General features: G+C 38.2%; 1 long non-coding RNA gene across 1 annotated transcript; it reads left to right on the forward strand.

The window, feature by feature from the left end:
- The first annotated feature begins 911 nt into the window (after positions 1 to 911).
- On the forward strand, positions 912 to 75918 carry LOC122677855. The gene is made up of 5 exons (XR_006335939.1): positions 912 to 1255; positions 54756 to 54868; positions 71355 to 71835; positions 72829 to 73047; positions 74302 to 75918. It is a non-coding gene; the product is annotated as an uncharacterized LOC122677855 (long non-coding RNA).
- Positions 75919 to 144179: the final 68261 nt, after the last annotated feature.

A 144179-nucleotide genomic window follows, 5' to 3' on the forward strand; every position in this document is an offset into this window, starting at 1 on the left:
CCTCAAAATACATCATTTATATTGTAAGCTAGCTTATGCCCTATCTGATGAAAGACAAATTGAGAAACATTGCAATGTTGTATACAGGCCTCAATTTTGGGTGCTATTTATTAGAACTGCATGTAACCTTGTTATGCCATTATCCAAATAAATGATAGTATAGAAAAGTAGAATAAAATACTAATCATAGCTTGTTCTTTACCTAAGTTCACCCTGGAAGATGTTTCTTTCTATTTCTTATTACAACTTCTTAATTTAGTTTATGCTTATGTAATTATTTATTTCATAAAGAAATTTACCAGTAAAATCACTAATTTTTAAGAAGAAACCAAATGTATCTCAGAGACTCTGTCAATGTGTAATGTCTTCTAACACTGGCCAAAAATAGCAGTCGACTAATTTTGAAATAACTCTTTTCTCTGTAGAATTCTTGATGCTATTCTCATTTGCCTTCTTTTCTTGAATCCTCCACCTTCAAACTCCCACCCCGGAAAAAAAGAAAAACAGATTACAGTAAATTTTGGCAAGGAATTCAATTTGCATCATTTTCTTAGAAGTCACGTGCTTTGGATTTCCTCTTGTTTATGATATATTAAAATGCCTTCCAGATGTTTTTAATTATAAAAAAAAATCTTCAAGAAAGCAGAGTAATCCACAATAAAATTTCCTCTTTTTTTTAATGGCCAATAAATTAGTATATCCCAGCTTATCAAACTGCCCCATAATTCTGAGGATGACCTCTTTAAAGAAGGTCAGGCATTGAGTTAGACAGCTAGATTTGGGCAGATACAGAATTTTACCAAGAACACTTTCAGTTCCTGTTTTCAATTGAGGCTGCTCCCTGCCTGGGGCCTAGCCCGATGTAAAAGCCCATTGGCTGGAACTGCTTAAATGTCCCACACAAATATAAACACCTCCACAGTGTTGAGAAGATGAAAGGCACAGCTTATTGATATTGTATATGCTAACGTTTGGATGTGGGACAGAAAAGACAGCCTTTAACTGCTGGTATGCAGTGCTGAATCTGGGCTGCATGAAGAGGTTTTCATTTACGGATGTTGGATGTGTGCCCAGATTGCCATAGTAGAATTCAGGAAAAAGCACAGTAAAGAGAAGAACCACAGAATGGTTTGGGGAACATCCACATGAGGCAGAAGAACAAATACATCTGAAGACTGTTTCCAGAAATGAAAGGACTAACCACTGGGGAACAGTTGTGAGCCCCCCAAATCCCAACCTGGCCCTCTACTTGAAGGTAACTGTCTGTTCATCCTAATTTTCATTCAGAGTAATAGTAAGACTGTAATTCAGCGGAAAGGGAAAGAGAGAGCGGGCAGGGCAGGGCAGGAAGAAACCTTAGCTTGCTTTGCCTGTTGTTTTAAGCTTAACAAGGAAAATAAATGTGTTTTTCTTTTACTAATGTTACCAAAAGAGAAAGAACTTTGTGGATTAGAGAAATGGTGGCTTTTTAAAATGTATCTGCTAATTATCTCTCATGTGGGACAGACCAGGAAACTTTGAGGGCATAGAGATTTTGTGACTCACAATGTAAATTTAAATTTGAATGGGTCATTGATTCACTCACTTCATAGAACATTTTCTGATAATTAACTCTCTCATCACTCTACTTCACCCCTTCTCTTTGTTTGTAACTTTAGCATATTTGCCAAATATGTGTAAATGATAACGGCTTTGGAGAGGTAGTTCATCAAAATAGGTATCTGCAGGGACATGGTGCTTGAGGAAATGTTAAATAAAGAAAATCAGACACTGTGACATGTACAAACTAGTCACATAATCCATATTTATTGAACTCCCATGTTATACAAAGAAAAAAAAAAAGAAAGGATCCTATAGAAGGGAAAAATTGAAAGAAGTTTCACTGAATAAGAGTGAGTGGATCAACAGGAAAGCTATGGGACTACCATGGAGGTCTTCCAGCTCAAAGATTAGGAGACTGGAATTTGCAGGAAAGAACAGGAGGACTGAATATATGTTTCAAAGGCAGAGAGGAAAATAAAAAAGATCACCAGTAAGTCAAGGACAGTTACCTGGCTACAGGCATTTAAGACTTGGGTTTTGTAGACATGCACAAAATAAATTCCAGATGGGGTCAAAATGTTATTATTTGTTTCTGCAGTCAAAATATGCCTATTAGTGATGAGCAGAAGATACCAGGACAAAGGAATACAATGTGGGATTATCGATTGACAGCAGCATTGTCTGTAGTGATAGCACTATAGTAAGAAAGGAAGGATGAAGGAAAGTATAACTAATGACCATTCTTTATAATTACTTGATGCAATTTGAGTTGAAAATTTAGAAGAATCTCTGCAACACTGTCGCATTTGAGAGAAGAACAGATCAACAGATGATACCATGCAAAATAGGGCAAATTAGGAAACGCCCATCCTCACTGAAATGATGAGGCTTTTGTAGTTACCAAATAGCATCAACCCAATGAATGGAGGTAAAGATTGAGGAGCTCAAGAACTGAGCTTAGTAAACATTTCATGGATTCTTTACCACTCTGCTACCTACCTGGGAAGCCCTTAGCAAACATTTACTTCTAACTTATTTCGAATTAGCCAGAAATATGCCTGATTCCCAGGTGTGCTGGTGGTAAAGAATCTGCCTGCCAATGCAGGAGATGCAAGAGACATGGGTTTGATTCCTGGATCAGGAAGGAAACAGCAAACCTGGAGTACGAAACCTCAAACCACTTCAATATTCTTGCCTGGAAAAATCCATGGACAGAGGAGCCTAGTGGACTATAGTCTACGGGGTCGCAAAGAGTCAGACATGACTGACCTACTGAACACACAATACGCACAGGCAGAAATATGGGAACTACTAAAGAAGCAAGGGTCATCGGTTACTGTGGGGCAAGAATTCTGTTAGCTATTCTAGCCAGATAATGCAATGGCTGATGTGGCTTCAACCAAATTTCATCTCTTTTAGATGTAGGAAGCCCACTCTAATCATTTGAACTTTCAACTTTAGGAGGAAACCAAGTGGAACAGTTAAAGAACAACTCCCAGCCCTTCCTCCTGCTAAATCAGAGCTGTACTCCACAGAGAGAAATAGCCCAGCCAGATCACTCTTTTTTTTTTTTTTTATTAGTTGGAGGCTAATTACTTCACAACATTTCAGTGGGTTTTGTCATACATTGATATGAATCAGCCATAGATTTACACCTATTCCCCATCCCGATCCCCCCTCCCACCTCCCTCTCCACCCGATTCCTCTGGGTCTTCCCAGTGCACCAGGCCCGAGCACTTGTCTCATGCATCCCACCTTGGCTGGTGATCTGTTTCACAATAGATAGTATACATGCTGTTCTTTTGAAATATCCCACCCTCACATTCTCCCACAGAGTTCAAAAGTCTGTTTTGTATTTCTGTGTCTCTCTTTCTGTTTTGCGTATAGGGTTATCGTTACCATCTTTCTAAATTCCATATATATGTGTTAGTATGCTGTAATGTTCTTTATCTTTCTGGCTTACTTCACTCTGTATAATGGGCTCCAGCTTCATCCATCTCATTAGGACTGGTTCAAATGAATTCTTTTTAATGGCTGAGTAATATTCCATGGTGTATATGTACCAGAGCTTCCTTATCCATTCATCTGCTGATGGGCATCTAGGTTGCTTCCATGTCCTGGCTATTATAAACAGTGCTGCGATGAACACTGGGGTGCACATGTCTCTTTCAGATCTGGTTTCCTCAGTGTGTATGCCCAGAAGTGGGATTGCTGGGTCATATGGCAGTTCTATTTCCAGCTTTTTAAGAAATCTCCACACTGTTTTCCATAGCGGCTGCACCAGTTTGCATTCCCACCAACAGTGTAAGAGGGTTCCCTTTTCTCCACACCCTCTCCAGCATTTATTGCTTGTAGACTTTTGGATAGCAGCCATCTTGACTGGCATGTAATGGTACCTCATTGTGGTTTTGATTTGCATTTCTCTAATAATGAGTGATGTTGAGCATCTTTTCATGTGTTTGTTAGCCATCTGTATGTCTTCTTTGGAGAAATGTCTGTTTAGTTCTTTGGCCCATTTTTTGATTGGGTCATTTATTTTTCTGGAATTGAGCTTCAAGAGTTGCTTGTATATTTTTGAGATTAATCCTTTGTCTGTTTCTTCATTTGCTATTATTTTCTCCCAATCTGAGGGCTGTCTTTTCACCTTACTTATAGTTTCCTTTGTTGTGCAAAAGCTTTTAAGTTTCATTAGGTCCCATTTGTTTAGTTTTGCTTTTATTTCCAATATTCTGGGAGGTGGGTCATAGAGGATCTTGCTGTGATTTATGTCGGAGAGTGTTTTGCCTATGTTCTCCTCTAGGAGTTTTATAGTTTCTGGTCTTCCATTTAGATCTTTAATCCATTTTGAGTTTATTTTTGTGTATGGTGTTAGAAAGTGTTCTAGTTTCATTCTTTTACAAGTGGTTGACCAGTTTTCCCAATACCACTTGTTAAAGAGGTTGTCTTTTTTCCATTGTATATCCTTGCCTCCTTTGTCAAAGATAAGATGTCCATAGGTTCGTGGATTTATCTCTGGGCTTTCTATTCTGTTCCATTGATCTATATCTCTGTCTTTGTGCCAGTACCAGACTGTCTTGATGACTGTGGCTTTGTAGTAGAGTCTGAAGTCAGGCAGGTTGATTCCTCCAGTTCCATTCTTCTTTCTCAAGATTACTTTGGCTATTCGAGGTTTTTTGTATTTCCATACAAATTGTGAAATTCTTTAGTCTAGTTCTGTGAAAAATACCGTTGGTAGCTTGATAGGGATTGCATTGAATCTATAGATTGCTTTGGGTAGAATAGCCATTTTGACAATATTGATTCTCCCAGTCCATGAACACGGTATGTTTCTCCATCTGTTTGTGTCCTCTTTGATTTCTTTCATCAGTGTTTTATAATTTTCTATGTATAGGTCTTTTGTTTCTTTAGGTAGATATACTCCTAAGTATTTTATTCTTTTTGTTGCAATGGTGAGTGGTATTGTTTCCTTAATTTCTCTTTCTGTTTTTTCATTGTCAGTATATAGGAATGCAAGGGATTTCTGTGTGTGAATTTTATATCTTGCAACTTTACTATATTCATTGATTAGCTCTAGTAATTTTCTGGTAGAGTCTTTAGGGTTTTCTATGTAGAGGATCATGTCATCTGCAAACAGTGAGAGTTTCACTTCTTCTTTTCCTATCTGGATTCCTTTTACTTCTTTTTCTGCTCTGATTGCTGTGGCCAAAACTTCCAACACTATGTTGAATAGTAGTGGTGAGAGTGGGCACCCTTGTCTTGTTCCTGATTTCAGGGGAAATGCTTTCAATTTTTCACCATTGAGGGTGATGCTTGCTGTGGGTTTGTCATATATAGCTTTTATTATGTTGAGGTATGTTCCTTCTATTCCTGCTTTTTGGAGAGTTTTAATCATAAATGAGTGTTGAATTTTGTCAAAGGCTTTCTCTGCATCTATTGAGATAATCATATGGTTTTTATCTTTCAATTTGTTAATGTGGTGTATTACATTGATTGATTTGCGGATATTAAAGAATCCTTGCATTCCTGGGATAAAGCCCACTTGGTCATGGTGTATGATTTTTTTAATATGTTGTTGGATTCTGTTTGCTAGAATTTTGTTAAGGATTTTTGCATCTATGTTCATCAGTGATATTGGCCTGTAGTTTTCTCTTTTTGTGGAATCTTTGTCTATACTCATATCAGATAAAATAGACTTTCAAATAAAGGATGTGAAAAGAGACAAAGAAGGACACTACATAATGATCAAAGGATCAATCAAAGAAGAAGATATAACAATTATAAATATATATGCACCCAACATAGGAGCACCGCAATATGTACAGCAAACACTAATGAGTATGAAAGAGGAAATTAATAGTAACACAATAATAGTGGGAGACTTTAATACCCCACTCACAACTATGGATAGATCAACTAAACAGAAAATTAACAAGGAAACACAAACCTTAAATGACACAATGGACCAGCTAGACCTAATGTCTATAGGACATTTCACCCCAAAACAATCAACTTCACCTTTTTCTCAAGTGCACACGGAACCATCTCCAGAATAGATCACATCCTGGGCCATAAATCTGGTCTTGGAAAATTCAAAAAAATTGAAATCATTCCAGTCATCTTTTCTGACCACAGTGCAGTAAGATTAGATCTCAATTACAGGAAAAAAATTGTTAAAACTTCAAACATATGGAGGCTAAATAACACGCTTCTGAATAACCAACAAATCATAGAAGAAATCAAAAAAGAAATCAAAATATGTATAGAAATGAATGAAAATGAAAACACAACAACCCAAAACCTATGGGACACTGTAAAAGCAGTGCTAAGGGGAAGGTTCATAGCATTACAGGCTTACATCAAGAAACAAGAATAAAACCAAATAAATAACCTAACTCTACACCTAAAGCAATTAGAGAAGGAAGAAATGAAGAACCCCAGGGTTAGCAGAAGGAAAGAAATCTTAAAAATCAGGGCAGAAATAAATGCAAAAGAAACTAAAGAGACCATAGCAAAAATCAACAAAGCTAAAAGCTGGTTTTTTGAAAAAATAAACAAAATTGACAAACCATTAGCAAGACTCATTAAGAAACAAAGAGAGAAGAACCAAATTAACAAAATTAGAAATGAAAATGGAGAGATCACAACAGACAACACTGAAACACAAAGGATCATAAGAGACTACTACCAGCAGCTCTATGCCAATAAAATGGACAACTTGGATGAAATGGACAAATTCTTAGAAAAGTATAACTTTCCAAAACTGAACCAGGAAGAAATAGAAGATCTTAACAGACCCATCACAAGCAAGGAAATCGAAACTGTAATCAAAAATCTTCCAGCAAACAAAAGCCCAGGACCAGATGGCTTCACAGCTGAATTCTACCAAAAATTTAGAGAAGAGCTAACACCTATCTTACTCAAACTCTTCCAGAAAATTGCAGATGAAGGTAAGCTTCCAAACTCATTCTATGAGGCCACCATCACCCTAATTCCAAAACCAGATCACTCTTGTGTACAAACAGTATTCCTCGTGTTTCCCAGTGCATGGTCCTTGCCCTAGGTAAGTTTATTGTTTTGCATTCCAGGTATGTTCTACTCAGAAATAACCTGATAATAACCTTTGCTATCTCTTTCTTCTCTTCTCCCTTCCTCTCCACCTTGCTCTCTCCATTCTAGGTGCACTGGTTTTCTTACCACTCATGGAATGCACCAAGAATACTGTTATTTTTAGATTCTCTTTGTCTATATATTCTTATCCTAGATATCTGCATGGCTCAAACTCTTTCTTCCTTGGATATCTGTTAAAATGGGTTCAGGATAGCTCCACTCCCTACCCCCGATCTTGTTCATGCTGCTTTATTTGTCTTTAGATAATTTATCACCAAGAGACAAACTACACAATTTTTAGGCTTTTTGTTTGTTTCTGCCACTTGAATGTAAACTCCATGAAAGCAGGATATTTGTCTTTTGTTCATTATTAGTCTCCTAAGCCTCAAACTGTGGCTGGCTCTTAGTAGGTACTCAATGAATATTTGTTGACTATATGAATAAGTACCCAAGGAAAAGTGCAAAATGCATTTGGACCACAGTGGTGAAAGGCAGTATCAGATGACTCATAATTAAGTATCTTTCAAACTGCCTTTTTGTACATTCACACACACACAATAGTCTTTTAATTCTTATAAATCATCAGCTAGTTTCTAAAATAGAGGATACTCAGTTAAAGTTGAAGTTTAGATAGGCAATGAATATTTTTATTATAAGTAAATTGCTTGCATTTTTTAGGGAAAAATTATACCAACTTTTTCTTTATTATTTCTCTGAAATTTAAATGTAACTAGGCACTCTATATTTTATCTGGTAAGCTTATGCTGTAGGGAGCAACATAATGAAAGAGAGTTGTGTGAGATTCTTCAGAATTTACATAACTAATGTAAGACATACCAATCAGGGGGATGGCATACCATAATTCATACATACATCTCTGGCCTTCATAGCTTTGGGGCAGATTAAGGGTACTGATCTTATAGCTACACCACTCAGGGAGGTTCATTTATTTTTTTCACTTAAAAATCATTCTTGACCAATTATTTTGTAGTTTTTGAGAATCCTAAAATGTATTTAATGTTGGTGTTGCTTTTTTGCTAACCACATTCTCTCCAAAATTTCACAGAGGTCTTTGTTCTAAGTGATTCACAATGCATTATGGTGGCTCTTTGGCTTTCTTGCTATCTTCTTATCAAATCTAACTTCTAATTCAAAGTTATTTATCTGGGGCATATTTCTTTAGTACTGATTATTAGCATTAATGTGGACAAGTGACTGGATTCACTTTTAATAGGCTGTAATTTTAAAATGATAATTGTATTGAAATTAAAATAACTACAAAATAGTAAAATGATTTAAGATAAATAGAAGCATGGCTTAAATGATCCTGACAAAATAAGAATGTTTAGAAGCTAAAGAGATGCTTTCATAAGGCTTAAATGTAAAACTATGAAGTTGTAAGATTCTTAATAACTTTTTTAAATTATAAATTAATTTTTAAAAAATTATTTCAAATTGTGTGCACAAAGTGTTATTAATATTTTAAGTCACACTATTTCAAAATGCCTACTTTAAAGATTCACAGAAGTGCAGTGGCCTTGTATAGGACTGTCTCTGACCTCAGAGGCTTAGAAGTACTTTGAGAGGTAGTATGAAAAGAAGTCAAACAATCACAAGAAAATTGCTCACTGTGCTGTCAAGTTTGAAAACCAAAAAACTTGAAGAATGCAGGAGTCATCATGGGATGGAACAGTTGGAAAGCTTCACTGGGAAACGGGGGTTTAATTTGTGCCTTGTAGGATGGACTGAGGGACTTCCCAGGTGGTGCCATTGGTAAAGAACCTGCCTGCCAATGGAGAAGATCTGAGGCCCAAGTTCAAACCCCGGATCAGAAAGATCCCCTGGAGGAGGGCATGGCAACCCACTACAGTATTCTTGCTTAGAGAAGAATCTCATGGACAGAGGAGTCTGTTGGGCTACAGTCCGTAGGGTCGCACAGTGTTGGACATGACTAAAGCAACTTAGAATGCACACACAGGATGGGCTGGGAATGTATTCTTGGAGAGGAAGATGAATGTAAGGTCACGGAATAAGCAGTATGCACAAAACTTTGAAGAGGAAAATAAGAATAAAAGTTGGAAGAGCCAGAGAACAAGGAAAAAATGGAATACTTCTATTAGGAATTGCTGGGACATGATCAGGAATAAGAAACATTAGTCATATTAGTCAGAATCTTAGGGGCCATAACACAGAATTTAAACTTAGTGTCCTGGCATATACAACCATCGTATATATGCCCATGGCAAAAGTCAGCTCAGCAAAACTGGCTCAGGATATGTATATACCCTCCCACCCAAACTCGGAGGACAGTAATTGGCATTTTCATTTTTTGAGCGTATCTTTAAGGAAAGTTGTCTTCCTTTACAGATTTTCTAGCTTGCAGAGTTATTTCTACTCAGAATGAAGCTCCACGAACTTCTGTCTGTGGGTACAAATCAATACTTAGGTTTCTGAGAATTTCAAGTGGGTCGGTGGCTTTGTGGCCAGAAGGAAAGTCTAGTTTGATCCCTCATCCTCAGCACAGGCAGGTCCCCCATTGGACAGCCACAGGGGTTCAGCCGATGCCACAGTCCTAAGATCAGGCACCAAGATTATTTTCCAAGTGCTAATCTAAGACCAGGCACACTGTTCAAAGAGATGTCACTTCTGTGCCATTCTCCCCAATGGAAGACAGAGGCATTTTTGTGAGATATATTTTTGCCAGCTCTTCCATCAGAGAATATTTATTTGTTCATTAATTTATTTTATGAACATTGTACAAGTTACACAGTACAGTACCTTCTGATCATTTATTGCCCAGATTTACACTCTGTGACTTGATAGAAAGTGCAGCTCTGGAATGGAGCTCTCTCACTCCCCGTGTAAGCAGTTGTGCTGCGAGTCACAGGATAAAGACATTCTTTTTGGACACTGTAATTAGCACTTGTCTTATTTATACATCTCCTTTAACACTGTGTCCCTTTTAAAAATATTTTATTTCAAAATGGCTTGCAAGGAAATAGCTTGGCATGGATAAGAAAAAAAAAAGAAGAAGAAACAACAAACCACTGATAAATCCATCTTTAAAAACCACAGTACAGAAATTACAAGAGTAAGTTAACATTTTATGTCTTAATCTCCTAGCACCATTGTTCACGCTTACTGTTTCTTGCAGAATATTCAAAGGGTATTTTTTCCCAGTAGACCAACTCTTTTTTGTTCACACCTTGGAAATGTTTTGCTTGTATTAAATAGCACTATTATGTTCTCAGGCACCTATATTTTGTAGGCCCAGCCTTAGTAAAGTGACTGGTCTATATGGTTTTCCTCTTCTATTATTTATTTTATCTCCTCCAACTCTTCTTTCAAACAATTAATAGTTACCAAAAGATTTATTAAATTCCTCACCAAAGTTTCCCTACTAAATGCAAAGTGGGATTCTGCCTCTAGCAGAGCAAGATGCAGTCACTCAACAGTCCAAAGATTTCTTTTCTTAATTCTTAAATGTTTCCCTTCCTCCATCCCTTGTGAGATAGGTGAGAAAAGCAATTGCCCCCACCACTTAATGCATCACAACTCAGAAACTCACTCCATCCTTGTAATTTTGAATCCCAGCCCAGCTGGCGGTTCCTGGATTTCAGACTCTGAATATGAGTTCAGCACTTTTAAATCAATCACTCTGAACAGTATTTCTGTCAAATGGAAATCTTTTCTTCTTTGGCAGAAAGACTTTCCTGATTTCGACTGCAGCCCTGGAGAACTGAACAGTCTCATAAATGAAACCAGGATGTAGGAGAAAAATTAAACTTGATATAATTTTCTAACGTTGTCATTGGAAGAGTCTTGTTCCATTTACTGTTCAGTAAGATGAAGGCACCTCTGTAGCCTGTAAGATTTTTCAAACAGTTCCCTCATTCCTGGCAAATGGGTTACTACAGTTTGAGTAGCAAGGGGTTACTTGGAATAGGTGGAAATAGAAGGAGAAATGAAATACTCCTTGGGTTCCATTTCCCTAACTTAAAATTCTCCTTTCAATTATTAAAACACTTTTAGAATTAGTTGTTTCATAAATTTTGCTTGTTATTGCTCTTAGCAGGTTACATCCTCCTCTGAATGTCCTGTTGGTAGTGGTGGGATTGATGAGACAATATGGAATCCTCTTGGCTTAGCTATTTTTGTAGCTGCAAAAATAATACCTCTTCCTCCATTTTCCTTGGACAAGCTTTAATATCAAGCCTTAAAAATAAAGAAAAAATGTCAAAGCTCTGAAAATGATATAAAAGCCCAAATCTCTTTGGAGCCTTAAATAATAAAAAAAAGTTTATAAATTTTACTTTTCATAGAGTGCTATTCTTGACTCTTCACATATACCTTCTGTGACTACATGATCCATTGGGCCCAAGCATCAGGGTAATACAGAAATTAATGCTCCCTATATGCTCAACCTTCTACTATGCTCTTTATTTTATGTATACATGGATCTCCTATTATATAAAATAATGTAAAATATACACAGAAAGAGAGACTATAAGATTTATTAAGAAACATCCATGGAGAGGTGCTAATTTTTAACACCAAATTACGTAGAAGGAAACTTATAAATGTCATTCCCTGCCAGTTTTTATACAATGACTATGTTTCCTATAGGTTAATTTGCTCACAGTCCCCTAAATTTTCATATAATCCCTTAGATACTTTGAAATTATTGTATCTATAGACAACCATTGATTTATGGACATTAAATAAGAGATTTTTGAGCTCTCAGTCACATTGGAGTTGGTAGTTACAAAGAACTGTGAATAGCGAATAAAAAAGATTTAAACACAAAGTGAACATAGCTGACAAATTTATGGGAATAATTTGGAAATTATTATAAGTACATTCATTCATTCAATATTTATTCAACACATATTTATTGTTTACTATTATTGAATATTGAGTGCCAGGTACTATGTTAGCTATTGAAATTCAGTGGTAAGAAACAGAGACTTGGTTCTTGACTTCATGAGTTCAGGACACTGGTCTCTGAAGCAGGAAGGCAAAGTTCTTGAATCCTTTAAAGAAATGTTGCTGGACTCCATTACTATAGAATTCTGAGAGCACAGCAATAAGAAAGGATCTCTAAGGAGCGGCCATGTAAGAGGTGTACTTCAAGTGAACGGCTAAGAAAATTATACAAAGTTTAAGATAAACAGCAACTTGAGGATCAAATATCCCAGGCTCATTACCCAAATGAAACCCATGTTTATATTTACACCAGTGGTCAATGGCTGAGTGGAGTCCAGGACCCACCTCTCTCTTTTATTTTTTCAGAACCCATATCGCTTGACATCCAGGAAAATACTTATCAAATGAGTGCTCTTTGAATATTTTTATAATAAAATTCCACTTTTGAGTGTGTAAGAAAGAAAGTGTTATGCATTGAATTGTGCCGCCTAATTCATATGCTGAAGTCTTCATCTTCTGTACCTTAGAATGTGACCTTATTTGGAAAAGGAGTCATGTTAGATGTAATTAGTTAAATTAAGATAATGCCTGGCTGGCATAGGATGGGTCCCTAATCCAATATGGCTGGTATCCTTGGATAAAGAAGAAATTTGAAATCTGACATATGTGTACACACAGGGAGAATCCCATGTAAAAATAGGAGTTACACTGTCAAAAACCAAGGAACTACCAGAAGCTAAGAAACAGGCCTGAGACAGATCCTTCCCTAGTGCCTTCAGAAGAAGCAGGAATCTGTTGACACTTTGATCTCAGATTTACAGCCTCCAAAACTGAGATAACAAATTTCTGTTGGTTAAGTCATAATTTGTGATACTTTCTTACATAAATTCTAGGAAACTAATACAGAGGGCAGTTCCATTTGAGGTTTACTCAGTTTGCTTTTTCATTCATTTACTTATTCATAAAATAAATATTTATTGAGTACCTGCTATGTGCCAAGGAATGCACAAATCATTGGGAACACAAAGATGAATAATACCCAATCACTATCCTCAAAGTATTAAATAATTATATTGCTGGGTTCCTCCCACCCCAGTCCGGGGTCCACCTCTATCTGTGTGGTTCTTTCCCAGTACGTATGATTTATTCCTCCAATTGACCCTGAAAGACTAGATTCCACTTCTATCTTGGGCCCAGCCTCTTCACTGGAAATATATGAAACTGTTGCTTCCCAGAAGTAGTATCTCTCTCCAACCAGTGAGTCATGGACCAGGGTGGAATCCAGGCCAGTGACAGTCCCTTAGTGTGCTGTTAAACCAAGCATCTCACATGTCCCCACCAGAGGAGCACAGGGAGGCAGGCGCTGAGTCCCTGTCATGCTTTATCAGGGCTATAAAGTGAGTATTTAAAATTTTAAAGTTTTCAAATGAAATATACAAAAGTGGATTATTTAGCAGTTTATCAACTTTACCCTTCTGTGGCACAGGGAACAGACAATAAAATTGTTCAAAGGAGGCTTCAAAGCTACTTTCTGCCATTTTATTGCAACTTTAAAGAGGACTGAAAACAAAGCCCCTGGTAGGCCCCTGGCTGGCTCTGTGCTACCACTCCTGAGAGCGCCTGTGTATTCCTGCAGCTGATGCCGCTGGAGTCAGGCCCTCTCTGCCCTCACTGGGACCACACGGCCATGGCTTCCAGAGCGGTGTCTGTGACAACCAGAAACCAGAGGAACTGCAGGAACTCTGGCCCACCGAACAAACAGTGGAGCAAGTTGCCATGCAGTTGTCCCTGCTTCACAATTACCTGTTCCCTACCTCCATTTCCCAGTGACTGTCTGACCCAAAGGTCCCTGTCCCAACTGACATAGCAGCCACTTTCACGCAGAGGACAGTAAGAACAAATTTAAAAGGAACACAAAATTATAAGGTTATATCCCTTCAGTATTTTCTCTCTCTGAGTATGTTAGGAGTCTCACATATACACTTACAGGAAAGGAGGGAAACAAAGCGTATTTCTCCTGAATTTTGAGGAACAGCCATACTATTTATGGGCTTCCCAGGTGGAGCTAGTGGTAAAGAACCTGCCTGCCAATGTAGGAGATATAAAAAGATGTGAGTTTGATCCCTGGAGGGAGAAGATCCCCTGGAGGAGGACATGGCTTCCCACTCCAGTATTCTTGCCTGGAGAATTCCATGGACAGAGGAGCCTGGCAGGCTACAGTCCATAGCATTGCAAAGAGTCAGACATGACTGAAGCAAGTGAGCAAGTGGCGCTATTTATGCTTCTAGAAATCTCACTGGGAAAAGCCTGAAAGATGAACTTTTAAGTAAATTTATGAGGGTCTTATTATCCATGGTGTTAGTACAGTTGCTATTTTTTACCTGAGGCCAACTCCCTTTAAATCTCACCTTTTTTATCTAGAAAAATAAAATATAGGCTCATAACGTCCAGAGTATCTTTTAGATGGCAGAAAAGGAGCCAAGAGGTCTAGTGCACCCCAGATCTCTTTGGGCCTCTTGGCCCTTCTTTATTTTTGTTTTATTGTCTCTTCTCAGCTGCAAGAGAGCATAATGGGAAGCGGAAATATTTTCCCCCATGGGTTTATAGAGGACTTCCTGGAATTCAGTGTCTGCCACAGTGGGTACCATCCTCTCACCTACCAGTCTACATACAGCAATGGGAGCATCTACAGCCGCACCTAGAAAGTAGGTGACCCCAAGTACAATGCAGAGAAAAATCCGGTTTCCAGAAAATGGCTGCGATCACATAAAGGAAAGAAAATTAAGGGAGAGATTATTGTTACAGTTATGGAGTCATTCATTTATTTACTTATCCAAAAGTATTTATTGAGCACCTACTATGTGTTGGGTTTATATTACTTTAGGGATGGTATAATGTTGCACAAAAACAAGCATACTTATCATCCCCACAGGTATCACAGTTTGATGAGAAGGAGGCATCCATCAAATAATGATGTAAATAAATTAATTAAAAGCACAAATATAACTTCTGTGAAGGATAATTATGAGTGATATGTGGGCATAAAATGAGCCAGTTTTACCTAGTCTGGATAGAGGTAGTGGTGAGAGGGTCTCAAAGAAGCTTGCCTAAGAAAGTAATTATTGAACAAAGGTTTAAAGAAATGGTAGGAATCAATTACACAGCTAGATTGGAGGTGGGGATGGGAATGGAGTCGGGACCATTCCAGGCAGAGTGTAGGAAGAAGTCAAACATCCTGTGCCAAAGGAAGAAGGGCACATTTAAAGAACTTACCTGAACACCTGGAGAGAAAGGTGTGAAATGAAGCTGGGGTAGTTGGTAGGAGGCAGCCAGTCCATGCAGGGCTTGGCAGGCCCTACTAAAGCCTTGGAAGTGATCCAAAGAGCAACGCAGTGCCATTGAAAGGCTTAAAACACAGAGAGTAACATGAGGAGAAAACCATTGTTCTTGCTAAGATCAGGTGGAATTAGCTGCAACCTACAAAAATTTCATGCTACTCCGAGCCCGGAGTCACATCTCTAGAAATCCAAAATAATCCCAGTTTACCACGGGAATCCTAAAGGCTCAAACTAATTTTATTTTCTTGAACATTGATTGGATAACTTCATATTTTCCAATAAAGGAGATGGCAAATAGCTATTTAGAAATGCAGCAATTTGGACTGCACACCTAGCAAAGATTAGCAACTAATAATAGATTTAGAAAACAAAATGCTCCATTTGGAATATCTCAGCAGAGCCACCTGCTAAGAGAACAAGTAAAACTTTTTCACTATATTTCTGTATTACCTTTAATTTGCTTCAATATCTGTCCCCAACTTCTAACACACTATATACTCTAGGCTATCAAAAATAATCAAAAGTGATAATAATATAATTTAAGTTGTTTACTTTCAGAAATAATGAGCTGATTCATAACAACAGAGCAATAACCACACTTCCATGTTACTGGCCAAGAAAACCTGGCTATTACCCAAACTTGGGTAAATCACACCACAAAACACATGTTAATTTTGGCTGCCCCTCCTTACTTAATGAAATGTTTATTTCAAATTATCTGAGCTCCCTGCATTCATTTTCTCTCCTCTTCAATACACTGTGGATTGACGGTTCGTTTCAAAACTTGAATCTACTCATGCCATTTTGCCTGCTACGAAGCCTTCATTGGCCTTTCCATTGTTTAGGGGCTGAAGGTCAAACTCTGAAACATGGCCATGTACAAGGCCCTCTGTGGCTCAGAGTCTGATAATCTGTAGCCTCACCTGGTACAATGCTGCTGAATATTTTCTGTGCCCTGCACTCCATGGGAGGGAAAGCAGTGCTCTGAACAAAGATTTAGCCCCTCTCCTCAAGAGAAGCATCATTCCAGAGAGAAGTTAAGTTACCATACATTGATTCCATTAATGCTATTTAAATGGGCAATTTTTTACAGGGTAAATGCAGGATACCCGCAGAACACATATGACCAACACTTAATCCAGGCTCATAGAACCTGAGAAGTTTTTCTGAATTTGGCATCATCTAACATGCAGCTTCAGAAGTGACCTACACAATTTAAAACTTCATTATTTACAGTCTCTCTTTTTTTTCTTCTGTGGTATAATTTTGTTTCCCAAATCATATTGAAAACTGCTTGAAGGCAAAGAACATGACTCTGATATATCTTGAACATTGCCCATATAGTGCTGACCACATGGTACGTGCTTCTAAATACATGTTGACCAATTAATAGGACAGTAAATCCTTACTGTGTGGGGCAAGGGAGGGAGTGGGAAAACACTGGATCCACCAAATCAACTCGGAATGAAAAGCGTGGTTATGTGGACTGGGCTGGCACAAAGACAAAGCTCTATTGGTACTTAATTTTTTTTTTCTCACAATTTAACAGTGATAATGATATAATGACTATATGATTTAATTGGCAGGTAGGAGCCAGAAAAAGACCTCACTAACTCACACTAATGAGAGGGAGGCCCACTGCAGTCCGACTGAGGTTGCTCTTAGTAATTGATTTTCTATTTTTAAAATATGTGCTTAGTTCACTCTCGCCAACATACACACGATTTGACTGCAACACAGAATACACTTTGTTCTTTCATTTTGTCAAGTGCAGTTGCATTTTAATTATTTATGATAATACTTAATAGTATATTAGTAAGTGTCCTGTAGTGTGGCATGTAAAAATAATGAAGTCTTAGTAATAGGAGAAGATGATAGAGCTCTCAGCTATTAAATCTTTGCTGAGAAGTGAAGTGAGACTGCAGGGTTCTTTGTGAGAATTGGGGTTTGAAGATTAGGGAAGTGAAAATTAGCAAAGTTTTTCTAAATTACACTTATAAAGTATATAGACGGTGATATTTTAAAATGCATTGAATATGACTAATGTGTTTGACTATGACAAATATGTTAAGATACATGTTTCTTTCATGTGGGCTGGTTAGTAGATATTAAGACTTAAAAAAGGAATAGACCTCAGCTGGTTTTCTACTTCATGGCATACTTTTATATGCTTTATTTTTATTTCTGACTCCCACAAAACACATTCTATCTCCATATTATTAAGAATAATTTGAGCATGTGAAGGTTTTTTAAATTTCAAATTAATCTTTCTTGTGGTTATGGATGGAATTATAATCATTTCCTGAGGAACAAATAAGATAAATGTTTTAAAAGTTATATAACTCTTGACTTCGTAATTTTGTTATTGGTATATTTTACATAGTTTCTTTTTTTTTTTTTTTACTTAAATATTCTGTTACATCCAACTTTCCAATTCTAAATTCCAGAAATAAATTTTACAAGATTCAATTGAATAAACGTCTGCCAGAAGACTCCACCAAATTCTATGTCCAAGTAGTTCCCCATCCCTCGCCCAAAAGGGCCCTCATTCTCTGCAGCAGAGCCTTTGTTCTTCTCTACCATTTAGAAGTGTTTGCCCAGTTACTTTGTCCTGGTAATTGCAAATGTTTCCCAGTCCTTTTGGGGCTTTCTTCGCAGACCATCTCTTCCCTTTCTTTGAACAGCAGCTATTCCTTTTTTTGTCCTTTTTTTGTCCTCATTCCCTTGATCTCTCACAACTCATCCCTCATTCTCTTTAACATCCTCATTCTAATTGGCCCTATTCCCTCACCCACCAGTTTTATGAGTTCTTTTTTTCTCACCTTGCACCACACTCACAGAAGACTGAAAGAAAGGCTTTTATCCTATTACTAGCATATTGAGAATATCTATGTTTTGGGGTTGCACATTTAAAGTGGCCAATTTTTATTGTAGCGGTGTAGTTGCTTTAAGTTTGTTGGTGAAAATAAGAATTAAATGCTCACAGTAAGACTCATCATGGAAAGTATGATCTATTATATTATAAAAATAAAAATTCAGAGATAAAGGAGGTCATCTCTATTTTAAGGACTAACACATAAGGCAAACTTGCAAATAAATATAAAAATTATTAACCAAAATGAATATTTTGGCAACTCATTTTTTATTTATGTATTTTGTTTATAAAAATGAAGTGGATATATATAAATATATTTATATATGCAAATAGTTGATAATGACATCAAATAGTTGAAATAATTTATCTGAAAACTTGGTTGTAAGAATTTATACCTTTCATGAACAGGGTAAAGATATTCAAGGCATGGTGTCTAAAGAACATGGCTAGCATAGTTAACTTAAGAAATATGACATATCAGGCGTCCCAAGTCAAGGTCCAGGGCCCCAGGCCAATGGACAACTCATGGAGGTAGAGAATACAAGATGGTCTATACTTGTGAGAATTCTTCAAGAGGTTTAGTGATGGTTGCAGTGCCTCTATCATAATACTTGCAATTGGGGCAGATGTTCTGTGAAACAAAACAGTAGAGCAGATTCAGATTCAGGGCTAAGCTATCTCAGAACAGGAATTTTTAAGACAATGGGCAGAAACTCAGAAAGAAGTCAATTAAAGAACTTAGGCACATGAGTAAAAGCGTTAATTCAGGTGCTCAGTGGTCATTATGGAGCACTGGATCCTTAGTCTAATTAGTAGCACACAAAACATAAGGGTACAGTGGTTAGGGCTGGAATGATTAGATTCCACTGAACTGGGGTTGTGTCAGAAAAATATCACCAACTCTGATTCCAAACCGCTTTGGAAACTATGGTGAATGCCACTCCTCAGGAGAAGTAATTAAGAAACACAACTAGATAAGAGAATCAGAAACTGAAGAGCAGCAGTTTCCAAAGTGAAATATCTGCCCATATATCTATCCATTTTTGTACACAAATAAATATGCATTTTTGGACAACTGTACACATATACCAATATAGCTATTCTCTATCTTGCATCAGAGAATTTTGTGACATAAAGGGTCTAGACTAATCCATAGAAATATCACTCTTTTATATATGAGTGCAAATGCACCCAGACAGCTTTGAAATTTTATATATTCCACATTCTAGTGCTGTCCAGTTTTCAAAGCACACTAGGTACACACTATAGCACAAAGTGGGAAATACTTTTTTGACAACTTTCATTTCTAAGCAATGACAGGCTAGATAGCTTGAACACTCTCCCAACAATGGGATATCTATAAATTTTAGAAAAATATATTTCACACATTTTTAATGTATAGGCCAGATCACAAGAAAGACAGGGGAAACCCCATGGTTCAAAAATAGATAGTAAATTGACCAGCAGTGCAGTGAGCTGGAGCTGATACTTCAATGCTGGTAGGAAAGGGTACTAGTCTCAGCAACCAATGGAAATACCTAGAAGTCCTAACAAGGGAGAGAGTCAAAACTCAGACCTCATTTATAAATCTGGAACCAGACAGCATAGATTTTAAAATCCTTCCCTCTTACATAAGAAAATGATAAATATGCTTTTCTATGTAAATATAAACTCTAATAAGAAAAAAAGTACATACTTTAGATTTTTAACCTAATGCTTTCTTCAAGTGGGGGCACTTTAAAATTTATACTATCAATGTGAGCAAGGATCCCCTCACAATAAGAAATTCATGTCATAGACTGGGTCTGGGATGCTGTGTACAAGCAAACACAAAAACATTTATGGAGGAATAGATCTGAAATGTGCTAAATATGATTCTCATAGATAAATTTCTATTCAAAATGAGCTCACAACTTAGACTTTACTAAAAATTTCATGTTAGAAAATAATTAATCATAAACAAGAGTGATCACATATAGGAAACAGGATTATACATTCTACTCTCACACAAATTTAGATACTATAAAATTACTGGGTTTAAAATAACTAGATTTTTAAAAGGCAATTAGAATATGATAAAAGAATACAATACTATAAGAAGACTAGGCTGCTATGTTAAGAAAGGAAAAATAACATTTTAAAAAATTAAATATAATCATTGAAAATATAAAACTAATGGTCTATTTAAACAAAAGATTAGATTGAGCTAAAGAGAGAATTAGGAAATAGGAATATAGATCTCTGGAAATTAGTGCAGCATAGAAAGATAGAGAAAGGTAATATGGTGGAGAGTTTAACAAACATAGAGGATCAAATACAAAAAGTTAAACATGTATTCCAAATGAGTTCAGAAGAAAAGAACAGGGGGAATGGAGAAATATAATGAAATAAAATATGAAATGATCATTGAGAAATTCTTCCAAAATTGATGTGAATATGATTTGTCAGATTCAGGAAGTACTAGTAGTCTCAGACATGATAAATATAATTCAATCCATGCTTGGACCATAGAGAAATTTAAGAACACCAAATTTTTTTAAAGTTTATAATAAAACTATAATGATAGAATTATCAATAGCAACACTAAATGTCAAAAGATATGAAGCAATGCTTTCAGTATGTTGAAACCAAGCAGTCATCAACTAGAACTGTATGGTGTTGTAATCACTACATAGATATAGATGAGCTCTCCCCACACAACTTAGCTCAGATATCATGACTTATGCTCATACTTACACCAAAAGATGTAAGTATGAAAAGCTTTGTTAATCACAGAATGAGGCTATATGGAAAAAGCAGACTCAGAAGCCATTCTGAAAATGACTTGAAGGAGGTGGGAAAGGTAACTATCTTAATGATGGTTATGTAGTTAGAGGCTGAGGTGTGGATTTCCTTGAATGATCCCAGTTTGCTTGATTTGAACTTTCTGTCTCCACCAAGGGAGGCTGCCTACGTAGCCAGGTAAAGTTGTATTATGTCCTTTGAAGCTGAAGGCAACCTGTGACTGAGAGTCTGTTGAAACAGGCACAGGATAGATCTAGCCAAATCTAGGACTGAAAAGGACTTATCAGTTGCTGATTGTATGGGGTCAGTAATTTCAATAATATTGAATATGAGAACTACAGTATTACAACTTCCCTGGTGGCTCAGATGGCAAAGCGTCTGCCTACAATTTAGGAGACCCGGGTTCAATCCCTGGGTTGGGAAGATCCCCTGGAGAAGGAAATGGCAACCCACTCCAGTATTCTTGCCTGGAGAATCCCATAGACGGAGGAACCTGGTAGGCTATGGTCCATGGGGTTGCAAAGAGTCAAACACGACTGGGCGACTTCACTTCCACTTTTCACAGTATTAAACTGCAGTAATCCATCCTGGGTGCTATTTATTCTTTCCAGGTTAAAAACAAACTAAATTGGATTTTTAAATAGAAAAATCCAGTGGTAATAAATGCTCTTTCTCTAACTAGGACTTGTATAATAGGTTTCAACCCTTGAAAGCTTTATTTTAATTTTTATTGAGTGTTTAAACTATTTTAAATCAAGGATGGGAAGGTGAGGATATCCTTCAGGTCTTTTTGTCAAGCCAATTGAAAGTACCAAAGACTTAATTTAATTTTAGTTTATTATCATTGGGTTAGAGTATTTGTGTCCATTATGGGATAGTTTAGGGCAATGAGTAATATGGCTCTGAGAGATTTAAGCACAGCAATAGTTCCAATGTTTAATCTGTGTTATACCAGTGAGTATTCTATTTTATGTTCAATAAATCCCCTAAGATTGAAGGTAGTGTTATGTTTAAATTTAGTGGAATATCCATGTATAACTGTAATTTGAGTCCCAGCAGTGACTTAAGCCATGAAAGTTTGCCAATTGATATATATCACTAGATGTCAAAGTTAATTCAGAACCTTTACTATAGAGGTACCAAAACCAATTACACTCTCTTTTTGTTGTATAATTTCTTTTAGTAAAATTGAAATTCCAATTAGGTCAACATATGGAACTCTGTGTCAGTTTTTTGTTTCCTTACCATATATCCAGTCTTCTAAAAATGTATTTATTTGTTTTTTGTGGCTATTATATAACCTCTAGAGTATATATATATAATAATACTAGCACCATCAGGGCTCGGGTTTTCCCTCATGGTAACGGTTGAATTAACCACTTGGCTGTGCCACAGGGTTGTCATAGGTGTTATCCTTATAACCCTCAATATCAGGACATCTTTTTGGTGACTGAGACACAGCAGTGGCAAAGGAATTTTTTCGGGTCCCAGTGAGACATCTGATTTTCAAAGCATGAACCTTAAATGCCACAGGGTGAATATTCTTATGAGTGATCACCCAATAGGTCTGTGTACTCCACAAGGCATCGGTCTTTCCCCTAAGAGCTCTGTAGAATGTAAACCAATACTTGGTTAAGAAACAAACCCCAAAACCACAAGGTGAGAGTCATTCCCTTTATCTTAGCATCAGCAAGACTCATACTGGAGTCAAGACAGACAATTCAATCTGAGATATTCAAATAGGCCTGTGTTAAGCATCCAACCCTAGGCCACTCTCCAGAGGACCCCAATCCAATATGATTGCCCTTAAATGCTAATTATCAAAACTTTCAAATTAGGTTCAGAATGACTCAGCATATACAGTACAAAGAAGCACAGTTCAAAGTGCAAGCTTGCCAGCAAGCAGCTCCACAACTAAAAGAACATGCTAGTCAGCAGGCAGCAGTGCCATTTATCAAGAAAAGAAATACCTTTGATGGCAAAGTTATTGCCTAGATACCTTGCTTACTGCACTGATTATTGTGTGACTCCTCAAAGAGAGACTGGATCCACCCCAACCCCAAATTTAGTTCAGATGTTGAAATGAGTGCTGCACAGACACTAGGAGGATATGGACAGCTTTATTAGTCTCATAATGAGGCATTCTGGAGAATGCAGGGCAGGTTCCCACGAGGGTCCAAACATGGCTTGAGAGCAAAGAGCAGTAAATGGCTTAGGGTTCATGGTGGTTATGGACTGGATATGGCATCAGGGTCCTCTTGCTTGCATCACATTTGCATGGTTTGAGCTTCCTGTTCACATTTGCACTGTGTGAGCTTGCTGTTGGCTCCAAAAGGAGCACCCAGGCTTTCTTCTTTATTAGCTTTCCCAGATGTGCAGCAGAGAGAGAGGTGCAAGTGGTGGAGCTTGAAAGGAGTCAGCAGTCAAGCATCAAATACGGACCCAAATTCAATTACATATGCTTGCTTAATTATTATTAAAAGTGGGGATAAAATAAAATATTCTTATGAAACAATAGCTGAGTTTATCTTGATGAAGGATGTACTTCTAATCAAACATAAAGAAGTTCAGAGGAAGGTCGGAGATATATGATGGAATGTTGAGTCAAAGAGAAGGAGAATGGTGGTAATGGTAAAAACTATGATGACAGCCAGCTCTTTCCCAGTCCACTGAAGTTGTTTAAACTCGTTGACTTATTTGATAACATTTATAGAGCACTATTTTAGTTGCTGACATTGTAACAGTATACAAGGTAAAGAGTGTCCCAGATCTCACGGACTTTACCTTCTTCTGGAGAAGAGAAAGCTAAGAGCATTCAGCTGACTGCTCTGCTGCTTCTGCAAGTTCTTGTGGTCTCAGCATCATATTCTGTTGGTTCCCATGCTTTGATTTTACAGGTTATTCACCTCAGGTGCTGCTGCACATCTATTGCTCCGCTACTTCTCACAAAACAAAGCGTGATGGGGATCAAGTTCACAGAGCCTCAGGCTTCTACCCTGAGTCAGGTGAGAGGGCAACTCAGTTCCTGAAACAACCACCAAACACTTTAAGCTGGGATTCAAAACTCTCTTGAAGTCACTGAAACACTTATGGATCAACAAGCAATGCTGAAGTTCCTGTGCTGTGTGCTTAGTCGTGTCTGACTCTTTGCAACCCAATGGACTGTAGCCCACCAGGCTCCTCTGCATGGGATTTTTCAAGCCAGAATACTGGAGTGGGTAGCCTATCCCTTCTCCAGGGGATCTTCCCAGCCCAGGTATCAAACCCAGGTCTCCCACAATGCAGGTAGATTCTTTTTTTTTTTTTTAATTGGAGGCTAATTACTTTATAGTATTGTGGCGGTTTTTGCTATACATTGACATGAATCAGCCACAGGTGTTCATGTGTGTCCCAGTCCCAAACCCCCTCCCACCTCCCTTCCCTTTCCATCCCTCTGGGTTGTCCCAGTGCTGCAGTTGGATTCTTTACTGTCTGAGCTACCAGGGAGGCCCAAAGTTCCTAGTTAAACAATTTAAAATTAATTATTCCTTATTCTGTCCTCCCAAAGAACTTTTTCCTACCTCTTTTTTAGGCTTCCCCCGCCCCCCGCCCCAGTTTACTGGAATTATTCATCCTACCCTTTGACAGCCACTAAATCATAATGCTAAAGATCATGATTACTGAATTTAGAAGATCTAAACTTGATTCCTGGATTGCTTCTTTATTGGCTATGTGCTCTTAGGAAAAACGACTTAATTTTTCTCAGCCTCAGATTCCTTTTCTACAAAAAGGGAACACTAATAGTACTTAATCACTTAGTGTGGGGAAGATTAAAAGTGACACAGCCTGTTTGAGTTTCACTCAAAGAGTGGCACAAATAACAAAAGCAATGGCAGCAAATATTATTGATCTGTTTCTCCATTAAAATTTCAACCTTTCCAGGTGAGAGAATGTCTTATGATCTGCTTGTTAGGTCAACATCCCCTAGCATTGTACTATGTACATGGCCATATACTGATACACGACTCAATCAAATTAACATCTATGTTTAAATTCAAATTCAGATTGAATACTGCCACTGACTGGATTTATTTTCTCTCTGCTTCACATGCCCTTTTTGCTTTATCTCAGTGTTGTGTCAGTTTTTTTGTTTTTTAACCTTTTTGTCTTCTAAATCTCAAGAGTCATGAAAGTCCCAAGAAATAGGTGAGAAAAATAAGATTAAAAAATAAAATCTTTCCATAAAGCAAAGTAGTCATGGAATGTAAATGAAATTTCATTTCAGAACCATATTAGAATAAGGATTGCTAGGCATCAACTCCTAACTCCTTGAATGACTGTCACAGCAACGGGCCTCCCTACCAGTTGCCCAGCAGAGGGTGGGCTAGCATGGAGGTGTGTTGTGTGCAAGGGTGGTGAACTGTAGCACTCGCCTGGGTGAACGTAGACGTCCTTACGTGACTGTGTTCCCAGGGTCTGGCAAACCTATCAGGATGTTCTGTCTCCACGCTGATTTCTTGAGTATAAAACTTCAAATTCCCTCACAGTGACTACCACTACCTGATGAAATCAATTAAGCTAGCAGCACTATCTGCTGAAAACTGACTTAACAAAGACACAGAGGGAAGGAAAGGCAGGGTAGCACAGACAAAACAGAAAAACAGGGAACTGGGTTCTGTTCTCGTTCTGCTTCTAGAAGCTAATATTAAGTTCCATCTATGTGATCTTTTACTTTGCTTTGAATCACTGCTTCCCCAGTAACTCGGAACGGCCCCCTACTGGGCCCCATTCCTTAACCTCACTGAGTGATTACAGTGAATACTGTGGTTAATGGTTTCTGGAAAGATGGTATCTATCAGCATCAGAGTGTACACATTTGGGCCTAAATATTGAGAAACCGTAGGTATGTAATGCAAAGCCTGGGTGTGCCTGCCTGTAGAAAGGAGATCATTAGGATTAATCTTTTACCAAGTGACTAATGAGAAGGGAACGAGGCCCTTTTCTCTCTGACTCGGCAGAGATTTTGTTCAAACTTTCAAACAGGTCTCTTTGGAATGAGGCTGGTCACAGGTGAAGACTCTCCTTAAGCATATGGAACTTAAAAACCGTGGTTTTTTGTTTTTTTTTTTTCTAACTTTTGTATACTCTAGCAAGTTCCTGAAAATCAAATGGCAGAACCTAAGCAGAGGACCGACTGCCAAAACGCATGCCCAGTTGGGGAAAAGTGTGTGGGGAATCATCCAGCATGCTTTGAGAGCTTCCAGCCCAGCCTGGTAGAACTCTGTATTACCTTCTGTGCCTTAGCTCTGCCAGACTTTTGTGTGAAAAAGCATCTTTATGAAGCAGTACATTTGTTACGTTGTATCTGCAAATCCTTTCTTTTCACCTTGGTCTCTGCTTTTAACATGGGCAGTATGACTTCCTCTCTTGAGCTGCCCTTAGAGGAGAGACCCAAAAGAAATAAAGCAGGTGAGGGTACCAGGGAGACTTTCATAGTGGGCGGGGGGGTGTGTGTGTGTGCATTTTTTTCTGCTAAAATTAGCATTAGACAATAGGAATTTTTTGTACAACTTCTCTAGTTGGCTAATAGAAGTCAAATTCTTTTCCAGGGTAATGTATTTGTTAACCCCATTAAAAAGGGGAGGGAGGGAAACTGCTGCTTTATCAATAAAAGCATTCCAAGCTGAATACCTACACAAAGAAATTTTCAGTATAATTTATGGCATTTCATCATGTTGAACTGCATTTCAAGTAATTCACCCCGGCAGTTTTACTCTCAAAATGGAAATCTTTGTACTTCTCTTGCCTTCATCACATAAAATGAGCTTGTGATCAACTGTAGTCCATATACTCGATAATTTGTCTGACTGGATAGGGTTATTAACAATTTAAGAAATAAGCCCATTTGGATTTTCAGAGAGAGTTAAATGAAATAGGAGATTGCTATGATGATCTCTTAAAAATTACAATATAACACACAGAAGTGAGACTTAAGTAACAAGACTTTCCATATACCAGTGAAATTCAAGCTCAAATTCCATTGACTAATTTCCAGGGATTAAGTGATCCATATTGAAGTCAATGAAAAATATATCTTACAAAGCTCAGAGGTCAATTCAGTTAAGAAAAATAGACCAAATGGCACACTATCTTTAGAGATTCTGAGGCTAAAATGCATCCAGACCAATTGGATGAAAGATTTCATAAGATTCTCCAGATCAGTCAGAGTAAAGTGAATAGTGGTAGTCACAGCCTGAGGATTCTGGAGATTCAACTGATAGAATGTCAGACCTGTAAGGCACTCAAGGATTACTTAGCACAACCTCCTAGTTTTATAAAGAGGAAATTGAGGCTTGAGGAGATTAAGTGACTTGGCTAACACCACTCAGCAGGCTGTGTAGGTGCCCACCCCCTATATTTCAGATGGATATCTCTGTAACTCTCCCATCAAATTCTTTCAGGAATTAATGATTTTCTTGAGTTGGTTTCCTTTAATTTTATATTGTGTAATGGGGATGAAAATATAGGGTAAAATGCTGATACAGAGAATTTTCAAAATTGGTACTATTTTTAACTTCTATTTTGCCTCTTGAGACATTGCATAGAGTCAGATAGCATTCATTTTATATTTGGGTTCAACTTTTCAATTTACAAAACATTGCATATCTAAGACTTCCTAATAATATAAGCTACTTACTGTTTAATCCATTTACAGATACATTATTAGGGAAGGCAAAATTACATGACATTGCCAAGGTCAGGTAACCAGGCAATTAAGAATTAGGAACTTGAACCCAGTACTTTTTATTGTTTACAACTTGTAAGTTGTTCATGGATAACTAAGGGAAAGGGATCAACTCATAAAGTTCTGAGTAAAGTGCTTCTGAAACTGAAGTAGTCATTTGTTATTTTCTTGTAAGAACTTCACTTGATGGCTATAAGCGTGAGATTTAGACTCAAACAAAAATCCTACCTCTACCTTAAACTAGTTTAAGGACATTGGTTAGGTGATCTCTTTAAACCCCAATTGTCTCATCTGTTTAATGGTGATAATAACAACCATAGGTTTTTTATAGCTATTAAGTGGATAATATATGTAAAAACAGTGTATCTCATTGTTTGGCTTACAATAAATACTGTATGCTATTATTCCATACTATTATTCTGAGTTTATACTGTCAGCAAGACAAGTAAGGCTTCTCTTTTGTCATTAATATATGAAGATGTATATATATATATATATATAATTTATTTATATATGATTATATATACATGACTTCCCTGGTGGCTCAGATGATAAAGCATCTGCCTGCACTGCAGGAGACCCAGGTTCAATCCCTGGGTTGGGAAGATCCCCTGGAGAAGGAAATGGCAACCCACTCCAGTATTCTTGCCTGGAGAATCCCATGGATGGAGGAGCCTGGTAGGCTACAGTCCACAGGGGTCGCTAAGAGTTGAACACGACTGAGCAACTTCACTTTTCATATATCAATAGAGATGAAGTATATATAAGCTTCAATAAACTGTCAGTAATTATCCTTTATACCTTTCAGAATGTAATCCCCTTAAGAGCAAAGACAGTTGTTTTGTCTTTGATGTAGAATATCAGCAATGACAAGGTATGGAGAGCCACATATACCCAGAACCCGGTATATTTTTTGGAAGAGAATAGTTGTTCAATAAACAGTTTTTATTGTTGAAGTAGAGCTTAATATTGATTTTGAAAATAATTCCTACTCTTGGCTGACTGGCTGATTGGCTTGCTTATATTTATTTATGTGTCTGGAGTTTGAGGTGAGATGTATGAATTTGATCGTCTGTTTTAAGGTCTCAGCTCCCACATGATGCTCATATGGAGCATCTTCTTCTGCAGCTGTTCCTCTGATGTTTAGAGTTATAGTATATAAATCTTACAACATGGTTTCTAGCTCCTTATCTAGCAATAATCTACCTAGTCCAGTGGTAGGGAAAAAATTGACTGTGTTGAACATACTGAGGATATGCTTACTGTGCTTTTTTAAATTTAAGGGTTTTGATGATACACAGTTTTTAATCTACACACTAACTTTGACTACCTTATAAGATCCAGCTCAACTGTTCAAAAAGTGATATTTTTATTTTACATTGCATTAAACTTTTGTTTACAAGTGAGATAGACATTTCCTACAACCATTTGATGAGGAAAAGAAAGCTCTAGCCCAGTTTACAGATATTTCTTCATGATGTTCAGGCACCACCCAGAAGTAAGCAGCTGTAGCACCACAGTCCCTCTCTGGGACATCCTTAAGGACCATGATAAAGGGAAACGCTACCAGTGGGCAGATCTTTGAGTAGGACATATTGGAAGAAGAAATGGTAAAAGGTAAGAGTCTATATAGATTCATGCACTGTGGCCAAAGGTTTAACTAAATTGTTAGAGACTTAGAAAGAACATGATTGGAAAGTTTGCAATAAGAAATGTGGGTAGGCTTCTCTGAATGGCAAAAAAAAAGTGAAAATATATTTGTCCCATGTGAATATTCACCAAAAGGTGATTATAGTAGAAGAGAATTTTATTAATCAAGTGGAAGGATGGCCCATCCTGTGAATATCAATAAGTCTCTTTCCCCAGTCACCCCTATTATTGACAAAGGGACTCATGAACCAGATGGCCATGGAGACAGCGATGGAGATTATACATGGGCTCAGCAACATAGACTTACATTCAACCAACACTGACTTCAGCCACTGTTAAGTGTCCAATATGCCAGCAGCAGATACCAATACAGAGTCTCTGATATGGTACCATTCTCTAGAGTTATCAACCAGCTACCTCATTGACTACATTGTACTGATTTTATCATGGAAGGGGCAATGCCTTGTTCTTACTGAAATGGACACTTATTCTGAGTAGGGGTTTGCCTGCCTACATATAAAACTTCTGTCAAACTACCATCTGTGTTTGTATAGAACTATATAATGTCATGGTATTCCATATAGCATTGCTTCTGATCAAGGAACTAACTTCACAGTAAATGAACACGAGAAAGGAATCTTAGACAAGGGAGGAAGCACATGCAAAGATCAGAGTGTATTCAAAAGCACAGAGGCAGGAAAGGCTATGATACATTTGGTGACTGCCAAATCTGAAGGCCTGTTTGTGATGTAGAAGCCTATTGAGGAGTGATGGGAATTGAGACTGACTGTCTGAGACTCAGACAAAGAGACTCAGCCTTCTAAGAGGCTGGCAGGAGGACAGTCTGAGTAGTTATGCCGTCATCTTCAGAATCACCTCTTCCTCTGTCATTAGTCTATAGCTCTTAAGCCAAAACTCTCTTTGTGTCTGTCTTTGGGTTTATCTTCCCTGAATATTTGTTTTGTTTTGTTTTTCTTGAAGGTTCTAAATTTATTATAATAATAGAATCCTACTGGGCAGCCTTGCCTACCTGGGCCTATCTCAGCATGCCTATATTCTATAGTGAACTCAACTGATCTCATACCCATTCAGGGCCTATTGAAATCATCTTTGCAAAATATGACAAAGGCCTGAACCAAGTCAGAGGCAGAGTTAGTTGAGAGGTAGTGACATTAACCTGGGGAATTCAGGACACCAATTTATTCATGAATGTATCCATTCATGGGTGATATTCAAAATATGTACCAATCAGATTATCAAGAATATTGATCAGCAAAGTTGATGCCACAAACAATCTGAAGGGACCCTAGACATAAACTACACTGTAGATGTGAGCCATTGTGTGCTGGCTGAATCTCAGCTTGACTTCCATGATTGTTTTGTGTCATATTTTCAAAAGTTCAAGTTAAAAGAGATTTCTGAGCATGGAGGCTAGAGGATAAGAAGGGAAGATAATTACTGAAGTGCTCTGGCAGAGGGCAGGTAGCTGATAGAGTCATCAGGGGTTGTATTGCCATGTTCTTATTGTTGTTGCTATTGTTCAGTCGCTCAGCAGTTTTCAACTCTGCAGCCCTGTGATACGCAGCCAGGCCTCTATCTACGGGGTTCTTCAGGCAAGAATACTGGAGTGGTCTGCCATGCCCTCCTCCAGGAAATCTTCCCAGCCCAGGGATCGAATCTGCACCTCTTATATCTCCTGCGTTGGCAGGTGGGTTCTTTACCACTAGTGCCACCTGGGAAGCCCTCATATTCTATGGGCTGGTCTAAATGAGTGAGTAGCTGACCACAGTTTAAGAACCTCTGGAAAAGACCCACCCTTGAAAACTCACCAAAAGGTAACTGCCTATATCATACACAGAAATTAGACTTCTGTTTTCATAATCATACAAAGCTATAGCGTACACAGACATTTCACCTATTGATCTGACTTTCCTGTGGACTTAAGCAAAGGCAAGAATTTTTACAATTCGTGAAATTAAAACATCATTCTTAAGTTGATGATAAGCCTGCTAACTGTTCATTCTGATCTGACCCAGAAATGCCTTATAACATTTCACAGTGCTAGACCTTTCAAACTGAAAGATTAATTTCGATATGGGGAAAAAGTTGCATTGCTATTGTATTTGATCTTTGAAACAGTAAAATTCTTGATTATTTGAGGATCTAAAGCTTTTCCTTTTTAATTCACTAACCTTGCAAGTTTTATCAATAATACAGAGAACAAATAACTAACCTGATCAATGCCAGCATCTCCTTTAGATTTTCCTGAGTATTAAAACATAACTTTAATATTTACATTGGGTTGGAGTTGTATGGTTTTCATTTGTCTCCGAGTTAAACATTAGCTATTTTTACCCTCCTCTATTCTGTTATCACATACAGATACAAAATTATGCTTTTTTGTTGACAAAGAAAGAAAAAAAAAGTTAATGACAAAGTATTTTTTAGGTGTCTTGAGGGCCCAAAGAATAAATAGGAATGTTGTTTGCAATTTTTCTGTATCTTATCTCTGTCCCCTCTGACTAATATTCTTTTCTCTACATTCTCTAACAGATTTTAAAATGTCCAGTTCCTCTTTGTTCCTCACGAAGGGGGTGTGGAATGAGGTTCCAACTTGGTCAGACGTGCTCTGACAAGAACTATTCCAGCAACACATAAAGCAGAGACCTGTTAAGGATTTCACCTTTTAAGAAATGACAGAATAATTACAGGACAACATGTCCTTCATGAGTAAAAACAACCAAACTAAAGTGCTTTCAAGGCTGAAGTGGCCTACTTCTCTCCTGGCAAGCTGCATAAATCATCAGCTGTGAAGGGACTGGTTCACGGCCCTTGGCACACGTGTGTGTGTGCGTGAATGTGCACCCATGCACGTGCATGTTGGAATGTACATGGACACATCATGGGTTAATTCACTCAGTTTCAGGTTAGTTGTCTGATAATAAACCCCCCCCCCAATACATTTTACCTCCACCTCTCTTCCCCTTAATCTTTAAACCTCAGGCTGCTTTAAAGGGAAAATTTAATCCATATATGTCTGCCTCATTTTCATTTAAATCGTCAAAAAAAGTTGTTTTAAAAGAGTTCTTTGATGTCCTACACTCCCTTGAGCCTTTTCTTAGCCTATTTTCTTAAAAACAGGAATTAGCATTTTCCCAGGTATAGAGGAGTTCTAACTCTTTTGCTCCCCAAACACAACCCCCACCGTCCCCACCCCAGGTCTCAAGTGAAAAAAAAAAAAAAAGGAAAAAAAAGTTTTGGAGTTACTGAGGGAATGCTGGTAGAGAAAACAGCTTATCAGAGGGTCAAAAAGCATTTACAAATATGAACTCAATGTGGGGCCCCACATTGGGGTTAATAATTAACATTTCTGCTCTTTGGGGACCTCGTTCTACCCTGAGGGTATGCCCAAGGAAATATTGGATCTCCCCACCCTTGGCTGGTGCCTGCAGTCTGGAAAATTCAGAGATATGGATCTAAATGCAAGCGGCTTTTTTTGCCTTATCATATTTTTGATAGAACTACAGATATGCCCATGTTGGAACCCGTATTTTATGCCTTCTGGGTGGTACTTTACTCGTTTGCTTTATGCCTAATATGTATCATTTCGTTCCGGTTTTCACATTCAGAACAGCACTTCTTAATCATTTTTAGATACACAAAAGTAGGCATATTCCATCTTATTGTGCACAGTATTATCCAAAGAGTAATCTGAGTTTGGCTAAAACTCAAGGGTTCCCACGGTGAAATCCTAACTTTAATCAATGGAGAAATCTCAGAAAATTCTTTAGAAGAAATGCACAGTTAGAGAAAGAAAGCAAATATAATAGTGCCATAATTCTTATTTTTTGAAAGACTTTTAAAATAAGGGAGTTATATTTCAAATATGCTTTCTCTTTTCCTCAACACTGCTGAAGCTTCCCATTTCAGATTACACTGCATTAATTTGTGATCATGGACTCTATGAATCAACCTGAAGAATTCAGTCATCATGTATCAAGTGGCAAATAATTTGGGAATCTGGATATAAATTCCCAGTTCTGGAAGCTCACAATCAATGAAGAGTTTCTATATGGTTTTGGAATGCAAAGTTGACATTGATACTCCATTTAACATCTTCAGTGACTGCTCATTGATTTCAAGATAAGAATCAAAATTCAGACTGGACTCAGCAGAGCTCTGCAGGACCACAGTGTGCTGAGGTCTCTGTCCCACCTCCGTGTGTGGGGTCAGAACCAGAGGTCCTCCTTCTTCTTCACTAGTTCAGTTCAGTCGCTCAGGCGTGTCCGACTCTTTGTGACTCCATGAACCGCAGCACGCCAGGCCTCCCTGTCCATCACCAACTCCCGGAGTCCACTCAAACTCATGTCCATCGAGTCGGTAATGCCATCCAGCAATGTCATCCTCTGTCATCCCCTTCTCCTCCTGCTCCCAATCGCTCCCAGCATCAGGGTCTTTTCCAATGAGTCAACTCTTCGCATGGAGTGGCCAAAGTACTGGATTTTCAGCTTCAGCATCAGTCCTTCCAATGAACACCCAGGACTGATCTCCTTTAGGATGGACTGGTTGGATCTCCTTGCAGTCCAAGGGACTCTCAAGAGCCTCTCCAACATCACAGTTCAAAAGCATTAAGTTTTCGGCACTCAGCTTTCTTCACAGTCCAACTCTCACATCCAGATGTGACCACTGGAAAAACCATAGCCTTGACTACATGGACCTTTGTTGGCAAAGTAATGTCTTAGCTTTTTAATATGCTATCTAGGTTGGTCATAACTTTCCTTCCAAGGAGTAAGTGGCTTTTAATTTCATGGCTGTGGTCACCATCTGAAGTGATTTTGGAGCCCAAAAAAATAAAGTCTGACACTGTTTTCACTGTTTCCCCATCTATTTCCCATGAAGTGATGGGACCAGATGCCATGATCTTCGTTTTCTGAATGTTGAGCTTTAAGCCAACATTTTCACTCTCCTCTTTCACTTTCATCAAGGGGCTTTTTATTTCCTCTTCACTTTCTGCCATAAGAGTGGTGTCATCTGCATATCTGAGGTTATTGATATTTCTCCCAGCAATCTTGATTCCAGTTTGTGCTTCTTCCAGCCCAGTGTTTCTCGTGATGTATTCTGCATATAGGTTAAATGAGCAGGGTGACAATATACAGCCTTGACACACTCCTTTTCCTATTTGGAACCAGTCTGTTGTTCCATGTCCAGTTCTAACTGTTGCTTCCTGACCTGCATATAGGTTTCTCAAGAGGCAGGTCAGGTAGTCTGCTATTCCCATCTCTTTCAGATTTCCACAGTTTATTGTGATCCATACAGTCAAAGGCTTTGGCATAGTCAATAAAGCAGATGTTTTTCTGGAACTCTCTTGCTTTTTCAATGATCCAGTGGATGTTGGCAATTTGGTCTCTTGTTCCTCTGCCTTTTCTAAAACCAGTTTGAATATCTGGAAATTCACGGTTCATGTATTGCTGAAGCCTGGCTTGGAGAATTTTGAGCATTACTTTGCTAGTGTGTGAGATGAGTGCAATTGTGCAGTAGTTTGAGCATTCTTTGGCTTTGCCTTTCTTTGGGATTGGAATGAAAACTGACCTTTTTCAGTTCTGTGGCCACTGCTGAGTTTTCCCAATTTGCTGGCATATTGACTGTAGCACTATCACATCATCATCTTTCAGGATTTGAAATAGCTCAAGTGGAATTCCATCACCTTTACTAGCTTTGTCCGTAGTGATGCTTTCTAAGGCCCACTTGACTTCACATTCCAGGATGTCTGGCTCTAGGTGAGTGATCACACCATTGTGATTTTCTGGGTCATGAAGATCTTTTTTGTACAGTTCTTCTGTGTATTCTTGCCACCTCTTAATATCTTCTGCTTCTGTTAGGTTCATACCATTTCTGTCCTCTATTGAGCCCATCTTTGCTTGAAATGTTCCCTTGGTATCTCTAATTTTCTAGAAGAGATCTCTAGTCTTTCCCAGTCTGTTGTTTCCTTCTATTTCTTTGCATTGATCGCTGAGGAAAGCTTTCTTATCTCTCCTGGCTATTCTTTGGATCTCTGCATTCAGATGGGAATATCTTTCCCTTTCTCCTTTGCTTTTCACTTCTCTTCTTTTCACAGCTATTTGTAAGGCCTCCTCAGACAACCATTTTGCCTTTTTGCATTTCTTTTCCATGGCGATGCTCTTGATCCCTGTCTCCTGTACAATGTCACGAACTCTGTCCATAGTTCATCAGGAACTCTGTCTATCAGATCTAGTCCCTTAAATCTATTTCTCACTTCCACTGTATAGTCATAAAGGATTTGATTTAGGTTATACCTGAAAGATCTAGTGGTTTTCCCTACTTTCTTCAATTTAAGTCTGAATTTGGCAATAAGGAGTTCACGATCTGAGCCACAGTCAGCTCCTGGTCTTGTTTTTGCTGACTGTAGAGAGCTTCTCCATCTTTGGCTGCAAAGAATATAATCGATCTGATTTCAGTGTTGACCATCTGGTGATGTCCGTGTGTACGGTCTTTTCTTGTGTTGTTGGAAGAGGGTATTTGCTATGACCAATGCGTTCTTTTGGCAAAACTCTATTAGCCTTTGCCCTGCTTCATTCCGTACCCCCAGGCCAAATTTGCCTGTTACTCCAAGTGTTTCCTGACTTCCTACTTTTGCATTCCAGTCCCCTATAATGAAAAGGACATCTTTTTTGGGTGTTAGTTCTAAAAGGTCTTGTAGGTCTTCATAGAACCATTCAACTTCAGCTTCTTCAGCTTTACTGGTTAGGGCATAGGTTTGGATTACTGTGATATTGAATGGTTTCCCTTGGAAACGAAGAGAGATCATTTTGTCATTTTTGAGATTGCATCCAAGTACTGCATTTTGGACTCTTGTTGACCATGATGGCTACTCCATTTCTTCTAAGGGATTCCTGCCCACAGTAGTAGATATAATGGTCATCTCAGTTAAATTCACCCATTCCAGTCCATTTTAGGTCTCTGATTCCTAGAATGTTGACATTCACTCTGGCCATCTCCTGTTTGACTGCTTCCAATTTGCCTTGATTCATGGACATAACATTCCAGGTTCCTATGCAGTATTGCTCTTTACAGCATAGGACCTTGCTTCTATCACCAGTCCCATCCACAACAGGGTATTGTTTTTGCTTTGGCTCCATCCCTTCATTCTTTCTGGAGTTATTTCTCCACTGATCTCCAGTAGCATATTGGGCACCTACCGACCTGGGGAGTTCCTCTTTCAGTATTCTATCAATTTGCCTTTCCATATGGTTCCTGGGGTTCTCAAGGCAAGAATAGTGAAGTGGCTTGCCATTCCCTTCTCCAGTGGACCACATTCTGTCAGACCTCTCCACCGTGACCTGTCCATCTTGGGTGGCCACACACGGCATGGCTTAGTTTCATTGAGTTAGACAAGGCTGTGGTCCTGTGATCAGATTGTCTAGTTTTCTGTGATTATGTTTTAGTGTGTCTGCCCTCTGACGCCCTCTCGCAACACCTGCCGTCTTACTTGGGTTTCTCTTACCTTGGACATGGCGTATCTCTTCACGGCTGCTCCAGCAACATGCAGGCAGCCGCTGCTCCTTACCTTGGACGAGGGGTATCTCCTCACGGCCGCCCCTCCTGACCTTGAACGTGGAGTAGCTCCTCTCGGCCCTCCTGCGCCCACGCAGCCGCCGCTCCTTGGAGGTGGGGTTGCTCCTCTAGGCAGCCGCCCCTGACCTCGGGGGTGTGGTAGCTCATCTGGCAGCCGCCCCTGACCTCGGGAGTGTGGAAGCTCCTCTCGGCTGCCGCCCCTGACCTCTGACGTGGAGAAGCTCCTCTCCTCGGCTCCTGAGCTGTAGCAGCCGCCCCTGTAGCTCTCCGTCGCGGCCCCTGACCTCGGGGGTGTGGTAGTTCGTCTGGCCGCCGCCCCTGACCTCGGACGTGGAGCAGCTCCTCTGGGCCGCTCCTGCGCTGTCGCAGCCTGGCGCTCTCTCTCGGTCGCCGCCCCTGACCTCGGACGAGGGGTAGCTCCTCACGGCCACCTTCTGCGCGAGTAGATACTCTCATATCTCTGTGCTTTTGTGGATGCCAATGCATCTCCCCGGAATGCTCCCTACTTTTTATGCCTGCTGCGTGTCTCCTCATTTTTCAAGACTTACCTCAAAAGATATCCGATCCCCTCTGCACAGCTTTCCTAAACGCCTTCAGGTAAGGTTATTATGATTCGTCTCTTTACCTGTTTGTTGCTCTGTCCCACAACAACTTAAGCTTTTGAAGGGGAGCCACTGTATAGCACTAGTTAAATCACCAATACTTAGCAGAAGGATGCTCTGGGGAGAGTGATCTGCACATATCACCCGCTCCCCTCCAGAGCTGTAAGCCTTAAATGCGGCCAAGAGGAAGCCACCCGTGCTGAGTTCTGACTCCTCCAGCTCACTTCAACCAGAGCAGCCTTGCTTTCCACGGGTGACATTCTAGGCTTCCATAGAGACACACATTAGGCACATTTTTATAAGTGGCTGGAAGGACAGATGGGTGGATGGATGGATCCATGGTTGATTAGGGTTCAAAATCTTAGAATTCAAGCCAGTTGAACAAATTCACAAGTGTTTCTTAAGCACTTACATACAGTATTTCAGCATGATCTAAAGAGCTCTCTATAAGGAAGTAAATAATTCAATGTCCAACTGGAGTCTGGGATTAGGTAGCAAGTCAAGTTTTTAAAAAATAAATTACATTATAAGTTACATTTAAAAATAGCCAGGAATTCCAGAGCCAAACAATAATATTACAAATCCTACAGGCGACTTTTGAGGCTGAAGCAGTAGATGCAATTCTAAGCTGAAGTAAGGAGGGCTAGTGATTTTATAAATAATGTTTTAAATAATTACTATTTTTAACTTGCCAAGTACTTTTCCGTAGATAACCTTCTCTAAAATTCACTATTGCCTTGCCTTGAAAGTATTCTTCTGCTTGCTTTAAGGGAACATGAAGTAGAATTATTATTAGTAGTAGTATAGCAATAAATAAAAAAGTTAAGTGACAAGCCCAAATTTTCATAGCTAGAGAACAGAAGAGCCAAGAAAGAGGAACTCACTTCTCTCCACCAGAGGATGATCCATGTTTTGTGGAGCCTAAAGCATATACAACTGGAGTAGGAGAGTTTCTTCAAAGCAAGAAAACACTATTTAAAAAATAAATTAGAAAGTAAGTATTTATTTAGAATGAGAAAGAAATCACAACATAATTTTAACTAATTGTTTGACATACATTGATGGTGCTTTTCTTCCCTGTATGTTTTTAGCCGTGTACTTTGCTCAGATTTCCAGCCCTAGAATTTAGCAGTATTTATATGTCAAGACCAAAGTCATGGGAACCAGTTAGCTTAGAAATAAAGCCATAAGACTGGAATAAGAATCGGACTTCAGTTAAGCTGCGTGGAAGTTCAGAACACCCTGCAATATTCATTTATGACTTTACCTGTGTGTGTGATTTGCTCAGTCATGTCCAACTCTTTGCAACCCCATGGACTGTAGCCCACCAGGCTCCTCTGTCCATTGAATTCTCCAGGCAAGAATACTGGAGGTGGTTGCCATTCCCTTCTCCATATGACCTTACCTACTCCCTTCCTTAAAGAGCAGTCAGGTATGAGCACAATTTAAAACTGAAAAAAAAATTGTGTTTGAAGTCGTGAAATGGTCCTTCAGATAATCAGAAAGTCTGTGTGCTGGGGTTATTGAGGAAGAGGTTATCTTGTTCAGATCCACCTCATTCCACAATCAGTGTTAACCAAAACAGTTTCTCCTTAGTATCAGTTATCATGCTATGTCTAGTTCTAAACATGGTCACGGCATGCAGACAGTGCATCAACCATATTTGGTGAGAGAATGAATGAAAGAATGGTAGGACAGTGTTTCATATTAAAGACTATCATCCAGAGCCGTGATGCTGAAGTGCTGGTTCCTGTGGTCCAGGGAATATTGAGGAGGATTCTCTGATAGATAGCTGCTGGAAAGAGCTCCCCCATCATTATCTAAGAAGTAGGACAGTTTATATAGAGCACAGAAGCAGCAAGGAGGTAACGGGGTCAGTCAGCAAAACAGCAGGAGTTTCTGGGACTTGAGCTTCCCTTGTGGCTCAGATGGTAAAGAATCCACCAGCAATGCGGGAAACCTGAGTGTGATCCCTGGGTTGGGAAGATCATTTACACTTAGCCGTACCCTAGACAATTTCTTCTTTTCATAGCATAGGAAACTGGTCTTTGCTACATGGCCAGATATCACTATTGATTTCATTGTAAATTTTTTGTTGTTTTTATAAGAGTGGCTGCTCTAATTTGCTTTCTGTGCCTCCATTTTATTTTTCAGCTTTCATAACTGTTTGTCAATTGATAATATTTATCATAAGCCCTGGAGAGCTGGTAATATTGCTAACAACCCCATAAGCATGTGTGCTAAGGTGCTTCAGTCATATCTAACTTTTGCAATCCTATGGACTATAGTCTACCAGGCTCCTCTGTCCATGGGATTATCCAAGCAAAAATACTGAAGTGGATTGGCAAGCCTTCCTCCAGGGGATATTCCTGACCCAGGGATCGAACCCTTGTCTCAGGCATCTCCTGCATTGGCAGGCAGATTCTTTACCACTAGCACCACCTGGGAAGCCCAACAGCCCTGTATATATATATATATATATATAATATATATATATATATATATCCACAATAGAAAAAGGCATTTTGTAAAGTTTGGAGACAAAGGAGTTCTCTCTTTTCTCTCTCATCATTGATACTCACTACGGTCATGCACTTTGGATGCTAAGCATCAGTCCAGATCTTTTAGTTAGTGTTCCTACATGTATAGCATCTCCCGCCGACTTTGGTAATTACCTCCCAAATTACTTCACACGTAACCAGATTGGTTCTAATATCTATATAGTTGGTTCAGTTTTTGGTCTTACATCTATATTTTTTTCCAGCCATGTGACTGCAGCTCTTCTGGGGCTCAGGATAGGGAATACTGCTTTATGTCTCACATTCGTCTTTCCAGAAAGTTTAATTACTAACCCATTTCCATACCAAGAGTTTTTCATCTTGGTTACCCGTCTGTGCACCTTTCTAATTCTTCTCCAGTATATATTTTCTGTAATATGATATTTGTGTGGGAGCCTAACCATAGGGTTTCTGTGCTCTGACCTTTGGTGTTCAAATCATTTGTGAAATCTGCTGCCTGGCCTTTTCACTTTCAGTTTTCCGTCATTACTTCCTTCCGTTATTTTGCTTCGCTCACATCTGTGTTTGCTTATTGTGCACCCAAATATGTCAGATTTTCAATGACAAAAAGAAAATACACAGACACACCATCGTTTTCTTTTCTGAGTTATCACAAGGTAAGATGCCTAAACAGACTTCAGTGTGCTCTGCAGAAGATGATTATAAACATAGGACAATCAGTCATGGTGGAAACTCAATGATCTTCTTAATGAACTAGGCTGGCCTGAATACAAGGAGAGAAAAGGCATTATTAAGATCCCTTTTTGACATTTTCCATGCAGTGCTCTTGTAATTTATCCACCGAATCTTTGCTGGACAATGTGTACTAGCCTTTCAGATTCTAAAGCACTTTGCAGAGCTTTGAAACACTCTTCAAACTTTATAGTTATTGTTATTGTTCAGTCTCAAAATCATTATGACTCTTTGTGACTCTATGGCCTACAGCATGCCAGGCTCCTCTGGCCTCCAGTATCTCCCAGGGCTCTCTCAAATTCTTGTCCATTGAGTCAGTGATGCTATTTAATCATCTCATCCTCTGCCATCCCCTTTTCCTTATGCCTTCAATCTTTCCCTTTATAGTTATTGGTCAGTATTTATCTCTCCTCCAATAAAACTGTGGATAAACACAAGGAAGACAAGGAATTCATTCTGCTTATTTACTGTTGCACACCAGTTCTAGAAAGATAGTAGGTTCTCTATGCATATTTGTTGGAAGTATAATGAGTGAATCTCACCTTATTCTTTTCATTGGTCATTTATCTTCAAAATGGACGTTTTCTGTTTTATATATTCTTTGTTCTAACTCCTCTTCTCTTCATTCTTAAACTTGTAGTGCTTCCTGACCTCCACTTCAATCTTATCTTTTACATTATTTTCCTCTTGTGTTGGCTTTCAATTTCAGAGGCATCATAATGTGTTTTCCTCCCATTATTCTCTACCTTGCTATGGCTTTTGAACAGTTTGCATTCCATGGTGAAGGTGGATCTGGGCCTTTTGCAATCTGGGATAGAATTAGGGGTGCCACTCTGAGACAAATAATTAAAAATTATAATGTACAATTCAAAGCAGATTCGTGAGGATGGGGAGTTAGCTTCTGCCCACTGAACACTTTTTGGTTTGTTTCCCATAGATGTGGCGGTGATGTGAAGACACAGAATAATTCTGAAAGCAAAACAAATTTAATTTAAAAAATTAACAGAATAAGGAGATAAAAGTGCTGTATAGGTAAAGGAGTTGTGATGATAGTTAAGCAGAACTAGCGATGAAAGGATAAATTTGTGAGTTGGGAATTTGGGGGTTAACATCAGTGTGGCTCATGAAAATCAATTATAGCATTGCTGGTAACAGCTTTGATTTATAAAGGCTTGGATATCACATTAGCTCTGTGACCTCAGGTAAACTACTTAACCTCTCTGTTTATTTGTAAAATGCCACACAGGGTCTCTGTAATGTTTAAACTGGAGGATATGTGATGAAGTAGTTCACATAATGCTCAACAAACAGCAGTTGTTACTGTTAATGGTTTCTTCAAACCATAAGAAAAGCCTTTGTTTAGGAATTGCAAAAAGAAAGAACAAAGCAGGAGGGGAAAAAGCAGTGTTAACTAAACCAGCTTCCAATTCCCTTGACATTATTCTACCTTCCAAATTATCCAGCCACCGCTATCCACCAGGAAGCTTGAAAACAATAGAATGTCTAGCTCTTGAAGGCCCCAGTTCAGTGAATGAAGTGAAATGCTTGCATGCAGCAGTGAGTACTGTCCCTGGTCAGTTCAGATGAGTCACAGCAGGTCAGCTGGAACTGTAACATTGGCGGCACATAGCAAGTCTCTCAAAACAGTATCAACCGAATGGTGAGGGTTCGCTTTGCCCAGGCCATGATGAATTTGCTCTGGGGGCCTTTCACTACTGGACACTTGGCTATTGATGCTCTGACCAGAATGCTCAAGGAAAAGCTTCAGTTTGGTCCTGTGGTTTCTCTGGGGGAGACTGGAGAAACTGGAGAGGGCCATTTTTCTAAAGTAGTTTGCCTCCAAGCTGCAGACTATATCATAACGGTAAAATGATAAACACTGATGGTTACCACCCCACATTTGCATCTATATTCATAAAGCAGAATGCATTCTATGTGGCAAATCCAGCACCATTGTTTATGATTTCTTTGTGCAACATGAAACAGGGAACTGAACAAATAATCTTCCCCTAATGTTTAATGTTTAGGCAAAGCTCTTGTTTTTTGCTTTTAGACATGTTCAAAATGTTCAAAAGTTCTGCTAAACACTATTTCTTCTTGAAATACAATATTTTGAGCTCTATTATTCCACCTTCATCTGCTCCCCATGTAATCTCATAGTGTGGAGTAATTTAAAAGAAATATTGTTCCTCTGTGACTTTCTTGTTCTAACTTAAGACCAAGTTCTGGGCTATTGTCAAGTTTTAAGAAAACTACCTCAAAAATCTGAATACTTAGTTGTATTCACCACAAAGATTTTGTAACATGCTTTTTTTTCAAGTACTAAACCCTAGGTAGCCCATCCCATCCATTTCTCTAAACATTGACTCCACAATTCAAAGGTTATTTTAAATGACCAAGATGAAGCTTGATTATATGAAGCATTTCTCCCTATTTTGTGCAAACCCTGGAGGCTGGTTTGTTCTGGCTCACTTCTAAAGAGTCAGTCTTAAGGAGATCAAAGCAAGCATGGAAGTCTTCCAGGTAAAGCTCTCATCCTCACATGGACAGTGTGTGCTCAGGCTGGTCCAGAGTTCTCTGACCTCTCCACAAGCAGTTTGGTGTTGAATTTCTGATGTCATCCTGGGATCTACTAGGTGTGTTATGCTTTGGTTTGTAGCAAGCCTACATATTTTAGACTTCTACATATATTGGAGTGGAATTTCTGAGCCTATTTCAGATCTACTCTAGAATTAAACTAATTTTATAACATGGCAGGTTATGGCAATAGACCAATAATAATTCATCTCCGTATTTCTGATTACCATCACTTCAGGAGGAGGGATTTCTTGCCTGTTCCATTGAAAATTCCATTTCTTTTGTTTCTTCCATCTGTATTACCCTCTCTGAATCTTAAATTATAGCACGTCTTCAACATGTTTTTGTCATCAATGTGTATCTGTTCTTAATATATAACATTGAAAATTATATTGCTATGTAACTGTGGATGTCACTTATCTGATCATCGAAGAGTGAAAGGGATAAAAGGATGTGTAGCTTTGGCCAGACATGACACAAGATGAAGCATCACTAGGTTGCTCTTGGTTTTTGAAGGTAGGACTCCTTTTTAAACAGGGTAGAAGAAGCTGTCTTTAACATGCATGGCCTGCCACCAAGGCAAAGCATGACGGATGCCATTTAAATGGAGATCATATCTCTGCAACAGCCAGTAAACTTTTTTTTGGAAAGAAGTGTTCATCGAGGACTTAGCATCAACTTTGTATGTAAATGTATACTAAAAATAAACTATGCATTATGGATGATAGGTACATGGCTCTGTCTCAAGGATTTTGCAGACTAGTTGGAAAGCAAGTCCCTTACCTACAAAACATTTCATCCAAACGTCCATGTTCATTTCCAACCAATGTGTTGTGCTGTTTTTTTTCCCTATAAGAGCCTCCAGACTAGCTGCCGGGGTGACAGACACTCTGCCTTATCACTAGCTCCATGTAGACCAACATATGGAAAAGTAAAAAAAGGATCTGCAGCCCAAACAATGTGCTTCTGTTGCTTGTTTCAGAGTGTTCTGTTGGGCTGGTGCTCTAGCTGTCCCACTGATAATGTTTTCTGGTCCTAAAAATGATGAAACCAAACATAAGTTAGAAAAGTATCCAAGAGGAACAAAGGGAAATGTGGAAAATATCTGTTATCTCAAATGATATGTTTTCATTGAAAATGTTTGCAGATCTACAGTATTTGAAATGTATGGCTCTCCCTTGAAAAATGTAACTTTCAGTATAGGCACGGTCCCCAGTAAAGAACTATAGGGGTATCACTGGCTGACAAGTTAACCCAAAGTGACTGTTTTTGAGAATGTTCTCCCAGCATTTTCAATATTTAGCACTATAGAAGCACTTCTGCTTTTCCTCTTTCTGTGTATTTGGCCTCTGCCTCTACATTTAGTATGTAGATCAGTCCTTCCATATAGCCCTGGGTCCAAACTTGGAGTCCCTAGTTCTAGGCTGAAAAGATGTTCTCCATCCCACCATTTGGTTCCCCATCCTGAGGTGTGGGCCATGTCCTGTGTACTTGGCAGAAAGCATCCAGGACAGTCTCCACGCTCAGATGGTTCTCCAGGAAGGTACAGAGGTTGACACCCTCATGAACATTTTAATTTGGTTTTTAAGATTCCAACTTGTAAGTGCAGCTCACTGTCTGTGGTCTGCATTGCACTTTTCTGAGCACTGCTTAGGTAAGTGGAAATTCTTTCTCTGGCAAAGAAATTCTGACCCCATCCTTTGCCCCATTGCCTGAGAACACTGGCACAGACAAGAGAGGCTCTGAGCACAGATAAGCAGCTTTTGAGAAATCTGAGGGGGGCCAAGATGACAGCCTCTGACGTGGACAGTCATTGCAGAAGGGTATTAATTATCTATACGTACAAGCATTTCCATGCACATACTGTCCACCTGCTGGGTCTAACTCTGGGACACTCTGACTTTCCCCACTGTGGAAATCTCTTAAAGGCATCATCCTTAGGAATGGTCTTTGAGTACTTGCAATGTGAGAACATTCTGAGAGGTACTGGACATCAAAAGGAGAAAAGACAGATCTCTTAGACGCTAGAGACTCACAAAAAGAATTAAACCCAAAAGCCTAGATACAAAGAACACTATGTTTAGTGCCATTTCAGTGATGAAAATAATACACGCCATGTGATTTTATAAAAGAAGTTGTACTTTGGTCTGGCAATGTGAATGTCTTGGATTAGGCCATTAAGTTCCTGGGGACAAGCAACTGTGGTCCAGTGCATTGGACCCTGGTGTGGAAAGATTTCAAAAGGCTAAAAACAATAAGGTTTTTTAAGTAGTGGATTGCTTTCCAGTTGGAGTTGTATGCACTTTCTCATGGAAATAAGAAACTAGAATATAGAAGCAATCAGCCCTGTCTCTAAGTGTGTTAAGTCATGTAGATGAAGCTGCTGCGGCCCTTGTTTGCACAGGAAAGCTTGATAGATAAGAAAAAACACTGAGGCTGCAGGCTCCTGCTTTGAACTGCACAGATGTGAGATGTGCAAAGAATGTTACAAGCCCCTGCTTTGACACAGATAAGAGAAACAAAGATAGAGCCCTGGGTCGGAAGGCAGAGAGCCTCGAGAAAAGGCAATTCCTGTGCGTTTCAACCCGTGAAGGCTTCTAGCAACCTGGATGTGAGAGAGTCAGGGAGAGGAAGGGTCCCAGGGAGAACTGTAGTTTCAGACGAAGGAGAGAGATATATAATGACACAGGAAAAAACAGGAAACTTGAGAATCAGAATCGACTGCTCTTCTAGGAGAATCCTTTTCACCTGGAGACCTCATACCCCTAAAGAGAATGTAAACCACACACTTTCTGAACCACCACCTATATCTCCAGCCATTTCCATTCTGGCTGCAGACTAATAAACTCATAAGCCCATGGTGCTTGATTGACCTGTGGGTTCTTAGTAAAATTTGATTGCATTGAAATTGAGTTGCTAATCCTCCAGAAAGTGACCCAGGGTTGACTCTCTACTCCTTCAGATTGTATAAAAGGATTCAATATCCCCAGAATCATACACATTTCTAAGTGAACCCAGGGGCCAGGGGATGTTGGTGCTTTGTGTCAGTTTGGGGAGGCTGATGTGTTCTGGGAGATATAAATTCTTCAAACATTAAGTTTGCCTTGTTCTTGCCAAAGCACGATAGCAGAGTCTTTAGTAAACTTTTCACTTGTCATTAACGATGCCTTTCATATCAGAATATTCAAGGGCATTGATAGCTGAACAAAAAGAAAAGGCAAGCAGAGGAATTATAAAAATAAGCAATCATTCATTTCGAATACAAAAGGAAAATGCACCTCGTTCAGGGTGTTTCAAGAAAGAGAAAAGTGCATTTTTGCTGATAAATTGCTGTTAAGGACACCTCTAAACCTATCAGCCATAAGAAGATTGCTTTGCCATTCCTTTTGTAAAGAAAATTAATGAAGTTGGAAAATGTAAAACCTACAATGTGGTTTCAATTGTAGATCATGGCACTTTCATCCCAAAATTTGGGGAAGATAACTTTTAATTACAGTAATAAGAACCACATGGGCAATGATTGATATGAACCTGATGTGTCCTATTCCTTTATTAATCTTTTTAATTAGAGGCAAAGAATGTTTTATCTGCAGGGAAGGAGATGAGCTGGGCCATGATGCTCTGCTGCACTTTGGGATGGAGGACCTGATTGCTCACCGAGGGTCCCTGTTAACCCGGGGCAGGAGGTGACGGACCCAAAGCTGGGATCACTTGTTTCCAGCTGGAAACAGCTTTGCTTATGCCTCTTGCTGCAAATCATCTGCATGAAAAACCTTTTATTTTTTTAATTTTTTTTTTCTGTTGGATTGGTTTTCTTGGCATTGTTAAAACTGGACTTACGGAGAGAATTTAAATTGTTGCCACACCAGTGTTGGGAGTTCTCATCTGCCATGAAAATAAGGGTGCGGAATTACAATGGTGGATGTCAGGGCAGCTGGAAAGGGAGCCTTGCTCTGATAGAAGCATGTCAGAAACTGGACTGAGGCCACAGAAAGAAAAATAATGAAGTCAGCACTAATTGGGATTGATGGTTTACGACCAAATTGACAAAATGGAAAAGGAAGGTTGGGAAGAATAAAAAAACTAAGTAAATAATCAGCAATTACAAAGCATGGTATAATGCCCATTTGAACTTGTGAGGTTGATATAAATTAGTTCTTTGAGCCCTATGGTATAGAATTATATATTCATTCGGCAGGTTTTTATTGAAGTCACACTATGCATCAAATTATGCCAGGTCCTGGGATGCTATTATTGGAAAGATAACCTGAAAGAGTCATAATCTCATGGTTAACAGAAGTACATATGTGAATCTGGAGACACAATAAAGAAATTATCTTATTACCTAGAAGTGGGGAAGTCAGGGTAGAACTGGACAGGTTTAGTAGCCTGTGAGTTGATGGTTGAAGAATAGGAATTTTCTGGGTGTGTATGGAGAAAAGTTGTTTTGGTAGAAGGAATAGCCTCTCAAAGCTATGATGCTATGAAACAACACTTCCTATTCGGAAAACTACACTAAGTTGGGTGTGGATCTGGATTTGCCTAAAGTGAGGCTTGAGGCAGGTAGAAGCCAAGTTAAAAAGGAACTTCATCTTGTGTGTGATGGGAATCCACCAAAGGAGATTAAATTAGAAGGCATTAGAGTGTGTAGGGGCTTCCCTGGCAGCTAAACTGGTAAAGAATCCACCTGCAATGCAGGAGACCCTATTTCAATTCCTGAGTCATGAAGATCCCCTGGAGAAGGGATAGGCTACCCACTCCAGTATTCTTGGGCTTCCCCGGTGGCTCAGATGGTAAAGCTGCTGCTGCTGCTGCTAAGTTGCTTCAGTCATGCCCGACTCTGTGACCCCACAGACGGCAGCCCACCAGGCTCCTCTGTCCCTGGGATTCTCCAGCAAGAATGCTGCAGTGGGTTGCCATTTCCTTCCCCAATGGTAAAGCCTCTGCCTGCAATGTGGGAAAACTGGGTTTGATCATTGGGTTAGGAAGATCCCCTGGAAGAGGATGTGGCAACCCACTCCAGTATTCTTGCCTGGAGAATCCCCATGGACAGAAGAGCCTGGTGGTCTACAGTCCTTGGGGTCACGAAGAGTTGAGCATGACTGAGTGACCAAGCACAGCACATGTAAAAGCATGTGGAAGGTAGTAAGTGCTCAACAATGGTAATGTTCAGTTGCTTGTGTAATTTCTCAATTAACAGATTTGTTGCAGAGAACTTTAAGATTTGAAATACATGTTACTTTTTCATAAGTCAGGGTGCTAGCTCCATTCAGGGAAAAATTGACAGAGGTTCAATTCTAGATTTTCTAATGAGCTTAAGCAATTCCCAAACAGCTAAGTCTTTCACAGTCCACTTATCACATGTACTACAGTCAAAATAGGTCAGCCCAATAAATACTTCAAAGGAAAAAGAAGGCTTGGGGAGAGGAGTGACTTGTTAGGAGCATTACTGAAGGAAGAGCATTCATAAAAGACTGGTTGAGGACAACATCTATTCAGATAGACTCAATCCTGTTTCTTCTTCTTCAAACCTAGTTTGGAACCATCTAGATGTGCCTTTTCTTATTCAGGAGATGTAAATATGTAGTGGGCTTCCCCAGTGGCCCCGTGGTAAAGAATCTACCTGCAATGTGGGAGACACAGGTTCGATCCTTGGGTTGGGAAGATCCCCTGGAGAAGGAAATGGCAACCCACTCTTGCCCAGAGAATCCCATGGACAGAGAAGCTTGGTGGGATGTAGTCCATAGGGTCACAAAGAGTCAGACACAACTGAAGTGACTGAGCATACACGCACAAATATGTAGTATAAGGTGAAGGGTGGGAAGAACAACAGGGTACGATGGGTTTGCTGAAACTGAAGGCAAGGTCAGACCAGAGCAGAGGAAGGCTGAGCTATGCTTAGGAGAAAGTAAAACAGCTCATGTGTGGTCAGGAAGACTTTAAGGTGGAGGAGCAAGCTTCCACCAGCCTCCCCCAGAGGGGGACTGGAAGGTAGCTTTTTGGCCATATCAACGCACACGTTTCCTGATAGTGTTTCTCCAGTCCTCTCATCCTCCACCACTGCTGTGTTTTTCTTGTTTTATGATCCAGTTCGTGTTCTTGGACTTTGATCAAGATAGGACACAGAGCTCAAAGAGATAAATTTTGGCTTTTCTTTTCTAAAAACTTAAAGAGCTTTTTAGTCAGTGCTCCTGAACATGACCCGCCCTTGGGTCTTTTTGCTTTGGCATGCTGCTCTGTGTATGCATGGGAGAGAGGAACCACTGAGTGTGTGTTCCAATCCCTTCAAATACATTATCGCCCGCAGCAGATGTCAGAGTCTCCTGGCTCTCTTCATGTATGTAATGACCTGGAGGAGTTGAACTGTGGGCTCTCGAATAGAAAGGAAATGCAGGAAGAGGCAAACCAGCACAGGCCGCCCCTTAGGGAAAGTGTTCTTGCTCAGAAGCTCAGTCATATCCGACTCTTTGCAACCCCATGAACTGTAGCCCACCAGGCTTCTCCGTTCATTGGATTTCTCGGGCAAAAATAGTGGAACGGGTTGCCATTTCTCACTCCATGGGATCTTCCTGACCCAGGAATCAAACGGGTATCTCTTGTTCTCCTGCATTGGCAGGCAGATTCTTACCAGTAGTGCCACCTGGGAAGCTCTAGGGAAAGGGACCCATCATTAAATAATCTTTTTCCAGATAATATGTGATCAGTTTATTCATAGTCCACTATTGTTTTGGTGAGATTTGTTGTCAATACACCCCCAAGAGCCAGCAAGTATCCCTTTTTAAGATTTTCTTTGACAGGACAAACCAGTATTGAATTGCTCAAATTAAGAAGCACAGAATAAGGGTTTGTGTCCAGTATTGTGTGCTGCCTCCCAGGAGTATCAGCAATGTCATTCACTGACATTGTCATTGGCAGAAAAACCAGTGAAATTATGCACTAAGTGACATTCATGATAACAGCTGCTGGCGAACTTGTGTTTTACGGTGCCTGATGCTCCCCTACTCTACTCCCCTGTCAACCCTCTTGGCACACACCTCCTTGAGCTCCTTAATCATGCAAACCAGTGTCTGTCTCCACACACACATGCACACAACATGTTACTTGCTGGCTCTTGAAGGTGTGTTAACATTCCCAATGAAGTAATGAAGATTCTGAGATAGCATGCAGTAGAAACTTAATTTAAACCCAGCATTTCATGTTTAATTGATGAGGCTCAGTTTTGTGGGACCTACAATAGAAATTGATTAGGTATTCTGATAATCTTGTTTCTTTATGCTTGAGTAAGAAAAACTGGTGGAAGAGATACTTTGGAAGTTTCTGAAGGATTTTTGACACCCGAATCATACCATGTTGGATGCCATCTATTCTCTCAATGGTCAGGCTAGCCCTTGCCAGTTACCCATGACAGCTGTGTGGACACATGTGGCATATGCATTTGTCAGTTGCTGCCCTCTTCACCTTGCATTTTTATTTCTGCATTTTCTCCACGGCTTGCTTCTCCCCCTCACTCTTCATCAGATGTTGAATATTTTCTTATTTGTCTGAGATTTAAGCTTTAACTCTAGACCATTTAGGTTCTTTTGAGTTTTAGCCAGCATAGAACTGCTCCAAGATTAACTTCATCTCTTAAAGATTACTAATTTGATGGAAAGTTGGAAGCCTAAAGGGAACTGTAGAAAATGTTTTGACTTGTATTTTTCCTACGATCTTAGTTCTGCCAACTGAAGATCAGTGAGAAGAAAGATAAAAGCAAATCCCAGGTTAATTTAATCCCATCCAATTTATCTATCCTAGGATCTCATTAATTAATAGGTCATGTTATTCAACAAACTTATTGAGCATTTACTATAGACTAAGTAACCTGAGCTGAAGTAACATCTTGGAAGTTAGGAATATAAAACTTAGTTTTAAAAAATGTCCCTAGTTGATCAACAGGTGTTGGTTGAGAGTTTAGGATCTACATTTCCAACAATCAGGGAATTCTGGTGTTGGTGGTCTGAGGATTGAATTTTATGAAAGGCTGATGAGCAGTGATTCAATTTTCTAAAACTTAAATTAATTTCAAAACTGATGCAAATAGATAATATTAAATGCCCTTAATTCTGATGTCTAGTCCTGTCTGCAACATAGATATGGAGTCTAATCAGTAAAGAGTATGGTAAACAGGGCATATGTTGATGATAACTCAATTGGTATCAATGGCCACAACTGAAATCTATTAATGATAAGAACTGTCCAGCTTAACTGATGCCACAGATCTCTTCCTGTATATATTGCCCACAGGTTCCCTGTTGGTTTTCCAAACTTAAGTGGCACTAACCCAAATGTTAGGGGGAGCAAAGAGGGGGGTGATGTTCCCATCTGCCTTAAATGCCTCAGCATTAGTGAAGGCAGCAGATTTGAGCAGTTTATATAACTCTTTGCTCATGAGAAGCAGCTCTCTCCATTCAGTTTTGGCATTGCTTTCTGATGTTCTTTCCTCTTTCCTGTAATTAGAGTGTTGATTTAAGTACTAACAAAGTACTTAGAAGTACAGGACACTCTGGACCTATGGAAGGAAAATAGAAGGCTCTGCTCTTCTGAATCCGTGTCTCTTGGACTGGACGTGGAGAACCCCAGGTCAGGGTTGTGAGTATGCCCCAAGCAAAACAGCATCTTCATTTTCAAATCTTGGAACAGCTATTTGGCAAGGGCATCAGTTCATCCCAATAACCTGCTCAGATCACAATATAATAGCAGTAGTTTATTCACAGGATATTGTATTTTAAGTGTTACTGTAGAACTCTATAATCACTTAAGTACATATGATTAAACGAGAGAACTTTGACATTTGAGGACACATAGAGGACATACTGTGATTATAGATTTTTATAAGCAAATGTCCCAAAGAGTCCTCTAATTTATGGAGCTGATATTTACCAGTACCCATGAGTTTATCTCAACTAGTTGATTAGGGCTGACATCTATTCTGATTGGCTGGGTGTTCACTCTGACCAGTTGCTAAAATTTTACTGGTGTTTACAAATTTTTGTTACCATCCCTGTGATTTGTGGTTTTGTGCGATGTGCTCTTGAGTCCCACCTATTATGAATCAATAGGCCCAGCTGGATCACTCTCATCAGGTCTGAAGGGGGCCCTCACAGTTTTCAAATAGACTTCACAGAACAGTATGTTCTATTAATGTCCACAAAAACAAAGATTTTCAAAGTTTTTAGATGTATTTATCAAGAACATGAAGAATCTGCAAAATTGCAGGTCAAACCAGGCAAGCATAAATTTTTACATATTTTTAAACCTGAGCACAGTATGGTTATTTTCCATGTTCTCCCCATCAGACTTAGGTTTATAAAGAGATTCTGTTGACACTCCTTTTATTTAAAAATAGTGATTTCAACAACCTACTGAGTTAGCACTAGGGATACAATGAAGAAGACAGACACGGTCACTGCTCTCATAGAGTTTACACTCTGAATCACAATATGCACCTACATTTATGACACATTTCTATCACACCCCGAGCATATCACGTGACCAACACTGTAGTCATGCTGATACTTTACTTCTCTGACTACTCATGTTTCCCAGACCCCTATTGTTCTCATCTCTCAGAAACACTTTAGTCTATTTGGGGGCTTCTTTGGATCGATCAAGCAATTACTATGCTACAGACATTATTTTAAGTGTTTTCTATCTATCATTTAATATAACCTACCCAGTAGCACTGTGAGAGGGGTACTTCTCTAAACCCATTTTGCAGATTCATAACCTTAGTTTCATAGAGCTTAACTTGTTCAAGTTTACAAAATTAGCAGTGATAAAACCTCAATTCAAATTTGGTCTTACTCCAGAGTTTGTGAAGACATAATGATTACTCAAGTTGAGTCAACAGTGAATAAATCAATATTATATATTAAGGAACTGAACTTAGTGTATGCTATACATTTTCCCTTGTCTAACTGCTGAGAGTCTGGAAGTCACTGACTTTCCTGGTTAGAAGGGATCTTAAAGTGCTCAGAGAGGAAGCAGGAAATAGTTTCTTCAACATATCTCTGACTGAGGATCATTCAGCTTGAAGCCAACAATCGGGTGTGTATTGTCTAAGGTTCTCCAGAGAAACAGAATTGATAGGATGTATATATATATATATATGTTGGAGAAGGAAACGGTGACCCACTCCAGTATTCTTGCCTAGAGAATCCCATGGACAGAGGAGCCTGGCAGGCTACTGTCCACGGGGGTCACAAGAGTCGGACACAACTTAGCAACTAAACCACCACCACAACCATATATATATGTATGTATATATATACATGCATGGCCATATATATGTACTATTTAAGGAGATTTATTATAGGCGGTGGCTTACATAATTATGGAGGCTGGTAAGTCACACAGTTTGCTGTCTGCAAGCTAGAGAACCAGGAAAACTGGTGATGTAATTCAGCACTAAGTTAGAAGAACTGAAAATCCAGGGCCAATGATGTAATCCCAGTTTGAGTCTGAAAACTCAAGAACCAGGAAGCCAATGTTAAGGGCAAGAGAAGACAGCTCAAGCAGACAGAATGAATTCACCTTCCCCTGCCATTTTGCTCCATTCAGTCCCTCATAGGATTGGATGATGCTGCCCTGCCTTGGTGAGTGTGATCTTATCTCAGTCTACTAATTTAATGCTGATCTCTTCCAGACATACACACACAGATATACCAAGAAATAATGTTTTACTAGCTATCTGGCCATCCTTTAGCCTACTTAAGTTGACTCATAAAATTAACCATCACAGGATGCTTGTCACTTCATGAACCAAAACCATTTCACTGATTGAAATTTTACTTTGAAGGCATTTTTTTCTCCTGAGGCACTGAAAATTCTTGTTCTTAACTTTCATCATTGGGCTAGTTATCTCTTCTAGAATGATCCAGAATACATATACTCTACTAGGCCCCCTTTCATGTGTCCGGCTCTGAATTTCCTTTTTTATGGTCTATTTTTCAAAGATGTCATGGATGCATATACCATACTTGTCTCATGAATGTGATTTGCTTCACTTCTACAATATTGGTCTTCATGGAAGTATTTTTCTTTTTATTTATAATATAGCTAATATTTAAAACTTGGGAGATTTTTATGTCAAATAGTGGATCCCCATCTTCTCTTTATGATACTCTAGAAAGTACATTCCAAGTAACCCCTGCTCCAAGAGACAGGGAGTCTCCTCTATTCAGATCCCTCTCAATGACTCAGCATCCTGCTTACTTAAGAAAAAAGTTACTATTTTTTTTTTTTTAGGAAAAAAGTTACTATTTCTTGGACCCATTTTGCCAGCAAAGGATGGGTGGAGAAAGAAGTACTGAAGTCTGCATTTTCAAATAAAATACGAACAAGAATAACACTTTAAGGAGGTGAAAACTGTTCATTATACCTGGCCTGCTGTGCTCACATTTATTGATTGATTGTCCTCTAGAAGGCTTTTGAGTTCCTGATATGGGCTTTAATTTTATTTTTCCTATAAGATGTTTGCCAGGCTTCTTACTATTTTTTTCACCCTCTCTAAAACACTATAGTATCTGTGCTTCTCCAGATGTGTTTCAATGAGTGTGGAATGCCTGGGTCTTTGACCTAGAATGACAGTTTGTGCTTTCAACTTCTATTTGTATTTCCTCTGTTTTCCCCTACCATCATCTTTTTTGTCTACTTAACTACATTTTAAATGTTAAGACAAAGAAATGGGATTCATTCAGGTAAATTTTCTTTGAGCATTATAGAAAAGTGATAAGGAGACAAATCTTCAAGACATGACATGGCAAGACTAGGCCAAAGTCAGGCCTTAAAACCCAAAATGCAGAATTTCCAAGCTGGCTTTCTCAACCAAGATGTCAGGATGTCACGAACCAAATTGGAATCTCAACTGAGCATCTTCAGGCATTGTATTTTTAGAAGAAAAAAAATGTGTTCTTTAATAAGCGTAACTGAGCAAGAGCTCATCTTTATGGCCTATTATATTGTCAGAAAGAGCAACCAATGACCCCTCATTAAAATCTAAAGCTTCCAACTATTTTATTATTGTTATTTGATAGCTATTGAGTTCTAGGGTTAATTTTAGCCTGTTGTGCCTATAGATGTAATATCTCAATTAGTTGGTATGGAATTAATTTATGTTTCTTTATGGATCAATCTCCAGAACCTCTTTTCAAGTTTCTTTTTTTATTCCTCCCAATTTTTTATATTCCTCCCAATATATACACATACTCACACTATCACTTGATACACAAAAATCTGTTCCTTTCCTTGGTATAGTTTATTTTCTCTATAATTTTTATAACAGAAAGAACAGAGGGAACTTACTGGAAGATGCAAAATGAAATGTGGCTTTATTCTAATCAGTTGTTGATTGAAAGAGGATTCTTTTAACTCTTTTTACATCTACTATATTTACAGAATTTGTACTCTGTGGTATTTTGTTCAAATATAAGTCAATTTTTTTTCTCTTATTCCCTGAACTTTAAACCTGAACTTCCCTAATCAATGACCAAATAACATACTTCAGGAAAAAGATGCTAAAGTGGGAGCATTTTGCTTTTCAACTGAAGAGATTGACCAGCATACCCACAGCACATTGTTACTTCTGGGTCCTGTAAGAAAGGTCTGTCTCCTCTTGAGACTTAATCTTCAGAAGCAGCAGCTACATTTTTATCCCAGCCCTTGCCCCAAGCAACCATAATATACTTTCTTCCTCTGTATATTTTCCTTTTCTGGATATGTGACATTAATGGAATTATATAATATGTGTCACCAAGTGTTGACTTCTTTCACTAAGCATAATGCTTTTGAGATTTGTCCCTGTCAAAGCATGTATCAGTAGCTTATTCCTTTTTAGCACAAAGTGGTGGGCTTCCCTGGCGGCTCAGTGGTAAAGAATCTACCTGCCAATACAGGAGACAGGGGTTCAGTCCCTGGGTTGGGAAGATTCCCTGGAGAAGGAAATGGCAACCCACTCCAGTATTTTTGCTTGGGAAATCCTATGGACAGAGGAGCCTGGAGGGCTAGAGTCCACAGGGTCACAAAAGAGTTAGACACGACTTAGTGACTAAACAAGAACCATCACCACTTAGTACTTCACTGTATAAATATACTACATTCTGTCTGTCCATTCACCAGTTGACGGATTTTTTTAAAGTTGTTTCCAAATTTTACTGTTGTGGATAATTTTGCTAAGATTATGAATACTATGCAAATCTGTATGGGTGTACATTTTCATTTCTGTAAGGTAGATACCTAGCAGTGGAATATCTGGGTCATATGAGACAGTGAATTATAATGGGCAGGAGAGAGCAAAGTCTTTGAATTTATGCAGATTTTAATTTTAGCTACAACTGTTACATTACACATTCTTAATCTGTTTCTAAAAGTTTTCATCTGTAAAATGGAGATACAGTAACTTTTATCTTGGCTTACTGTAAGATTCAAATGATGAAATATAGGTTAAATTCCCAGTTTAGAGCTAGGCACATAAAAGTTACTCAGTATTTGGTAGCTATTATTAATTAAACAGTATAATTAGGAAAAAACATTCAGATTATAATTATTTAATATTATTAGAGTAGAAAGTAATAATGTTTCAGGCCAGGCTTAACCATTTACTCACTGTGGACATGGGTAGATACTCAACTTTTTGAACCTTCACTTTCCTAATCTGTATAATCCACCTTTCCAGGTAGTTTGAAGGATTTGGTGGGATCATATGGATGAAATAAATGAGCATGGATCTTGTCTGCTTTAGATGTTTAGTAAATGGTAGCCTTTGACATTATTTGGGGGAACTTTCTGTCCTACACTTTTTTCCTACCACTTAATTCCTCAGATACGTTAATCTTTCTAGAAGCCAGAAGGTGGTCACTGACATTGACCTTCTTTCATAGAGTAGGAAAACCGAGTTTCAGAGTAATTAGCATAGTTAAAATGATAGCTAATATTTCTGAGCATTCATTAATATGTGAGACACTAATGTAGCTATCAGATGGAATCTTCTCAATAACTCTTATTAGTAGAAACCCAGATTGGTATACATACCTTTTCTTTAGTGAAGAAACTTTAGTTTCAAGAGATTGAGGAGTCAAGAGTCAGGACTAGGACCAGGCTCTCTGCCTCCAAAACCATAATCTTGTTTTTTCCAAACTTTAAACTTTTTATTTTGTATTGGGGGTATAGCTTATTAACAATGCTGTAGTTTCAGGTGAACCTCAAAGGGATTCAGCCATACATATCTATGTATCCAAAACCCACATTCCATCCAGGCAGGCACATAACACTGTGTAGAGTTTCATATGCTATACAATAGGTCCTTGGTTATCCATTTTGAATATAGCAGTGTATACATGATCATTCCAAACTCCCTAACTCTCCCTCTCCCATGGCAACCACAAATTGGCGAAACCATAATCTTAATATTCAGCTCTACTGTTCTATTGTTCTACAGCAAGGAATAAGCTCAACCTACCTGACTCCTAGCCCTCCTGGGTCCTTTAAGACACATGTGCTCTCTGAAAGGTGATTTCTAAACTCATAATAAATCCAACTCTTGCCCTCCTCCCTGTTATCTTGCCCATGCAGTAGAGTTGATGGGAAATCAACCTCAGTTAATTTTCTAGGTTCCTTCTCTGTCTTGGAACCACATGAGAATTGTAGAGTTTATGCAATCCAAGAACTTAAGAAATTGTGGAAGAGTCTTTTATCCTCTTGCTTTCAGGGCATTCTGGTCACTACTGAGATGCATAACATCCATGAAAGTCCTTGGGAAGCCCCACAACAGTCCAAGATCATCAAATCCTTTATTCATGACATCCACCTCTTATTTTCTCACATCCTATCCCTGGAGATGCCCCTGACTTCCTAGGCCTTTGTACTTACTGTTCCTGTCCCATCTTCAGTCTTCATACCTTGAGCATGACCGAATTTCTGTGGTTGGACTATTCTTCTCTGTCTCTTTTCAAATAAGCTGTTACAGAGTCCTAGTTTTGTAAATACTTCTCAACTCTCCCCTGAGGAAACAGAACCTAAAACCATCAAACTCTAATGTGGTGGCTGCCCTTTTTAAAAAGTATTGGAAAAAAGATTCCCTGTATTTCATGGCAGTCCCATAAGGCACAGTTAATTTTCAGTGTGGTTATTCTGCCACATTAACTTTTTGATAAACCATTGCTACAAATATATTGGGTATTTGAAAAAGCAGATTAGAGAGTGAGCTGACACTGCTGATATTTCACACACTTCGAAAGGGGTCTAACATTTCCCTAAATCTTTGATTCTTAATATACAAAATGATGACATTGCAACAGGAGGTATATATCTGAAACACTACTGGTCCCTAAAGTTACTGTTAGGAATAGTTGTTGGCACAAGCTAGTCCAAATAGTACAATTTTTAAAAACTTTTTTCTTCTTATATTTCCATTTTCCTTTCCCTATGTGTATTTCTTTCTTTTCCCAATTCTATTTGGGAACACAATTCGAAAGTGGCAAAATATGTGCTAACATTTCTAATCATATAATTATAAGAATATAAAGGAGCTATGAAAATGGTGGTAAGGAAAAACAAACAAACAAAAAAAACTCACTTGTACCAATTAGGAAATAATGAAAAGTCCTGTACCCAGGCTCACACTATTCTCTGTCCCACATTCCCCTTTAGAGGGCATCGTCACCTAGTCATTAGTATTTTCAGGACATGGACACAAGGTCACTGGGCTGTATGAAAGGTAGACGTGTTAGTCTTACCTTAGGTCTTGGGTGTCAGGAGGCAGGGTGTAGGTTGTCCTGGGGTAGGGACTCCATAGTTTCAAACAAAAACTCTAAACCCTTTTTGAGACCACTTCCTCTGATCCTGATAACCTGTAGAGCTCTATAAGTTGCACATGGAATTGAGTCAATCCTAGAGAGAAATCTGCTCAGCATCACTTTCATCACAAATGTGTCTTATCTGAAAGAGTTTTAAAATAGGTGTTTTAACACTGGTTTAGGATATGTAGGTCTGAACAGGTGACATCTTTTCCCAAAAGGTTATCTCTCCTGAGCTCAGAAAAGTTGGTTAACATTGGAGGAGGTGAATTTAATAGATTTATTTAGCCCTTATTAAAGGTCAGGAAATACTGCCTGCCTGCCTTGGTCCTTCCTTCCTCCTTCTTGTTTCTCCCTTTTTCTCCTTGTCTTCTTCATTCGAATGCACTTTTTTTTTCATTTAAAAATGTTCTAATTAAATAGTATACACAGAAGAATGTTTGTAATATATAGGTATATTACAAGGTCCAAAAGCTAAAAATAAAGCCAACATCCATGTAACCACCTAATTACTGGGTGAATAGAACACGTAAGTTTTAAAGCTCTTCTTTACACCTTATATTTCCCTACAGTTAATCATGATCCCAAATTTTATGTTCTGTATTTCCCTATTTATTTCTCTATTTTTCTTTACAGGTTCCGACACATGTATTTTTCTCTAAACAATATATTATACAATACAATAATTGTATTGTTTCAATCCAGTAATTGACATTATATGTATGATTTGCCTTTCTCAACTAACATATTTCTGAAGCCTCTCCACGTCAGTACCTACAGATAAATTTTCACCATATACATTATTATATATGTCTCCTGATTTATACTTCTAGAAGAGCTTAGTGTAGCAATTATCAAACTTTCTGGTCTTACAACCACTTTTCATTCTGAAAAATTATTGAAGAATCCTAAGAGCTTTTGTTTATGTAGATTATACATTTGTTTATACATTTTCCTAGTATTAGAGATTAAAATTCAAAAATGTTTAAATTTTATTAATTTATTTAAAACTAATAATCCCATTGCATGTTAATTTTAGTAACATTTTTACAAAGACTATTTTTAAAACAAAAATAAATTAATAAAAGCAGTGACTTATTCTAAATTTTTGAAGATCTTGTAATTTCTGACTTTAAGGAAAACTTGAATTAAATTATTGTATCTGCTCTTCATTCAATCTGTTGGGTTTTTAGTTTTGGTTCAAGTACCTAAGAAATCAAATTGCCAACATCCTTTGGATCATCAAGAAAGTAAGAGAGTTCCAGATAAACATCAACTTCTGCTTTATTGACTATGCTAAAGCCTTTGTGTGGATCACAACAAACTGTGGAAAATTCTTATTAAAATGGGAATACCAGACCACCTGACCTGCCTCTTGAGAAATCTGAGTGTAGGTCAGTAAGCAACAGTTAGAACTGGACATGGAACAACAGACTGGTTCCAAATAGGGAAAGGAGTATGTCAAGGCTGTATATTGTCACCCTGCTTATTTAACTTACATGAAGAGTACATCATGAGAAATGCTGGGTTAGATGAAGCACAAGCTGGAATCAAGATTGCTTGGAGAAATATCAATAATCTCAGATATGCAATGACACCACCCTTGTTTCAGAAAGCAAAGAAGAAATAAAGAGCCTCTTGATGAAAGTGAAAGAGGAGAGTGAAAAAAATGGCTTAAAGCTCAACATTCAGAAAACTAAGATCATGGCATCTGATTCTATCATTTCATGGCAAGTAGATGGGAGAGCAATGGAAACAGTGACAGAGTTTATTTTCTTGAGGTCCCAAATCACTGCAGATGGTGATTGCAGCCATGAAATTAAAAGACACTTGCACCTTGGAAGAAAAGTTATGACCAAGCTAGACAGCATATTAAAAAGCAGAGACATCACTTTGCCAACAAATGTCCGTCTAGTCAAAGCTATGGCTTTTCCAGTAGTCATGTAGGGACGTGAGAGTTGGACTATAAAGAAAGCTGAGTGCTGAAGAATTGATGCTTTTGAACTGTGGTGTTGGAGAAGATTCTTGAGAGTCCCTTGGACAACAAGGAGATCCAACCAGTCCATCCTAAAGGAAATCAGTCCCGAATATTCATTGGAAGCACTGATGCTAAAGCTGAAACTCCAATACTTTGGCCACCTGTTGTGAAGAACTGACTCATTTGAAAAGACCCCGATGCTGGGAAAGATTGAAAGTGTGTGAGGAGAAGGGATGACAGAGGATGAGATGGTTGGATGGCATCACCAACTCAATGGACATGAGTTTGAATAAACTCCAGGAGCTGGTGATGGACAGGGAGGCCTGGCATGCTGCAGTTCATGGAGTTGCAAAGAGTCAGACAGGACTGAGCAACTGAACTGACCTGAACCTAAGAAATATCTGGTCTCACACAAATATATAGATGAAGAGAAAAGGACCTTGCAAACTTCCTGAAAAAATTCTTAGATCAAATTTTGAGAACCACTGCCTAGGAGTTGAAATGCTTTCCAAAATAATCCTAAATTGTCTTTAATAGTAGCTATATCAATTTATTTTTTAGCAGTATGTTTTTATTGTCCATGCCCTTGAAGACATTTAATATTGTCAGGCTTTTATATTCTTTAAAAATATCTTGTATAGGAAATGATGTCATATCATGGCTTTAATTTTCCTTTATCTAATGAGTAATGAGTTGAATATCTTAGGACTATACACATATTTTGTCTTACATATCAGTTCAGTTGCTCACTCAGTCATGTCCGACTCTTTGTGACCCCATGAATCGCAGCATGCCAGGCCTCCCTGTCCATCACCAACTCCCGGAGTTTACTTAAACTCATGTCCATCAAGTTGGTGATGCCATCCAGCCATCTCATCTCTGTTGTCCCCTTCTCCTCCTGCCCCCAATTCCTCCCAGCATCAGGGTCTTTTCCAATGAGTCAACTCTTTGCAGGAGGTGGCCAAAGATTTGGATTTTCAGCTTCAACATCAGTCCTTCCAATGAACACCCAGGACTGATCTCCTTTAGGATGGACTTGGATCTCCTTGCAGTCCAAGGGACTCTCAAGAGTCTTCTCCAACACCACAGTTCAAAAGCATCAATTCTTTGGCGCTCAGCTTTCTTCACAGTTGAACTCTCACATCCATACATGACCACTGGAAAAACCATAGCCTTGACTAGATGGACCTTTGTTGACAAAGTAATGTCTCTGCTTTTAAATATGCTATCCAAGTTGGTCATAACTTTCCTTCCAAGGAGTAAGAGTCTTTTAATTTCATGGCTGCAGTCACCATCTGCAGTGATTTTTGGAGCCCAGAAAAACAAAGTCTGACACTGTTTCCACTGTTTCCCCATCTATTTGCCAGGAAGTGATGGGACCAGATGCCATGATCTTAGTTCTCTGAATGTTGAGCTTTAAGCCAACTTTTTCACTCTCCTCTTTCCCTTTCATCAAGAGGCTTTTCAGTTCCTCTTCACTTTCTGCCGTAAGGGTGGTGTCATCTGCATATATGAGGTTATTGATATTTCTCCCGGCAATCTTGATTCCAGCTTGTGTTTCATCTAGCCCAGCATTTCTCGTGATATACTCTGCATATAAGTTAAATAAGCAGGGTGACAATATACAGCCTTGACGTACTCCTTTTCCTATTTGGAACCAGTCTGTTGTTCCATGTCCAGTTCTAACTGTTGCTTCCTCACCTGAATATAGGTTTTTCAAGAGGCAGGTCAGGTGGTCTGGTATTCCCATTTTAATAAGAATTTTCCACAGTTTATTGTGATCCACACTGATCACTTTAATGTTGAGCTATTTACTTTTTATTGATTGGCTCTTTTTGTATTCTGGAAATCATTCCTTTGTCTTTTATTCATATATACACATATTTGCTCAACTTGTGGTTTCCGTTTTTATTCTCTTTATGCTGCTGTTGCTGCTGCTGCTAAGTCACTTCAGTCATGTCTGACTCTGTGCGACCCCATAGAGGGCAGCCCACCAGGCTCCCCCGTCCCTGGGGTTCTCCAGGCAAGAACACTGGAGCGGGGTGCCATCCTTCTCCACTCTTTATGCTAACTTTTGATGAACTATTATAAATCTTAATGAAGAGAAATTTATTGGCCTTTACCCTTATAATCTTTCCTTTTGAGGGTCTAGTTTAAGAAAGACTTTCCTATGCCAAGGTCATAAAAATGTTCTTCTAAACATACTTCCAAAAGCTTTTATGTTTTCTTTCCACATTTAAGCCATTAGGCCACAAAGAATTGTGTAAGTTATGAGCTTGGATTTTTGCATATCTATAATCATTTAGTCCCATACTAATTTACTGAATTGTCTGTACTTTCCCCACTGGATTGCATGGCCAGTTTTTCACACATCAAATTTCACATAAATTTGTGTCTCTATCTGGGCTGTCTTATTCAATCCACTTTCCCTTCTGTCAGTTTCTGACCAATGTCATAACATTTTCATTACTTTGTTTCTAATGTGTCTTGATATATGATAATGCTAATCATTCCAGCTTATTTAGGAACATATTTGATGATTTCTATTCTCTTATTTTCTGCTGTAGATTTCAGAATCACATTACTTATACCATCTACATATGATGGGTGGAAAAAAAGCAACAGCTTTGAAAATCTGTTTGGCCTTTCACTGAATCTATAGATCAAATTGGGGAGGATAGATGTCTTCATGAAATTTAGTCTTCTTATCCTTGAACATAGTATACCTATAATTTTTTTTTGGTTTTCATTAATATCCCCTTGAATAAATATAAAATTTTGTTCCATAAAGTTCTTGCATGTATTTTGTTAGATTTATTCCTCCATCCCTTGTATTTAGTGATGTTATTATAACTCATATTCTTCAAATTTTTTATATTTTTAAATTATTACTGATATAAAGAAACATAAGTTAGCTCATTTATATCTAGCATTTTAGTAAAACATCTTATTAATTTAATAATTTGTGAACAGTTTTCTGGGAATATTCTTTTAGAGCTTTGCATACTGATATGTTCTCAGTTTGCATGGTTGTATTGTATTATACTCTTTTCTTTTCTAATCCTTGTCTTTTTTTGTCTTACTGCTGTGATGCAACATGTGTGCATGCTAAGCTGCTTCAGTCATGTCCAACTCTTTGCAACCTGTAGCCTGCCAGACTCCTCTGTCCATGGGTTTTCCCAGACAAGAATACTAGAGGGGGTTGCCATGCCCTCCTCCAGGGGATCTTCCCAACCCAGGGATGGAACCCATGTCTCTTACATCTGTACTATCAGGCAGGTTCTTTACCACTAGTGCCACCTGGGAAGCAGTAATAAGAGCCTTAAATACAATGATAAGTAAAAGTGTTAATAGTTACCATTTTTTCAGATAACTGATTTTAAACAAAGCATTTTTAAGTTTTACTATTAAGTATCAGAATTGTGATAGGATTTTTCTGCAGATGCCCTGTATCATTTTAAGAAAAATCCTTTCTCTCTTTATATTGTTTAAGACTATTTTTTTCATAAATGAAATTTGAAAATTATATAAAGTTCCTGCATCTTGAGAAAATTTTGGTTTCTTTTCTTTAATCTGCTAAACTTGATAAAGTATGTGTTAATGGAATTTTTTAATGGCAACTCACATTTCTGTGATAAGCATGCAATGGATTTGATATATTTTTCTTTTTATACATGATGGGATTCCATTTGTTAGTGTTGCTTGGGGATTTTTGCATCTATGCATATATGTGAGAAAGACTAATGATTTGCCTTGTTCTGTCCTCTGGTGTTTTCAGTTTGCAGGAAGAATCTCACAAAATGACTTGGGGCATGTATTTTCTTCTACTGTCTGCCAAATTTTTATACAGAAATTACATGTTCTTTAAAAGTTCAGTAAAAGTATTTTCAAAATTACTTGAAATGTAGTATTTTCTTGGTGGGGAGTTTTCAACCTCTATTTTAATTTCTTTAATAGTTGAAGGACTATATATGTCCCTTTTTTTTGTCCTTGACTCAGATTTGGTTGTATTTTCCTAGAAATATATGTCTTTCATGGATGTTCTCAAATTTATTGCCAGAGAGTGGTTCATGCTATATTTTAATTCTTTTAAATATCAACAACTTTTGGTAGTGACCCCTTTTACTTATAAATGTTGAAAAATTTTACAATTATCTAGTCAATCTTGTCTGAGTTATATAAATTTCATTAATCTTTTTGAAAGCAAATAGTTTACATTGATTTTCCTCTGTCTTCTATTTCATTAATTTCTGCTTTATCTATCTTTTTTACTATTTCATTTTCTTAGGGTGAGTTCTGTACTTGTTTAAAACTCCAAAACTTGATTTATTGCTCATTAATTTTGAACATTCTGTTTTTATAATGTTACCATTTTTAAGGCTATAATTTTCCTTTAGGAGCACTTTAGCTACATTTCTCAAGTTTTGACATCTACTACATTTAGTGTTTTTATTACTATTGTATACTAATTTCTAATTTCTATGATGATTTATTCATTAACTCACTATTTAAAAGTATTTTGAATTTTGTTGAGATTTGCATAATGGTCTAGTGGGTGGTAAATTTCAAAATCAACTGTTAGATGTTTATGTTTAATACAAATATTTTAGATAAAGTTTACTATGTGTGATTTTCAAATCTATATTCTCAGTTATTTTTGTCTGTTTAACCTAGGAACTGCTGAAGAAGTTGTGTTACAATATCACCAAATTAAAGTATATTTATCAGTTTCTTCATGCAGTTCTTCCCACTTTTTATTTATAAATTTTTGAGGCAGCGTTAACAGCAACAAGGGTCTTCCCCAGTGACTCAGCAATAAAGAATCCAGTTGCAATGCAGGAGCTGCAGGAGACGTGGGTTTCCCTAGATCAGGGAGATTCCCTAGAGGAGGCCACAGCAACTCACTCCAATATTCTTGCCTGGAGAATACCAAGGACGGAGGAGCCTGGTGGGCTACAATCCATAGGGTCGCAAAAAGTAGGACATGATTGAAGCAGTTTAGCATGCATTCAATAGCAATAAACATATTTACAACTTTTTAATCTTCCAAATATAAATATTTTTGAAATATTAATTATGCAATGAACCTTTTCAATACATAGTAATTCTTTTAATATTGAAGTCTATTTTAATATTAGAATTATTTTGTTATTACAATTTACAATCCATTTTGTTTAGTATTTTTTCTTGTTTGTCATTCTATTTTAAACATTTTTTAGTTTTGTATTTTGGATTTTTCTTTGTAGGTATCATATGGTTTTTTTAAATCATATGGATTTTTTAAAAAAACGCCATCATCCAATATTTGTCTTTAATTTAACTGGAATGCTTAGTTCATTTCAGTGTATTATGGCCCTCAGTGTATTCAGATGAATTACTCTATTTTATTTTGTACTATTTTGTTCATTTTCATGTTTCATCAACTTTCATCTGGGGAAATACCTTGAGACCTAGTTTCAAGGGGCTTTCCTCTATAAAGGATATTTGTTATTTCTAATTTGGAACTTCCAAATCAGAATATCTCTTAAAATAATTTCTGGATTTGAATTTTTTGGCCAAAACAGGTAGTATGAATATGTATGAGCTATAAACTTGGGTGAGGGTTGGCTTATGAATTAAATTTTTTTCTCTAACCAGACATAAATTTTTCTGCTATTCCTCTGTAAGACAAGTTTTCTTCTTCTTCACCCATTCTCTAAGAGTGAAGACCTTTGTGATCTTGGCTTTATGTGATATTGTCCTATGAGATTCTCTAAGTTAAGCATTCTTTAATATTTGCCTCCTGTCTTTGCCCCTCAAATTCATCAAGACTGAACAGATCCCCCCAGAATACCAGTTGCTTCTCAGTTATTTCAGCTTTGCTTGTTTTTATTTTGGGCTTTACGGCCTTTACTACTCTAGATTCTTGCTCTCATGTTTGGTCCCTGACAATTTCTCTACCTTCTTACTTACTCAGTTAAACATTTTTAAAATTTAATATGTATTTATATCAAACTTTTACAGCAGGATACTTGTTTAGGTTATCTTGTCTCTCACATTACCAAATCTGGGAGTTCTTTCCCTTTTCTTAAACATTTATGTTGTATACGCATTTTGAAAAGATATAGAGTTCATCAAATCATAAAATTAGTTCTAATTCATGACAGAACTATGTGAGGGGGTAGTAGATATGGGAGAGTTCATGCATTGTGAGATTAAAAAGAATCTGTTGTGTGTTTGTTAGACTGAGTACATACAGTGTTAGAAGAGGCTGCTGCTGCTGCTGCTAAGTCGCTTCAGTTGTGTCCAACTCTGTGCAACCCCATAGACGGCAGCCCACCAGGCTCCCCCATCCCTGGGATTCTCCAGGCAAGAACACTGGAGTGGGTTCCCATCTCCTTCTCCAATGCATGCAAGTGAAAAGTAAAAGTGAAGTAGCTCAGTCATGTCCGACTCTTCGAGACCCCATGGACTGCAGCCTACCAGGCTCCTCCATCCATGGGATTTTCCAGGCAAGAGTACTGGAGTGGGGTGCCATTGCCTCCTCTGGTTAGAAGAGGCAAACACTAGTTAACCTGGGAAATGAAGGTAGAAGCCAGATGTTCACCCATGTATTCATCCAGTGAGCAGACAGGCATTCTGCACTTGCTCTAGATCAGAAACAGTGCTGCATGCTAAGAGGAAAGCTGAGAATAAGACAGATAGGATCCTTGCCCTCACAGAGCTTACTGTCTGAAAGTAAGCTGAAAGCAGATACAACTAAAGGGGTCAGAATGAAGAAAAGCCAAAGTGTAAACAAGAGTTGCTGTAAACCAACAGGAAGGCCATAAGCTACAGGAGCAGAGGCTGGTCAAATAAAAGACAGTTGAGGAAATAACTTAAGAAAAACCAGTCTTGCACATAGCAGGCATTCAATAATAGGCCTAAATTCTTCAGAGGCAAATAAGACCTCTTAAAGAGACTGTGATATCTAGATAATGATGAGCATTTAGGAAAATGCCTTAGCCAATTCTTTAGAGTTTTTAAATATCTGTTAATGATTTTTGCATCTGTTGTGTATTCCAAATTACAGTAGATAAATTATTATGAAATAGCAATGAATGAACTAGAACTAAGATCCCAGGCGTCACTTTTGTTTTAGGTAGACAAGAAGTCTTGCATTGAACTTGGATTTTAAATAGATGTTACACATCTCTGATCATTGGTCACTTTTTGGATGTCAGAGATGTCCTTTTTTCACATTTTATGCTGCCAGAGCTGTAATCCAATAACAATTTTCCCAGTAAGTAAGTGTTTCTCACATGCCACTAGGGAGCAATTGCTTTGCTACACTGCACTTAAAAGGAGTTTAAACTAAAAAGACACAAATTTCACTTTTTTCTCTACTGTGGTCGTGAATATGCTAAAAAAAATAATATTTTAAATTATTGAATTTGCACTCCTATGAGACATCAACATAATTGTGTAGAGGGCACCTTTAATTTTTTTATATGCTTGTTTATTAATAAAGAAGAACTTTCTATTCATATACCAAAAGAACGGTCCAGTGGAACAAAACAATAAATGCAACAAAACCTCTAGTTCATTAAATTGGAATGCTGGGATTGAATTACTAATTTATGTTGTTTTTAATTTCATGTAATAAATTATACTGTTTTAAAATATAGGAGGAAACTGTTCCCTTGGAGTCTGCTTACCTCCAACTCTGACTAGGAAAGTTTTATTTGTCCCTGGGGAACTGGGAAGTAAGGGGATTCACTGAAAAATTGCAGTTTCACAGGAGCATACCATGAAACATTCATAGACATATTCCGGCATTACAGGAGGCTTAATAAACACAGCCAGTCACTTCAAACTACACATGGCACTTCCAAGGCTTTTGAAAGGCATTTTCCTGAAGGAAAAGGTGGACTTTGGAAATCTGGTTTTGGGAATGTCACAGATATATATACCAGAAAACACATCCTGAGTTGAGGATAGTGAACAGCTGACTCGGGATCAGTACTTTGCAAAGAAGGGAAGGGGGCAGGACTGAGAAGCTGGACTCTAATGTAGTCTCAGATAAGGCCTCAGCCAAGCTCCTGGGAACTCTGGAACTGGACTGACCATCAGAGTTGGACGAGACAACCACCCTGTTACCTTTGGGTGGACAAGTCATGATATGCAGGTTGACGCTGGGAATGAGCATGGAATGGAGTGGGGTAAATCTCTGCATAGCAAGGCCACCTATGAGGGTTGTCTGCTGGCAATGCTCACAGCACTCACAGAAGGAGGGAAAGTACATCTTTCACTCCTAAAGATAGATTGAGAGATCTTCATCTGCAAGTCTCACATAGATCTGCATCATAGGACTGATCCATTATTAGAAAGAATTTAAACAAAATTGGACACATTTGTCCAAAATTAATGAAGGATAAATATCTGATTTGAGAAATTTTAGTCAGTTAAACTTCCATCCTAAAGAAGATCAGCCCTGAGTGTTCATTGAAAGGACTGATGTTGAAGCTGAAACTCCAAAACTTTGGCCACCTGATGCGAAGAACTAACTCATTTAAAAAGACCCTGATGCTGGGAAAGATTGAAGGTGGGAGAAGGGGATGACAGAGGATGAGATGGTTGGATGGCATCACCAACTAAATGGACATGAGTTTGGGTAAACTCTGGGAGTTGGTGATGGACAGGGAGGCCTGGCATGCTGCAGTCCATGGGATTGCAAAGAGTCAGACATGACTGAGCGATTGAACTGAACTGAACTGAAACATTATCTTGGCTCTATTAGCCACCATGCCTTTAGTAGTACTTATTATGTGCAGACATGTTACCAGAAGTTGTGGAAACACATGAAAATGGATCCATCAGAGGAGGACCATGAGCACTGAGAACCCACCAGAGTCCAAGCATTTTAGACAGATTTTTTTTTTTATCCAATTCTTGCAAACTCTGTGTGTAGTATAATTCTGATGAGAAAACTAAGAATTTATGAGTCTTAAAAAATTTGTCCAAGGCCATATAGTAAGTAGATGGTAGAGCAAAAATGTAGTCTGTTTTGCTTGAGCCCAAGTATTCAATCATATTACAAAGAAGGAAGGTAAGCAGGGAGAGGAGGGAAGCATGAAGGAGAGAAAGAAGAAAGGAGGAAGGGAGGGAAGGAGGGAAAGAAGAAGGTGATTATTCACTTGAATAAAGAGAGAATTGAGAATCACATCTGGAAATTCACATTTATATATCTTGTATTATTAAAAATTTTTGGATGGAAAAAAAGAAAAAGAAATTTAGGCCATTCCAATTTCAGAATATTTCAATATGAATGCTAAAATGTGCTTCTTCAACTAGAGGATATTTGGTAACAATCTTGAGAGAGAAACCAAAAAAATTTAATATTTTCAATCCTTTGTAATATCTGTACTGCTGTGATCTTACGTTTGTTATCTTAATTCTTCTGGAGTTTCCCTAACAAAAAACAGATTTTTTTTAAGATATTTTATTTTTTTGACTTTTTTTGCTTTGTCATGCAAATCAACTCTCCCACAATTTTGTAACTTTTCAATTATAAAACTATTATATACTTATAGAAATTGTAGAAACTATGAAAATATGTAAAGAATAAAATTCACCTCAAATCCTCTTACAAAAAGATTTATAAGCATTTCTCCATCTTCTCCTTCATTTTTTTCTTTATAACAAAATTAAGCTATATGCTCAGTTTTACCTTACACTTTTTCCTCCACAAAGCAAATATAAAAATTTCCCCAAGTCATTAAAAATGCCTCAAAATAGAATTTTCAGTTGGAGTGAGGTATTAAATTATATGAGCACATCTTATTCCACCTAATTCCTTTGTCCTTGGACATTTAGGCTCCATTTTTTTCAATGAATTGCAACTAAAATATAAATTAACATTGAGTCAATAATAGCCAGGAAGTGCCTCATATTTGGAATGATGACTTTAGTTATACCAGCCCTCTCTATTTGAACTATAACTATAATTTCCTTAAGGAAATTATGAGATTCACTTGGTATCCCTTAGAAGAAGAAAACTTGTCCACATTTATTTTTATTCATTCGTCACATATTAATAATTGCTCTTCTGTGGTTTAGGTCTAAAAACTGTATAGGCCTTCAGAAAGAGGCCTTCTGAGAGCATATGGTTTTCTGTGACAAGCAGTCATGAACATAATACTGGTGGAAAGCTTTGAGCTCAAAGCTGTTAGAATTCAGGTAATTAATATTATAGAATTTCTGGAAAGAGAGATCTTTTTTAATGGGGTACTATAGAAGGCCCTAAGGTCATTAGAATATTCTAGAATAACTTGTTTGTCATTTATTTATGTGTGCTTATATGTCTGTGGAGGGGCTTCCCTATTTGCTCAATGGTAAGAACCCACCTGCCAAAGGAGGAGACACAGTTTTGATTCCTGGATCGGGAAGATCATCTGGAGAAGGAAATGTAAACACACTCCAGTGTTCTTGGCTGGGAAATTCCATGAACAGAAGAACCTGGCAGGCTATAATCCATGGGATTGCAAAGAGTCGGACACAATTGAGTAACTAAACAAAATGTACGTAGAGATGCTAAAAGGTAAAATATTATTTTTTTGTTCAAAGTTCTTAATTATTCAATTTAAAAGCCACACTTAATTAGTAGTCATAGTCATTCAAAAATAATGTTCAGAAAATAAATTTTATTTCTCAAAGATCATCAGAAAAGTAAATTGTAAAAGCATTTGTGACTTGAAGATATCTATAAGAACAGGTACAAGATATATAATGGTCTATAATATTAAAGTTTATTTCTCTATGATTTGTAATTTCTGAGAAAAATGGTTAGGTTTTAAAAATTGCGTGATGATTCAAACTTCTCCATTAAGCTGTAAAGGAAATATTTCTCCAAAAAGAAAAATCATATTCTCTTATTACTGCAAATGTTTGTAGTTGACTTGCATTCACTGAAGCATATGTAGCTTACTTTGGAGGTGCCCTTTATCTGTCTTTATCTCTGGTGGGAGCTCCCTTTTTTTTGTTTGCCTTAGTTCAATTCAGTCGTTCAGTCTTGTCTGACTCTTTGCAATCCCATGGACTGTAGCACACCAGGCCTCCCTGTCCATCACCAACTCCCGGAGTTTACTCAAACTCATGTCCATTGAGTCGGTGATGCCATGCAACCCTCTCATCCTCTATTGTCCCCTTCTCCTCCCACCTTCAATCTTTCCCAGCATCAGGGTCTTTTCAAATGAGTCAGTTCTTGTTTGCCTTAAATCCCAATTTATTGTAAGTTTGCAGAGTTAGAAGGAAGTGTGGGTTCCTGGACAATCCTCCTCCAGGCATGCCTGGGTTTTATTTTTGGAGGTCATGCTCCTGGAACATGCTAATTTGCTCTCATGTTATGGCTATTTCTTTAAAAAGCCACCCATTTCCTTCCTTAGAGAAAGAAATGGCAACCCACTCCAGTATTCTTGCCTGGGCAGTTCCACAGATGGAGAAGCCTGGCAGACTACAGTCCATGGGGTCACAAAGAGCAGGACACAACTGAGTGACTAACCCCCATGCTACATAATATACAATTCCTTTTCAGGGTGATAGTATAACACCATGGACCTTGAATATTTCTGAAATTTCAGAGAGTTCTGAGTCTGATTGCCACTGTCAACTCATTGTCCAAGCTGTTTTCAAGGATTACCTTCTCATGCCCTATTGGCTAGGAGACTCTTAAAGACTGTTTCCATGAAACAACACATCTAAATGCAAAGAAGATATGAATTATCAAATCTGAATCAGATCTTTAAATGATACAGTATGTAATACTCATTATCTTTTTTCTCTGTTATTTTCATCTTCTGCTTACATGTGGAAAAGCAGGATGGATGCTAATGTGTTTTATATTTATCTTTCTGGTATGCATAATTTTGAAAGTAGTCTTCTTACTAAAAATGAATTCTTCTAATAGGATCCTATGGTTCTGTCCTGAGCTGTTTCCTGGGGTAAATTGGGAGGTTGGGATTGACATATACACATTACTGTATATAAAGTTGTTCACTGAAAAGGACCTCCTGTATAGCACAGAGAATTATACTCAATACTCTGTAATGGCCTATATGGGAAAAGAATCTATGATGAAGAATCCAAGATGAAGAGTCATATCTCTGAGGTAAGGGACACAGCTGTTCTTCTTGCCATGATTCTTCAAAGATGAGTGCCATTAATGTAAAACATATGTCTTATAATCCATGAGTTCACATGTGAAAAGCATTGTCCTCTGAGTAAGAAATTGGTGGTAGGTCCAGGATAGCTCATATGTAGTAGCAAATGAGCATTGTTTCTGTCTTAGTACCCAGGGCCATCCTTAGACAGATAGCCAGTCACAGTCAGTTGCAGCCACTTTTTTATGATTTATTTATTTAAAATTTTATTGGAGGCTTTCTAGGTGGAGCTAGTAGTAAAAAATCCAACTGCCAATGCAAGAGACGTGGGTTTAATCCCTGGGTCAGGAAGATGCCCTGGAGAAGGAAATGGCAACCCACTCCAGTATTCCTGCCTAGAGAATCCCACGGACAGAGAAGCCTGGGCAGGCTACAGTCCATGGGGTTGCAAAGACATGACTGGAGAGACTTAGCACACACCAGGACACAGTTGATTTACAATGTTAGTTTTAGGTGTACAGCAAAGTGAATAAGTTATGCATGTACATATATCCATTCTTTTTTAGATTCTTTTCCATGTAGGCCATTACAGAGTATTGAGTAGAGTTCTCTGTGATATACAGGAGGTCCTTTTTAGTGAGCAACTTTATACATAGAAATGTGTATATATCAATCCCAATCTCCCAATTTACCCTGGGACACAGCCCAGGACAGAGCTACAGAAGTGGCTGTGTTCTCTTGTACCAATGAACATATTTTATGATTGTTCTATCCTTTACCTCCATTTCTTTCCTACAACCATATTTCCACCAAATACTGTCTTAGTTTTACTATTTTTTTTTTTTTATACTTTTCCAATTGGGTGTTATCCACAGCTGAGAGTTAAGGAGTGTAATTGCTCTGACCAGGTCTCATCAGAACTCTGAATAGATTCATTCTTATCCACTTGTGGCATCCAAGAGATTTTTGTGCACCTGGGAGACACAGCTTACAGCCCATGGCAGAGGATCTACACAGCCTGGGTAGGCGGCAGGGCGATGGGGGGAGGCAGCCATCTTTCCACAGCAAAGTCCTGGTTTTCTGCACAAGGAACTGTTCCTGCACTGGACTTTCAGAAGTAAAAATAGTTATTTACAGATGAGATATTTGTAGTAATTACTCCTAAGCATGAGAATTTCCTCATAGGTAGTTAATCATATTTAATGTTTATTAAAATTATGGAGAAATACATGGAATTTTCAAAATACATGGTGGTCATTTTAGTCATTTACATATACGTGACACAATACAATCAAAATATTTGTAGGAAAAATGTATTTAAATCTGATTCTGACAGGAGGAAATGCTGTTGGTTTAGTGTTTCCTGGGATGAAAGGTTTTTTTTTTTTTTTTCAGATTTTGCTTTCAAACTTGTAACTCACCTCTGTATACCCACTGTTCTACTCACAAAAGTGGAAATATCTTTACCTGAAGAGGTTTTGAGTAGGTTAAATAAAATAACAGGTTATTGCAGGTTTATAGAAAAACATAGTATGCCCCCCACCTCTTACATTTGATTTAAACCTGGATTCTGCTTCCTTTGATTAATTGATTGCATTTGTACCAGGATAAAACAATGCCATTTATTCTGGTATGAGCCCTGATTTTCCCTCCTATGAAAAGTGAATGGGTTAGCCACTGTCCCAAATACCAGAGAAGTTAACACAGATATACTTTTAGAGGAAATTGGAAATGAAATGTTACTGAAAGGGCTAAGTTCTCTTTCAGGATGTAGTGGTGGGTTCCACAAAATTTATGATTTGAAAATCTAAGGAGATGCTCAATTATAATTACATAAAACACATTATTTTTGATAAAAGCACTCTGAAATCTGCAGTTTTCTTCATTGGCATGCTTCCCTACGCTGTGCTGTACTGAACATGTGCAGTACTATTCTGAGTTTTCCGGAAGTGAAACAACTTTATGGAAATCATATGCAAAATGTTTCTCAAGTTTTTTTGCAGTTTACTTTTTTATGAGTCTGTTAAAAATTTAAGAGAAGCCTTGTTGACATTTTATATGCTTATTTTTCTTTCAAAGGAAAATTGGAGGATTTTAAAATTTTCATATCTATGAGGATAAAAGTTGAAATAACATCATAATTCTTATCTTGTTCAATTTGATATTTGGTTGTTTTATTTTTTTATGAGTTTTATTCATCTTGTAACCAGTCTTGTATGTCTTATAAAAAGAGGTTTATTTTAGTTTTTTGGTTTTGAGGAATTTGCCTAGAGCTAAAGTATCTAGGCAGAAAACCTGTTCAAAAGATCTAAATTCTTAAAATGCTACCTCTAAAAAATGTTAATAAATAAATATTTTAAATATTGTCATTTCAATATTTTAAGTACCTCAGCAAATGATTTTGGTAGAACTTTGTCCTCTGAGAAAACTAAAGAAAAGAACATATTGTTGTCTTGAATATATCTGAATGTCACAATCACATTGTTTCCCTCCAGTGTGTTTATGAATTTTTTTTAATAAAAGGATGTGGCTACAGCCATTTATTAGTTTCTATAATGTTTAATTCATCCAAGTGAACACTAAGATTTTTATAGTTTACTGTCCAAGTACTTCTTTGGCCATCAAAATCCCTTTGTGATCTAATAGAGAAATGTTATGACATTTGTAGGTACAACAATTCATTAGGCTTAACACAACTATTAGGTCTTTAATTAAATATTGACTCGAACCTCCAGGTTCTACTTCAGGTGAAAAAGTGATTTTTTTTATCTGCAAATGGTTGTGCTGATTCATTGCTACTCAACCAACATTTATTGAGTGCCTTCCATGTGCAAGCAATGCTTAGGCACTGTGTGTATGCCTCACGGTGTGCTGGGAGATGGATATAAAGACGGAGCCCTCAAGTTTTATTTTTATTGTTATTACAAAGACAAGAATTAGAAAGCTATCGAAAAAGCTGCTGAGCGCTTTCTAAATAGGCAAGCAGGCAGCAGCTGTGGGAGGAGGAGATGGAATGGTGGCATTTTTCAAAATGGGCATTTGGTATTGCAGATTGGTGCCCAAAAAATAAAAACAAGGATAAACTATCGAGTCAACAAATTATTATTATAGCTATTTTTATGGGATGATCTTATTCTGCATTTGAATTAAACCACAAATTTCAGTCACTCATTAGCATTCCTTCTTTGAAATGACTTTATATGGTTGTATATTAATTCGATTGCTATGAGTTTCCTGAAATAGAAGATTGACTTGACCTGTGGCCATTGCTAGAGAGATCACATCCGGTGTCACATTAGCAAATTAGCACTGAGTTTAACCCTTGTATAGTAAAGCCCAGCGCGGGCAAAACAACATCATTGTTATTTTCCTAACTTCCAGCACTTCATTAACTATGGCACCACATAGGGGTTATATAACTGCGATCATAACTTTGTAAAGTTTATAAACATAACAGAGAATGTTCTCACGGGTGTCCTAGGCCAGGCCGCAAGCATCGTTCCTTGAGGTCACCCAAAGTTCCTTCTCCAGACACTGCTCACCCTTCAGTTGTAAGGGGAGGCAGCCTGCCCACATTGGCTGTCCCAGCGCTAACCCCTCCAGGGATCGGACTCAGCAGCCCTGCACTCCTGCCAGCATGTCACCGGAGGAAGATTGATTGCCTCTTAATAATGTTTCTCATAAGTTTGACCAATCTGAGTTTTTTTTTTTTCCAGTCCCTGGATTCTTAGCACTTGACCCCACAATGTGGCATTCCTTGAGGCTGTGGCTAAACAAGACCATGGAGTTCCTGAGAGAAGTGGATTTTAGTCACTACATCAGTAAGAATCTAGGACTATGAAGTCGAGAACACTCACTCAATGCAGGCAAAGCAAGGACTGCTGCCTTGTCCCCAGCCTCAGTGCAGGTTTAGAAAATTCCTACAAAGTCCTCCTGTTCTTGCCACTGGCCAGAGTGGGAATTAGCTAAGAATGCTCCTTAATTATGACTCTCCTAGCTCTTTACCTCCCTCACCAGGCAAACATACATATAGAGAATTTTAAGGCCACCAGGGGATTCTTCCTAGGGATCACCCATCCCGGAACGTTGATATTAAGAGCTCCTATCCCAGACTGCCACAGTATGGACCCCAACAATTTTTTGACATTGTTATCACATGGTCCTGAAATATCAAATATTGAAGTATAGTGGATGAGTGTGTGTGTGTGTGTGTGTGTGTGTGTGTGTGTATGCCCTGTTGGGAAGAAAGCCCTAGCCCTTTGTACGTATAGGAGTACTGGATAGGAACGTGACCTACCTTATGGGATAACTGTGTCATATTAGGCTTTATTCTTTGGTGTTATATTTCAAAGTGATTATTTGAACCATAGTAGGTTCAAATGTCTGCCACAATAACTTGGGCTTTACAGAACTTGACTGGGCTCCCTCCTTACTATATCCTTTCAGCTCTTGAATTATTAAAAGTGGCTTGTATTCCCTTGATTTCTGGGCTGTGTTATGGAACATAGAAAATGATGTTTCCCTTTCACATTTTTTTTTCATGTAGTGCAGTTTTACATTTCTAAACACACACACACACACACAAATAAATACATAGACACAAACCATTCTATCTTTCTTTGCCGAAATTTAATGGCTGTAGATAGCTATGTCTGTTGAAGGGAGATGGCTTATTCTTCTGCCAGCCTCCAAAATGGGGAACTTTCTTAATTAAGAACTCACTCTGCCTGAGATTCTGTGGGAAAATTTCTTCCAAAAATTTTGGAAGATCCTAGGAGTCATGGATTTCGGTAGTAGTCAGAATAGAGTTTAAATCCTGGATCTGGCATTTAATTACTAAGTGACCCTGGGCAAGTTAGTTACTTAATCCTTTGTGCTTCAATTTCCTCACCAATAAAATGCAGGTCATAAGAACTACATGAATTAAGGATTTAGCAAGTTAAGATACATCTAATATACCTGGTAATGACTGGCATGCAATAAGTACTTAATAAGTAAAAGTGAGGGTTTGATGGGCTCTTCTTGAGATTAAAAAAAAGCTCCCTAGACTTTATTTCCTATACAATGGCATTTAGTTCAATGTCTAATTTATTTTATATTTTTACAACAAAAATACCTTTTTTGACTTACCACCACTTACCCTCTTTCCTGTGTCCATTTCTGCAGACCACACACTATTAGTTTGCATGTGATTTAAGACATCAAGCCAAAGGCATCTCCTCTGCCACCCTCTCCCTCCATCCACTGCTACTGCCCCAAATTAGAACCACATTAAAGAAACTCTCTATTTTTTTATCTTCACACCTACCAAGACCCACATGCAAGCTGAAGTTCTTTTCTCTCAATATGGTACAAGCACATGAACTCTAAAGAGAAAACCAGTTTTCCTTTGTAAATGAAAGATTATTTCTTTGCCATGGAAATTAAGGAAAAAATAATCAACTCCAGATTCCTCTTCAGTGACTTTATAAGTGATAGTTGTTCTTTCTGATGGTCAACTTCACAGCTGTTGCCCAAGTAGCATTGTGTTATTTGTTAAAGTAAAAACTCCAGTTAAAATGCAAACATTTAAAAGTGTAAATAAGCAGAAAAGCCACTTAGGAGCAAAAAAAAAAAAAAAATCAGCAAGAATGCTTTTAAGAGTAGGGTGCAAAGTTGTGTTCTTAGCAACTCTCTTCCCATAAAGCTTTTGATAACAGGAACTTGAACTAAACCATGAAGCTAAAGTAAAACTTGCTTAACACTGAAGCAAATAGTTTTGCTTTGCTTTTTTTAAAACCTCTACTCCATGATCTAAAATACCACAAACAGTCACAGAGAGAAGCAGTTATGTGTGTGTATGTGTGCATGCTCAGGCATGTCCAATTCTTTGCGACCTCATGGACTATAGTCCACCAGGCTCCTCTGTCCTTGGTATTCTCCAGGCAAGAATACTGGAGTACATTGCCAGTTCCTCCTCCAGGGGATTTTCCCAACCTAGGGAATGAACCTGCATCTCTTGTGTCTCCAGCATTGGCAGGTGAATTCTTTACCACTGAGCCACCTAGGAAGCCCAGAGAAGCAGCTATAGTCACACTTATAACACTGAACTTAGGTATATTCACTTATTCCTCCACTCACCAAGTCCTTTGAGCACCTAATCTTTACAGAGCTTTAAGAGAAGTCATGATGTATGTCTGTAAAGAAAACAGTCCCAGTTCTTGTCTTCATGAAGCTTAGAACTGCAGAATCAAAGAATAAATCATTAACAAACAGGTAAATATACAATGATATATACACACATACATATACATACAAGCAGTTATAAATACACACATATACATATATACACACTTACACACATTATATACACACGTACTGGGCTTCCTTAGTGGCTCAGATGGTAAAAATCTGCCTGCAATGTGGGAGACCTGGGTTTGATCCCTGGGTCAGGAAGATCTCCTGGAGAAGGGAATGACTACGCACTCCAGTATCTTGTCTGGAGAATTCCATGGACAGAGGAGCCTAGTGGGCTACAATCCAAAGGATCACAAAGTGTCAGATATGACTGAGTGACTAACACACACACATACATAAATACAGTTATTGTCTCCTTGCCACCAAGGAGGCAAGTTAATCTGAGGACAGATATCTGGGCAATATACTTAGATCAGATGTTCCAAGGAGGCCTCTCTGAGAAGGAGCTGGATCAGAAATGACTGACAGATGAGGGGTCACCCTTGGGGAAAGTTGGGCTACAGAGCTAGCTCTAGTTAGGGGAAGAACCAAGAGCAAAGGCCTTGAGATGGAACAGACTTGTATGTAAATGGACAGAGAAGAAGAAGACGCAGTAGTCTCACAGATTTGCCTCCAAACCTTGTCTGTGTGTTACATGAGTGATTTATCTTGGGATAGTGAATATTATGGACAGAGTGTGAACTACAGAGTCAGGCTAATAGGGTTCACTTGGCTTCACCACTTACCAGATGTGTATCCTTTAGTTATTTAATCTCTCTTATCCTTCTTTTCTTCCTTGTAAATGGGAATAATCATACCTACTTTACTGGATTGTTGTGAAGATTACATAGGAATAAATGTAAACATGCAGAGTAGGATGTATCACATAGAAAACCTGTAATAAATGTTAACTATTCCTGCTCTTCACCAAGGACTTCTTTGGTGGCTTAGAGGTAAAGAATCTTCCTGTTAATCCAGGAGACACAGGTTCAATCCCTGGGTCAGGAAGATCCCCTGGAAAAGGAAATGGCAACCCACTCCAGTGTTCTTGCCTGGGATATCCCACGGACAGAGGAACCTGGCAGGATACTGTCCATGGGGTCACAAAAGAGTCAGACATGACTTAGCAACTAAACAACAACATTTCCTATTCATTACATATTTAATATTGTTGTTATTAATGATTAAATCTCTCTGACAGGGGGTTACAGTGAGGTTATAGGTTTCCCCACTGTTTGAAAGCAGAACATTCCTGTGAAACCTTTCATAAGCTGAAGTGATATAAAGTGAAGAAGCAATTGCCTTAAAATATATCTTGCTAATGATACACAAAATACATGGAGATAAGGGACAGATGCGCACAGACACAGCTGAAGGCTATGGGGCTTGATGCTGAGTGCAGATCCCATGGAAGGAGCTCTTGGTGGGGCCACTTCCACTGCTCTGGGTGTTCACTGACTGTATCACGGCTTGCTGCAAAACCAATAATATTTTTGCTTTTTGCCTTTTTTCATAAAGCAAAAATTCTCTTCAGATTTCTTTTGGTTAGTGAAAATAGGTACCAATGTAAGTCTTCCATAGAAGTGAAATGGCCTAAAGTGAACTTTCAAAAGCTGGGGACAACTGTAATTCTAAAATTAAATCCCACTTTGTAGCATTCTGTTGAAGACTGTGTGGGATGACATACGTAAGATTCGTAGCACATGTTGCCTGGCACATACCACTCAATCCTCCAGTAGCTATTACTATTGTTGTTTTTTAATTAATAGTAGCATTGACTATAAGTTAAAACTAGTATCAGATCTATATGTTTTCTAAATTGACTGAACTCAAAATATTCTTAGAGTATTGAAATGTTTTTAGAGCTGAGCTTTAGCCAACATTTCATTTGGTTTGAGTCCATATTCGAGACATAATAAAGCACATTTGTTATACTCAAGCTTTCACGTCTGCCACAAGGCCATCTTCAGTTGTATCCTGTAAATGCTGCCTTCACCTCTCAGGAACCTTGATGCATAGCTAAATGTGCCTGTTGGTGTTAATCATGTTGCCTTACTAATAACCTTTTATTCTGGCCTCAGATGGGAACAGAAGGAACACAGAGTTACATATGGCCCACCTCCAAACTTCTCACGATCTCTATCTCACCAACGTGTACCACAGATAAGGGAGTAAAGATGCAGGATAAAGAAAGAGAGTTTTTAATCACCAGCACCCAACAGTCTGGCCGTTTGTGTAGGATATCCAGTGAGGTGTAAAAGGTTCTGAAAATAATTTCAAACAGATGGAGGAAGGGAAGGAAGACAAAAAGGAGTCAAGGGTGAAGGAAGTAGGGAAAATTTAATTGAAATTCACCTTTTGCCTTGTGATAGACGTATTTAACATATGACCAAACAGGGTTTTTCCTTTTTCCAGCTTTTCTGATCTTGCATCAACTCTACATATATTTGATGAAAGAAGGTATTAAGGCCCCTCTGGAATGACATGGGGAGACGTGAAGCTGAGGGCCAGGGCATGGATTTTTAAGCAGTATATTCCCTATGGCTGAAATGCTTCCATGCATTTCAGAATTTATGGCTTTTCAGGATCAATATATTTGAAAACATATATCTAGGATGCTTTAATGAAACTACAGAAGTTATTTATTCTAAGAAACACTTACCAGTTATTTCTTCCTGTTAAATAAAGCAAGGGGACACCCACAATTTCTTTCCTGAGAATTTATACATTCACCTTCTCATCAGTGTGATAAAAGGAAGCTCTGGAACTAAAGTCAGAAAACCTAGACTTTAGTTGACTATATCTACTAACTATGATACCTGAACCAATTACTTAAACACTCAAAATACTTGTCCCCATCTATACAAAGTGAGAAACTTGAATTATATGATCTCCATGTTCACGCGCATTCATGAAGATTTAAGCCTTCAACTGTAATCAATCCTTTGAGTTCTCTCAGTAATTATGCTCCAAATTTTGATGAACTATGTATTTCTATATACCAAATAGAGGCCAACTTATGAATTGAAGGGTTCTGTGAATACGACTCTTTTTGTAATAAACATCATTGTCTCATCCAAACAAGAGTCAACCCAAATCTCAGCTTTCCAATAACTGCCTACAGCTCTCAGTGTGTGTGTGTGTGTGTGTGCGCGCATGCGTGCGCACACGTGTGCACATGGCACACCTGTGTTAAGCACCATCCCAGTTGAGCATATGGTTATTTCAGTGTACAATTCCCTTAAAATTGATCTAATGCAGGAGTAAGGAAAGCTCTACCACCATCTTTCACTATGCTTGGACTTAGGGAAATGTCTTTAGGTTACAATTCATCAAAGAAACATAATATGGTTTAGAGTTTTCTTTTTCCTTTTTTCCTAACTACTCCATTGGACATCTTTGTCATTTGAAATGAAAGCAGGTAGAGAATGAGAGCAAAATCACCTCTTATATTAAAGTATCGAGTTTCTACAGGATAATGTTCACATTTTCCCCTTTAAGAATAACATATAGATACTGAAACTGTTTACCTTCTGTTTTTTAACCCTCTTGCTGCATGGGGGAAGGGAAGGTCAGGATTTAATAAGAATGCCATCAAGTTTATTTAGTAAGAAATGTAGAGAAGCGGCAACAGCTGAACAATATTCTTTATCAATGTGATGGGGAAGGAGAGGCTGTCTGACGAGCATTCCTTTCATAGTTTGTAGCTCTAAAAGTAGCCAGTTAATTAGATTCCATGGTTACTGCTATTGTAATATCTGCTTATTTGAAGTGCAAAGATAATCATCAATTGTACACTCTTGACTACACTATTAATGGCTCTAATACCCACATTGTGTTTACATTTTGCTTGGTAACAAACACTTAGCTATTGTAGTTTTTAACATGTAGTAATTTGGTGAATACTGTCTCTATGCAATGCCCTTGCTATTTCATTCTGCAGTATTAAGTGTTGTTTTTCCAGTAAGGTCTTGAAATGTGGGGCATTATGTATGAATTATGCTAATTTGTTAGGGCAATGAATACATTAATTTCATTAGTAAATGGCCTCAAAGCAATAATTACCAGTGTAGGTGTGTCAGAAGCGATCATGTTCAGTTTTGCCACTTAATTATTAAGATTTTGTTCTGAGGGGCCCAGATTTGACATTCAGCTTCAATTTAGCCATAAATAAAACCCAGAAATATGTAGGGATGAAGAAATGAAGCCAAGAACATGTTTTGTACTTACATTCTTCCACTTTTTGTCCAATTGTGACTGCCAATTAAATGCAAAATAATTAGTGTCGTATACCACCCAAAAGCACATTTTATTAAAAATAGCAATTTTATTTTCTTGATTCCCTTCCCTGCCTTTCATAGCTGGATTTTAAATTGTCCACAAAACAGTATGTAATTTGTTAAGAAGAATTCCATTTAGAATTGTTGTCTGCAGTTCTTCCTTAAAGCTAAAGTCACTTTATTTTTTTTAATAAATGGAATTCTCCTCTAATGGATTAATTGGCTCCCTGAGCCTGTTATATTATTATACTACTTGAACCATTTGTGGCTAAGCAGTAATGGTAGAACCTATATTCCAGTATTAATTTCCACAAAAATCTGACATTCTTTTTATAATCATGCACCTGTTGGAACCATTTAATGCATCTCCATTTGCTGAAATGATGTGTGAAGGTCATTTAAAACTGAGCAATCACTCAGGCTGTTTATGGAATCTTGGAATATTAAACCATTCTCAGTGTCCTGGTGTTCTGCTGTAATGGGAAAATAATACTCTTCAAAATTTTTGGAGGAAGGAAATACAGTGGAGTTTGAGAAGCAGATGGCACATGTGTGTAAAGAAAGGATGTGTGAGACCTAACAGAGAAAGGCAAAAAGCAAACAAAGGATCAGAATATGAGAGAAGAGGTCATTACAGGAGAAAACACTAGAGAGGAGCTGGAAGAAAGCTTGCTGTTATCAGGGTTTAATAAGTCAGAAAAGCTTGAGTCGTTTCTGCAAGCGACTGTTGTCAAATCAAAGACAAACAATAATCCTAAATAGAATAGTGGTGATGGTGAGGATGGAGCTGATCAGCTAAGAAGTTGATTAATAGGTGATGTTTCTGTTCTCCTATCCAGTTTTCCATGTGGTGACTCTGCATTGCAGCCTCTAACTTCCACCTGCCTTTAGCTTTGGCAATGTTTTTATTTTTTAATGCTTTTAGACTTCAACCAGATTCTTGAAATATGACCCTGGGATGCCATGTGCACCAAACCATCCTACCCTCAGGATTTCGAAAAGACAGAATTTTTTAAATCCAAAATAATGTTGAATTTACCTCGATGGATAACCAGCATTGAATGCTATTGGTTTTCACAGCTCACAGAAGTTTGGGCAAACATCCTACAGTCTGTCAACTTGCAATGGTGGTCCTCAGTGTTAAGGATTGTTTGAAAAAGATCTTTTCCTCCCCCCTTAAATTAATACATGAGTCCAAACTTTAGATTCAATTCTGATTTAGACTAGCAGGGTCTAGAAATAATCTAAAGCTGTTTGATTAATATTAATTTATCTTGACTAGGATCATTGGTAATGATTTTGACTTGTTTAGCTATTGCTACATTGAATCATGTTTACAGACATGAAAGGCTGTTCTGTGAAATGTACTCAGATGTATGAATAAATATGTCTGCAAGCCTGTTACAGGGCAAGAACCCAACTAATATTAATTATTATTGTTACTACTATTAATGATGTTATTGAATGGCAACACACTGCAGTATTTTTGCCTGGGAAATCCCATGAACAGAGGATCCTAGCAGGTTATAGTCTTCGGGGTTGAAAAGAGTCAGACATGACTTAGCGACTAAACAATACCAAAGCAGCGTAAAAACCTAGGCCCATACATGAAGGCATACGTGCCTGCCCCAGCTCTTGACGATAGTTCAAATACTGGGTTGGCCAAAAGTTCGTTTGAGTTTTTCCGTTACATCACATGGATGTGGGCCGAATGAACTTACTGGCCCACACAACAGTATGGCCATTGCTTATATTAAAACTGTTGCAAATTCTCTGGTGAATGGGTCTTCTCAACTTAATGGTCTCCTGCAGAGATTTGAAGTATTCACCCAACTCCCTAAATGGCCTTCAGTTGTTTGCCAATATTCTTTTCCTTGCACTTTCACTTTTTTTTTCTTTTTCCTCCAAAGCTCCCTCAGTTATAGTCACATTTGTCATATCAATGATAGCCCTGAACTGTTCCTATTTGTCCCCATGTCCTCAGTGGAACATGCAAACACTTAGCTCTGACCTGTACTGAAAACCCTACACAGTGAAGTTGGAACCAACTGATTTTAAGGAGAAATACCCAAAAGGGCTTAAACTCTGAATACTATTCCCTGAAAACTTTTTTCTAGCCTGTCACAAAGTACATAAACTACTACTACATATTTTGAGTGCTACTCTACACCACCAATTGTGCTCTTTACATAATTTTATATTTAATAATCACTAACTTCTAGGTATAAGTACTATTGCTCCTTTAGGGATGATAAAACTGAGATTTGGAGAAAGTCTGAGTTACTTGCCCACATGTAGCTGGTAAGTATTGAAATATTTATTTAAGGCCAAATATGACTCTAAAGCCATTCTCTTAACTACTTTTTATTCCTTTTCCACAACATTTATAGATTCTTCCTATTTGAATCAAATACATCATTCAAAATCATTCAAACGTAAGCCCTGGAACAGTGCAGAGAAGGAAAAATAAGGTAAGTTCTACCAGCATGTGTAACCTATTTTTCCTGGTCCTCCATTTTTTTCTTAAGTGGAGACATACCATTAATATGAAAAACACCACAAACCTTCGAGTTAATGATACAAAGATGGTGGGCTTATCCACGTGGTTGAGGCACGCTTATCCATTTCATGTTTTTTGTCCTCTGGGGTTTATCTTCTAATCCAAGCAGGCTCTGTTTTTAAGCACCAAAGAAATATGATGATACTAGCAGGTAGATCCCAGAAGATTCCAAAAGACCAACTCAGTTAATATTGTTGCACTTAAGACCATAGCAAATGTCTTGCAGAAGTCACCTCCATTCAGGGTGTTAAGTGGTTGCCAATACGTGGGCTCCAGGCTCCTGGGAAACAGCAGAGTGAATGGCAGAGGTGAGTGAAAGCAAAAGCCAAGGATTATCTCAAATAGCATTATATTTCATAGAGATGCATTTATTTTATTTCAATGTATTTTCAAAGGTCTAAAGAGGTGGATGTGCTTAATAATACAGATTTTAAAACACATATATGGAGGATCATGAGACTTCGTAACAAATTAAATGGTTTTCCCCAAAGAAAAGATGGAAAACCATTGAATTCCATATTCTAGCCTCAAGAATTCAGTTAAGCAGGAAACAGAAATCTAGGTATCAAAGGGTAGGTACTCTAGCTCTCTTTGATGAAAGAATGTGTCCATTGATTCTTCAGTTCCTGAAACAAATAGTGGACTTTTACAGTTTTATACAGAAAAAAGCAGGTTCAATTATAGGAAAATGGAAACAAAACAACAAAGACACAGACAGAGTAGGTAGTTTCTACCATCCATTTATCCTGCAATTTCTGCTAATGTCACTGCCCTTCTCTTTAAGCTACCTTAAATTTAGTAAAAGGAAAGATACCCCCCAGAATTAAACCAAGTCACATGAAAAGGAAACCACAACAGACATCTTTGTCTTCAAGTTTTACCTTCTTGAGCACTATTAGCAGCAGCATGCTGTCTGCTGTGCTTTGTGCAGTATTCTTCAAGGAGGAGAGCTGGAGAGAACTAGATCCAGGGGCTGAGTGTCCAGTGAGAGTCTCTTGGCTCTTAGGCCCTGGAAACATAGCTTGGATTCGTAAGAGATAGCCCCTAATACCCAGCAACCATATCCTATCATCTCAGACTCATCTACTTCCCAATATGCCTGGCACCTCCTAGGTTACCCTCTTGTTCCATCATATTTGAAAACTGTCCCAACCCCTGAAGCATTAGATATGGCTCAGCAGCCAGAGCCTGCCTTAGCATATACCATGTCCTAGATTCCAGGAGGAGAGCCGTCTGTCCTGCCAGGATTGCCACACTCTCTTTACAGAGATCTCTAAGTTGTCACGAAGGTCAGCCCACAGATCTCTGCCAGGTGGGCAATCTGCTCATTGGGAAGACAGCACAACTGTCTTTCTGGCCTATGACATCCAAAAGTCAAGCAATGTTTTGCTGGTGGAGCTAGAATGTGAATCTAGAACTTGTTAAACAGTTTGTCTCTCTGCTTATTCGCTTGGATTTAGATGAAATCTGAACTTCTGAATTTTAAATTAATATTTATGGCACAATTTAATACACAGTTAGTAATGTAAAGAATCTGATTGAAAGATGTGGTTTGCACATAAGCCCCACCAGAAACTCATTTACTAACAGAATCCAACTCTAAGTAAAATAAACAGCTTTGCTTTCTACTGACATTTTATAACCACCTTAAGGGAAAGGTGGAGAGGGGAATTGGGTTTCCATGTGGATTTAATTCAAGAACTTCCCAAGAAAGTGCTTGAAGGCAATACAGTAGTGAGCCAACTTTCTTCTGTTAAGTCACAAAAAAAATAGATTGTACCAAATAGAGGGGATCAACCACAGCTGCAAAGAGGAAATTTAGAATTATCATCATACCAGTATCAGAAGGTCCTTTATGTTTATAGCTTCATAAAAGTTCACAGTTAGAGTATTTGCTGCCAACTAATAAAAAAGTAATGAAAAATTTTGCAGATTTTTTGTGTAGACAGCAGTTACCTAATCCCCAAATCCTGATGAATTCATATATTCAAAATATTTAAAAGGCAAAATATACCCAAGAATTTATTTGTGATCCCTTTAAAGGCATGGGTCTTAACCTCATTAATAGATGAGGAATGACTATATTGTTTGGCTGTACATCAATATGTGTTTGAAAATAAATTCTGGTTCCTTTATGGCCAAACATTCGAAACACCATAATTAAGCAATGACACTCCAGGGTGGATGTTATTAGGTAAAAATGAAGGCCTTGTCCCTTTAATGCCCCTTGATGTGTGTTATTACCCAGGAACCCCCTGGTTTCCATGTCTTTTTGTGTTTATTAAGGAGGTCTCTTTTACATTTATTTTTTTAATGAATTCTAACAAGAGGGCTTTTGTGTTTATTGTACTAAACACATCCATCCATTTGTGGAAAAATAGTTCCTATTGGAAGGGCGAAAGAAGGCAAACCAAAAGCAAGTGCTTGAAAATATTTTTTCTGCTATTTTTGGTGCTGAGTTTTTTCCCCCCAGTGTATTTTTAATACGAAAGTGCAGACACCTTCCGTGTGTTTCATAAGTTCTCCATGTCTCCCTTCCTGTTCACATCACTCTCTGAGCCCTGCACCATCAGCTGGCCTGCTCTGTGTAGTAAGCTTTAGCCTCAAACAGATTGCCCTTAACCTTTTCTTTTCATTAGAGAGCACAAAGCAGGAGGCGGTGGGGGAGGAGGGAATGAAAACTGGAGGTGTTTCAAGAGTCTGTACTGTATTATGCTACTATATGAAAAAGTCATAGAGTTTAAAATGGAAGGTGAAGTATGGTGCTTGAGATCTGGCATGAAAATTCATTGCTGTGTAGAGCTCATAAAAATCTGTATATAAATGTTGCTGTTATTATTTATGAATGATAATTATATGATAAAGCTTCTTTTTTAGTTAATTATTTGTATGGAGGCCCAAGTACATTTAGCTATTATTGTTATTTATAAAATCTGTACATTTATAGAGTGCCATATGCCAGTCTCAACATACTTTCCATATATTATCTCAGTTAATCATCCCAATAACTAACGTATATAGATGTGAGTTATAGTTGGTAACTGATCCCAAGTCATAGAGCTTGTGAGTAATGAGAGATTTCTGCTCAGGTCAGTCAGATCAAGAGCCCAATATCTTAACTAGTTCACTCCATAAATCATTGCCATCCCGAGACTCATGTTAAGTAAGTAAATAAAGAGTAGCCTTTTCCAGCTGAAGAAATCGAGGCTGGAAGAAAACAATTAACTTATAAATGTCACATAGCTATCCAGCAGTGGACTAAGGAAAGCAAAGCCGACGCTTCTGAATATGGCTCACTGCGTTGACCACAAAACCACGTAGTCTGAAGTCGGTTTGATGATCCTTTCTATGGGAGTGGTTATTAACATTGGAAAGCTTGAACGACCATGATGGAAGTCTAGATTAGCACCAATTGCACTTTTTTATTAACAAAAATATAAGCTTACCCATGAGAGCTACTGCCTGGGAGGTATGAAAGAAATATCCAGACAGAGGATCAAAATAAAACAAACTCAATTTAAAAGCCCTCCTTTTGCCATAAATTCAGTGTGCTAGAGGTCAAATCAGACCCTCGTGTGCAAATGAAGTAGAGTACATCTCTCTCATAACACAGATGTTTTACTCTCCTCTGACAACCACTTATTTTGGTAACAGGATTCTATTATATATAAAATAGAAATGCTACCAGCTTGGATTTTTTGCAAATTTTCAGAGTTTTGTACACTCTTTTTTGTAGGGACCGTGTGAATCAAATAGAAATCTAACCAACAAACCACACACACATACATTCCCCTGAACAAATGTAAAAAGCTCTCCTGAGCACCCCTCCTGGTCCCCACCCTGCTGTTTGCATCTTGTCCTGCTGAGATAGATTTCAGGAGGGCAAACCACCTAAGAACCCTTGGACTGGCCCATTGTTCTGATTTTGCCGGCGTGTCATTTTTCACCAGAGCACAGTTGCCAAGCACCAGCGAGATGCCCTGGTACTAAACCCGCACCGCGCAGTCTGCAGCCGCCCTGCGCGTCCCCTTGGTCCCAGCCATTCCATCATCTCGCGTGGAACTGCCTGGAGCTGTTTGTTGAACTGCTTCATGTTACTCCTTGACTGAGAGAGAGACAAATGTTCCGTATTATCTTTAATTTCCATAAAATTGTTTTAATCTTTGCTTTATAATAAATGTATAACGGTGCCCTCGGGGGATCTCTGTTTTGTATTATAGGTGTCTCCACTGGAGTTATATGCAAGATAGAACTGCTCAGCATTTGCCTTTCACCCAAAGGACTAAAAAAGATACTCTGAAACAAAAGATTCCTCTTGGGAATCATCCATAAGCATAAAACAGAAAATTTCCTTTCCCCCAATATGCCTCCATTCAACCTCCCCATCCTGGGGACATGATTATTAGCCAAATCAGATCAGTAACATAAGCAGTGGGAACGGAGAAATATTTGTCCTCTTTCTGACTGTCCCAGTTTGGGTGTAATGTTTATATGTGTGTGTGCATGTATTATATAATATATATCATTACAAATATAGCATACATAAACATTGTCATAAAATATAATTAATTATCTAATCCAAAGCCTTTGCCAGCATGTCCATTTTAAACATTTTTAGCTCCAGTGGGTTTTTTTAACCAGCTTGATGAAAAAGAAGAAGGGGAGGGGTAGGAATGGAGAAGGTCCCATGAATACATTTTTGACATTTTGTTTATTATCATTTTATCTAGGCTAGTGGTAAATGGATGGACTTGTCAGCAGAAATCTCTTGGTGAAGTAAATAAAGAATCTTAATAGGCAAGGAGAATAGAACTAACAGCAAATTGCTCACAAAGAGATCTAATTTATAGGTTTCCTTTTCACGGAGATTCTGTTCTGGATTCTGGCTTTACCAGAAGAAACAGCTGAATGATGACATGAATCCATATGCAGAAAGTGCTCTATCTGGGAGAAAAGGGGGAAATGCAGAGGGATTCTCTGCAAGGCCTCACCCCAGGCCTTGTGAAAGTTAGCTGTCATAGTGCTGTTGCGGCATCTCTATGTAAAGCTAACTAATGCCTGGAAGGTCGCCTCTATTTTTATTTTCTGGTCTCTGTTAATAAGCCCATGCTGCATTCATGAAAGAAAAATATTGAATGTGGCCACACCAGTTATAATATTATGGCTATTTGGGCTTAAGCATAATAAAGATACCAACAAAGGCTCCTCAGTTATTAATATTTTTTCAGGTTAAAAGGCAGCAATAAATCATAAAGAGCATTTCCAAGCAGTAGCACTTTTATAGAAAATTGCTTGCTATTTAAACAAAATATTTGCTCTTCATCTCAGGAAAATATGTGGATGCTTCTGAACAAGGAGCTGTTTTACCTACTCTCTGCCTCCTATAATTAGCTCCATCTTACTTGAAAAAAAATTTTTTATTTTATTTGCTTGCATGGATCACAGCAAAATATGGGACTCAAGTTTGCATTGGCCAAATGGGTAGTCCCTTCATTAGTAGTCTATGTTTCCTCACAGAGTGTAGAGCCCTGAATTTAAATATCTGTCCTTCTGTATCCATCCTTCTGAGACGACTAGAGACCTCTCAGTAGCTCTTTTGGGGAAATGGATGAAACAAGATAAACAGAGAGGAAGTTTTGATCCAACAGAAGTGGATATGAATTTCTTAACACCACTTGTCAGTATAGACCCTCTTTCACTTCTAAACTTGGGAAAATGTCTTTCCCATGAGCCCAGAGGTCTTCTCAGGAAGTGGCCATTTATCTCCAAAAGTTGGCTTATTTACATCTTTGGACAGGAGTTGGGATAAGAAGGTCACACAGATATTAAGCTATCTTTCTTTCCTCCTAGATTAGACTTGCAGGTTAGCAGAAAGTAAAGGATATTCTAGACTTGCATTGTGCAAGTCACTTGACCTTCTCCACTTCACTACAGTCTCTTAAAGAGGCCAACAAATTTGTGCTACAAATACAACTACAAAGACTAACTATATCTCAAAAATCACATCGCTCATGATGGTTTATTGTTTATTCATTTATACTGGAAAGAAAATGTAATTCTGAATATCTGTTTAAATATTCCCTTTGGCCAAAAATAGCTGTGTCAATGGCAGATGGGATCTGGACCATAGGTGAAAAACAAACTAAGCCACCTTCTTCCAGGCAGATTGCAGTGCCAATTTCATATTCTGAGTTAAACATGTTTTTTCTCTCTTGAAAATAAGTTCCTAAAAAGAGTTCCTGGCATTCCAAGTAATGATTGTAAATCTACCAAGTTAATTTATTAACCAATAAAGTCCTGTCAAGTCTCCTTCTCATCTTCTAGAAAACAGGTCTGCAGAGAGGGGGAAAAAAGACCAACTAGTTACTAAGGAAATATATTCTTGCTTCACATATATTCATCTCAAGCCTTGCTTTGGAGTCCGCTTCTATGCATTATGGAATATGGAAATCCCTACAAACACAGAAGGCATTTGGGGTGATAATGGTCTACATTGTTCGATAGTAAGGCTGTAAGGAAATTAACAATAAATGCATCATTATTATATCCAAACTGCCATCAGATTAAATTCAAAACTCTAAATGAAAAGCTGAGGCATTCGATTCCTTAGGCACATAACATAAAATCAAGGTTGTTACAAGAAGACAGTATTTAAGATGTCCCCTTCTCCTTTCTCTTCAGTAAACACCTTGTAAATTTGTCTGAAATTTTCAAATTTTGCACTAATTGAGGCTCCTTGCCTGTTCATTTGAGTTTGGGTGTGAAAATATATCAAATCATAGCACACAAAAAGCTGCTCTCTCAAGCCACATTTCATAACATGATTTCATCAGATGGTCTTAATTTTCTGCATGACATTATCTTTCAAGCTGACATAAGACTGGGCTGTGATATTTGCACACTCAAGACAGAACCATGTAGCTTAACTCTGTTTATGCTGTGTGGGAATTTGGAGCACTTTTACTTTGAGGAATCAAACAAATAAACCTTCCAAAAATAAAAAGATTTCCTCTAGTCTTTGAACGACTTCTTGCCTTTTAGTGAAAGAAGCACAGTTGTTTAAAAAAAAAAATGCTATAGTATTCAATTCAGTTTTCTCAGTATATGTGAGGTGTGTATATCTCTTGCAAGTTTCTGAAGTCCAGACCAATTAGGCAAGGAGACTTGGTAATTTCACTTAGCTAGTATTCATATAATTGTAAATGTGCAAAAAAGAAGGTGGTGTGTTTATAGATGGAAATATTTAACACTTTAAATATTGCAATACAGAGAAAATGTATTATTAAACTTGGAGTTAGAACATCTAGCCCTTGGTACCTATTTGTCAGCTCTGACTGGGCAAGTCAGGCTTCTCTGGTGGCTCAGTGGTAAAGAATCCAACTCCCAGTGGCAGAGATGTGGTTTCAATCCCTGGGACAGGAAAATTCCCTGGAAAAGAAAATAACAACCCACTCCAGTATTCTTGTCTGGGAAATCCCAAGGACAGAGAAGCCTAGCAGGCTACAGTCCATGGGGTTGCAAAGAGTGGGACACAATTTAGTAACTAAACAACAATGACTAAGCAAGTCACCTAGCCCTGTGTCAGTGTCACCTAAATGTATATTCACTTTTAATTAAACATGTATTTCTTGAGTGCCCACAACATACTAGGTGCCGTTTGGGGTACTAAAAGTTTTTGTTGTTGTTTAGCCACTCTGTTGTGTCCTACTTTTTTGAGACCCCATCTACTATAGCCCACCAAGCTCCTCTGTCCATGGCATTTCCTAGGCAAGAATGTTGGAGTGGGTTGCCATTTCCTTCTCCAGGGGAATCTTCCTGACCCAGACACCATCTCCCATGTCTCCTACATTGCAGGCAGATTCTTTACCACTGAGCCACATGAGAAGCCTTCAGTTCAGTTCAGTCACTCAGTCGTGTCCAACTCTTTGTGACCCCATGGACTGCAGCAGTCAGGCTTCCCTGCTCATCACCAACTCCCAGAGCTTACTCAAACTCATGTCCATTGAGTTAGTGATGCCATCCAACCATCTCATCCTCTGCCGTCACCTTCTCCTCCCGCTTTCAATCTTTCCCAGCATCAGGGTCTTTTCAAATGAGTCAGTTCTTCACATTAGGTGTGGTCAAAGTATTGGAGTTTCAGCTTCAGCATCAGTCCTGCCAATGAATATTCAGGACTGATTTTCTTTAGGATGGCCTTGTTGGAACTCCTTGCTGTCCAAGGGACTCTAAAGAATCTTCTCCAATGTCACAGTTCAAAAGCATCAATTCTCTGGTGCTCAGCTTTCTTCATAGCTCAACTCTCACATCCATACATCACTACTGGAAAAACCATATCTTTGAATAGACAGATCTTCATTGGCAAAGTAATGTCTCTGCTTTTTAATACGCTGTCTAGGTAGGTCGCAACTTTTTGTCCAAGGAACAAGCGTCTTTTAATTTCATAGCTGTAATTACCATCTGCAGTGATTTTGGAGTCCCCAAAAATAAAGTCATTCATTGTTTCCCCACCTATTTGCCATGAAGTGATGGGACCAGATGCCATGATCTTATTTTTCTGAATGTTAAGCTTTAAGCCAACTTTTTCACTCTCCTCTTTCACTTTCATCAAGAGGCTCTTTAGTTCTTTGCTTTCTGCCATAAGGGTGGTGTCATCTGCATATCTGAGGTTATTGATATTTCTCCCAGCAATCTTGATTCCAGTTTGTGCTTCATCCATTCCAGCATTTCTTATGATATACTCTGCATATAAGGTAAATAAGCAGGGTGACAATATACTGCCTTGATGTACTCTTTTCCTGATTTGGAACCAGTCTGTTGTTCCATGTCCAGTTCTACCTGCCTACAGATTTCTCAAGAGGCAGGTCAGGTGGTTTGGTATTCCCATCTCTTGAAGAATTTTCCACAGTTTGTTATGATCCACACAGTCAAAGGCTTTGGCATAGTCAATAAAGCAGAAATAGATATATTTTCTGGAACTTTCTTGCTTTTTCAATGTCCAACGAATGTTGGCAATTTGATCTCTGGTTCCTCTGCCTTCTATAAATCCAGCTTGAACATCTGGAAGTTCATGGTTCACATATTGCTGAAGCCTGGCTTGGAGAATTTTGAGCATTACTTTGCTAGCATGTGAGATGAGCACATTGTGCAGTAGTTTGAGCATTCTTTGGGATTGCCTTTCTTTGGGATTGGAATGAAAACTGACATTTTCCAGTCCTGTGGCCATTGCTGACTTTTCCCAATTTGCTGGCATATTGAGTGTAGCACTTTCACAGCATCATCTTTCAGGATTTGAAATAGCTCAAGTGGAATTCCATCACCTCCACTAGCTTTGTTCATAGTGATGCTTTCTAAGGCCCACTTGACTTCGCATTCCAGGATCTGGCTCTAGTTGAGTGATGACACCATCATCATTATCTGGGTGGTGAAGATCTTTCTTATATAGTTCTTCTGTGTATTCTTGCCACCTCTTCTTAATATCTCCTGCTTCTGTTAGGTCCATACCACTTCTGTCCTTCATCGTGCCCATCTTTGCATGAAATGTTCCCTTGGTATCTCTAATTTTCTTAAAGAGATCTCTATTTTTTCCCATATTGTTTTCCTCTATTCCTTTGCACTTATCACTAAGGAAGGCTTTCTTTTCTTTCTTTTTTTTTTTTTATTAGTTGGAGGCTAATTACTTCACAACATTTCAGTGGGTTTTGTCATACATTGATATGAATCAGCCATAGATTTACACGTATTCCTCATCCCGACCCCCCCTCCCACCTCCCTCTCCACCCGATTCCTCTGGGTCTTCCCAGTGCACCAGGCCCAAGCACTTGTCTCATGCATCCCACCTGGGCTGGTGATCTGTTTCACAATAGATAGTATACATGCTGTTCTTTTGAAATATCCCACCCTCACATTCTCCCACAGAGTTCAAAAGTCTGTTTTGTATTTCTGTGTCTCTTTTTCTGTTTTGCATATAGGGTTATCGTTATCACCTTTCTAAATTCCATATATATGTGTTAGTATGCTGTAATGTTCTTTATCTTTCTGGCTTACTTCACTCTGTATAAGGGGCTCCAGTTTCATCCATCTCATTAGGACTGGTTCAAATGAATTCTTTTTAACGGCTGAGTAATATTCCATGGTGTATATGTACCACTGCTTCCTTATCCATTCATCTGCTGATGGGCATCTAGGTTGCTTCCATGTCCTGGCTATTATAAACAGTGCTGCGATGAACATTGGGGTGCACGTGTCTCTTTCAGATCTGGTTTCCTCAGTGTGTATGCCCAGAAGTGGGATTGCTGGGTCATATGGCAGTTCTATTTCCAGTTTTTTAAGAAATCTCCACACTGTTTTCCATAGCGGCTGTACTAGTTTGCATTCCCACCAACAGTGTAAGAGGGTTCCCTTTTCTCCACATCCTCTCCAGCATTTATTGCTTGTAGACTTTTGGATAGCAGCCATCCTGACTGGCGTGTAATGGTACCTCATTGTGGTTTTGATTTGCATTTCTCTAATAATGAGTGATGTTGAGCATCTTTTCATGTGTTTGTTAGCCATCTGTATGTCTTCTTTGGAGAAATGTCTGTTTAGTTCTTTGGCCCATTTTTTGATTGGGTCATTTATTTTTCTGGAATTGAGCTGCAGGAGTTGCTTGTATATTTTTGAGATTAATCCTTTGTCTGTTTCTTCATTTGCTATTATTTTCTCCCAATCTGAGGGCTGTCTTTTCACCTTACTTATAGTTTCCTTTGTAGTGCAAAAGCTTTTAAGTTTCATTAGGTCCCATTTGTTTAGTTTTGCTTTTATTTCCAATATTCTGGGAGGTGGGTCATAGAGGATCTTGCTGTGATTTATGTCGGAGAGTGTTTTGCCTATGTTCTCCTCTAGGAGTTTTATAGTTTCTGGTCTTACATTTAGATCTTTAATCCATTTTGAGTTTATTTTTGTGTATGGTGTTAGAAAGTGTTCTAGTTTCATTCTTTTACAAGTGGTTGACCAGTTTTCCCAGCACCACTTGTTAAAGAGGTTGTCTTTTTTCCATTGTATATCCTTGCCTTCTTTGTCAAAGATAAGGTGTCCATAGGTTCGTGGATTTATCTCTAGGCTTTCTATTCTGTTCCATTGATCTATATTTCTGTCTTTGTGCCAGTACCATACTGTCTTGATGACTGTGGCTTTGTAGTAGAGTCTGAAGTCAGGCAGGTTGATTCCTCCAGTTCCATTCTTCTTTCTCAAAATTACTTTGGCTATTCGAGGTTTTTTGTATTTCCATACAAATTGTGAAATTCTTTGGTCTAGTTCTTTTTTTTTTTTTTTTTTTTCTTTTTTTTTTTTTATTATTATTATTTTTTTTCCAGTGGGTTTGTCATACATTGATATGAATCAGCCATGGATTTACATGTATTCCCAATCCCGATCCCCCCTCCCACTGGTCTAGTTCTGTGAAAAATACCGTTGGTAGCTTGATAGGGATTGCATTGAATCTATAGATTGCTTTGGGTAGAATAGCCATTTTGACAATATTGATTCTTCCAATCCATGAACACGGTATGTTTCTCCATCTGTTTGTGTCCTCTTTGATTTCTTTCATCAGTGTTTTATAGTTTTCTATGTATAGGTCTTTTGTTTCTTTAGGTAGATATACTCCTAAGTATTTTATTCTTTTTGTTGCAATGGTGAATGGTATTGTTTCCTTAATTTCTCTTTCTGTTTTTTCATTGTTAGTATATAGGAATGCAAGGGATTTCTGTGTGTTAATTTTATATCCTGCAACTTTACTATATTCATTGATCAGCTCTAGTAATTTTCTGGTAGAGTCTTTAGGGTTTTCTATGTAGAGGATCATGTCATCTGCAAACAGTGAGAGTTTCACTTCTTCTTTTCCTATCTGGATTCCTTTTACTTCTTTTTCTGCTCTGATTGCTGTGGCCAAAACTTCCAACACTATGTTGAATAGTAGTGGTGAGAGTGGGCACCCTTGTCTTGTTCCTGATTTCAGGGGAAATGCTTTCAATTTTTCACCATTGAGGGTGATGCTTGCTGTGGGTTTGTCATATATAGCTTTTATTATGTTGAGGTATGTTCCTTCTACTCCTGCTTTTTGGAGAGTTTTAATCATAAATGAGTGTTGAATTTTGTCAAAGGCTTTCTCTGCATCTATTGAGATAATCATATGGTTTTTATCTTTCAATTTGTTAATATGGTGTATTATATTGATTGATTTGCGGATATTAAAGAATCCTTGCATTCCTGGGATAAAGCCCACTTGGTCATGGTGCATGATTTTTTTAATATGTTGTTGGATTCTGTTTGCTAGAATTTTGTTAAGGATTTTTGCATCTATGTTCATCAGTGATATTGGCTTTCTTATCTCTCCTTGTATTCTTTGGAACTCTGCATTCAAATGGATATATATTTCCTTTTCTCCTTTGCATTTCACTTCTCTTCTTTTCATAGCTATTTGTAAGGCCTCCTCAGACAACCATTTTGCCTTTCTTTTTCTTGGGGATGGTCTTGATTACTGCCTCCTGTACAATGTCACGAACCTCCATCAACAGCTCTTCAGGCACTCTTTCTATCAGATCCAATCCTTTGAATCTACTTGTCACTTCCACTGTGTACTCATAACAAATTTGATTTAGGTCATACCTGAAAGGTCTAGTGGTTTTCCCTACTTTCTTCAATTTAAGTCTGAATTTGGCAATAAGGAGTTCATGATCTGAGCCACAGTCAGCTCCCAGTCTTATTTTTTGCTGCCTGTATAGAGTTTCTCTATCTTTGGTTGCAAAGGATGTAATCAATCTGATTTCGGTGTTGACCATCTGGTGACGTCCATGTATCTACCATGTGTAGAGTCTTCTCTTGTGCTGTTGGAAGAGGGTGTTTGTTATGACCAGTGCATTCTCTTGGCAAAACTCTATTAGCCTTGGCCCTGCTTCATTCTGTACTGCAAGGCCAAATTTACCTGTTACTTCAGGTAAATTTGACTTGCTACTTTTGCATTCCAGTCCCCTATAATGAAAAGGACATCTTTTTTGGGTGTTAGTCTTAGAAGGTCTTGTAGGTCTTCATAGAACCCTTCAACTTCAGCTTCTTCAGAATTATTAGTTGGGGTACAGACTTGGATTACTGTGATATTGAATGGTTTGCCTTGGAAACGAACAGAGATCATTCTGTCATTTTTGAGATTGCATCCAAGTACTGCATTTCGGACTCTTTTGTTGACTATGATGGATACTCCATTTTTTTCTAAGGGATTCTCAGCCACAGTAGCAGGTATAGTGGTCATCTGAGTTAAATTCACCCATCCAGTCCATTTTGGTTGCTAATTCCTAAAATACCAATGTTCACTTTTGCCATCTCCTGTTTGACCACTTCCAATTTGCCTTTGTTCATGGACCTAACATTACAGATTCCTATGCAGTATTGCTCTTTGCAGCAATAGACTTTACTTCCACCACCAGTCACATCCACAACTAGGTGTTGTTTTTGCTTTGGCTCCATCTCTTCATTCTTTCTGGAGTTATTTCTCCACTGATCTCCAGTAGAATATTGGGCACCTACTGACCTGGGGAGCTTATCTTTCAGTGTAAGCTTAAAAATATTCATTAGTTAGTCTAGAAATACAGAAGGTTAACATTGGAATAGAATCTAAATCCAATCTAGATTTAGATCCATAGAGATGAAGGAAATGACACCAACTTGGGTTAACGACCCATTCAGGATATGGGTGGAAGTGGTGGGGAAGAATTTAAGCTCAGTTCTCCTGCCCTAAATTCCATCCTCTTTCTAAAACTCACTTTTCATGCCTCTCTTGCAACGTGCATAACCAGTTAAGACTGGGAAAATATTATTACTTAGAGAAAAATACAGTCACCCTCTCCCATGTTTATTGAAGTCAAATCAATAAAAACTGTTCTTTCGTTTGTTTGATTGGTTGGTTTGTTCTTTGTTTTAATGAAAAGAGAGGTGTTGTACTGGGTTGTTTTTGATAAGCATAGATCCTATCAGAGTCGTGGCATAGTAGGTACATAATAAGAATTCTGGTTTTGGCACATTGAGTTGAAAATGTCCTTTTCAAGGTCACCAGTGGCCTCCATATTTTCAAATCCACTGATGCATTTTTCTTTATCTCTCATAACTGTATTTCCATCCTTGAAACATATTATTTAAGTGGCTGCTAGGACACCATGTGGATAGGCATCTCTCTTTGCCATGCCCTTCTGCCTCCTTTGGGGATCTGCCTCTCTAGCTTACTTCTGATCCACGAGAGCTACAGGCTCACCACTCACAGCTGTTCCCCTCCTTCTCAATCCTCACTCCCACTGTCAGCTTATCCAGTCAGCTCCACAGCTTTAAATATCATTTACGTGCCAACAGTGACTGGTGTGTATCTTCAGACATAACCTCTTCTCTGATAAGTGAAGTCAGGTGATAAGTCAACTTTTGTACACATTATCTCCACTTACATATTTAAAACACATTTGTATGAGTTAGCATTTGTATCTGTTACTTTCTTCTCTAAGTAACAGAAAGTTTAATTGACATGGTTTAACCAGACAGGTGTATTTATGTCATATGGTCCAGGGTAGACATTGGTGCTCTGGTTTACATTAAGAATCCATTCTCCATCTATCTTACAGCTCTACCATCTTTTGGGGTATGTTTGGTTCTATCATCACAGATGGTTGCTGCAATTCAAGTGTCCTTCCTGTATTTCAGGAAGAAGGTGGAAAAGCTAAAAAGTATGCAGGAAAAAAGCCTCTCTTCTCTCTTGTTTTAATCTTCTTTTTCTCTTGGGAATTTAGCTAAGTACTTTTACCTACATCTTACTAGCCAGAACTCTATCACAAGGAGGCTAGTATTTCATTTTTCAGTTTCTATTCTAAAGGAAAGGAAAGAGGAGGGATTGAAAGGGTGTTGACTGAGACAAAGCACTTTCATCTGCAACAGCACTTCACACTCAAGATGTACCCTATGTGTAAGTAAACAGCCCTGTATTTTTCATACTCAGACTAAAAACTTTGTCATCACTGGCATCTCTCTTCCTTTCCTATCACACATCAAACTCAATAGCAAATTCTTATAGGTCTACCTTCAAAATTTATCCAGACTCTGACCATTTTGCACCACCTCTTCCCTTCTCTCCTTAATCCATGGCTCCATCTTCACCTGCTTGAATCATTATAAAATCCTTCTAACCAACTTCCTGCATCCTACCTTCCTTCTTACAGTTTATGTTCTACTTAGAGACCATATGATCTTTTTAACACCTGTGAGTTCATGTCTCTTTTCGCTTAGAAACTTCTTGTGACTTCTGCTTCATTCAATATCAAATTCTAGCTCCGTGTAAACAACTACCATGACTGCCTTGTTTTTGCCCCAGCTCATTTTGGATCTCCTTTTTCTCCACCCACACTGGTCTTCCTGTATTTCTTCCAGCATCTCTCTGCTTTCTTCTGCTTTGGAGCCTTTTTAGGGCTCCATCTGCATTACTCCTATGCGTCTGCCCTCTTTACTACTCCATTTCCTGTGTTGTTGTTCAATCGCTCAGTTGTGCCCAACTCTTTGTGACCCCATGGACTGCAGCATGCCAGGCTTCCCTGTCCTTCACCATCTCCCATAGCTTGCTCAAATGCCTTGTCTGTTGAGTCAGTGATGCCGTCCAACCATCTCATCTCTATTGTTCTCTTCTGCTCCTGCCTTCTATCTTTCCAAGCATCAGGGTCTTTTTCAGTGAGTCAGCTATTCACATCAGGTGTCTGAAGTATTGGACCTTCAGCTTCAGAATCAGTCCTTCCAATGAATATTCAGGACTGATTTCCTTTAGGATTGACTGGTTTGATCTCCCCAGTCTTCCCCAACACCATGGTTTGAAAGCATCAATTCTTTGGTGCTCAGCTTTCCTTATGGTCCGGCTCTCACATCCATACATGACTACTGGAAAAATCATACCTTTGACTATATGGATCTTTGTTGGCAAAGTAATGTTTCTGCTTTTTAGTATGCTATCTAGGAGTAAGTGTCTTTTAATTTCATGGCTGGAGTCACCATCCACAGTGATTTTGGAGCCCAAGAAAATAAAGTCTGTCACTATTTCCATTGTTCCCCCATCTATTTGTCATGAAGTGATGGGGCCAGTTGCCATCACCTTTGTTTTATGAATGTTGAGTTTAATGCTGGCTTTTTCACTCTCCTTTTTTACCTTCACGATTCCTTTAGGTTCCTAATATTAAGTTACATGTAACGTTATCACAGAAGCTTTTCCTGATCTCCTTCTGTGAAGCAGCAACTTCATCCAACTCCATCACTTTTTGTCTCTATATTGCTTTGATTTTCTTTGGGATCACAGGATATATATTTTTGTCAACTTCTTGTTCCCTCAACTAGAATATGTCTCCAAGATTCTGGGGGCTTTATTTCATTAATTGCTTGCACATAGTAATCCCTCTGTATGCAGAAGCAAATTAATTCTTACTGGGTATCAAAATAGTGATAGGTATACAGTATGGATTACTTGATTTAACCTTTATAGCTCTGTGAGGTAGGTACCATGGTATATCCTCATTTTAAAATAGATCAACAGGAGATTCAGCGAAGGTTGCAAATTACCCAAAATCTCACAATTAATAAGTGGCAGAACCAGGATTGTTTGTGTATACATCTGACTCCAAAGCCAATCTTATAGCCCACCCTTCATTGCCTTTCAATAAATATTGAAAGAATGATTGATATATTTACAGAAAAACAAAGCTTAACTGAATTTTCCTTGTTCCCCAGAGCTTTTCACAGTTTAATTCCATTTGGATTGGAAACTCAATTGTAGTCTTTTGTTTTCTCTGTTTTATAAATTTTAGAGGAGTATTTCACAAGCTTCAGAAATCCTCTAAAAGGAGCCTCTAGAATGAACCTACCCCTTACCTCCCATGGAGGATTGGTCTTATTAAAATAAAGGAAAATAGTGTTAGCATTGTCTAATCAAATGGACTAGGGTAGAAGGAATGGAGATATATTGTAAGACTGCCTATTTATTTCAAATTCTCATTTTGTAATTTAGCCGGTTGCCTGGCATTTCTTGTGAGAAACTTAAAGGGAATTCTAAGCAATGTGGAAGAGTCTACTCCTCAGGAAAGTTTAAGAATAGAATTGATAAATTTGCAAATTGGCATGGGATCTGGACTTCAGAGTAATTAGGCTAGATTTATTTTAAAAATGCTTTTATTAAAATAGAAAGTCTTAATTCTACTGGACTTAGATACATATTTTCTGGGACGGTAGCTGATGGAGAAAATTTGTGAAGAAATTTGGCATGCATGAATTAAATCTGTCTGCAGCATGGGCTAGGAAAGTTAATAATCCAAACTGCTGCGTTCATTTGTGTGTATAAATGTGTGCATGTCTAGCCTATATTTTAAGTGGTGGTTTTTCTGGGTCAGCCAAACAGGGCTGTTCTGAGTCAGACCTTCAATACTTTAAGACTAAAAAAAAAAATCTGGTCTAACGAATAAACCAGACTAATGAACATGATTGGGTTCACCCCATTATGGTGTCTTAACAATGTCTGAATTAATTTTTAACTCAACACTTTAAAAGGGAAATGAAGGGTGAGAGAAAAACCTTGAAGAAACTACAAATTTATGAACTCGTCAACTTAAATAGATAAATACATAGAGTAAATCCCCTAGAAAGAAAGCATATAGCTCCTAGGTGCCTTTAACATTATCTAACCAACCCCCAAGCTGTCATTTGATGCAGATAGTTTCTCTACACAACTCTCACTGCCTAGGTTTTAGTCTCTGATATTATTGACTTGCTGACTCCTTACTCTTTCATATTGGAATGGCTGGAGAGATTACTATGAGCAAAAGTACATGCATGTTAAGTCACTTCAGTTGTGTCCGACTCTTAGCGACCTTATGGACTCTAGCCCACCAGGCTCCTCCGTCCAAGGGATTTTCCAGGCAAGAATACTAGAGTGGGTTGCCATGCCCTTCCCTGGGGCATCTTCCCAATCCAGGGATGGAACCCTCATCTCTTGCGTCTCCTGCATTGGTAGGTGGATTCCTAACCACTAGCACCACCTGGGAAGCCCCCTGAGGCAAAGTAGTTTATATAAGTATTAGCTAAATTTGGACCGTCTGAAATAGGGATATTATTATCTTCTGGCACTTGGTAAGCACTCAGAAATGATGGAGGAAATTGAAACACAGAGATATTAGGCAGGTGCCCAGGAATACTCAGCTAGGAAATGGAGAGTCTCACTACAACCCGGGTAGTCTGGCTCCAGAGCTTGGGTTCATCACCACCACGCAATTCCATGCTCTGCAGGGCTGCTGGGTGATGAAAGTGTACGAATTTGCTTCATGAACACAGAGTTCATCCCCTGGTATGTTTGCTGAACTACCATTTAGAAAGAGATTTTAGACCTGAATCCAGAGACCTGGTTTCAAGTAACAACTCTGCCACAGACTAGACGCATGACACGGGACATGTTATCACCTCTCAACTCTTCAGTTTCCTCAACTATAAAACGAGAGAGAGGGATGCTAGATGATTTTAAGATCCCTTTCAGAGGAAACATTTTATGAATTTGTTTCTTCTATTATCTGTTCCTGTTTCTAGCGCCTTTTAAAGGGTTTCAGTAATTGGCTTCTGAACCGATTTGTGCACTGCAAAAGCAGTAGATGATACTTTGCAGGGGTATTGAAGTGACTGCCTGTGTCACTGAGCATGACCACTTCCAGGGACGCAGTGTCTAGAGTGGGAGCAAACATAAACAAATGATGCTCTAGCTCATGAGAGGACTAGCGCAGCTTCCTTACCCGAGGAGGATTTGTGCAAGAGGAAGCCACTTAAAGTGAATCCACTTTAAATGAGGCCAGATTTTCACAGGAATATTCTATCATAACTTCATAGCAAAAAAGAATCTAAAATGGATGAAAATAAGTATAGTATTTTGTCTTATAATAACACAGTTTCACGCCACTGCCAATGAAACCAAAATGTGTTATTTATCAATGTGAAGCCCAGTAACTTTAAAGACTGATGCTAAACATGTTTTTTTTTTGTAAAGTTACAGTTTTGATTATATTTCCAACTAGTTTTAATTCTTAAAATAAACAAGGAATGAATCAAATATTTGCTCAATTTCCAACAATTTTTATGGTAGCCAGATTAAACAACCTTTATTTCAAATGTGACCCTCTAAGTGATCATAAAATTTTAAAAAATATATGTAATACTCAGGAAGCTTCAGTTTTCCTAGACACATGTATTAATCCTTAAATACCAATATCATTCTCATTTAAGGTTTCATTTGCTGCTCTCTTCCATTTCTCTTGTTTAATTGCTAACATATATTTTTACATGATTCTCAACTCTCATAGTTTTTCTAGTCATTCAGAGAGTTATTCAACATCATCGTCAGCCACTTCAGTTTTTCAAGATTTTCTGTTTCACTGCATAAAGTATCTGTTATGTTTGCCTTCTGTGGAACAATGTTTGACATTCAGTGAAATGCTGACCAATAGAAACTTGGCTTGTCTTGAAAGGGAGAGATCCTGGTCTAAACTTGGTAAGGATATTTGTGTCAGAATTAAATGCAAGTGGTCAGTACATTAGAGGATATTTTCATAATATGTCAAATTTTGCTTCCTATGCAGTTCCATAACTGCAAGTATTTTGGCATCAACACTTAGATATCAAAGATATTTAGTATAATGTAGTAATTATGGCAACCAAATTTAATTAGATATATAGACACATGCATTTCATTGATCTGCTTTTACTTGAACACTTAACTGTATTCAAACATATTCACAAGGCTGGACTCTCTTTAATCAATTAAGTGATTAGTTTAATGGCTAAATGTCTTGTATGTGCACCTTTTGGGGAACTACAAGAAGGGTAAGTCTTAGATGTCGCATGTTGCAAAGTAAACTTCAGAAAGCCTCTTTGCCATTCACTATCAACCTAAGAATGTCTACATATTTCTATTACATATTAAGTAAAGAGTATTTATTTAAAATATAATTAAGGTTAATGACATTTTTTTTCTTTCAAGGGGCAGATATTCCTTTATCTTCTTAGCAATGATATGAGTGCTAGATGTTTGTCTACTGATCACTCTCCACCCTTCTCTTGTACTGACCTGTGCCAGAGGGAACTACATTTTCCAGGTTCCCTTCCCAACTATGAGGTAGTTTCAGCCAATGGAGGGACTTAAAGAAGCCTAGAGTGTGGGAAGAAGAGGCAAGGCGAGGGGAGAAGTTAGGGAATTTCTTCCTCTGATGCCTTCTAAAGAGGCATCTCTCACTGTGGCTATATTACCTCCATTTTTCCAGCTGCTGTCAGACCCTACCCCTGATTCCAGTCCTGCTGAGGTGCCCCTCCGCGATTCTAATCTCAACTGGTTTTCACTAGCTTTCAGTCTAAGAACACCAGATTTGTTGTTTCTCCAGCCCTCAGGGTGACTGTGTGGCTTCCTGCCACAATTGATATCCTCTGGGTTGACTCACTATTCCCTGGTTTCTCAGCTCTTCTATCACCTGAATAACCCATTCCTTGTATTAAATTCTCTCAAAACACCTACAGTGATTTTTATTTTCTTGACTTTATCCCTCACTAATATGATACATACACAATTAGATCCTAGTGAACTAATAGATAAAATATATTAACTCCTAACTCAAAAGCACTTCATGAAAATTTCCTATCCAAGATTGTTGTGCTTTGAATAGTTGTTCAAATATGCAAGGGTAATTTACAAATATTCTTTGAAGTGGGAATTATCTCTGGCATGTACTGTACAAGATGCAAATGTATTAAGGTGAAGAATCATTTCCTGATTTTTCTAGGAAATATGTTATCACTTCTTTCATTATGTCAGTTTTCCAATCCTCTGTTTCAGCTCCTATTTCATTGTACTAGAGCAACATTCCTCTACCTTTGCACCATTGACATTTTGGGTGGAATAATTGCTTGTTGAGGTAGGAGAAGGGACACTGTCCTATGTGTCGTAGTATGTTTAGCAACATCTTGACCTCTGTCTGCTAGACTCCAGTAGCAACCCCCCATTCCACTTAGTTGCAACAGCCAGAAATGTCTCCAGACATTCCTAAATGTCCCCTGGTGGGAGGGGAGGAGGCAAATCCATCCTTAGTTGAGAACCACTGTACAATAATTATTTGTTTACAAATAGATTTCTTGTCTAGATTAAAAGTTCCTTTACGATGAAATCATAAGTGGAACATATTCTTCATTTGAATATAGTAATTCAAAACTTTACTCAAAACTTTATATAACTGTGCACTCAAAACTTTAATCAATGCACGTGTGAATTAATAAAGTATTAATAGCTATATGGATTGATTTTATCATATCAGCTTTCCTCCCAGAAGTTATAAGGGAGATAAAATACACACTGTTATGTATATACTTAAGGTAAAACTAAGAACCTTAAGGGCAAATTTTATTAATGTTAGAATTAAATCAGTTCCAGCAGGAATGGTATAATAATGAACACATTGTTCACATGGTGAGTGTTTTATACTATATTCAAGATGGTCAAAAAAATTATTCTGACATGAGTCTTATAACATCCTCTGTGGTACATAGAAATTATCACTATTTGAAAAGTGAGAAAACCAGGGCTCAGAGGGTGATGTGATTTTCCTAAGCTTTCATACATGAGAATGTGATAGCTAAGATTTGAGAAAGTCTTCTGCCTTCAACCCCAACCCTTTCAGTGCTCTTTTTAAAAGGTAGAGCTACCTGGGGTCATGTCCTCTAGAAGCTCTCTCCTTCCTGGGCTTGAAGGACTTGCTGTCCTCTAGTTCTCTGTCATCTTCTCTACCTTTTCAGGCTCCATCCTTTACTGCCATCTCTGCCTGGGTCTGCACACGGCCTGCTTCTATGCTGACCGCACATGACTCTTTAGGTCTTCTTCTTATGTCAGCCACTAGGTGTACGCCTCCTGCACCCAGGAACTCTGTAGCCAAGGCCTGACTTCAAATCCTGCCTCCCCCACCACTTACTTTGCTGCTTTGGGAATTCTGTAACTTCTTTTTATAGCAGCTTCCTTACCTGTAAAATGATGACTGAAACTAAGACCCATCTGATAGTCCTAGGGGACTGCAAGGACCACAATAGTATAAGCTACATATAGTGCTTAGAAAAGTGCCTGGAACTTTGTAAAATTTGATACATATTAAGATATACTAACAAATTAAATAAAACATATAGGCCTCCTTATCCCTGCGTTATCTCTCTTCTGGATTCTGAACCCAGAGCAGTAGAGGTGATAGAAAATGGAAGCAGCCCATAGGCAAGTGAGATAGAGACATCAGGAGACAGATAATAAATGATGAAGAAAAAACTCCAGAAATTTCTTCAGTGACTCATCTAGAAACAGTATTTTTCTCTCCCTCTGTTTGCTTCTGTCTCTAACAAGCCACTATTGTTTTACTTAGCACCCTACATTGTAATTTGTGTTTAGATGTGTCTTTTCCTTCCAGCCTGTGAAACCCTTAATTCAGTGCATAGGTCATGGTCACCTCTTTATCCTTGGCACCTAGCAAAGTGCTTGACATGTCATTAGTACTTAATAAATCAATACTGAATGAAAGAATGAATGATCCAATGAATGAGTATGGATAGCTTTAGAAATGCATCTCCAAGGGAAAGCAAGTAGTTGGCTATAAGGCCAGGCTTGGGTCAGTACATGTGATTGTCAGAATTCTGTAGCCATGCCTTAAAGAATCACTCAACAACCAGTTCTTGCCCCTTGGAAACACTCATGCACTAGCTACTGCTTTAGAGCTTTAGCAAACCTGTAGCCTGGGTCACAGCCTTTTTATCTCCAACTCTTTCAGAAACCTTTATTATTTTTTTCTAAGTTTTACTTTCTGTTACACATCAGTTTTCTATCTCTGCTCCTGATGTTTCCTAGTATTTCACAACCATACTGTGATGTCTTGTCTAGGTGTGGCATAAAAGGCTTTGTAATGGCATTGGCTAAATGTAGTGATGCCCAGAGGCAGGAAGCCGGACCCAGATGCCCTCAGAGAATTCCTTTTAGCATTAAAAGTCCCCGAGGTAGATCCTGACAGCAGTACTTCCGTATTTGCTACACTTCTGTTAACCAGAGTTTAGTGGTTACGATCATATCTAAAGAAGGACTGCAGAGAGAAAAATCAGGGCCAGGTAATAATTGGTGTATGTCATACCAAGTGACAAGGAACTGGAAGAAAAAAAAAAAAAAAAAGTCTGTTTGTGTCTTGGCTGGATGAAAAACAAGGACAGAAGGGAAGGGAAGGGGCCCAGAACAGATATTTCAATCAATTTTCTCCACAAATAAACAATTCCACTCTTAATAAAGAGACTTCTTTTGATGATGGCCAGCTAAAGTGAACATTCTTTGCAGTAAAGTAGCTTTTAAAGCAAATTTAAGGGGTTGGAAGTGCCTAGGAGAGTTTATAACTAGCTGTCTTCTGTTTTTATGCCTCTCTAGAATCAACATCCTCCAAATTATCCGTTTTCCCCAACCCAAGGGAAGAGCAAATTTTCAATGGTCTAGATTAGTGTTGAGTGAAGACTTTTTTGGCGTCCAAACCAGAGCTCAGTCTACCAGTTCAATTTCAGGTTCACAGATCTGGGGGTGATGTTTTGGCTACTGACTTAAATGTGTTAATTTTTTAACACTCACCAGGTCGCCTTTTGAAGTTAACACCTTTTTAGGGAAAGTAAGGGAAATTCACACCTCTTCAGAAGCAACTGTTTTCAGAAGATTTACAAGAGTGTAATGTATGTTGATCCATGTTGAAACTCATCACTTGGAAAAAGCATAGAAGTTCGCTCTGGAAATTTTTTTTTTGAAGATCACATATATAAAGAATGAGTTTATTTATTTGTTAAAAATATTTATAAAAGGCACAGCAAAAGGAGTTCCTGTGCTGGAAATTGTGGGGATACAAAAGTTACTTCTCAAGGAACCTAAGGTCTCAATAGAGACCTTTTACACATACTGGCTGTCTTCTCCACCAGATCTCTGCAGGCAGACTCCTCTTAAACTCCTCTATTTTACTTATTTTTAAAAAATTTCTAGCCTTAGCCCACAGCATCTAAAGAATACCCTTAATAAATGTTATTGATTGCCATTCCAAGTCTTGAGAAATTCAGGAAATTTTTTTCTGTCTTGCCTTTGTACTTGTTCTGGTAAGTCAAAAGGTTTCATGCAGGCCAAGAAGCACATGAAAAGATGTCCAACATCATAATTATCAGGAAATGCAAGTCAAAACCACATGAGAAACCACTTCATATTCTTTGGGATATCTACTATCAAAAAAGAAGAAAAAAAAAACAGAAAATTACAATATTGGCAAGGATGTGAAGAACCTGGAACCCTTGTACCCTATTTGTAGAAATTCAAACTAGTACGACTTCTATGGAAAACAGTATGACAGTTCCTCAAAAAAATAAAAATATAATTACCATATAATGTATCTATTTAGTGTCTGTGGATATACACAACAAACATGAAGGCAGAGACTCAGATATTTGTATACCTGTGTTCATAGCAGCATTATTTGTAATTGCCAAAAGTGAAAGCAACTCAACTATCCATCAGTATGAATGGTAAGCAAAATATGGTATATACATACAATGGAATATTATTCAGCCTTAAAGAGAGAAATTCTGACACATACTACAACATGGATGAACTTCAAACCTTATACTGAGTAAAAGAAGCCAGTCAGAAAAAGACAGTGTGTAATTCCATTTTTATGTGGTACCTGGAGTTGTCAAATTCATAGAGAATTCACAGGAATAGAATGGTAGTTGTCAAAGTCTGAGGTAAGAGGGGAGATGGTTAATGGGTACAAGCTTCAATTTTGCAAGACGAAAAGGATTCTGGGGATTGGTTCCACAAAAATATGTATATACTTAGCACTACTGAATTGTATACTTAAAAATGATGAGGATAGGAAATTTCATATTATATTTCTCTTACTACAACTGAAAAAAAGCTTTCATTCCAAATAATGAATGAAGCAGTTATGTCAATGCAATGCAGAAGGGTGTCCTAATTCCCTCTGGATTCTTATACGTGAATGATGCAGGTCACAAATATGATATCACTCTGATTTTTATGAGCTGCAATATTGGAATTGTATCAATTTCAGAGTCCATTAACTTTTGATAACCAGGGTGGTTAGTGATATATAGTAGATTCTTTGTGTAGATAGCATTCAGGTGTATGGACCCCACCCCACCATGTGTACATTAAATATGATGATGCTTAAAGGAAGTCAAGGCACATATTAAACAGTAAGGGAGTAATAATGTCTGTTCTCTTACAGTAAAGAGCCAAGAACACTTGTGATTTACATGCATCACAGCAAACATGGCAAATGTTTAGTAGTAGAATGTTCATTTTGTCCATAATACTTATCTCTAAAGTGAGGCCTTGAGAAAACGTAGCTCTGTTTTTCTCCATTGCTCTCTTTATTGTGGATTTCTCAATTTGTTGTCAATTAGTCACTTCAATGCAGTGCTGTAACCCTTAAATAGGAGACATCACTGTAAATAATATAACTGGGAATTTGAAGGGTATACACTATTAGAGAAGAACTTTTTTCCTTCACATTCCCTTTTTTTATTTTTTAAGAAAAAAAAATCCTTAAACACTATGATGAAATGTTTTATGTCTGTACTGTCTGCAGTAGGAAAATGTGGAATTAAGGAGAGCTATAAAATATAAAGACTCTAGACCTGCATATGATTATCCATATTAAATTGAAGTAAATTTACTTTCTATTGCTCACTGTGCGTTTTTCACTTGCAAAACAAGATTATACCCCCATTGGTCTTTTCAGTTTTCACAAATCCAAATGACTGGGAAAATTTGGGATCTCAAAGCAAGTTCTGTTTGCTCTTATACACTCACTATGCTAGATTAGACTTTGTTATAGAGGTAATTAATTCAAAATAATTAAAATGGATTGGCTTTTAAACTCTGCATCTGCCAGCTGAAGGAAAAAGCAGACAGTCAAAATATCTGCAAATTTTGGGTCAAATCCTTTTTGGTCAAAAATTTGCAAAGAACAGGTTTTCTTGAAATATATACAAACACACATACATATACATGTACATTTATACTTATATATGTACATATATGTATATACACACATATATTAGTTTGTTTGCTGTCTATAGAAACCAAGATTAGACATTGATACTTATATCCCATCAGTTGCAGATATTTTTAGGCACTCCTATCAGTGACCTTAGGATTTTTCTTTTTCTTCAAACCATTTTCTTACCAATTTCCAAGTAGTCACCATCCCATCTGGCCATTTTGGGTCCATCACTATCTTAATTTAGGACTTATTATTTCTCCATTCAGATCAGTGTAGTCATATTTCTGACTCTAGGATTTCTTCAACCAATATATACTTTTTAGTGGTGCAAAATTAATCTATTTAATCACCTGGTTTTCAACATGCCCTTTTCTGGCTCATAAAATTCCAATGGTCTAAATATCCCATTACATTTAGTCCAGCTCCTGAGTCTTTGAAGTTTGCCTCAATCTGGACTTAGCCAGTCTCCCCCGGTTCACCTCCTAATGTCTTCCCTGAATTCTCACTTTGAGCCACACTTGGCTTTTTGCAGTTTTCAAAGTACTTTCTCCTGTGCTTCTGCTACCTCACCCACATGGAACTCAAGTCCTAGTTCATTGCCTACTAATTCTTTCTGCAGAAACCAAACCAAATGCTATCTCTGTAGCTCAGATGGTAAAGAATCTGCCTGCAATGCAGGAAACCTTGGTTTGATTCCTGGGTCAGGAAGATCCCCTGGAGAAAGGAATGGCAACTCACTGCAATGTACTTGCCTGGAGAATCCCATGGACAGAGAAGCCTGGCGGTCTACAGTCCAAGAGGTAGCAAAGTGTCAGACATGACTGAGAAACTAACACTACAACCTTCCTTATCATGTTGAATGAAAGTGATGCCTCCCTCTTCTGAATTTCTGAATCAAGACTCTCCTCTCACATGTTACTGACACTTAAGATGCTTTATACCTTAACTTTTTGTATATGCTCTCTTCATTCAGTTCAGTTCAGTCACTCAGTCGTGTCTGACTCTTTGGAACACTATGAATCGCAGCATGCCAGGCTTCCCTGTCCATCACAACTCCCAGAGTCTACCCAAACCCGTGTCCATAGAGTCAGTGATGCCATCCAGCCATCTCATCCTCTGTCGTCCCCTTCTCCTCCTGCCCCCAATCCCTCCCAGCATCACGGTCTTTTCCAATGAGTCAACTCTTCGCATGAGGTGGCCAAAGTACTGGAGTTTCAGCTTCAGCATCAGTCCTTCCAATGAACACCCAGGACTGATCTCCTTCAGGATGGACTGGTTGGTTGGATCTTCTTGCAGTCCAAGGGACTCTCAAGAGTCTTCTCCAACACCACAGTTCAAAAGCATCAATTCTTCGGTGCTCAGCTTTATTCACAGTCCAACTCTCACATCCATACATGACCACTGGAAAAACCATAGCCTTGACTAGATGGACCTTTGTTGGCAAAGTAATGTCTCTGCTTTTTAATATGCTATCCAAGTTGGTCATAACTTTCCTTCCAAGGAGTAAGCGTCTTTTAACTTTATGGCTGCAATCACCATCTGCAGTGATTTTGGAGCCCAGAAAAATAAAGTCTGACACTGTTTCCACTGTCTCCCCATCTATTTCCCATGAAGTGATGGGACCAGATGCCATGATCTTAGTTTTCTGAATGTTGAGCTTTAAGCCAACTTTTTCACTCTCCTCTTTCCCTTTCATCAAGAGGCTTTTTAGTTCCTCTTCACTTTCTGCCATAAGGGTGGTGTCATGTGCATATCTGAGGTTGTTGATATTTCTCCCGCCAATCTTGATTCCAGCTTGTGCTTCTTCCAGCCCAGCGTTTCTCATGATATACTCTGCATAGAAGTTAAATAAGCAGCGTGACAATAAACAGCCTTGACGTACTCCTTTTCCTATTTGGAACCAGTCTGTTGTTCCATGTCCAGTTCTAGCTGTTGCTTCCTGACCTGCATATAGGTTTCTCAAGAGACAGGTCAGATGGTCTGGTATTCCCATATCTTGATGAATTTTCCACAGTTTATTGTGATCCACACAGTCAAAGACTTTTGCATAGTCAATAAAGCAGAAATAGATGTTTTTCTGGAACTCTCTTGCTTTTTTGATGATCCAGCGGATGTTGGCAATTTGATCTCTGGTTCCTCTGCCTTTTCTAAAATCAGCTTGAACCGCTGGAAGTTCATGGTTCACATATTGCTGAAGCCTGGCTTGGAGAATTTTGCACATTACTTTACTAGCGTGTGAGATGAGTGCAATTGTGCGGTAGTTTGAGCATTCTTTGGGATTGCCTTTCTTTGGGATTGGAATGAAAACTGACATTTTCCAGTCCTGTGGCCACTGCTGAGTTTTCCCAATTTGCTGGCATATTGAGTGGAGCACTTTCACAGCATCATCCTTTAGGATTTGAAATAGCTCAACTGGAATTCCATCACCTCCACTAGCTTTGTTTGTAGTGATGCTTCCTAAGGCCCACTTGACTTCACATTCCAAGATGTCTGGCTTTAGGTGAGTGATCACACCATCTTGATTATCTGGGTTGTGGAGATCTTTTTTGTACAGTTCTTCTGTGTATTCTTGCCACCTCTTCTTAATATCTTCTGCTTCTGTTAGGTCCATACCATTTCTATCCTTTATCGAGCCCATCTTTGCATGAAATCTTCCCTTGGTATCTCTAATTTTCTTGATGAGATCTCTAGTCTTTCCCATTCTGTTGTTCTCTATTTCTTTGCATTGATCTCTGAGGAAGGCTTTCTTATCTCTCCTTGCTATTCTTTGGAATTCTACATTCAGATGGGAATATCTTTCCTTTTCTCCTTTGCTTTTGCTTCTCTTCTTTTCACAGCTATTTTTAAGGCCTCTTCAGACAGCTATTTTGCTTTTTTGCATTTCTTTTCAATGGGGATGGTCTTAATTCCTGTCTCCTGTACAATGTCATGAACCTCCGTCCATAGTTCATCAGGTACTCTGTCTATCAGATCTAGTCCCTTAAATCTATTTCTCACTTCCACTGTATAGTCATAAGTGATTTGATTTAGGTCATATCTGAATGGTCTAGTGGTTTTCCCTACTTTCTTCAATTTAAGTCTATTTTGGCAATAAGGAGTTCATGATCTGAGCCACAGTCAGCTCCCAGTCTTGTTTTTGTTGACTGTATAGAGCTTCTCCATCTTTGGCTGCAAAGAATATAATCAATCTGATTTTGGTGTTGACCATCTGGTGTTGTCCATGTGTATATGCTCTCTTAGCTCTCACATTTTTTCCAGGAACTCTGCTCCTGGACATTCTTATAGGACCTGGTGTTTTGTGCTTTATATAGTAAATATTTATTGATGAAATATGTTTGGTTTACTCAATTTCCATAGTTTATTGAATAAATTTTTTAAGTTAATCAAATTTACAGTAGATAAGAAATATCATGCATGTATTATTTAACCAGCATAGCAAATTCAAGAATCATGTATTGAAATTCTTGCTTTGTTCAAGCACACCCTAGGTGTTGGGAGATAAAGAAGCTCTGACCAAGTAACTCCGGGCCATCGGAGGAACTGAGTCAGGAAGCCGGTACCCAGGGACTAGCTGCCAGTATGGATCCTTGACTCCAGCTAAGACAGGCCCCCTGCCCTCATAGAGCCACATCGAAGAGGAGAGTAAATTGTAACTTTTGTGATTCCTTTGAACCTGGCAATGTCCATTAGATACAAAATACAAGCATTTTATGGTGATCTATTTTCCTGACTATTTCTTCTCTCTCTAGTGAAGTCTAATGTCCATCAAACTCTTCTTCCTTTCTACTTATCCGTTCTTTTTCTCTTATAGGTTTTGAGATTTACTTTTTGTCTCTGAGTCTCTTAAATATTATGATCATGTGTCCAGGTGTAGGGATTTTCTCCCAGGAAATACATTCTTGTTTGGCAATCTATGAGTCTTTTCAATCAGATGTGTTTCATCTCTATTTCTTATAAATTCTCAGATATTTGGTCAACTACTTCCTCTTACATCTACTTTTACCTCTCCATCTGGGTCTTCTATCCATGTCTTAAAATCTCTTCTTCTATCCTCCATAACTTTTTTTAATGCTTCCCTTTTGTCTTCTGAGAGAAAGTCTTGACCTGATCTTTAAACGCACTAATTGATTTTTGAGATGCATCTGTCTTTTAAATACTTAGGGAGTTCTTCTTTTGTTGGGTATATTTTCCCCAGATTTTGAGTTGATTTCTTTTTCTAATTTGTATTTGATGATGCTCATTATGTGTATTTTAAATTCTTGCTATATTTTGTCCATTGATTCTATTTCATATATAAAAAATACAGTTTCAGTTTTTGTTTTTTCGTATGCTTGTGCACTTCAAATAGTTGAAAGAGAATAATAGTCATATCTGTGGCCTTCTGCTCTCCAATTCACCAGACCTTTGCTCCACCCTAGTCACCCTAGCATATCAGGTGGTGCTGGACTGGAAGGGTACTAATGTATTCATGGTGCAATGGAAAATATGTACATCTAAGACACTCACCCTGAACCTTTACCATTATACAAATTTTTGTTTCCACTTTGGGTTTCTCATCTTTTTCTTCTTTACACACAGACCCCATGATCCAAACACTTTTGCCTCCCCCAGGGGTTTCTCACAGTTTTATTTTTCTTTTCTTCCTTCTCAGATCCAAGAACCTTTTTCTTCCTTCTGTGGTATCTCTAGGGTAGGTAGGCTTGTGGGACATCAAGTTATCAGATGTGTTCATCAGCCTCTCTCAGATATTTTTACATGATTTCCCAGTTTAAAAATTGTACCCATTTTTAAATGTCCATTTGCCAAATGAACTATTTTAAGAAGTTTTCCTTTGCTTTTGGCATGATATTCAAGGTTTAGCTTTTGCTGATGTGTTCTTGGCTAGAAATATAAGGAGCAGATCCAACTTAAAAGGGACATGCCTGAAGCTTAGGCTACTGGAAAGCCTTAGTCAGGATTCAATCAGAGATGAGGAACCGCTAGAACATTATAGATAAGTAGCCAGACAGACATAGATATGTATAGTGGGTGTATATAGTACAAAGTTATGTGTGTAACTCAGTGAAATAGAGAAAAAAAATCCATAACAGGGATTTTTTTCTTACACAGTTATGGGAGTAAGCTAAACTGTCTCTGCAAGGCTCTTTATGTCTTATGCTAGAGCTTGAAGTCCTGGGATCAGGGAGTTGAAAAAAGAGAACGAATGTAACATGTAGGAGAGCAAGAACAAGCCAGAAACCACCAACACATGTTCTATGCCATATGTCAGCTCCCTGAATGAGAACCCATGTTAGTTTTCAGTGCCTACAACCTTGAGGATAATCACATCATGCAGAAATTAGTACTGCTCATCACTGAGTTTAACACCTAGCCCAGGTGTTGGAAAAGCTGAAGGAGAATCCGTAGGAAGACAGAACAGTTGCAAGTCCAGTTGCTAGCCCACATCAATGCAGTAAGTCAATACATGAGGGACAAAGTGCATTTCCTACAAAATTGCCTGGTGACCTTGCGCTGACCTTTTTAGAATGTAAAACAGCCTGCCTGCTGCTTTACTCCCATCCTCCAACAGTCATGCCAAAACATTTCTCTTGTAGTCCACATGGCGGGGGGCGGGGGGCGGGGGGGGGGCGGGGGGGAGCGGATTCTGGGAAATGTAGTTCAGCCTAGTCAAATATTTATGGTTCCTCATTCTCTCATCCTATCTATGTTTGTCCCATTAAACTAAACATCATAATATTTTTCCCAGGATGAGAAAAATGGTTAAACTGTTATAGGAGTAAATATATCCTCCAACCCATCCTTAGAATTTCTACCTTGCATTGACTTTTCAAGATTTCAAAAATCAGTTTCAACCAGTTGACAAAAAATATATAGAGTATGAACCATAGGCCTGGCCAAAAACAGATTACACCTTCAAATTAGGTATATTCAAAGACAATTTATGAAGGAAATATTTAAAATCAGTGGGCAGGATCTAAGGAGACCACATGGATAGTGCAGTGACTAGTAACAGAGATGTTCTTGACCCGCCTTTGCCCAGAAGGGTGGGAGAGTTCAGTTATCAGGGCCCTGATGTGGAAATCTCATAGAGGGAGCTACCTTGAGAAATCCATAAACCTTCCAAAGGGAGACACAGCCAATCCAAGCCATCCCTGAAAATAGATGTGCCAGAAGAATAGGTATTTTGACCTCTCTCCACCTTCCCTCTGATCTGCCATAGGGATTTCCCATCAACTACACACAACAAAATCCAGAGGGCAAAAGAGTGTGTCCTCATTCTCCCAGGGCAGTGAAAGTATACAAAAAGGAATAAGTGAACAAGATTCAGCAAAACCATCAACATCATCATCTACACAAAAAGTAGAAAGACCTGAACATGGCTTGGGTCATCATTGCTATTTTAGAGATGAAGAAGGCAATGTGTTGAGTAATTGTGATTTATTAGAATTTAAGATCCTTTAAGGTCAGGAATATCTAAGTCATGTCACATCGCTAATACCTAGCACAATGTTTGGCTCAAACTAGGGGCTCAATAAGTGTTACATTAACTGACCTGAATGAATCAAATTGGATTATATAAAAAAGAGCCACAATTTAAACACTTCTGTCCTGAGTGCCACCTGTGTGTCATCATCTCCATATATCACTTTAATTTTCAAATATCATACATGCTAGATACTGAACAATTTAACTTCCTTTTTAAATCCCTACCCTACCATAAATGATAAAAATCAAAAAATAGGAAAGAAAAAAATGAAAGAACCTGTGTCATTTACCAGATGTGTAATTGTCCTCCAATTAGATACCTACAGGCTGCAGCATTCTTAGTCCTGTTGAATCTTTTAGTATTGGGCATGAGTTGAGTAAGTGCCTTCTCATGCCTTCACAATTGCACAATAGCCAGGCAAGTGCTGAAGCCTTCTTACACTTGGAAAATGACTCCATATTTCTAATACTAGTTTTTCTTTGAAACTATTTGTAAATGATTTATTGTTGTAGCAAATCAGATCATGATAACATAAAGCTTTTTAGAGGTCATTAAAGAGTTTGGGGGAAGTTCCTACAAAGATGCTAGCCTTACATTGTCTGAGTGATAAGGCAAGTTAACAATTTATGTCAAAGTTTGCAAAATGTGTTTGTCTGATAAACAGTTTGCTCTCCGGGCATCAATCATACTTGCTCTCCGTGGTGTGTTGTATTTTTCATGAAGTGAACTTTCGTGACTTTGCCCATCTACAGGTTTTTGAGATAGTGGCATGCTAAAAAGAGCTACCATCTCCCCCTGCACAGTTGCATTTCAAATCTCATAAGGCAGCTGCCATAATGCAGGTTGCCAACACGGGCAACAGCAGCAGGGTTGGTACAGAAGAAAGCTAGTGTCATTGGTAAGGGAAGTTTCAAACAGCCCTTGGATCAGAAAAAACAGATACACTAGGACAAAAAAGATAAAGTGTACATGTAAATGCACACTTTTTCAACAACAACATTTCTAGGTGGTATAAGGATCAAATGGATACAATATTGCTCTGTAAGACTGCAAATATTCAGAAATTTGAGGCGCTATATTGGGAGGCATTCTTAAGACATGAGGTAGTGCGCTGATGTCCAGTTTCAGCACTGGTCCTTGCTATGTCTCCTCTGGAAAATGAGGATAATAATACCTGCGCCATCCACCTGGTCAGGTCATTTGGAGATCAGACACACACAAGCATATGAGTCAACTTTTTGAACTAAATCACTATGCAAATATAAGCCATCACAATAAATGTTGGCTCAGGAGAGAGGATATTATTTGTTGTTCTTCCATGATTTTCAAAATAAAATAGAATAAAACATTCAAGACCACAGGACAACTTGGTGAACATACATTCAGCTTTCTGGAATCTTACCATTTTAGAAGCATTTGCAACTGCTTATAAATCACTTCTCAAAATTGCCCTGAGCTGCAATGATATTTCTGAGCGTGTGTTAAAAGCCTGTAAGTGCTTCTGTTCTTGAACAAAGTGAAATCAGGTTACGTTAATAGAAGTATTAATTAATTTTCTCTAATTTTATTCAGCAGAATTAGCATTATTGAAAAGTCTTTCCCATTCTTGAGTACCCTAAAGTGCAGGAGGCTTTTGAGATGGGGGCTCTGGCTGCAACCCCTACCAGTAAGTGTGCAGAAGATTATTCTCTAATTTGGAAACCTGAGACGTTACTAGGAAGTGCTGTGGGGTGTGTTATAATGAAAATACCAATCCACATTAACCATGGTTGCCATAAGCAAAAATCTTAATATCTTGGCCAAACCTACTTAAGGTTCATGTAATAACCCCGCATTCCTAATTTTATTAGTGATGTGCCAAGTTAAGCACTTTGCAGGCCTTTAGACAGATTTATAACTTGACTGTGCTGAATTAGTGGTGACTGACAAGAGGACATTGTTTTATAGGATGCTATTTAGATAAAAACCTGCAGGGTGTTTCTGTAATGTTGTCACTTCAAGTCCAAACAGGAAAAAAGAAATGTGTATTAAGGAGGCCTCTTCATTAGCTTTTATGAGTTTAATCTAGTGCAGTCAAATGCTTCCATATAAGGCAAGACATTTTAATGGACAGAGACAACCTTATCTCTGTTCCAGGTTTCAGAATAAAACAATCTCTTAGGCTTAAGTACTGCATCAAAAAAGAGTGTTCAGTGAATTCGTGTTTGTTAAGCACTTAGAACAGTGCCTGGCTCATAGCAAGCACACTCTGTTTGTTAAGTAAGTTAAATAAATTGAAATTTGTTTTTCTTGTTCTATGGTACTATCTACATGTTTACTCCCCGCTCTACCGCTCCCCACCTCCCCCAAATCATGCTTACTCACTCTTCCCTTCATTTTCTTGCTAGTGGGTTTTTCCAAATTGTTAGTCATTAATTCCCCCCACGGTTTTTAAAATTCACATACCTCTTGTTGCAAGGAGGAAGATCAGAACCTTCTATTTATTCATAGACATTAACGCGAACATTCCTGCTGGGTTTTCATCCTAACAGTGATATCCCTGTAAATTATGGGAGACTGTACTGGCCTCTGATGACTTTCATGAAGATGTGAAGTTCAGGTGCTCACTGTACCTCACTATTAACATTCGAATAATTTCTGTGAACGCAGTCCTTGGCAGCCATCTTGCTTTGGTTACTGGGAGAATAAGTCTTTTTTAGAAACTAAAGCTAAGGTCTATAAAAGTGTTTTCTTCATTACCAAACAGGTCATTGGCCTGAACATCAAGTTCATTAATCCAAATCCTTACCCCTTTCTTTTTTCATTAAAAAACAAAAACAAACAAACAAACAAAAAAAACCACTCCTTGAACTCACTCTTCCCATCTAGACCAAAAGAAAAGATAACTCTATCCAAAGCTGATTTTATACAGTCTCACTATAAGACTTGACTTGAAACACAAACATTCAAATGAGAGATCTTAAAGGGTATGTTAGAATATGCATTATACTCTTTAAAAACAAGCCAAACAAAAAAAAGACAGTCAATAATTGTGATATTGTTCTATCATTTAGCAAAAATATGTCCCTGTTGCTCCATATGCTTAGCAGAATTAGATAACAAGCAGATTCCAGCACATTGGGAGGGAAACACTGAAATGTGTCTTTGGTTTCTCCTGAATATCCCTATGCACACTTTGGATCCAGGTGGAAATTTACCAGGAATGCTGTAATATCTTACACCAGCATTGTCATATTTTATTTAAGGAGCTCAAAATATCTAAAAATCATTTGTTATTTCTCCCAACTTTTGTCTAGCTGCAATTATCTTAATTTACACAAGTATAAACCCAGAAGTTAAATTACTCAAGCAAGGTCGTGGTGATGAAAACCTCTGCCTTTTATGGGGTTCATTTCCACAAAACATGGCCCCTCCCTGCGGGCTCTCAGCCATGTTGGTAATTCAGGTACAAGGACTACAAATTAGGCATCATCTGTTCCGGCTCTTGTTCCTAATGCTTGGGTCAAACGTCTGGTTACAAAGTGCAGGCTGCCTGGATTTGGATCCCTGCCTCCTCCACAAACTAACAGTATGATTACCTGAGGCTCACTTTTCTTGCCTGTAAAGCAAGGTTGATAATAGTATCTCTTCACTGAGTAATTTTGAGGATTGCATAGGAAAATAAATGCAAAGTTCTGTAAGCATTTGTTGGCACATAGAAAGTGTCTAATATATGCTAGCTTAAGCATTATCACTATTATTACCCTTATTATTCATCATTTTCTCTGAAATGAACAAAAATTCAAATTAGACCAGATCTGACTCCTGCTCTGTTTTCTCTGCATGGTTGCTTTCTAGGCATACACAAGGGTGAGTTTAGCTTGAGTATACTACAGGTACAGGGTACAGAGTCCTGAAAACTGTCACTTATCTGATATCCCAGGTTCGTCTAGATTCCTGCCTGCAGTCTGAATGTCTGCTCCAGCACACAGATTTAAATATATTTGTGCGTGTGTGGGAGGGGCGGTTTGCACATATGTCTCTGTGTGTAACCATGTATGCATAAATATATGCATGTATATATTTCCTATGGTAAAATTACATGATGAATATGATTATGCATGGCAACCCAGCACTAAAATTTTGTTTCATAGGTACTATATTAAAATTCCTATAAGATTAACTTCATCTCACAATTTTTGGTTTTATGCAGGTTCATATACTTTGACTCCTAGGTAACCAGTTGTCTATTTGAATTCTGGTTTCAAGGGCAGTTCCCATCACTACACATGGATCTTATGGTTTCTCTTCTCTCCTCCTCTTCTCTACTCTTGGATGGCAGAATAAGCCTTTCTCTTCCCTCATCTGCACCATTAACTGTGCTACATGCTTTCTGGGGCCTGAATAAAGTCACATGGCTGAGATGCCATCTCTAATCCCATTTTCCATTTGTATACTGGATTTTGTTAACCACTTTTTAAATAAAAATACAGCATGATTCTAATGTACTAAGGAGTTCCACGGATAACCATATAATTTCAAAACGATACTGATTTTGTTTATATGCAGCATAATCTTTTACAGTCCTTAGTCTTTATTTGAAGCATTGCAAAGTGGATTTTTATGAAAGGTATTATAAAGGACTCCTTGTTTCTTCATAACAGATCTGAACGTTAACTGATCAGAGTTCAGATAAATAGTCTTTACTCTCCATTAAAATATTAAAAAGCCTTTGGTAAGAAACTGGCATAAAGATCCTTCATTCTTGTTTAATGAACACTTGTTGGCAAGTATAACACTTTAATAGCTTTGCAAAATGAATTTTGTGTGTGCATCCTCCATTTCCCTGTCAGACACTTGTCCAGGTGCTGGAAATTTATTGGGGGAAGCATATTTTTACTCATTAGTTTTGTATTTGATTACAGAACAGTAAAATATGAACCACCAAGTCCCCGAGGCATAGCTGTGTACATTGAGATTAGTAATTGCATGTCATCGTGTTTTCCATTGGAATTTATATGGACAGATAGGATAGGTGCTTCTTAAGTAGGTTTAAAAGCAAAGCAAATTTGTATTTAATCTTTTTTGCAGCTATAGTTTCCCTAATGGAGAAAAGGTTAGCCTATATCATATATTTTAAACATAGTTTTAATTTATTTTTTTCTCTTCTCTGTTTTTTTTTTCCTTCACAGTTGAAGCATATCAGATTTTCATGCCAACCACTACTAAAAAAAATCAGTGCCTATAAGGACGATATGATATAAAACCTGTCAACATACACCAGTTTTGCCCACATTCCAGCAAGCACAAAGAAGAAGGATGATTATAGGTGTAGACAAGCTTTGCCATTCAAGCAAGGAACTTAAATACAAAACAGAAATTACAGGTTGATTTTCAAGATACATTTTTTTTGAATCTACAAAGTTGTGTTTATATATGTGTGTGTGAAGACTGTAGTTTTCCTCTTAAGCAAGTTATGTGTTTGGAATCTGAAGTTGTATATTTTTTAGTTATGCTTGCAAAGAAAAATTATCATTTTATTGTTTGGCAGTATAATAATAATAATAAGTGCATTAAAAAAGTGATATTGCTTTAGACTGTGTTATGGTTAAATAGTGCCAATCATGCTGTGCTCTTTTCTATAAAGATGCTCATAAACACAACTTCCAAAACAGAATCTAATGAGGTACTTAATGGTCACAAAAATGGCACGTTTGATAATTAATGTTCCTTACTGATTTTTTGCTGATGCAGCATAGTGATAAATAGGAACACAAGTTAACTAAATATATTCTTGACCCACTAGTTAAAACGAGAGCACAAAAAGATCTTTAGTAACATCATTTACTATAGACTAAAACAACATTTGATAGCCTCCTTCTAAGATGAGCAGGAAAAGTCTAGGCAGACAACCACAAAGCTTTTCTGTTCTGAGAAGCAGAAACCCCTTTTCACACGGAAGAGTATGAGACAGTTGATCTGACTTTGCTTATAGTATATTTCATTGACAAAAATTAGGAGACTTTGCTTGCAAGATTCCCAGCTACCAAGAAATAAATACAATTTTTTGAACACTTACTATGTGCCAGGCAATTCTGTACAGAAATTATATTATACAAATCATTGTTCTCATTTTAAAGATTAGGTTACTGAGGTTTAGCAAAGGTAAGTCTTTAACATAGCAATTAGTAAGAGGCCATTTACAAGAAAGTCAGTGATGAATAAAGAAAAGATTGCAGTTCTTACTGAGCAATGAAACCCGAGTTTGAATTCATGAGCTACTATTTTTTGCAGCTATGTGAGACAGCTTCTTTCAGCCTTAGTTTTTTATCTATAAGAAGAGGATAATAATACTTTATAGTGTTTAAGGATTAGAAATCATATCTGTAATGCAGGTTGGATATGACTTGAAGATACTAAATGATTGTGAAATGGTCCTTTCACGATCCTCTCAGTCCTTTCTTGGTAAAATACACACACACACACACACACACACACACACACACACACACACAAAATACTTCCAAAGAATTCAGCAGGAGTGAAATTGGAAAAGAGGTACCCCTACCTCCAAAACTCAGGACCTTACCAATACCACTCTATCTTCCTTAAACATGTGCTAAAGGGAAATTCCTTGTCTCATAGCATACAAAGCAAGTTTAATTGTATTAGATACCTGAGTCTTCAAATGTGACACATGACTTTATAATTATCTTTAATAAAAGTATATTAAAGACTAGTCAACTTCATGACTCCAAATCTAGCTTTGTGTGACCTTTGGAAGCTATTTGTAATAATACTCAATGAAATTCTGTTGCTCAAAAGACATGCAGAGATTGATTCTCTGTATCCCCATAACTATATGGAATCTGATTTGAGGTGTGGCGTGTGTGTTATTATTGACATTACATTGAGTGGTTGACTTGAGACTCCTTATTAATGGAGAACAATCTAAATCAAAATTAAAATGTAGGAAAAAAATGACCTAAAATCTTTATTAGACACTAGTCTTTCAAAAAGAAGAAAAGATTACTGTAGTTAAAAAACCACCACTTCCAGTTTGTTTGTTTTTTTTCTTAAATTGCATCAGTGTTTTATGGCAGATGGATCTTGTTTATTCTTTATTGTTGTTGTTTGTAAATTCCCATTGACTTCAAAAGGGGCATGCCTACTAAGAATAGTGTGTGTTTCACAGCTGAGATTTAAGGGATTTGAGGGACTCAGAAAAGCTGAGAGATAATTGAAGACTCACAGGGGAGGCATAGAAGAGATCAGAACAGCAAAGAGAGGCTCAAGGAGGATTTTAGGAGCTCCAAAGGCTATGAGGGGATCAGCGTAACAAGCAGAAGGCAAAGGAGCTCCTAACGGTAGAGGAATGATGAGAGGGAATTAGAATGTCATGGGGGACATCAACAAAGAGGATATAAGGATGGATAACTATCCCCAGAATGCTCCATTCATCCTGGGCAGCCTCACCTATCCCCATGGACTAGAGCTAGCCTATATGCTAATAAATCATTCCTTAGTGTCAGGCCACAAACCCACTGTCTGCTGAACATCTTCACTGGGTTGGCCAATAAACCCTTCACTCTCAGCGTGTCCCAGATTGAAGTCATCATCTCTCATCCCTGACCCGCATCTTAGGTGTCAGAATAGCTCAGAGAACCTGTCTGACTTGTACCCTCCATTTATAATCTTCTGGTGCTCAACGGGAATTCTTGCACTTGGCTTCTCTCTCTGCTTAATTACTCTAGGTTGATGTTTTGATTTCAGTGCCTGCCTGACTTTCAGCTTTACCTTTGCTCTATGCTTTGTAGTCCCACTGGTCATACCTGGGTCTTACAAGCCCATATCCCTGAAGAGATCCAGTGTCTATCTTTGTACTTGTCTAAGAGAGGGATTTATTTTTTATCTAATCTAGGTATTGTAACTTGCTCTAGATTCCTCCCTTTTCCTTACCTTCTTTGTCTGATAAGCCACCAGGTCTTAGCAATTCTTTTTTTATTGCCCCATTAAAAAAAAGGCTGACTGCCTAAGAATTGATGCCTTCAAACTGTGGTGCTGGAGAAGACTCTTGAGAGTCCCTTGGACAGCAAGAAGATCAAACCAGTTCATCCTAAAGGAAATCAACTTTGAACATTCACTGGAAGGACTGATGCTGAAGCTGAAACTCCAATACTTTGGCCACGTGATGTGAAGAGCTGACTCACTGTAAAAGACCCTGATGCTGCAAAAGATTGAGGGCGGGAGGCAAAGGGGACAACAGAGAATGAGATGGTTGGATGGCATCACTGACTCAGAGGACATGAGTTTGAGCAAACTCCGGGAGATGGTGAAAGACAGGGAAGCCTGGTGTGCTGCATTCTAGGAGGGCGCAAAGAGTCAGACATGACCGAGTGACAGAACAACAAAAACTTAGCAATTCTATCTCAAGAAGATTTCTCCCAATCCTTTATGCAATTCTTACCTTTTCTTCCACTGTCATTTCCTTGAATTCATTATTTTATCAACCTTCTCCTGGAACAAAGCAATAGTCTCCTACACATCTCCCTGTCTGCACTGGTGGTGGTTAGTGATTTAGTCGCTAACTCATATCCGATCTTGTAGCCCACCATCCATGGATTTTCCAGGCAAGAATACTGAAGTGGGTAGCCATATATTTGCCTAAATCATGGTTCTGAAATATATATATATAAAATTCAGTGAAGTTCAGTTGCTCAGTCGTTTCTGACTCTTTGCAACACCATGAACGGCAGCATGCCAGGCCTCCCTGTCCATCACCAACACCTGGAGTCGACCCAAACTCCTGTCCATTGAGTCAGTGATGCCATCCAACCATCTCATCCTCTTCCGTCCCCTTCTCCTCCTGCCTTCAATCTTTCCCAGCATCAGGGTCTTTTCCAATGAGTCAGCTCTTTGCATCAGGTGGCAAAAGTATTGATGCTTCAGCTTCAGCATCAGTCCTTCCAGTGAACACCCAGGACTGATCTCCTTTAGGATGGACTGGTTGGATCTTCTTGTAATCCAAGGGACTCTCAAGAGTCTTCTCCAACACCACAGTTCAAAAGCATCAATTCTTCGGTGCTCAGCTTTCTTTATAGTCCAACTCTCACATCCATACATGAGTACTGGAAAAATCATAGCCTTGACTAGATGGACCTTTCCTGACAAAGTAATGTCTCTGCTTTTTAATATGCTGTCTGGGTTGGTCATAACTTTCCTTCCACGGAGCAAGTGTCTTTTAATTTCATGGCTGCAATCACCATCTGCAATGATTTTGGAGCCGCCAAAAATAAAGTCTGTCGCTGTTTCCCCATCTATTTGCCATGAAGTGATGGGACCAGATGCCATGATCTTAGTTTTCTGAATGTTGAGCTTTAAGCCAACTTTTTCACTCTCCTCTTTCACTTTCATCAAGGGGCTCTTTAGTTCATCTTCACTTTCTGCCATAAGGGTGGTGTCATCTGCATATCTGAGGTTATTGATATTTCTCCCAGCAATCTTGATTCCAGCCTGTGCTTCCTCCAGCCCAGCATTTCTCATGATGTACTATCCATATAAGTTAAATAAGCAGCGTGACAATAAACAGCCTTGACGTACTCCTTTTCCTATTTGGAACCAGTCTGTTGTTCCATGTCCAGTTCTAATTGTTGCTTCCTGACCTGCATACAGATTTCTCAAGAGGCAGGTCAGGTGGTCTGGTATTCCCATCTCTTTCAGGAGTTTCCATAGTTTGTTGTGATCCACACAATCAAAGGCTTTGGCATAGCCAATAAAGCAGCAATAGATGGTTTTCTGGAACTCTCTTGCTTTTTCTATGATTCAGCAGATGTTGGGAGTTTGATCTCTGGCTCCTCTGCCTTTTCCAAATCCACTTTGAACATCTGGAAGTTCATGTTTCATGTATTGTCGAAGCCTGGCTTGCAGAATTTTAAGCCTTACTTTACTGACGTGTGAGATGAGTGCAATTGTGCAGTAGCTGAACATTCTTTGGCATTGCCTTTCTTTGGGATTGGGATTGGATTAATATATATAATTAATCTAGTTAAAATCTTTCAGTGTCTCCCCACTGCCTTCCAAACACGTCCACTTTAACGTGGATAGAAACTCATTCTACTGTCATTCCCATTACTTCTTCAACATCACTTTCTGCCATGCCTCATCTCATGTCACCCTCCAGGCTGTCCTGTCTTGCTTCCACACCTTTGCTGTTCCCTATATTTGAAAGTCCTTCCCTCAGCCCATTCTCCTCCCACTGTCAACCTGGTGAACAATTCATTCTTTGCAACTCAGCTCCAGTGTCACCCCGTTGAGGTCCACATCCAGTCTCTACAGTCACGGCCAGACACACCCGAACAGCACTACCATGGAAGGAAAAGGGCCAAGCCTGTCCTGTGCTTACAGGTAGACACACACCATACAATGGGAACAGTCTGGCCCATACCCCAGTCAAGACACTGGGAGGAGGTCTAGCCCAGCATATGCAGCATGGAATCTTTGGGACAAGTCAATATGCTACAGAGGAAAACTCAAATCTGGAGAAAGTCAGATGAAATCCATGGGTTTCCTAACAGGAAGATAAAGCTTGACAAAGGGAATCCAATAGCAGTCAGTTAACTTGAGTAGGCAGATAGTTACCAGACACATGGGAATTTTGTTAGAAAGTGTCGAACGACAGGCTCTATGCTTAGGGATAGCTGGATGGCTTAATAAAATAGTTTCAGGCACAGAAAAAACACAGGACAAGGTTAAAAAGAAGAAACTTAGAAAACAAATCAGTTGTGAGAAATGGAGGCATGCATTAAAAGAGTCTATGCAGCAGAAGGTGATTTGATGTGGTAGGGAAGCACCTCCACACTGGACTGGGGCCTCAGCCCTCAGCCCTCGGCTTAAAACTGAGTGGAGCTGGACCCTAGTAAGAAAGTGTGGCCATAGCCTTGCCGTGAAGGGACTGTGCAGCGGAGCCAGGGAGGGCCTAACACCCTCCACATGCTAGCTGACATCAATTCTGTCAGGGGGACAACTTTTCTTGCCATTTGGCCTAATTTTTTTCCTTAATTGAATTCAATGAAATTTGAAGAGCAATCATTAAACCATTATGCCTTACTCTTGTTACACTTTCTCATATTCTCCTTCAGAAAAATCTCTCTCTGATATTTGCAGATTGCCAGTGTTTGTACACTGTCAACACATCTCTGTTACTTGTCACTTAGTAAGCCCTCTTTCTAATTTACATCCTTAACCTTCCTGTATACTCCAGGTCTTTTGTTACACAAGCGTGTCCCTAGCGCAGGTTTGCCCTCTTTCTAACATGGAAACACCCCTTTCAAATGGGGAATCCAGGAGGCAACACTCTCAGTGCTGTATACACACTGTTGACCAGGCAAATGGTGCAAAACCATAGCTCCTCATTCTCCCCGGTGGCCCAGAAGGTAAAGAATCAGCCTGCAGTGCGGGAGACCTGGGCTCAATCCCTGGGTCAGGAAGATCCCCTGGAGAGGGAAATGGCGACCCACTCCAGCTCCAGTGTTCTTGCCTGGAGAATTCCATGGACAGAGGAGCCTGGCAGGCTACAGTCCATGGAGTCACAGAGTCGGACACGACTGAGCATAGCACACCCTCCCTGAAGGAGGCCCAGATTTGCCTGCTCCTCTGGGAAAAACTTCAGTTTCCTTTCTCAAATTATAATGATCTCCTTGTCTGAGCTGGTAGTAAGCAGTCAAATCACATCCATATACCTGAAGGATTTAGTTTGATTTTTTTGCTTAGTAGTTACCTGCAGCAGCTTTAAAGACAACCCAGCTTTGTGATTGGGTGTTTGCTATACAAACCTGGGCAAGTTCCTTCACTTCTATGTGCCTCAGTTTCCCTGTCTGTAAAATGCAAGTGATCTATAGTTCAAAAAGCTGCTGTAAGGAGAAAATATATGTGATCACTTCATACAGTGTCATCTAGTAATTGCTCAACAAACCGGTTAGTCATTGTTCTGTATGTGGAACATTCTGGGATCCAGATTCTTCATCAGAGCATTTTTTCCAGTTATAAAAACTGACATTCTCTGAGACTGTAGGAATTGACGGAACATGTTTTCCAGGCTTTGGGGGTTTCATTCCACCCCTATTGAGGGAATTGTGTTCTCCTCTCTCCATATCAACAAGGGTAGATGTCTCTACCATTTCATTCACTCTTTATAAAATTGCCTGATGGGAAATTCTAGGACATTCCTGTCACCTAAAAATTAATTTGTGTTAATTTATATCCTCTCTGGTTGGAGATTCATGCTTAAATGTATTTAATAAGTACTATCCCTTCTCCTTCCCAATGCATATCAAAAAAAAAAAAAAAATGCTGACAGCATGTTACAGATAAAACTTAGAGGAGAATTCTGATTGCCCAGAAGTGCTTTGATTATTGACGGCCCGAATGGTTCATATACATCCATCATCTTCTTCCTTTTCATCTTCACACCAAATCTACAAGGTAGCTATTACTATCCCCATATTACATAAGAGGGAACTGAGGTTCATTGTCTTTAAGTACATTAGAACCAATTACCTGCAAAATCTAGATCTCTTCATCCCATCTCTCAAGCTTATTGCACTCTCTCAGGTCATTGGCTCTAAAGCCAGTGGATTTTCAGGTCCTCCTCGGCCACTATACGGCTCTTAGCAACTTTAAATTTGAAGCCAACATTTCTGGATTTGAATCCTGTTTTTATCTTTTGTGAAATGTGCAATCCTGAGCAAGATTTTGCTCCTAGAAGCCTGATTTCCACCTGTAAAATAGGTAGTATAATCTTTTCATGAGCTAGATGAGCAAACTTCCTACTACATAACATGAATGGTAGCTCTTTTCTTTTCCTCCCATTCTTTTCTTTCTCTTTCAATTCCTTGGCAAACATCCTCAGCTCTCTTTTTCTCTTCCTGAACAAAGCTCCTTTGTCCATGTAATCATTAATAATTTTCATGTATATTCAAAGTCAAGGCCAAAACTTTGACTTTTATGTTAAGGATCCAAAATCTTGAGATATACCTCACCAATTTCCACCTGAAACACTTTATGATTGAAATAGGCATAGTTCTACTTTGTCTTATTTGAAAAAGCCACCACCTGTTGTATAGGAAGAAGTGAAAGTAATATGGTGTTAGCTGGAGTGCGAAGAGGGGAATTAATGTTTTTATTTTAAATATCACAGAAAGGAGTCCCTACCCTGCCCCTGCCCCCAGCAGAAAATGTCACAGCAATTGAAATTTGTAGTGTGACATCACACTAGTCATTAAATTATTTCTGAAACTTCAGAATAGTTTGTCAGAAGTTGTTTGGGGAATAACCAAATGCTTTAATTTTCTACCCAACTTTGATGACTTTGTTTTTAATCTAGAACATTCAAACCAATTTCTGGAAACCAGCAAATATCACCAAATTTCTCTTTCCTGATTTTGACCTACCCTCAAATTAATAAAGCTGATCTTTGTCAGTTCTTGGATACACATATAACCTCTGTTTTGAAGGTAGTGTATCTCAATGCAGAGAGACTGGGCCACCCTCAGGCTTGGGTTCAAAGGGCAGTTCCTTCTCTTAATGTCCTGTGTGACTTTGGGCAAGATCCTCTGAGTCTTCATCACCTCACCTCTAAAAGCAGAGTGTTCATTCATCCTCCCATAAACAATCATGACACGGGAGCACTGCTCTAAACTCTAAGGTTACATCCAACACAAAACCTCCTGCTTTCATAAACTTGTGTTCTAGCTGAGAAGGTGGATACTAACAAGTAAACACATAAATAATACCTAATCTGTAACATGTCATATGGTGAAAAATAATCCAGAAAAACATAAAGCAGGCTCAGGACAGCTCAAAGTGCCAATGAGAATGGGGATGGACTGCTGTTGACCCCAGAACACCAGCGAATTCACATTGCCTGCCTGCTATGAGGGGTTTGAAAATAGATTGCCTAAAAGAGTGTGGACAAGAGTTCTTGTGAACTTTTGGTTGAATATGATGGTTGGAAGCAAAAATGACAAACGTAAACACAACAGACAATGAAACAAATATCTAAAGTATACTAACACACGTCCTAGGAGACATGCAATGTCAGGCTTTCCTGTGTGATTAGTTAGTGTATTGGAATTCTGTTTCTGACATGTAACATGGGGAAATTAGCCACTTTGTCCCTCTGCACCTCAACTATCTTCTCTGTCAAATGAACTGAATAAAATATCTCCCCCAAGGAATGGTCCCTAAGGATTGTCATATAGTAACTTTATGAAATGGCTATTACTTGTAGAAATAGCCCACATTTTGGAACCATGTGATAAAAGTCAGTCTAATCAAGCACAGGGTTCTGCCCCGACCCTTTAAGTATCAAAAGTAGAATTCATTGTTCAAATTCTGATAGTCAAATTTCTTCAGTAAATGTTAAAAGCAGCGGCCCTCTTCACCAGTTTGCCATGACTATTTTAAACTCAAGTGAATGCAAATGTTTTTAGTGGGATGTCAGTTGTGTCAGTGAATGAAACTGAAGTCACTCCAGCAAATGATACAAACAGATTGTTGTAGCCTGGATGAGCGTCATAGAGCCAAACAGAGGAACAGCATGCAAAATCCCTAGATATGTCCTTCCTTTTGTGACCCAGTCCCCCCGACTGTTGTCGCGGGCGATATTCAGCTGGCAGGTGCTGTCACCTGCTGCTTATGATTACCCCTTGGAGAGCTCTTAGAAGAATATTGTCATTCTGAGATTCCATACTCACCTCTTGTCTGATTTCAGCTCCACTTGAAACTGAACGGAATCCCATTAATTATCACTTCAGGTAGTAAGTCAGTTTCTCATATGTGAAAAGAATGCGGCAACTCAAGTCCTTCTTTTTGTTTGGGATCGCCAAAGAGTTATTACAGATGGTATTGAACTCATAAGAATAATTTTAGCATTACCACAGCAACAAAGCATTTTGTAAATGTATAACCTTGTTTTTTCTTAAAAAGCCCTGAATAACTGGGAAGTCATATCGCTGGCTTAAGTGCGATAGCTCTTCTCTCTCTCTCCCCCCTCCGACTTTAAAAGCATGCATTCAGTCCCCTGCTTTAAAGTCAAGGCAACGTGCTGATTGACTGTGCTGACATAATTGTGTTAATGACAAGACACGACGGCTACATTGTTAGATGGGTCGCTTATCATCACTATTTATTTAGTTCGCTCTGCCAAGTCTGAATTATACTTTTATACATTGTGGTTAGAGTCAGTCATTTAAAGTGCTTCACTGTTGAAACAACATTTTTTTACAAGTCTTTTAGCTGTAGTTCAAGAGAAAAAAAAAGTCCTCTACAGCATCATTAAACAGGGTTCAAAGTAAGTCCTTGCTGAAAGATGTGAAGTTTGAGCTCTTAGGAAATGAAATCTTTGATCTCCAAAATGATTAGTGAAAACATTTTTGTCCACAGGCCCATTTTTATCTCATGGTAAAGAAAATAATACAATTTAATCTACATAATACTCATTCTGAGGCCTCCAGTCAGCCTCTGGCCCCAGGGTCTGCAAGTTCTCCCTGATCTTTGCTGGAGGAAGAAACGAGACAGGCCTATCTCTCAAGGCATCAGCTCTCTTTGGCTGAATGGAGAGGGACCTCACTTACATGGTGCCACCACCATATTTCAAGGCTGTGACATTCCCAGGGCTTTATTTTTCAGGCAAAAGCTAATTTAAAAGTTAATATAAAAATGAATAACCCTGAGTCATTAGAGCTGTTGAAGCAATGCGTCTTCCACAAGCCATCCTGTGACCATAAGAAGTGCATTCTTAGGGATAAGTGAAAGTGAAAGCATTAGTTGCTTAGTCTGATCCAACTCCTTGCGACCCTACAGACTGTAGCCCGCCAGGCTCCTCTGTCCATGGAAATCTCCAGGCAAGATTCTGGAAGGTTGCCATTCCCTTCTCCAGGGGATCATCCAATCCAGAGATTGAACCCAGGTCTCCCACATTGCAGGCAGATTCTTTACCATCTGAGCCACCTAAGAAAGGAGAATAAATGCTAGTGCAGTTAGCACACAGGCTGAAGAACTCCAGATTGGCTTGTCAGAAAAGGATGTAAAAAAGGAATGGTTAAACCAAATGCTCAGATTGTCCTTCAAGTTCATAGATCTGACTTCCATTCCAATCTCATCTTTAATTTTGCTTTAGATGTATTTTAATGCCATATTTATTTACCAGGTACCAGATCCTACTTTAGTCTCTGAGCTATACTAATGAACAAAACCAAGCTCCATCCTCATGCAGCTTCCATTCTACAAGAGAGACACCAGAGCAATCTTGTATATGAATGTTAAACACTTGAATTAGAATTTCTCTAGAATATATATAAGGATGTGGTTGCTGGGCAAATGATATGCTTACCTTTAGTTTTATTGATATTACCAAACTGGTTTCCAACATGTTTGTGTCAATGTATGTGCATGAGAGCTCACCTTCATCTCACCAACATTTGATAGTTCATACTTTTAGATTTTGCAAATCTAATGGATAATAAATTTTATGCTATTATAAGTTAGACTTGTTTTTCATGCCTGTTAAGGAGGTTCACATGTTCGTTGTTCAGTCACTTAAGCTTGTTGTTGGGTGTTAGCCATTCTGTCTCTTCTTTTGCCTGTCCATGTTGCCTGCTCATTTATTTTTGTCACTTGCTTATTTTCAAATGAAAATGCTTTTCTTTTCCTCATTGATTTGTTGGGAGTTTTTATATGTCCAGATAATAATGCTTGTTGGTTTATAAACTACAAATAATTTCACCCAGTTTATTCTCTTTATAGTATCATTTTCAGGACAGAAGTTTCTAGTGTTGACAAATTTTTCCACTTTTTTCCTTATGACTTTATTATTGAATTGACTTGTTTGTCATTTGTATCATAAAGATATGTTCTAATTTCTTCTGGATTTTTTAAGTTTTTCTTTCATCTTTAGATCATTAATTCACCAGGAATGAATTTGTGTGTTTTGTATGAGGCAGGAGTTCAGCGTTTTCTCATATGATTAATAGGTATTAACATGACAGACCATGGATTTGTAGTGCCACCTGAGTCACACATTATATTTCTGTATTTCCATGGATCTCTTCTGGACAACTGGTCCGGTTGCTTTTCTATTCTACTGGTCTAACATGTCTACTGTGTCTGCAAGATCACTGACTCAGTCATGTTTAACTTTTTGAGACTGCGTGGACTGAAGCCTTCCAGGTTCCTCTCCCCATGGAATTTTTCAGACAAGAATACTGGAGCAGATTGCCATCTTCCACTCCAGGCAATGTGTCTACTACTGACCCAGTATTACACTGTCTTAATTCCTGCAAGTACAATTATAATGATAATGTTCCTTGTATATAATACGATACGTGTGCTCAGTTGTGTCCAACCCTTTTGCGACCTCAGGGACCATAGCCAGGCAGGCTCCTCTGTCCATGGGATTTTCCAGGCAAGAATATTGGAGTGGGTTGCCATTTCCTTTTCCAGGCGATCTTTCTGACCCAGAGATCGAACCCACATTTCCTGCATCTCATGCATTACAGGCTCATTCTTTACCACTGCGCCACCTGGGAAGCCCTCTATATAATATGATCTGCCCCATCTTATTCTTATCCTTCTAAATCAATCTATTTCTTTGAATTTCTATATTATTTTTATAATAATTTGTCATATAAGATTTTAAGTGCTATTTACATTTGATTACCCTTCATAGATTAATTGGGAAAAAATTATATCATTATAATAATGTCTTCTTATGGACATTATAATAATGTCCATAAACATGGTTTCTCCATTTATTTACATCTCCTTGAAAGTTTAAATCTTTCTGTTTTAAACTTTTCACTTCTTAAAACTTTTTTTGGAATCTCTTTTCTAAATATATATCTGATTGTTTCCTAACTTACAGGCATGCATTGCATTTTTTATATTGATCATTTAGCAAAAAATTTGAAGGTTTCTTTGAAATCTTAAAATTTATCAGTACATGATCTTTGTTTTCTTTTTAATAAGTTAATGATAAATTATAAATTTTTATCTCTTTATTTTTATTTTTAAAAATTTCTTTATCTTATGTAATAGGTACAGAATCTCCAACACAAAAGTGAGTGCATATTTATATTGTCTCTGAAATTTTTTAAATGTTTCACTATTAAGTATGATGTTGGCTGCAGATTTAGTCATTATTTTATTCATTTTGAAGAATTTTCTCTTTACTGGTTGTTATGGGGCTTCCCAGGTGGCGCTAGTGGTAAAGAACTCACCTACCAAAATAGGAGATGTAACAGACACAGGTTTGATTCCTGAATCAGGAAGATCCCCTGGAGGATGGCATGGCAACCCACTCAAGTATTCTTGCCTGGAGAATCCCATGGACAGAGGAGCCTGGCAGGCTACAGTTCATAGGGTTGCAAAGAGTCGGACACAACTGATGTGACTTAGCATGCACGCACAGAAGTTGTTATGAGTTTTTATCAGAAAGTATTAAGTTTCTTCAGTTTTTCCACATGTAGTAAGTGGTCTCATGCCATTTTTTTTTTCCTTTAATTTGTTAATGTAGTAAGTTGTTTCCATAGATTTTAATATTAAGAAAAACTCATATTTTTAAAATATATTTAATCTGGACATGATGCATTTATTTTAATACAGTAACATATTATTGGATATATTTTATTCATAATTTATTTTGTTTCATTTTAATTATAGTAAAATACACATAACATAAAATGTTCTTTCTTAACTGTTTTAAAGTATACAGTTCAGTATTGCTAAGTATATCCACATTGTTGTGCAATCTCCAGAGCTTTTCATCTTGTAAAACTCAAACTTTACACCTATTAAAAAAACAAGTCCCCGTTTTTTCCTCCTCCCAGCCCTCAACAATTACCGTTCTACTCTCTCTATTTGTTTGACTACTCTAGGCACGTTATAGAAGTAGAATCACAGATAAAAATGTGTTTTATTTGTGGTTGCCTTATTTCATTTAGCATGTCCTCAAGATTCATAGGTTCATCTGATATATTGTAGCATGTGTCAAAATTTCCTTCTTTTTTAAGGCTGAATAATATTCCATTGTACATTTCATTGTTTTATAGCCTCCACCTTTTAGCTATTGTGAATAATGCTGCTATGAACATAGTATACAAATATCTCCTTTGTTTTATGATTTTTAATCTATATTTCACAAATGAGATATGGTCTCAATATTTTTTCTCACAATGTCCTTATCTGGTTCACATTATGATACCTAATAAAATTAATCATAAACAATTTACTTTTTTCCTTCCTAGAACAGTTTATTTTTTATTGAGATTTTCTGTTCCTTAAATGTTTGAAAGTGTTAGTTGCTCAGTCATGTCTGACTCTTTGCAACCCTACAGCTTATAGCCTGCCAGACTCCTCTGTCCATGGGATTCTCTAGGCAAGAATACTGGAGTGGGTTGCCATACCCTCCTCCAGGGGATTTTCTCAACCCAGGGATTGAACCCAGGTCTCCTGCATTGCAGATAAATTCTTTACTGTCTGAGCCACCAGGGAAACCCCTGGTGTTTAGTAGAGACAATCTTTAAAAACCATTTGGGTCTAATATTTTTATTGTGGTATAATAACTATTTTACAATTTATTTATTATTCCAAAGCCCATTCAGATTTTCTATTACTTTTTTAGTCAATTGTGATAAATTAGTTTTTTAGAAATTTGTCTACATCATCTATTTTTTTCAGATGTATTCACAAAACATGTCTCACACCATTTTTTTCTTAATTTGTACTTGTTATAATTATTCCTTAGTCTTTATTCTTAATATTTTTATTTCTTTTCCCTTATATCTTACTTTTTTTCAACCAACTTGCCCCATGTTTGACAATAGTTTAGTAACCAAGATTTTTAAGTTCTTTTTCTTGTATTTTTTAAAAATTTTATTAATTGTGGCTCTACTTTTTAATGTTTCCTTTCTTCATCTTTGTCTGGCTTTATTCTTGTGATTTTTTATAACTTTCTGAGTTTAATAATAATTCAATAACATTTAGTCTTTCTTCTCTTATGAGAATTTAAGACTGCAATTTTTCTTCTTCTATATATCACTTTAGCTTCACTCATGGATGGATGAATCACAAGCTGGAATCAAGATTACCGGGAGAAAAATCAACAACCTCTGATATGCAGATGATACCACCCTAATGGCAGTAAGCGAAAAGGAACTTAAAAGCCTCTTGACAAGGGTGAAAGAGGAGAGTGAAAAAGCTGGCTTAAAACTCAACATTCAAAAAACTAACATCATGGCATCTCCCATCACTTCATGGCAAGTAGATGGGGAGAAATGGAAACAGTGGCAGATTTTATTTTCTTGGGCACCTAAATCACTGTGGAGGGTAACTGCAGCCTTGAAACTAAAATTTAATGCTTAGTCCTTGGAAGAAAAGCTATGACAAACCTAGACAGCATATTGAAAAATCAGAGATATCACTTTGCTGACAAAGATCCGTATAGTCAGAGCTATGGTTTCTCCAGAGGTCACGTACAGGTGTGAGATTTGGACCATAAAGAAGGCTGAGAACTGAAGAATTGATGCTTCCAAATATGGTGCTGGAGAAGACTCTTGAGAGTCCCTTGGACAGCAAGAAGATCAAAACAGTTGAATATTCATTGCGAGGACTGATGCTGGAGCTGAAGGGCCAATACATTGACCACCTAATGTGAAGAACCTACTTCATTTGAAAAGACCCTGATGCTAGGAAGGATTCAGAGCAGGAGGAGAAGAGGGCAACAGAGGATGAGATGGTTGGATGACATCACCAACTCAGTGGGCATGTGTATAGCAAACTCTGGGAGATAGTGAAGGACAGGGAAGCCTGGCTTGTTGCAGTCCATGGAGTCACAATAGTTGGACACAACTTAGTGACTGAACAACAACAACAAATTTTATGTAGTATTTTTATTAAACTTTAAATATTTTCACATCTGTTATAACTTCTTTTGACACATTTTTTTTTCTTTTGACACATTATTTTTTAAAATTTTAAATTTAAAATAAGGAGTTTTTAAAATATTTTTCTTTCTTTTGGATTGTTAAATTATTCACCATCTTTAACTTTACAAATTGTTAACTTGAACTAACAAATTTTTAATTTTCTAAGTGACTTTTTAATAATTGAATTTTAAAATATATCTCCATCACCAGTAGCAGCAGCAGACATTTTGCGTTTTGTCAACTTCATAGTAAACAAAATAAAGTTCTATAATATAAAACTCAAGTAAATTGTTGACTCTTGAAAATTTCTCTTTTTGTGCAATTTTTTAAAAATGTATCTTCTTTTGATGAAATTTTGGTAGTTATTTCTAATAGTATACATGCTGGAGCAGAATATCTTAATGATTAAATCTTGTTAACCCTATCATTTTACCACATTCCTAAATAATATAATCATGAAAAAATATTGAAGGCAGAGACAATGTAGGGCTGAAGCCTATAACCCATATGGTGATCTAGTGTACTGACCTCTCTTATCCCATAGAAGAATCAAGGGCTTCTATTGCCAACTCGGCAAACCCAGAAGTGGAAGATGCCCAAGCATCTCTCAATATTCACATCCCAGGGACCAACTCTGCTATCTCTTGCGATCTTCTAAAGGTAAGAAGGGTTCCTTTATCAAGATAAGTCTTTGGAACTGGCCCTACAATATCAGTACCATGGAAGAAAAGTCAGAGAAGAGAAAACATAAGGGGGAACCAAAAAGAAAGAAGTGAAGTTGTTCAGTTGCATCCGACTCTTTGTGACCCCATGGACTGTAGCCCACCAGGCTCCTCCATCCATGGAATTCTCTAGGCAAGAGTACTGGAGTGGGTTAACATTTCCTTCTCCAGGGGATCTTCCCAACCCAGGGATCGAACCCAGGTATCCCACATTGTGGGCAGAGGGGAACCAAAAAGAGGAATGTGTTTAACCCAAGTAGATTCATTTTACCATATTATTTATTCCTTTCAATAAAAGCACCACATTCTAGAAAAGGAGGGACACTTTGCATGCATAAGGACTTCATTTTTGTCTCTGACCCACTTCAGAATTCCTTTTTCTTGAGGAGGAGAGATAGAAGCAAAAGCATTGATCTCCTGCCCCACACCTCAGTCCTCAATAGTCAAACTGATGACTGCCGGCAAGAGCACTTGCCGCATCCAAATAGGGTTGCACCAGGACTGAAAGATCGAAAGCTTCCTACAGCCAGATTTTAGCCTTGACCTTGTGATTAATTCAAGATGGAAGTGGAAAAATGAGTTCATAAGAGAACTCAGGTGCTTGGGATTTTAAAAAGTGACATGAATGGAGGAAGGATATGAGTCTGGGAAGAAAAATGAGGATGGTATCTCTAGTGAGAGGGGGATGTCTAGCACAAATTAGGCAAATGTGATACTGAGGTTGGTTGATGGATCATTCATTATTACTGAATATTTATAATAATAATAGCAAGTATTTACATAGGTACTAAGTTCTTGATATTTATTAAATTATTTAACATTTATAAAAACTCTATGATGTTATTGCCATCTCTAGTTTATACATGCTACAACTGCAGCATGGAAAAATTAAAGATCACATCACTAGTAGGTGACAGAACTGAGATTCTAACCTAGGCAGACTAGTCATAGAGCCCATGCTCTCCTTAACCACTATGCTACATATGGTCTTTTAATATATTATTATATATAGATATTTATATTAGAATATAAACACATACAGGGGCTTCCCAGGTAGCTCAGTGGTAAAGAATCTGTCTACCACAGGAGCTGCAGGAGATGCGGGTTCAATCCCCAGTTTGGGAAGATCCCCTGGAGGAGGGCATGGCAACCCACTCCAGTATTCTTGTCTACAGAACCCCATGGACAGAGGAGCCTGACAGGCTACAGTCTATAGGGTCACAATGAGTGGAACATGACTGAGCATGCACACATGCACATGTACATACAGCAGAAGGTACATCGACACAAAGATGGCACATAAGCTTGAACAAAATATAGACCCTATTCTCTGCCCTCAGTGAGCTTCAAGTCTGACTGGAATAATGCTCAAGTAATGATAGTTGAAATACAGCATTGAATTGTAATATACCTAAGAAAAAGGAGCTACCAAAGAATTTAAGAGAAGAACACAATGATTCTTATAGATTCATCCCAAATGGATAAAATTATATCTGAGACCTAAAAAAATAAATAGTAATTGTTCAAGAATACAGTCAGAGGTGGAGTCCAGGCAGAAGAAAGAAGAATATGAAAAGGACCCCAGGCTTGAAATATGTGTATTTAAAAGGTTCATTGAATACACTATGCGGAGAAGCAATACGAAAAGGCGCTGCAGTAAACTGTGGCATAACCCTACCAGAGAGGTATTACCAGAGTTGTATCCAACTAGATAAGAAATAAAATAGACAATAAAATAAAATAAAATAAAACCCAAGGGAAGCCATCTTCCTCATGGGTAAGAAAACAAATGCTTGAAGGGTAAGGAAAACAAAGACAAAGCCATAAATTGTTTTCTTGACTTCTGGCAAGTTGATAGACTGAAACATATCAGATACATAAATTATAGTGTTCAATAATTTTTCATGTGTTTCCCTTCATAATCTTTCTACAAGACTTTAAGTTACTTAAAGTAACAGAAATCATGTTGAAATTATGTCTAAATTCCATTTTAAAATAACCCAAAGAAAACATCATAGATGTGTTAACATTATTTTTGACTGATGAACAGTAAGTCTCCACTATGATTATTTACATCTTCATAAATATGCTTTGTTAACATTCTTCTCGACCTTGGTGTAGTTGACTTCTAAGGAAGTAAATAATAAAAATTTTAAGACCACATGAGGTAGTATACTATCTTTGAAACAATCTGCTGAGGGTGAATTTTATCCCTCAGAATATAATAGCTCCTTATGATCACTAAGGTGTGAGTAAGCATGGATTTCCATGGAGGGAACGTGAAAGTTGCTCAGCCGTGTCCAGTTCTTTGCGACTCCATGGAATGTAGCCTGCCAGGCACCTCTGTCCACGGGTTTCTCTAGGCATGAATACTGGAGAAGGTAGCCATTCCCTTCTCTAGTGGATCTTTCCAACCCAAGGATCAAACCCTGGCTTCCTGCATCACAGTCAGATCCTTTACTGCCTGAGCTACCAGGAATGGATACTAAATTGACATTATTTTTCCTATATTTTACTCTGTCACAAGAATAAATGGGCAACATAGTTTTGTTGCACACTTTTTTTCTTGTTCCTTCAGACAAATTCTAAGCCATTAGAGAAATCAGCATTTTTGATACTTGTTAAAAACAATAGACATACTTTACATTGTAGGCTAAAGATGGAGTTTTTCTCAGATTTTTTGGGTACTTTTGAGACCGCAAGGTCATTCTGGCCATGCTACCTGAGTTTGAAAGTTAAGCACTCTTAATTTTCTTTAATATAGTGGGGACACATAGGCAAAAAAGATTTCTGTTGTCCTCATTTAGCTCTGTTTTTAGAACATGGTGGGCGGTTGTATGACACGGGGTGACTTTCCTGGAAACCACTGTAAAAATTATTCACATATACATATCTGTGAATACAAATATGTACTCTTTCTCCCCTCTTTCTCTTTGCTTCTTTCCCCCTATATATAAATATGCATATCCACAAATTAGCATCAGAATATCAGGAGTTTATTAACTATGAAGATAAAAAGTCATCAGAGGAAAAAAGATACTTTTAAGGAAAGTTTTATTTTTAATTAATAAGACAGATCCAACTATTGCCACTATTTACTAATCTCAGGTATCATTTATTCCAAGTAGTTACTGAGCTCTTACAAGGCTTCAGGCACTGTATTAGGCCTTGGGAATATAGTAGTATGTAAGACAAACACACCTACTGCTAAAGAGCCAGGCCTTACTGCAGAATAAATAGTCCCTTTAGGGTAAGTCTGCGAGTAGGTCATGTATATGACAGATATACCTCCTGTGGGAAGCCAATTAGTAAATAGCTTCTGTCATTACCTTTGTCTGAAGCAGACACTGGGAGCTAAAACAATTGTCTCCTAAATCCATTTTGTTCAATCCTTAACTCATTCAAACAGGACAAATACCAAATAAAATC

The sequence above is a fragment of the Cervus elaphus genome, chromosome 20 (assembly GCF_910594005.1).
Source record: "Cervus elaphus chromosome 20, mCerEla1.1, whole genome shotgun sequence".
NCBI lineage: Eukaryota > Metazoa > Chordata > Mammalia > Artiodactyla > Cervidae > Cervus > Cervus elaphus.